General features: G+C 31.2%; 14 protein-coding genes across 21 annotated transcripts; 10 read left to right on the top strand and 4 right to left on the bottom strand.

The window, feature by feature from the left end:
• Positions 1 to 13,839: 13,839 nt before the first annotated feature.
• LOC109797126 (serine/threonine-protein phosphatase 7 long form homolog) lies at positions 13,840 to 18,620 on the bottom strand. Of its 3 annotated transcripts, none has more exons than XM_020357048.3 (6): positions 18,054 to 18,620; positions 17,867 to 17,925; positions 15,225 to 16,049; positions 15,036 to 15,126; positions 14,531 to 14,932; positions 13,840 to 14,439 (listed from the first exon to the last, which is right to left on the bottom strand). In XM_020357048.3, the coding sequence occupies exons 3-6, from the start codon at positions 16,046 to 16,048 to the stop codon at positions 14,038 to 14,040; spliced, it is 1,719 nt and encodes a 572-aa protein (XP_020212637.1). In that variant the 5' UTR covers position 16,049; positions 17,867 to 17,925; positions 18,054 to 18,620; the 3' UTR covers positions 13,840 to 14,037. The 3 variants fall into 3 exon arrangements, with proteins under 3 accessions (XP_020212637.1, XP_082932744.1, XP_082932743.1); XM_083076618.1 differs by having other exon boundaries at positions 18,079 to 18,620; XM_083076617.1 differs by having other exon boundaries at positions 17,867 to 18,620.
• Positions 18,621 to 19,767: 1,147 nt separating this feature from the next.
• FC2 (LAMMER-type protein kinase AFC2) lies at positions 19,768 to 23,326 on the bottom strand. Of its 3 annotated transcripts, XM_020356713.3 has the most exons (11): positions 23,089 to 23,326; positions 22,407 to 22,584; positions 21,924 to 22,104; positions 21,780 to 21,828; positions 21,574 to 21,688; positions 21,270 to 21,361; positions 20,808 to 20,958; positions 20,621 to 20,685; positions 20,436 to 20,533; positions 20,246 to 20,348; positions 19,768 to 20,141 (listed from the first exon to the last, which is right to left on the bottom strand). In XM_020356713.3, exons 1-11 carry the CDS (start codon positions 23,185 to 23,187, stop codon positions 19,995 to 19,997), a joined length of 1,278 nt encoding a protein of 425 aa, XP_020212302.1. In that variant the 5' UTR covers positions 23,188 to 23,326; the 3' UTR covers positions 19,768 to 19,994. The 3 variants fall into 3 exon arrangements, with proteins under 3 accessions (XP_020212302.1, XP_020212303.1, XP_082932745.1); XM_020356714.3 differs by lacking the exon at positions 22,407 to 22,584 and having other exon boundaries at positions 23,089 to 23,292; XM_083076619.1 differs by lacking the exons at positions 21,574 to 21,688; positions 21,780 to 21,828; positions 22,407 to 22,584; positions 23,089 to 23,326 and having other exon boundaries at positions 21,924 to 22,065.
• Positions 23,327 to 34,917: 11,591 nt separating this feature from the next.
• LOC109797208 (cytochrome P450 71AP13) lies at positions 34,918 to 37,535 on the top strand. The gene is made up of 2 exons (XM_020357163.3): positions 34,918 to 35,903; positions 36,587 to 37,535. The coding sequence occupies exons 1-2, from the start codon at positions 35,022 to 35,024 to the stop codon at positions 37,223 to 37,225; spliced, it is 1,521 nt and encodes a 506-aa protein (XP_020212752.1). The 5' UTR covers positions 34,918 to 35,021; the 3' UTR covers positions 37,226 to 37,535.
• Positions 37,536 to 38,218: 683 nt separating this feature from the next.
• Positions 38,219 to 42,855, bottom strand: LOC109797393 (Rhodanese/Cell cycle control phosphatase superfamily protein). The gene is made up of 10 exons (XM_020357420.2): positions 42,583 to 42,855; positions 42,391 to 42,486; positions 41,637 to 41,744; positions 41,218 to 41,314; positions 41,048 to 41,087; positions 40,890 to 40,964; positions 40,578 to 40,665; positions 40,387 to 40,454; positions 38,850 to 38,922; positions 38,219 to 38,768 (listed from the first exon to the last, which is right to left on the bottom strand). Exons 1-10 carry the CDS (start codon positions 42,718 to 42,720, stop codon positions 38,685 to 38,687), a joined length of 867 nt encoding a protein of 288 aa, XP_020213009.1. The 5' UTR covers positions 42,721 to 42,855; the 3' UTR covers positions 38,219 to 38,684.
• Positions 42,856 to 56,835: 13,980 nt separating this feature from the next.
• On the top strand, positions 56,836 to 60,884 carry LOC109797796 (E3 ubiquitin-protein ligase RGLG2). 2 transcript variants are annotated; one of them, XM_083076615.1, is made up of 12 exons: positions 56,836 to 57,074; positions 57,550 to 57,795; positions 58,323 to 58,407; positions 58,487 to 58,627; positions 58,718 to 58,831; positions 58,929 to 59,026; positions 59,355 to 59,434; positions 59,503 to 59,608; positions 59,721 to 59,848; positions 59,952 to 60,138; positions 60,404 to 60,460; positions 60,550 to 60,884. In XM_083076615.1, the coding sequence occupies exons 2-12, from the start codon at positions 57,562 to 57,564 to the stop codon at positions 60,628 to 60,630; spliced, it is 1,311 nt and encodes a 436-aa protein (XP_082932741.1). In that variant the 5' UTR covers positions 56,836 to 57,074; positions 57,550 to 57,561; the 3' UTR covers positions 60,631 to 60,884. The 2 variants fall into 2 exon arrangements, with proteins under 2 accessions (XP_082932741.1, XP_082932742.1); XM_083076616.1 differs by lacking the exon at positions 56,836 to 57,074 and adding an exon at positions 57,312 to 57,335.
• Positions 60,885 to 62,066: 1,182 nt separating this feature from the next.
• LOC109796235 (aldehyde oxidase GLOX) lies at positions 62,067 to 64,222 on the top strand. Its single transcript, XM_020355918.3, has one exon. It carries the CDS (start codon positions 62,269 to 62,271, stop codon positions 63,967 to 63,969), a length of 1,701 nt encoding a protein of 566 aa, XP_020211507.2. The 5' UTR covers positions 62,067 to 62,268; the 3' UTR covers positions 63,970 to 64,222.
• An 8,771-nt stretch (positions 64,223 to 72,993) lies between these two features.
• LOC145958518 (uncharacterized) lies at positions 72,994 to 73,308 on the top strand. The gene has a single exon (XM_083076014.1). The coding sequence runs from the start codon at positions 72,994 to 72,996 to the stop codon at positions 73,306 to 73,308; it is 315 nt and encodes a 104-aa protein (XP_082932140.1).
• A 5,336-nt stretch (positions 73,309 to 78,644) lies between these two features.
• On the top strand, positions 78,645 to 81,894 carry LOC109815457 (3'-5' exonuclease). Of its 2 annotated transcripts, none has more exons than XM_020380181.3 (2): positions 78,645 to 78,929; positions 80,763 to 81,892. In XM_020380181.3, exons 1-2 carry the CDS (start codon positions 78,850 to 78,852, stop codon positions 81,397 to 81,399), a joined length of 717 nt encoding a protein of 238 aa, XP_020235770.2. In that variant the 5' UTR covers positions 78,645 to 78,849; the 3' UTR covers positions 81,400 to 81,892. The 2 variants fall into 2 exon arrangements, with proteins under 2 accessions (XP_020235770.2, XP_082932499.1); XM_083076373.1 differs by having other exon boundaries at positions 78,858 to 78,929; positions 79,477 to 81,894.
• A 3,254-nt stretch (positions 81,895 to 85,148) lies between these two features.
• On the top strand, positions 85,149 to 89,652 carry LOC109815470 (putative galactinol--sucrose galactosyltransferase 2). Its single transcript, XM_020380201.3, has 13 exons — positions 85,149 to 85,591; positions 85,784 to 86,055; positions 86,202 to 86,292; positions 86,551 to 86,691; positions 86,797 to 86,904; positions 86,988 to 87,107; positions 87,202 to 87,612; positions 87,711 to 87,852; positions 88,217 to 88,284; positions 88,407 to 88,541; positions 88,642 to 88,853; positions 88,968 to 89,056; positions 89,154 to 89,652. The coding sequence occupies exons 1-13, from the start codon at positions 85,413 to 85,415 to the stop codon at positions 89,433 to 89,435; spliced, it is 2,250 nt and encodes a 749-aa protein (XP_020235790.2). The 5' UTR covers positions 85,149 to 85,412; the 3' UTR covers positions 89,436 to 89,652.
• Positions 89,653 to 90,459: 807 nt separating this feature from the next.
• LOC109815461 (28 kDa ribonucleoprotein, chloroplastic) lies at positions 90,460 to 92,661 on the top strand. Its single transcript, XM_083076614.1, has 4 exons — positions 90,460 to 90,969; positions 91,066 to 91,167; positions 91,870 to 92,151; positions 92,355 to 92,661. The coding sequence occupies exons 1-4, from the start codon at positions 90,550 to 90,552 to the stop codon at positions 92,418 to 92,420; spliced, it is 870 nt and encodes a 289-aa protein (XP_082932740.1). The 5' UTR covers positions 90,460 to 90,549; the 3' UTR covers positions 92,421 to 92,661.
• A 1,584-nt stretch (positions 92,662 to 94,245) lies between these two features.
• On the bottom strand, positions 94,246 to 97,338 carry LOC109815450 (protein-L-isoaspartate O-methyltransferase 1). Its single transcript, XM_020380174.3, has 4 exons — positions 97,144 to 97,338; positions 96,062 to 96,332; positions 95,265 to 95,429; positions 94,246 to 94,767 (listed from the first exon to the last, which is right to left on the bottom strand). Exons 1-4 carry the CDS (start codon positions 97,321 to 97,323, stop codon positions 94,517 to 94,519), a joined length of 867 nt encoding a protein of 288 aa, XP_020235763.1. The 5' UTR covers positions 97,324 to 97,338; the 3' UTR covers positions 94,246 to 94,516.
• Positions 97,339 to 105,231: 7,893 nt separating this feature from the next.
• On the top strand, positions 105,232 to 108,998 carry LOC109815449 (protein SIEVE ELEMENT OCCLUSION B). The gene is made up of 7 exons (XM_020380173.3): positions 105,232 to 105,516; positions 105,641 to 105,739; positions 106,514 to 106,962; positions 107,049 to 107,158; positions 107,310 to 107,452; positions 107,537 to 108,016; positions 108,117 to 108,998. The coding sequence occupies exons 1-7, from the start codon at positions 105,298 to 105,300 to the stop codon at positions 108,735 to 108,737; spliced, it is 2,121 nt and encodes a 706-aa protein (XP_020235762.1). The 5' UTR covers positions 105,232 to 105,297; the 3' UTR covers positions 108,738 to 108,998.
• A 16,332-nt stretch (positions 108,999 to 125,330) lies between these two features.
• On the top strand, positions 125,331 to 127,606 carry SOBIR1 (Leucine-rich repeat protein kinase family protein). The gene is made up of 2 exons (XM_083076613.1): positions 125,331 to 127,320; positions 127,453 to 127,606. Exon 1 carries the CDS (start codon positions 125,431 to 125,433, stop codon positions 127,309 to 127,311), a length of 1,881 nt encoding a protein of 626 aa, XP_082932739.1. The 5' UTR covers positions 125,331 to 125,430; the 3' UTR covers positions 127,312 to 127,320; positions 127,453 to 127,606.
• A 10,384-nt stretch (positions 127,607 to 137,990) lies between these two features.
• LOC109815464 (alpha/beta-Hydrolases superfamily protein) lies at positions 137,991 to 141,673 on the top strand. 2 transcript variants are annotated; one of them, XM_020380190.3, is made up of 5 exons: positions 137,991 to 138,495; positions 139,786 to 139,822; positions 139,922 to 140,158; positions 140,257 to 140,304; positions 140,826 to 141,673. In XM_020380190.3, exons 1-5 carry the CDS (start codon positions 138,161 to 138,163, stop codon positions 141,342 to 141,344), a joined length of 1,176 nt encoding a protein of 391 aa, XP_020235779.1. In that variant the 5' UTR covers positions 137,991 to 138,160; the 3' UTR covers positions 141,345 to 141,673. The 2 variants fall into 2 exon arrangements, with proteins under 2 accessions (XP_020235779.1, XP_020235780.1); XM_020380191.3 differs by having other exon boundaries at positions 137,995 to 138,462.
• The last annotated feature ends 2,506 nt before the right edge of the window (positions 141,674 to 144,179 follow it).

Raw genomic sequence — 144,179 nt, 5'->3', positions numbered from 1 at the left:
CAATTCAAAACACATAAGAACCTTAGTATAGAATAGCAATATAGTTTCAATAATCAATAACATGATCAAGAAAATCCCATCAAATAGGCAACTTAAGAGGCTTAGGGATCATTTTTTCACCTTATCCCTCATACATGCCTAAGGACTCAGTAATCCTACTCCCTCTACCTGGAGTGACCACTTGGAGTGACAATTCTCGTGGAACGATGCTTCTCTGATAGCTTCGCCGCTAGTTTATGTCTCCTTAATGATCTCCTTTAATTCTCTTCCCACGAGTGCTCTAGGTTTTCAAAATGAATGCATAATGACCTAACCCCTCTCTATTTTCCTCTAATAAATTAGTCTTCGGATGGACCTAGAGTCTAGCCCAATTATTTTTTATGAGCTCTCCCCATTTATTTTAATTAATAAAATATTTATCTTATAAATCCTAATTTTATTCTAACTCATTCATTATTTATTTAAAAAAAATAGGATGATATACATTCTACAATGAGTTAGCTTTTTAGGAGTGACTCAAATGATATATTTTTCGATTGACAACTAAGGGAGGGAATAGGTCAGACCTTAAATAAGGGCTTATAACCTAGCCTGTTTAAAGTTTAACATGTTATGACCTATTTAATAAAAAGGTTGAGCTTAGACTTTCAAAAAAAAAATATTTAAAAGATTGGGATTAGACTTATAAAAAAAAATTGTTGATAGGTTAATCTATTTATCTATATATAATATAATAAAAAATAATATATATATATATATATATATATATAACATTATGAATAATATAATTAAATAAATAAATTTGTAATATAAAAATTCAAATTGTCAATATTTTTTACATATCTACTACACTTAAACGTTTTACATTCCTTGTTCGTACGAAATCAAAATATCAAAAATAAAAACTCTAGTAGCTACATTTTCGCCTACTTTTTTCCTTTATCTTCATGATTATTGATTTTTTAAAATACTCCAAATATAATATAAGAAATATTTATAATATTTTTTTAATAAGATTATCCTCTTTATTACGGTGTACGTCAATATATATGTGTATGCATGAATTATTCCTCAACTAGTTTTTTTTTATTTTAAACTCTAAATTTTAATAATAATAGAGTAAATTATTTTTTGTCATACAAAGACTTGAACGTGTATTTAAGAATATAATTGTTAACTTATTTAAAATTTTAAATTTATTAACCTATTTAATGTTATTAATGTAAAATAGGTTTTTAAATAGACTAATTGCAAAGTAGGTTAATAGGTCATGCTTGTAACACCCCAATTTTCATAAATTAATTAAAGTATATTTTAATAATTATTTTGAAGCTTTTAAAATTAATTATAATATGTATTTAATTATTGTTTAATTATTTTTTTAATTATTATTATATTTGGTTTTAATATAAAGCATGATTTTATTGAAATGTAATGGTATGATTAAGATTTGATTTCATGAAATGTATTTGACTAAGAATATATGTTATGTTTAATTAAAAAGGGAGATAGATGTTTATTTGCTTTAATTATTTTATAAAAGGGTGAAAGGAGGGTTGTAATCATCTTTTTGCCGAATTACTAATATTTTAAGTAAAAGATATCATAAGTTTTACATATTCTTTTTTCTTTCTTATGCTCTACTCTATGCTTCTTGTGCTCTGAAGACTTGAGAGAACAAGGGGAAGAAGGAAACCAAGATTCTACTCACGTTGCTTCACCGGTTAATCCAGGGAAGGGGGGAGTGAGAAACCTCGCTTGAGGTGCGAGGATAAATGTTGGGTAGTCAAGATTGGCCTCAATCCTATATATGTGTATGCTAGGGATTTGTGTTTTGATTTCTGAATGTTCCTTTGTATTCCTTGTTTGATTCTGAGTGCGAAATATGTATTTCATTCTTGAAATTGATATGTTTTGATTTGACGTAGAGTGTTTTGTGGGTTCTTATGGGAAACCCTAACAAAAATAATTAGGAATGTGATTAATTCGTTTGATTTGTTGTGTTCATGACTAAATTGAGTTTTATTTCATGTTCTGAACGTATAATGGAATATTTGTACCGATTAAGTTATGAAACTTGATGAATTGGTGTAAAAGTGGTGGAGTTCGCATTCCATGATATGTAGGTTTTACATTTTGCATTGGGATGGAGAAAATCATGAGTGTGACTGGTGAGTCACGATCGTGATTGACTCTGTTAAGAACCCTCACTTTTGCGAATGAATCACAGGCGTGACTGGTGAGTCACGGCCGTGATTGACCCTGTTTGAGAATCCTCACTTTTTACGAGTGAATCACGAGCGTGACTCACCAGTCACAATCGTGATCTTCCTTGCTTGCAGTTTTCATGAATTCCTTCACTCTTTATGATGCTCCGACCTATGTCTCATGTATAAATATGTTGTGTGATGCGCTATCTTGTGTTAGTATGGAATGTGATGAAGGTTATGATTTTACAGTGAATGTGGCAAGCGTGTGTTAGAGCATAAGTGAAGAGTACATGATTTGTGAATGTGTGACATGCATCATGAGCATATGTGACTCTAGGTGTGTCGTTTAGGCCGCATGCAAGTGTATTGGATTATTCTGGGTGTGTCACTAAGGCCATATGTGTAACGCCATGGAAATACCGAGCTATTTGGTAGATATACTTTATATATATATATACTCTATATATATATATATATATATATATATATATGCATGTATGTATATGTTGTTTATATGGATTTGGATTGGATTATGGAGATGTGGATTTGAAATGTACTTACCTTTGTGCATGTTGTATGTTGATGTGGTTTTGATTAGTTGTTTAAGCATGGTAGTGATTTTATAGTATGAGATGAGAGGTTGATGTTTTGAGAGCTTTATATAGGCATGTGTGTGCATGAATTTGGTGATTGATGCATTGTACACCATTATACTGAATTGGTACTAAGAGGGAAGAAGACTGATCACCTTCCTTCTCATCTTGGTTAAGTGAAGTATTATGGCATGCAACTCATTATTCCAAGCATATGTATCTGAAAGTGATGTTTCTTTGTGTGCTAATACATGTTGCATTTCATATGGTGGTGAGTTGTGCGTATTGCATGGAAAGGAATAGGATGGGTAGGAGATTGAAGGATAGGAACATAAGATAAATCCGATCTTTCTGAGTGAATTTGAAGTTGTTTTAGAGCTTAGGGAGTTGAAATACTTCAAGAAATAGAATATTTGAGGTGAATATTTGCTAAGGGTGAAATTTGGAAATTTTGAAAAATGGCTATATATAGGGACTTAGGACCGGAGGGTCTCATTTGTCAATAGGGACAGTTCTAGAGAGAGAAAGTAGAGAGAGGAGCTCTGGTCCGAATGGAAGCTAAGGACACATTTGGGAATCTTATCAAACTAGGATCAATCTTCACAACTAGAGTATTAAGAGATTTAGCCTCTATAAGCTTGAAAAGTGAGATTGAAGTTTGAGTTGGGATTTGAGGGTTTTCTCCAAATCTTGCATTTCTGAGATTTCTAAGGTAAGGGTAGTACTTATAAGACTTAATCTAGTATGTATGGGTTTGAAATATCATATTAATTCCATGATTTATGACTGATTAAGGATGGATTGAGGGGAAAGGATTTTGGTTGGGTTTCTTCATGATTTCCATGGATTAATGGTTAATACTTGATTTTATTGCTTAAAATGTTGTTTTTGGATATTATTTATACTTTATAATGGTTCGAACTCATGTAATTTGGATTGGATTCATGATTGGAAGGAATTTTCAAGGTTTTCGAGGGTTTCTGGTTGTAAATACGTCGGGCGTAGTTCTTGGCACCGGGCGTGAATTCATTAGAGACCATCATTGCCAAATCACGTCGAGAGCGAGGTTAGTTGCGCCAGGCGCAATTTGAAATGATAATCCCTGGGTGAATCATGCCGGGCATGGGGAGAACCATGTCGGCCGCACTATCAGACGTGGTCGTTGTGTTTTGGTTACTGATATTGCGTCGGGTGCAATGACCTCTGTAGGTCTCTATTTGAGTTTTGCGCCGGACGTGAGTATGTTGGTCTTGAATTCTTCATGAAAGTTTTAGCCTTGGATGTTAGCTTTCCAATGGCGTTGGAATCACCCAAAAAGGAGGTCTAGAACTCCAGATATGATTGTTTTAGTGAACAGGGGTCAAGCTGTCAGCATTGGTTATAGCTGTTGCAGTTTTTAGAAATTTTAACAATGTAGATGATGGTATTAGGACTTGATGTCTTCATAAGAGTTTTAGGAAATCTTCTTATCTTTCATATAAGATAAAGATGAGCATGATAGGAGTAGTATAACTCTTGATATGTTGTTTTATGTGAAGATTGTCATTTCACAAAGAGTGATTTGGTTAAGTTGATAGTTGTTTTGGGTGTTTAATTATTTATGTTGTTATATTGAGTAATTTGGCATAGTTATGGAAAATTTTGTATGTAATTATGGAATATGCTATGTGTGTTTGGTTTGGAAAGCTAATAGGACTTAGAGGAGTAATGTTATGGTATGGATTGGGAGATCTCTTGGTGAGATCAAGATATAATCTTTGGGGAAATATGGAATTTGGGAGTCCCATGATGAGGATTCCAATATGGAACTTTTCCAAAGATTATATAATAAACCACTTCAGATGTTAGGTGGATTTTGAAGTACTCTCTTGGTATGGATACATACTATTGATGAATATCTAGATTAATGATATTTCATTATGTTGTACTATGGTTGGTTTTATACGTGCTAACCCTTATATTTCCATTATGTGGACTGTGATGATCTCACTATGTGGGGGAGCAGATCAGGTGTGAGGCTTTGGGATGGCAAAGAGTCTTTTGGTAGCTGCTTTGAGAAGTGGCTAGATTTAGAGCTTGACCAGCACCTAGGGTGTCCTTTTTGATGTTTTCATGATGTTGTACATTCATTATCTTTTTGGATGAATGTATAACCCTACTGATGATGACCATTTTATAAAATTATGTTTTATATGATGAAAACAATTTACATGTCATTTTATATTTACACTCTAATGTAGCTGGCCTTTGCTCTATTTTCTTTATTATATATTATTTTTATTTTAGTTATCATATTGGTTGTTGATGTGATGGCCTAAGGCGAGTCGTTACAATATGCCAGTGTACTCATGTGAATTCCAGGTGTGTCTTTGGGTCACAGTGATATATTTATGATTACATGTGCCCCAGGTGTGTTGCTATATCAGCATACCAGTGACAAGAAATATGTGAATCCCGTATGGCGCCACATGCATGTAATGAGTAGTATGCATGACATCAAGACATGAGGGTGATTATAACTACTTTGGATATGTTATGTATGTTGCATGTATTGTTTGTGTGGGATATTTAGCATTTGTTTCTGCACATTGAGCCTGAGTGAGACGCTTCTCACTTTCTTTGTTGTTTGCATTTCTTGTTTTATTGTGATGTGCAGGTGAGCCTTAGCAGGATGCCGAAGGTTTTGATGGGGAAGTCTAGTTGGGAAGCTCTGATTAGACTATGTGACATCGGGGTTTAGCATTAGGGAATTTTTGTTTATTGTGTTTTGATGGAATTCATTATGTTATTTATTTTTACTTAAGGATTTATGTTTAAGCAATTTTATGTTCTATGAAAAGACTTCTGTAATGTGAACTCTCTACTCATGATTTGGAAGAGAACATCTTATTTCAATTGAAGTATTTTTTAATTTATTTTATCTTAAAGAGAGTTGTGTCCTTTTTATGTTAAATATATGATACGAGGTAGAGGATGTCACAATGCTATACTTTAAAAAGGTCAAATCATACCTATAAAAAAGTCTATGATAGATAATAGATCTTTAATTTTATAGAACAGGTCTGACCTTTATATTCAAAGTCTGGTTTGACTAGCCTATTCCAACTCCTATTGACAACCACTTAGTTTTTGTCTTTGTTGAGCGTTGAAGACTTGAAACTAATACCTTTCATATGACCTTTAGTGAGCGTACAATTATTTTGGAGAAAATTGCTATTTTATTTGGATTGAAGGTTTATGGGGAGCCCATCACTAATTTTCATAAATGTCAACAGGTTCCTCTTGTGGAACAACTACTAGGAATTTCACCTCATTAGATGTGCTGAGTGATGGTAGATTGAGAATGAATTGGATTTGATCTTATGGAAAAAATTAAATTTTAACATAAATTATGTTACATATTTACATTAGTAAAAAAAATATCTCATAGAGAATTAACACAACCAACAATTTTATCTTTTTCATAATGTGGATGTTGTGCAACTTCACCATGCACACTAACACCCATGGTGCCTATGGGATCTTGAAATTATGGGTTCAAACTATTAAAAATTAACAATTAACATCCCTCTCTCAGACAAAGGCATATTCATCATTATTAATAGGAGTATTTATTTTAAGCAACAATACCTTCAACGTAATAGTCAAATCTCCAAAGTCATTTGGAGTAACATTATCGACAAGTGTAAGAACAGTAGATACTCGCTCAAAATTATAGTTAATGTTATTTAGAGGTGTGGCTTCTAGCAATCCTATATTCACCATAAACTAAGTAGAATTAACTAAAATATTAACGATTACAAACTAAGAAATATTATCAACTCAAAGTTACAACAATCCGATATTCAAGTTGAAACTAATCTCAAGATTTAATATAGTGAATAACATAACACCACATATTTGTGTTGAATATCATATTTGTTGCTCTTTCAATATTTGTCAAAAATTGTTGGATTGGCACAAGTTTAGTGTTGATCTCTCATAGCAACTTGAACGGCACCAACTAGTCCAAGAATCAAAGGAGCAAAGCTCTAATTGGAGCTACATCCTCGAAAGAATAAATGTTTTTGGTTAAAGTATTGTGGTTGATTAAATATTGATGATTTTTGTCATTGTCATCACCTAGCACTAGAGTAGGGGTGGCAGCACAGATTGCACAAATTATTCTTCCTCTTTGTTTTCAGCTTTAGTTATTGCATGTCAACATATGGTTCGGAGTTTTTTTCGTCATCACTGTCTGATGTCCACTCAACTCCAATGTGCCTAATTAACATTTTTACAAAATACATGGTAAATATTAATACATAAAGAAAAATTATAACAACATATTTATTCTAGAAGAAAAAATACATAGAAAAAATAATTACATAATGATGTTTACTTAGAGGGGTGTATTGGATTAGAAATTTCAAGGACTTTTTTAGTTGAAAAAAGTCATGTGGATTTTAAAAGAATTTGTAGGATTTTCATGACTTTTAAGATTTTGTAAAATTTCGCAAGACTTTCAATCAGGATTTTAATGGATTCTGCAAAACTTTTAAGTTAGGATTTTAATGGATTTTGCAGGACTTTGTGAATTTTACAAAATTTCGTAGATTTTTTGACATAGGATAAGAGTTCAAGATTTTTTTTCATACATTCAAATTTAAAAAGAGTTAAAGACAAAAATAATTAAAAAAATAACAATATATGGATAAATAATAATAATAATAATAATAATTCTTCGTAATATCATGTCCGTCTAAATAACATTCACCCACATATTCATATCTATATTAGTCCTCCAAGAATTAGCATCTTTTCGTTCTAGCTCCTCAGTGTTAATAATAGGCTCAAAATTATGATTTTCATTAACCGATATAATATTGAAGATGAAGGTTCCCACCACTCCAATTGGAAATTCATCAAAATGATATTCTTTACGAAGAAAATTATGTAGTACTGCACATGCTAAAAATTATTCTAAACAACATTTCAAATTTTTTATAATTTGTGGTTTAAAATATTTTGTTTATAAATTAATAAATGATTAGAAAAATAGTGGGACAGTTACCCTATTCTCTTATAACTAAATATGTCCCTTCATTTTATATTGGTATTTGAGTGAAAGTTTGTCTTTCATACACTTTTATTCATTTAAAATATCTTAGAAATATACAAACATCAACTAGGAGAAAAAAAAAATCTAAAATTTGTTACAGGTATAATTTTTAAAAAATTTTAAATGTTTTCAATTATTCACTAGTGAAAAAATATTTTTAGTATTGAATTCTAAGATACTACAATGTCTTATGTTATTTTTCTTTTTTTAAATATAAAAAATCCTAATTTCACAATATAAAAATTAAAAAAAAATAAAATTCATAGTAAAGACAAGAAATAAAATAATTGTTGAGTCATAAAAAGGAAAGGATAGCAGTAACAAATTCAAGAGAGGGAGAGAGATCGCAGTTTTTGTGCTGAAAGGTTCTTCCCCCAACTAAGATCCATTCTTATCTCATACTACTCACAGAAACCCTAACTCAAATTCATCTTTTATATATATATATATATATATATATATATATATATATATATATATATATATATATATATATATTTTTTTTTTTTTTTTTTTTTTTTCTAATAAATTTAAATTGATTACAAGGTCTTGAAGATCTACAGTTAATTATAGAGATCATGATATCAATTTTAGCTTTTACCTTTCACTTTTCTTGACGCATGTTATAAAAAAACAAATACTACTTAAAAGTTGAAATTTCAAGCGTTTTCTATATTATATAACTGAGAAACAATCTCAACTAAATATGGTAAAATAGAACAAGTCAATTTAAGAAAATGGAGAGAAAAATAGAGTAAGTCAACGACACTATCATTTACGTATAGAAGTTTCACCAAATAGTGGAATGGAATGAGAACAATAGTACAGTATTATATATGAGCAATAATGCAATATTATTAGCAAGAGAAAAAAAATGAAGACATGAGCATAGAAAAAAAAAAAAGATGAAAAGTCACTTCAAACAATCTTCCAAAATCTGATGGGTTTGGATGTGATTGTTTTATGAATTTGGTATTTATAATTACCACTAAAAAGTCCTTCAAAATCTCTCTAATATTACAATCCTTTAAAATCCTAATATTTTTGAATATCAATGAATTATTTTTAAGTTATAAAAAGTCTCAAATGAATACCAATGGACTTTAATAGACTCTTAAAAAAATCTTGAAAATCCAGATTAAATATTACTAAATTGTTTTTAAGTAACATAAAATCCTAATCGAATATTAATAAACTTTTCTACTAAAAAAAAAAATCTTTAAAATTCTATGAAATTATAAATCAATATACCCTTAAAGTCTTAAAACAAATTTAAGATTTAGGGTTAGGCATGCATAGGCGTTTTATTTGGCTTTTCCATATACAAAATTGCCCGAACCCCCTCCTCCCAGCATTTTTCTTCAATCATGTGTGCCCAACATAAAATGCCTAGGGCTCCTGACATTTTATGTGAATTAAAATATTGCAAATAAAACGCTTCGGACTCCCTACGTTTTCTTTTTCTTTTTCATTTTTTCGATATGCGCCTCAGACCAGTAGTGTTTTATTTGTATCATTTCGTATATGGCAAAAATAATTCATGCTGATAAATATTTTTTAATAATTTAATTTTTTTTATTTAACTTGACCAAAAAGCCAATGTATTCCCTAACATTCGGACAGAAGGATTGACATATACTTTTTTAAAATTATAAAAACTAAAATAATTAATTTTAAAGTTGAAAGACAATTTTTTTCATATTTAAACTTCAAATAAATAATATTAAAATATTTTTTTAATGAGAAAGATTGTCTCGGGGCTAGATGGCTCCTTATTTTTGGACTGACTTTGGAGTTTGGATGCTGTTTGGCAACGTAACAACGAAATGTTTTTTAATCAAAACGGACATCAGAGTATGGAGTTCATGTAAAGGTCTTTCAAGTCAATCAAGATGCCTTCAAGAATCAACCAGACCAAGTATATGGAAACCAGAGGATGATTCAATAAGAATAAAACATATATAATGAGTGATAATTATAATGTTACCATAATCAATTTTCTATAACAAATTTTAATTTGATGGAAATAATTTTTCAAAAACCGATTTATAATCGGTTATATATCCAAATAAAAAATCACTTAAGATGGATCTAATAGTAGTAAAGATTCAGATAATATATATAGAATTCTATATTTAAATTAACTATGTTACCAATATTGTGAATTTTACATGTAAAAAAATATATATCCAAAATCAGTTATTACCAAAAACTAATTTTAACTGATTTAAAAAAAATAAACTGAAAAGATTAGTATCCAGAGTAAAATAAAATCCACAACAGTATTTTTTTAAGAGTTTATTTTTAACTTTATTTTTACTTTTTTTAATGAAAGTTCTTAAAAAAAATAACTTCTTATTTATTCAATTTATTTATAAAATAAAATTTTAAAATAAATTCTCAATAATTAAATATTTAAATATGTTTTTAGTTCTTATGTTTTAATTTTAATCTACAGAAGAAAAAAAATTCACCCTTCTAAAATTTATATGATTAAATTACACTTTTGACCTATAAATTTATGTTGGTTTCTAATTTTGGTGCCTCTATTATAAAATAGAAATATTTAGTCCATCTAATTTTTATAATATAAAATTTAGGTCATTCTTTCAAATTGACATATATTAATTATTAAATTTTAACACTTACTCATATTTAAATGATGTGATATTTAGTAATATGATATTTGAAGATAAAAAAAATAATTATAAGATTTATTAAAATAAATATTAATTACTCTTTAAAATAGATACACAAATGAAGATATTTTGTGTTATTTTTTAAATTTTTTTCTCTACATGTTGCATCACTAAATATCATATCATTTAAGTGGTAATAGGTAATTAATAACATTAAAATTTAATGATTAACAAACATCAAACTGATAGATGAACTAAAATTCATATTTTTAAAAATATGGGAACTAAATATCTCTATTTTAAAATAGGGAGACAAAAAGGTTAAAACCTTGTTTTGGTCCCTTATAATCTTTTTTTGTTTCAATTTAGTCCCTCATTAATTTTTAGTCTCAATTTGGTCCCAAATTAATTAATTGGTTTCAATTTAGTCCCAAATTAATTAATTAGTTTCAATGTGGAACTTCCGTCCAAATTATTTAAACGGAGTTAACTTTTGGTCACGTGGATGCCACGTAGATGCATACGTGGCATCCACGTGGATGAGAAAACTATTTTTAATACACCTGGACCCGGAACGGCCCGTTCTGAAACCGGAACGGGCCGTTCTGGTTGCAAAACTAAAACACCACCAGTGAATCAGAACGGGTCGTTCTTCTTTCAAAACGGGTCATTCTTCTTTCAAAAAGGGTCGTTCTTCTTTCAAAACGGGCCGTTCTGGTTTCAGAACGGCCCGTTCCAGAACTATGAATAAAATATTCTTTACTTAATTGTGTTTTTATATTATAATTATGCAATTTTGATCTCTAAGGTTTTAATTGAGTAATTTCAGTCCTTAAAAGATTATAATTGTGTAATTTTAGTCTCACAATTTTTAATTGAACAATTTTAATCTCTAAAATATCATAATTGAAAATTTTAGTCTTTCTTATTAAAAATTTAATAATTTTAAAATTTTAATATATATATATAATGTTTTAAAACTATATAATTGTTTGTTTATTTAAATTAATGTATATTATTTTTTTTAATGTATCAAATGATATATATTTACTATTACTAAATAAATAAAATTTATATATTATTAGTATTTTAATATTACTGATAAATTAATATCAATAATATTTTTACCCTTTTTATAAATAAACTAATAATTTGATAAATATAACTTAATATATATTAATATACTTTTACAAAAATATAAATATATAAGATTAGATATATATTTCTAATTAATATACTTATATTTTTGTAAAAGTATATTAATATATAACAAGTTATATTTATCAAATTATTAGTTTATCTATAAATATATTAATAATATTATTGATATAATATCGAAAATTATAATATACGTTAATTTGAATAGATAAATAATTATTTAATTTTAAAATATTATATATATATATATATATATATATATTAAAATTATTAATTTTTAATGGGAGAAACAAAAATCATACTATTATGATATTTGAGGGACTAAAATTGTTCAATTAAAAATTGAAGGACCAAAATCGTGCAATTGCAATTCTTTAAGGACTAAAATTATGCAATTAAAATCTTGGAGATCACAAAACTGCACAATTGTAATACTTGAGGAATAAAAAATGCAATTAAACCAATATTCTTAATTAATCTTATTAAAAAATATAATAATTAATCAGATAAAAGGAATATCACTTTATAATTTTTTGCAACTTATTTAAGATTAAAGGAATAAAATGATAAAAATTAATAAGATAAACATAATAAAATAAAATATATAAAAAATATTAATATATTTATTTTATTGGATATAATAACATAATTAAAATATAATTAATAATATATATTTTATAAAATTATTAATATTTTACATATAAAAAATAAAATAAAACCGAAACGACCCATTCTGAAACTGGAACGGGCCGTTCTGGTGCATTTTGAGTGTGTTAATTTTGCACTTGGAACGGGCCGTTCCGGATGCAAAATTAACACACCAAAAGTGCACCCAGAACGGCCCGTTCCGGTTGCAGAACGGGCCGTTCTGGGTCCAGGTGTTTTCAAAAAAAATCTCATCCACGTGGATGCCACGTATGCATCTACGTGGCGTCCACGTGGCCAAAAGTTAACACCGTTAAAGCAATTTGAACGGAAAGTCCCACATTGAAACCAATTAATTAATTTAGGACTAAATTGAAACCAATTAATTAATTTGGGACCAAATTGAGACCAAAAATTAATGAGGGACTAAATTGAAACAAAAAAAGATTATCAGGGACCAAAATAAGGTTTTAACCGAGACAAAAATTATAGATTGACAAAAATAGAGGAATCAAAAGTACAATTTTGTCAATTTATAAATATTTTTTTGTCCTTATACAAGGAATAAATTTTGGTTTCAATCCTAATAAAATATTTTTATTTGATTTTCATTCTTCTAAAGTTCCAATTCATTATTTTTTGTTCTTAATGATCATTTTAAGATAGATAAATAAAATTTATTTTAAAAATTTATAAAATAATTTAGAGGTGTAACACAGTTACATAGTAATAAGATATTCTAAAAAAAATACATTAAATTGGTTTAAAAGACAATTATAGTACCATTTGAAATTGTCATTTAACCTTGTAATAAACAAATACTTAATTAAAAATAATCACATAATGATAAAGATTAAATATAATTTGAAATTTTAGAAAGATGATAACAACAAAACAAAATTACAAAAGATTAAAATTGAAACCTCTTATTTTACATAGCTTAAAAAAGTATTTAAGATCTAATTAAAAATAATATTATGTCACAACATAAATTATTTATCGTAATATAATATATAATTTTTTATGATTAAAAAATTTGGTTATATATACTTCAAATATAATTTGAATATTATAATATAATCCTTTTATATATTTTTATTATAAATTAGGTATATATAATAAACATTTAAAGTATACTGTATACATATTAAAATACCAATTTTATTTTATGTAACTAAATTTTGTAAATTTTTAAGACAACTAAAATTTTTAATAAATAGTTTCCGATTAAATGGCCATAATTAGGTTATTTATATTTCCTAACCATGTGCACATTTTAAGTTGCCTATTTGGGATCATAAACATCAATTGGTTCTCTCAACGAATTTCTTCATCATGGCCAGATAATTTACAAGCTCTGATGTTGCCCAGATATATGTTAGAGTTGCATACACAGCATTTACCGAGTTTTACTGTCGTACGATAATGTTAAAACGAATCTTAACACGGCTTTTTGACGGGAATAAATAATAAATTAATAAAAATACACAAAATAAAAAATAATAATAATAACTATTTACCATTCTAGGTGAAAATGGCAACGTGGCAAGGTGTATAAATTACGCAGGGGATAGGAGTATTATAAAGTGACAAAATAGTGAATATAAAGCACATGGGGGAGGGATATGTTTTGTGCCCACAGTAGGCGCATGGAGGGGAGGGGATTTGTGGTATGTGTAAGTTACACCCCCCTAGGCGCTTTTTGAACCACTCGTCTCACAAGCAGAGATGTCTTGTGCACTACCATACACATACTGTGTGATATCTCCATACGGAGTTAATGTCGTCAGATAATATGTTCCTGCTGGTGGCTCAGTCGGAGGAACTGGCATTTGTAAATCTTGGTGTTCAACTCGCCTTCGTCGACGACTTAGCCCCCTTCCTTCTCGTCGACCTGCCCCAATGTACTCCACTTCAACTGGGTCTGCTTTTACTAATGTTGCAGGTGGAGCTGGTGTAGAAGGGAAACTCACCCTACTCACCTCGTCCTGCAGCTGCAAACAATGACCGATGCTCTCATGCATCGCCGTAAAATCAAAGGAATGTCGATGTTTTTCACTAGTGCCATGATACATGTGCTCCAAAACATCGGTCTACAAATAATAAAACAAATATAATTAGAACACTAAATTTGTAAATATCTCAAATGTAATTAATTAAATAGATCCCTAAACTCATACTTACCACATATCCTTTCTTTGCACTAGAAGGAGAAATCCATCGTTTAGTATGTTTCCTATACCACACCATGTATTCTGAGTTATTACTCAAGTGTGGTGTATCACACGCAGCTTGTGTCCATACACGATGAAATCGTGATTGCCACTCCTGCACAAATTGAACGTGCATGCGTGACCAGTCCATGTTATCCTTGCCTCGCAACGAAAGATCATGCAATTTCTCCGAATGAATAGGAGGTGCAGGAATGTGCTGGACCATCCCAAATTGTCGCATTACACGATCTGCATAATGATACTCAACGATGTGGAAATTAATCAAGGGGACAGTGGACCTCCATACTTGTGAGTCCTCAAAACAGTAAGGAGGTAATGTAGGTAGTAACTCCAAATATGGCTGCCATACAAACTGCAAAATAACATAAAAAATAAGTAGTGAGCAATTATCATTTATAATTACAATTAATTTTTTTCTATAAATTTTGTGTAAAACCTTGTAAATTAAAACTTACATCCCCTCTCTTCAAACGGTCAAAATATTTTCTATACTTCACAATTTTATCTTTCTTTTCCTCTTTAGGTTTATGCAAGGCTCTATTCCACCTGTTATTAAAAACAAATAAACCATTAGTACTTCAATATAAAAATTTATTTTAAATATTTTTATTCTTAATTCGATCACAAATAACATACTTACTAACCTTGCCCCTAGAGGAACATGGAATGTAGATAAAGGTGGATGAGGTGGTGCAAGAACAGGTAATCGATACCATGCCCATAACTGCACCAGAATAGCTGAACCACCAATTTCCTTGTGATCATAATTGGTGCACACGCATAATTCCCTATACATATTTGCCAACACACATGAGCCCCAACTCATATGACCACAAGCATCTAAGTCTTCTAGCAAAGCCAGGTATCTAAGGGATACAAATGAGCTAGAGTGATCAGTTAATAGATATCCCCCGATCATCCGTAAAATAAACGCTCTAGTATAGCGTTCCAACTGCTCCTGACTATGTACATGCTCAGATACATCAGAGAAGTGTCGGTCAATCCAACTCATCCTCAATCGACCACCAACAAGCACTGACTCAGGCGGTGTCATGCCAAGAAGGCGTTGCACAAGAGCTGCCCAATCCATAGTTGCGTATCCAGTAATGGGCGCCCCAGAGATCTTCAACCCGAGTAACATTGCAACATCCTCCAACGTTATAGTACACTCGCCGAAGGGCATGTGAAACGTGTGGGTCTCTGGTCTCCATCGCTCAACTAAGGCAGAAATTAAATGATTGTCCACAGGAAAGTAACTGATTTGGGCCACCCCCATAAACCCAGCCCTCTCTAGAAGATCCCGAATAGCATCTGGAATCTCAACCTCACGCAACTCTGATTGTGTTGCTCTCCTAACCTTCACAACCCTGTTTTTAGCTCCATTCCATATGTGCTCAGATATATGGAATGGTTGAAGCCTTAATAGGGAATCGTCAATAGGTCCTGGATGAACAATCTCTCTAGACATCCTAATACAAATAAACAAAGAAAATAATATACAATCATAGTATTAACTTTTAATAACACAAGATCTAAATACTATTTATACAACATCTAATTAGTAATATTTAAATTATAATTACATTTTCTTATATAACATTTAATAATTACAATTTATACAACATTTAAATACTATTTATACATCAAATTAATAATATTTAAATAATAGTTAAAAAATTACTTTCTATTTAATACTTAAAATTGTTACTTTAAATATGTAATACAAATATATAAACCAAAATTACTTTCTATTTAATTATTTGTATATTTAGTTTTTTTATAATTAAATACATTGCCTAATTATTATTATTACCTACGTAATATTATATAATCACAATTAATATTTGATTAAAATATCTTTTATAAAACTACTTATATGTTTTCTCAATTAAACTTACTTTGTTTTCACATATTATTTTATATATATTATTTAATAATTAATACAATATTCTTCACTTATATTATTAATCAATTATTATACATCTATTATTTAATATTTAATAATTAATACAAAATACAACAAACTAGTCAACTTTTTTATTAACAATTACTAATTCATAATTAACTCAAATTTTGAATTCAATATATCTAATATAAATAATTTTAAATATTTCTTATTTTTAAAATTTTATTCCAATTAATTTTATATATAACTAAATTTCATATATAACTTTATAAATTATTACTAAATAATTATTATCTAATAAAAAAAAATTATCTATCGATCATAAACAACATAAAACAAATAATGTTCCTAAAATATTATTATTTGTATTTTTTTAATTTCATTAAATACTATATACATCTATCTTTTTATTACTATTTAACATTATCATTTTGTTCATTTATATATTTTATTAAATCCAAAATTACTCAAATTTAATTAATTATTATCAATTTCAGTATTTTCAATTCCTATTTAGTCAATGATTTTTTTAAAATTAAGCTTAAACACTACTTAAACTAATTTTTTCATAATTATTTATTAAGAAATTCATTTGCTAAATATGTATTTTAAATTACTTTATTAATAATACTAGTTACTAGTCAACACTACATTTTTATTACACGCGATTATTTTAGTATAATATTATCTTTAATATTTATAAATATACATTATCTCTAATAATTATACGCTAGCTCTAATATTTTTCAATTTTTTTATTTTCATATTTTACTATAACAACAAATTACATTTATTATTTCATATTTTATAATTACTACAATATTCTTCTTTAACTTTCCACTATATAATAAATATAATACCATAAATATTGTAAACTTATTTTTAATTGTATTTAGTTTTCCAATTTATAATAACTAATTATCCTTTCTTATATTATTTTTAAAATATCACTTACGGGTATTTTTATTCTCTTTTCTTTAAAAATATATATTATTTAATTTATTAATTTATATAAATAGTAGTTACATTATTTTATTAATATAAATTTATCTATAAACTATTTACCTATATAACATTCTTATATTATATATTAAACAATAAATATTTTTTATTAAATATATTTTTAAAACGTAATTATTATTTTTATATTTTACATAAAATACAATTACTATTTTCACTAATCATATTAAGCAAAAAAAATTTAAAATCTCAATTTATAAACACTAAATAATTACTATGTTATTTTTATATCACTTCAAATTCCAAGTATTACATACAACAATTTTCAACCACAACAATATTTTCTTTATTATATAATATATATAATAATTACATTTAAAACATTATATTTATTTAAAATAATTAAATGATCACACTTACGTGATATCCGCCGGAGACGAAGAACGGTTGCTGCCGGAGTCGGAGAACAAACGGAGAAGCTGCAGAGCACAGAAGGCGAAGAACGCAAAGGTTTAAGTGGGGAGGAAGAAGAAAACGGAAACTGGAGGAACAAGATGAACAAATCAAACGCATATAAAGAGGAGTAAGTAAGGGGGTCAGAATTCACAGGGGGCAGCTGCGCCTGCGCCAACCTCAGCCTCCCGGTCAACACATTCAAAATCTCAATCTGCAAAATCTGAAATTTTGCAGTGTTCGCAAAAACTCAGTCTGCAAAAGCTGAAGTTTTGCCGTGTACGCAGATGAAAGCAGGGGCAACCCGCAGATGAAAAAATTGAGGATCTAACAAGGCGCATAGGGCACCTGCGCGATGCGTCAGAAGCACAAAATCTCCCAACCCCCTGCGCCTATTCTACTCAGTGCCATGTGACAGTTTTGGCCTACGGTAAAATGTTTTTTTTTTTTTTAATTTCCTGTATTTTTTTTTCTTTAATTGGGCCAAAAAGCCAATCTTAACACGTTGGTCAATATCAAGTATTTCTTAGTGCAAAGAAATCAAAGCACATTTGACAACCACATTTAATGCAAGTGTAATCGGTAGTGTTTTTCCTTATTGAAATTAAAACAATTTAAAATAATCAATCTAGTTGTTGTAGTGTGAGAATTTGATTTCACTGTAGATAATATTAATTTTAATATATATATATATATAAAGAATTTAAAATATAATTTTTATTAACTATTATACTATTTAAAAAAATTTAATTAATATAAATTTTCAAAAGTTGTCATTAAATTAAAAGTTTTTTAATTTTAGATTACATATATAATATTTTATATTAATCAAAAATAATTCTAGAATAAAATTGATAATATATATATATATTTAAAATATATTAAAATATTAATAGTTTGATTATCTTCAAATTATGATTAAATTTTAACAAAATTTAATATAAATATACATAATATTATAAAATTATAATTCAACAATTAAATAAATAAAATTTATATTTAATTAAATATATTTAACAATATAATAATTAATAAAAAATTACGATGTCATTTGCATTCTCCATATATATATATATATATAGAAAGAGAAATTTTAAGATTAAATTTTATAAAAATAAATATTTTACTAACTTTTAAATATTTAATAGTTTTAATAATTAATATTAAATAATATTTAATAATTTAAAATTATTTTGAATATTCAATAATTTTAAAAAAATTTATTAATATTTTATGTATCTTATAAAAGATGTGAGGAGAGTATGGAAGAATAAAAAGGAAAACAAGGGAGAAAAAATAAAGTAAAAAGTGGAAAAGATGAAAAGAGAGAGAGAAAAATAGGAGAGGAGAAAGAAGAGTTAAAAATTAAAGAGAAGAAAGAAAAGAAATAGAGAAAAAATAAAAAAAAGGAGTTAAGAGATGGGTAAAGAAAAAAGAGTAAGAAATGAAAACATAAATAAATAAAAATAAGCAAAACAAGACAAAAAAAATAGAAATAAAAATTATATATACACGAGATAAAAAAGAAAAAATATATAAAAATTTCCAAATTCTTTGTTTAAAGAATTTAAAATTTTACTATTTTAAAAAATGTTACAATTACTTAAATTTTTAATTTTTAATAAACTTTTGATCCAAGCAAAATTGCACCTCAACTTTTAAGATTCTTAAAATTAAATAAATAAATTCATTTAAACCCCCCTCCCAAATCCACTATAAGCATGTTTGTGTAATTCCAACAACTTCCAAATCAACTATAGGCATATTTGTGTATAGTTCCAGCAACTTACAATTCTAACTGCGTTTTGACCGAAATTCCAGTTATCGGGTTAAATACATGTTTTTTAATTTCTGTCAAGATATAGGGATAGCAAGAACATCTTCGATTATTATTTTTTTAATAATTGAAGATGAAGACATACAGGCTTTTCGGTGTAACTGCTGCTTGGTGCTGAATAACCCATCCTCACTAGTCACAAAAGCCTAAGGTATAAATATTTTTATTTACATAGGACAAAGGCTTCATTGCAGCCATATTTGCCCTCAGTGATCTATGACTTAAAAACAGACCCATCGTTTACTAGACATCTGAAAATCATCTCCTAAGATGATCTCTCGTAAAGAAGGAATGTCGCAGAGCATCCCTAGCTGTAAGTCTCTCAAAAGGGTCATATCTAAGTAGTCCTTGCAAAAGATGTATAAGATCTCCAGCTGAATGATCAACATGCTGCATTATAAGATTCTGCAATTATTTGAGAAAAATTCCAAATAAGAACTAAGTCAGAGGGCATTCAAAATCAAAACTAAATAAAAAATTTCCATGACAGGTTTGAGAACAGAACAAACCTGTAGTCGGGGAAGCTTCATTACTGCTTTAATACTCTCTCGGGAGGTTGCACCCTCTGGCCAATCCAATCTACCCCTCCGGACATACTTCTCTGCATGTCGGCTAAATGTGCCAAGTAAAAGAAACACTAGTTATGTTCAAGTTCAATAAATTGATAATGATAGAAAGTTCAAATGGTAAATCACTTACTCGACTCTCTTTAGCATCTGCTGCGGTATAGGACCAAGCACCCTCTCCATCATAGCCAGATGCTCTAAATTTTCGTGAGTCTGAAACAAAGCTTCACCCTGAAATAGAAACTCGTAAGCTTGATTTCAACAAACAAACCATAACTGTATAGTATAAATCGGAAGTATCCAGATAATCAAACTTACTGTGCACAACTCAACTAATATACAACCCACACTCCATATATCACATGGATAGCTCCACCCAAGTCCTAAAAAACCATTGCCAATATCAAATATTTAGTTGGCATCATTAGCAGTGTTTTGGAAGAACAACGACATATGAACATAATAAACTACAAAACAATAGCATTTTTACAGAGAATATATGTACCAAGGATAACTTCAGGTGCCCTATAATGACGAGTTGATACAATGTAAGTCTGATCTTCTCGTTCATATGTAGTGCTGCCAAAATCAATAACCTTTATAGCACTAGACTTGGGCACTCTCTTGAAAAAGGAACTTGGTGATTTGGAAGTACTCTGTTAAACATAAGCAATGGATGTCAGTGATGACATTGTATCTGACCTAATAGCAAAGCAATTTCAGCCACTTGGTGTTCTTACTTTCCCTGAAAGCCCTTTTTCCATTTTAAATTTAACCAAAGCAAAAGCCAAAATGGCCATAACTGATAGCAATTTAAAATTCATTTTACATTCGTCTTATATTTATAAAGAGAAAACCTCTGCTAAATTAAATAAGAAATTTCACCTCCACACCAGCATTGCAGATGGCTCATCTATTAAGATTAACTCCAAAGTAGCTAAAGGCAAATTATAAATAACAAGAGTACCTTGTAATCAGGAATTTTCAGATACTCTGGTGAAACTAGAAGTATGTTTTCAGGCTTGAGGTCAGTATGGATCATGCGCAGGTCATGCATAACTGCAATTTTATAAAACAAAAAAAAACATTAGAAGGCCAACTTCAATGACAAAATAATAGAATGAAAATGACAATATTTAACATGTACAATTATACAAATAACACAGTACTACAATGAGATGTTAAAGACAGTATTGGCCATAATATGCACAAAACAGGATGGAAATATATTAAAAAACAGAAAGAAACTAGTTCAAGTAAATACTACACACATGCTACACATTCCAATAGTTGCCAGCCAATCTCACGGACAAGATCAATGGGAAATGATCGATAACTGTTTTTCCGAAGAAAATCGTATAAGCTTGGTCCAAGTTTCTCAAACACCTGTTGCAACCATTTGAATTTACCCAGGTCTTAACCCCCAAATTAAGTATATTGGGGAAATCAATCTATCACAAATCAATCAAATACTTACAATACAGATATGATTACGATAGTCAAACCAGTTCCGTATTTGCACACAACTGCAAGGAATAAACCCATTTAACCAATGCAATGGAATTAAACATGGTATGTCATACAGGTGTATACAACAAAAGTTTCAGAACATAATACTTACCGATTGCTACCTTTATCGTGTTTCCCCAGTTGTTGCAGTACCTCAATTTCTATCATGGCTGCCTCTCGATACTTCTTTATCCCACGGACAATTTTTATGGCAACCATTTCCTTCCTTTCTCTGTCCCAGCACTCCAAGACCTGCCCAAAAGTTCCTTCCCCCATTTTGCTATGGATCTTATCTGTAATCATGTAAACAGAGAGTAAACAATGCGAGCCTAGTCAATGAAACCAACCACAAGATCAATTTTAGAACATCCAATGCCCAAAATGGTTCTACATCAAGGAACATGAAACAGGACTATTTAAGGTGTTACTAATACTTCAAATTAAACCCAGTTTGAAAGTAGAGTGAGGATGTATATTGTGCAGGAATTCAAATGGTGAATTTTTAAATTAAATTACAGTTTCAACTAAAACGAAAATTAAACAGCCTCGTCCACGACAAATGAATATAAATTTCTTGATGGTAAAGTGTATTTACAGCGAGAAGTTAAATTATCTCCAAGCTCAAACATGTAATGTCCATCCTTGTCATCGTCTCGCCATGGGGGAGAACCATTTCGAGCAACTCCCTTAAACAGAGAACTAGTGGGATGTTCTGAAGGAGCAAAGCTTGAAATATTCTCAACCTCTTGTCCACAAAACAATCCTACCTGAGCCTACACACAGCCACCCATACATGCACCACTTAAAGTTAAAAGAAACAAATATCCATCCCATCATCATGAATTTTCACCTATGCACTTGCCCCAATCACAAATCGTCACAGAAAAATAACAACCGTAAGATAAACAACCATACGTTAAGCATAAAATAAACATAGAAACAAACAATCACAACCACATCTTCATCAAAATAGACATATTATTAATTAAAAAGCATTTTTTTTAGCATCATGAAAAGAAAGAAAAAAAAGCTGCTGGAAAATCGTTAGAGAAAAGCTGATAACATATCAATTAGAAAAAACTAACAGATCAATTAAACAAAACAAGGAACGATTAGATAAAACCTGAAACCTGTATCTGCACAAGAGACAAAAGAAGCAACGTTACCTGAACCAAACACACCTAATATACACAAAATCCACCAGATCTACAACAAGAGACACAAAAGAACCTGAATGAAACATGAGATCTAAGACTTTAGGATGGAAAAAAGGTTACCTTAGGAGCCTCAGCAATGTCCCAACCCAAACGCGCCCTCTTTCTCGGGGGCCGATCCATGTAGGTGTGAGGGAATTCAACGATGCGTTCCATCTCCATGATATTGCAGAATCGGAACGAAAACCAAATGGAAATTGAGAAAAAAGGGTACGAGTACAAGGGAGCGAGTTTCAGGTGAAAAGATAAGGTTTGCTTTGCACAGAGAGAACCCTAATTCTATCACCCCTTCAATTTTTTTTAGAGGAAAGGTGACCGTACACGTGTCCCCTTAACGTCGCTCCTTGCTTGCTATGATTGTTGTGTTAACCATGGGATATGGTTAGGGATGGTCCAACCTTTAACCACGGTTTGAATATGTTAGGTTATGTGATTGGTGGGGTTAGAATAATTCCATATGCTGTTGTATATGTGCGGTATATGCCTTCACGCGACGCAATCATAAAGGAAAAATTTTAAATATAAAATATTCAAATATTTTCAAAAATCTCCTTTTTATTTTACAAAAATATTTGTTTTATATATTTTTTATCTTTATCTATTACATTATATTATATTATATATAACAATATTGAAATATTTTTTAAAAATCACATTTTTATTTTACAAATTATTTATGTTTAAAGTATATCATTATTGAATCTATTATTTATTATTTATTATATTATAAAGAAAGATTTGTCGCATAGATAGATATCGCATGAAGTTTTCAATTTTTATTTTATAAATAATATATTATTATATTTAATTATAATAATTTTAATATTTAAGATAATTATAACAAATATCTATTTTAATAGTATTATAAGAAAATATTTTAATTTTAATTAACTAAGGTGATTACAACTAATATACTGAGATTTTTCCTATTTTTATTTTATTTGTGATTCTTTCTATGCATAAAAACACTTTATATTTAATTATACTAATCAAGATGATCATAATAAGTGTATATTCTAATAATATTAACCGGTATATTAGTATATATTTTAACTTGAAGTAATTAAGGTGAAAATATGACTAATATACTGAGATTTTTCCTATTTTTACTCTTTCTCTTTCTATTCATGAAAACACTTTAAATTTAATTATAGTAATCGAAATGATCCTAATAAGTGTATATTCTAGTAATATTAATCGGTATATTAGTATATATTTTAGCTGGTGAAAATATGATATATATATATATATATATATATGAGAGATTTTTTTTATTTTTTTAGACAAAATTAATGTTTTTAAAATTAAATTGGTCATTAAAATGGACGAAATACTAGTTTAAGGTTTAATAACTCAACTTAATTGAATTTTTGTAGAATCAATATTAATAAAATAATAATAATTAAATAATACATAAAATGAAATAAACATGGTATCATAAGTTTATAATACTAAAAATTAACCCTTCAAAAAAAAAAAGCGAACACTAAAAATTTATAATATTAAAAAAAACATAAAATTTACACATTTTTATCCTCTATTTGGCGTAGATGAATTGGGAGGAATAGGTAGAAAGTGAAAGAGAAAGGAATTTTGGTTTTTGGGGTTAGTGATTACATGAGATGAGGGAGTATAAAATTGGTGGGTTTTATGATTTTTTTTTTTTTACACTTAAAATGAGTGGATTAGAATGTAGAAGGAAAATGCAAGATTTTCCTATTGTATTCTTATTCGATTGATAATTAGTGACTATGTTGTATAATTATTAGCAAACATAAACAATTAGACAATTACATAATTGATTATGATAGTTAAATTTAGAGTTATAAAAGATATTAATTGTTCATATAATCAATTATATAATGAATATAATCAATTATGTAGAGGGGCTAAAAGTAACTTTTACTCTTATTTCTTTTTTAATGATCTTTCTTTTCATGTTAAGGACATATTTTGTCCACGTTGAAAAATTACACAATTAGCCTATTTTATTGTTTTAATTGTTTTTTATTACATTTTTGTGTTATACTTTTAACATTTTTCATAATCTTTCACCTTTTTATTGCATTTTCCAACCATTAATTATATCATAATCATTTAATAATATTTATATTAGATACAAATTTATATTTTTGAGTATTTTTAAGGACTTTTTCTCTGAAAAAAATAAAAAAAATTTAACTTTTTATCAAATTTGATTTTTATTTGTCATTATTTATGAATAAAACTTTAATATTTTAAAATAAATTATCAATAAATAAAAATAATATTAGGCTATAATATAAATTACTTATCATAAATCTAAAATATAATTTATATGTTTAAAAAATTTATTTATACAAATATTAAATATGATTTATATATTCAAATATAATATTTATTTGTATATATAATTTATTATAAATTTTAGTTATATATAAAAAATAATTTATTTATGTATTATATATATTAAAATACTAGTTATTATTTATTTATATTCGAGACACGCAAATATGTCAAGGTAAGCAACAAATACAGTGTGTCTTTATATGTGTGAATGTGTGAATGTGTGAACGTAAGCAATAAATCAATTTTATTATTCTTCATTTTTGTTTTGCATGTTCTTTTTTACCTTTTTGTGATCATCTCACTCATATAATGTATTTTTTTTTTTGGAGTTATCGCTTACTATATATTTTGTTAAGTTTAAATAAATTTTTAGTCCCTCAAATTTAAGGTATATTTGTTTTAAAAGTGATCTTTTTGTCCTATAATTTCAAAAAATTATTGTTTTAGTTATTATACTTACACTTTATTAAGGAATCTGTCAAATACTATCACATGAAATCTACTTGCCAGTATCTCTATTAGTGAAAACATCATATTAAACATAGATAATAGTGTATAATTATCTCAATCTATCACTTTCATATATATTATTGGTGATCTGAGAGATAAATAAAATTTTTAAAAGTTAAAGAAATTTTAAATAATAATTTTAAATTTTATGGACTAAAATCATATTTAAGTCTTTTTTATTTAAGTATTTTTTATGATATTATATCACTTTACGTTTCATGTAAGCCTTGATGGCTAAAAGCATAAAACATTGTTTGACTTTGTTTTTCAAATAAAGATTGCAATAAAATTATAATTTTTATTTATTACTTTATAATGAATAAATTCAATTGTGTTCTTTTAAAAAAAAATTGTATTACTTTATAAATTCAATTGTCATTTGTGGCCACTACTTTAATGTCTTGTAAGTCTTCTTCAAAGCAGTTTCATTCATGATAGAGGAACCATTTATAATATCATTATTCTGCAAGAGATCATTAATAGTATGTCTCACTCCAAACATAAAAAAGTAAATGTGGTATTTAAGTAGGACTTGGAAAAAGCATATGATTGGGTGGACTGGGCTTTCCTCCAATCAACCCTTTTGCAGTTTGGTTTTCCTTAGAGGAGTGTGCCTCTCATTATGTAAGGTATCTATTCCTCTCATATCTCTTTGTTGTTTAGTGGTAGTCGTATTGCAAGTTTTATACCAAAGAGAGAATTGAGACGAGGTGATCCATTTTCTTTGTATTTATTTGTTTTATGTATGAAGCGTTTGGGGCATATGATACAAGTTGTGGTTGGTGAAGGATTGCAGGAGCCATTCAAAGTTGTGGAGGTGGTCCAAAAATCTCTCATTTATCTTTTGTGGATGAGTGTTATTGTTCACAAAGGCAGAGTTGTCCAAATTAGGATAATAACATGTATTATTAAGGATTTTTTTGATGCATGTGGGCTGAAAATCAATATTCACAAGTCCAAGGCATTTGCATATAAGGGGGTGACCAACAGTAGGAAATAAAAGATCATTGTTATTTCGAAAGTCATATTTACTAATAGCTCAGAGTAGTACTTTAGCTTTCACATGACTCATGGTAGGGTTACTAAGAGCTTATTTATCTCTGTGGTGGATAAAATCCAATTTTGGTTGGCTTCACGTAAAAAAAAGGTTTTAAACATAGTTGGGGGTTATACTAGTCTATATGTGTTGGCATCAATCTTGGTTTATACGATGTAGTTTCAGTGGCTGCCTCAAGGCGTGTGTGATAGTTTAGACCAACTATCATGCCATTTTATTTGGAGCGATACTTTAGCAAGCAAGTTGCATTTAGTAAAAGGGAGTCTCTAACTAAAAGTATACAAGATGGAGGGTTAGGTGTAAAGGTGACTTAGGACAAAAATATTGCTCTATTAAACAAGTTAGTGTGGGACTTGCTTTATCATTCTAACAAGCTTTGGGTGTAATTGATTTTGGCCAAGTATATGGGGCATGATTTGTGGTTTCTACGAAGTGAATATTAGTATTCATAAGCTTTTTCAAAATCAGTTCTTTATGAAAATTTATTACTTAGAAGGTATATTTTCTAAGTGCTAAAGTTAAGTATATTTTCTGAAAATAGTTTCAAAAGGTAGATTTTTTAAGTGTTGAAACTTAAGTATTTTTTTTGAAAATAGTTTACAAGCTTATTTGTTAGCAAAACAGATTATGCACCAGTATAACAATGAATGTAGTAACATTAAATAAACAAGTTCTTTTATAAAAATCGATTTATTTTATGCAAATCTATTACTCAAAAGGTAAAGTTTATGAGTGTTGAAACTAAGTGTATTTTCTAAAAATAATTTATGAGTTTACTTGTTTATAAAACAAATTATGCAACAAGTTAAATAAACAAGTAAAAAATATAAGGGGAGAAAGAGAGATTGAACACATATTTATATTGGTTACTTTAATTAGGCTACTTCTAGTCCGCAAATAAACTTATAAGATTTTTCAATAAAAACAAAACAAATTATTGTTCAAACTTAGTCATCTGCGGATACAAACCACTACTATCCAACCACTTACTGAGAATTTTTTACTCAACCACCTGCTATGACACCCAACCTCATAGCCATGTACTATGAGATCACACAACACCTATTGTGGTTCTGTTTTTACGTTTCTACGCCTCTGCATACTTAGATCTAGGTAGGAAAAGTGTTTACAAAAGTGGGTTTTTGTGTTCTTGCATATTGCAAAAGCCACATGTAACTCTTCTACAATAGAACTTCCACTAAGAAAGATTTGAACTTCATTTTTCGATTACAAGACTAATACAAATATTAAAGTGGAGTTCTCTAAATAAATTAGCGTATGAAATAAGGATCAAAGTTTGTTAAACTTGACTAATCTCTCATTTTCTTTGCTCTTACTTACTTGAAAATGAGACCTTTGTCTTCCTTTTATTAAAAATAGATATGATATGGCTTGCTTATTTTTTAAGCAGATATTGACGTCATTGTACTTTTTTTTACTTTTTCTAGTGTTGTCAATTTTTCTTTAGAAGCAGTTACTTTTTGAGTTACTTTTTTAACAATCTTCTCTTCAAACCTTTTGAGCAAAGATTTCAATACTAGTCTTCTAAGAAACTAAGTTTTAACCGAAACTTTATGATGGATGGTTCAAACAACTAGTCTTTTTAAGGCATTTCCTCTTAGAGGAAATGTCCATCTTAAACCTCTTTGATCAGAGATCTATGATGAAGAAGTTGTGGGCTAATAAGGTCTCTATCATGGCAAATTATGTTTGCAATATGGAAACACTGACTTGTTTAGAACAACATGATGTTGCTACAATTTTTTTTTTGTTTTGAATATTTTATACTATAGAGGTCCAAATAGTATGAAACCAATTCTTAATGATCAGGACAGGTTTACCTATAAGTCTTATGAAGACATATTTATGACAACTTAAAAGAAGATTTAATATCAATCAAGGAAATGTCATCAATGACGTTATTGAATGAAGTTAGTTTATATATATACTTTACTACTTACATTTTCTTCTCTCTTTTTTTAATTGTTCATAAGTAAAAATAACAAGATTTAAATTTAGGACTTTGTATATATTATCTCAATTTTACCATTAGGCCAGTTATTGTGGTTCACCCTATATGAATAGTATATATTAAAATAGAAAAAAATAAAAATAATATATATAGAAAGAATTATACCAATATAAGACTTCACATTATATATCTCATCATCAAATTAAAAAAAAATTCTACTCTTGCTTTTCTCTCTGATAATAGTTGCAAAAATATAAATTAATTATAAGTTGGATAAAAATAAAAGTATAATCGATAAACTTATAATATTTTTATCCTGTACTTTAAAAACAAAATAAAAATATTTTAAATAGAGATAATTAAAAAGAAACGGAAAAATAATAAAAATGCATCGATGTAAAAGACATTAAATTTAGGAGATAAAACAACAATAAAATAAAATAGATTAAATACCAAAATTACATTTTAGCTGACTTTTAAGTAGGAAACTGTTATTTCGTAAATCAAAAACGATTTATTTACATCTTATGTTATTTGACACCTAAAAGAACAAAAAAAAAAAAGTGATATATGTTATACATTCTATTTCTACCATAAGTCCACGGTCTTCGTTAGGGTCACCGCATCCGAGGTATTATCCGCTTTGATCTCGTAGGACCGTCACGGTTTTGTCCTTTAAAAGGTGCTTCAGTGGGTTAAAGAGGAAGAATATTTATAAATTACTCTTAGCCTCGATTCCTAAGCGATGTGAAACTTTTAGGCATGTCAGAACAAGCCCCCCAGTCGATGTTAAGGGACAAGAGTGGCCTAGGCCCTCCTTCTAGCGCCAAATGTTCCTACCATAAATCCACGATCATCATTAGGGTCACTGCATCCGAGGTATTATCCGCTTTGACCTCGTTGGACCGTCACGATTTTGTCTTTTAAAAGGCGCCTCAGTGGGTTAAGGAGGGAGAGTGTTTATAAACTACCATTCTCGACTCCTAAGCGATGTGAGACTTTTAGGCATGTCGGAACACATTCAACTAATTTTTTCTTTATGTCTTTATAAATTCATGAATTTTTTATTTTAGTATCAAAATATAATATTTTAATTTACACATATAATATATATATATATATAATTTATTTTTATTTTGTAATTATATAAATTCTACATTTTTGTTCTTATAGATACGTATATCTTTTAGTTCATATATAAAAAATGACAGATTAAAAAAAAACTGACATTACATAAATTAAATAAAATGTTTTTAACTATAATAACGAAAAGTAAAATTTATGAAAATATAAAGAATAAAAAGATGATTAAATCTGTATAAAAAGATAGAACAAATGATAGGTGTAAAAGTATCTAATGTCCAGATATATGACAATGATCTTTTAATTTATAAAAATGATGATAAGATTGGAATTTAAGATATCGTTTATATTATCTTAATTTTCATCGATATATTGATCTAATAATTATAAATAAGGGTTTTATTTATAAAATAATTTTTAATTAATTTATATATTAAATACAAATCATTATTTTATATATAAATGCTTTTGAGATTATTTTCTATTAGGAGCATTGTTAAAAATTTCTTTAACTTTATATCAATTTTAATTTTTTATTTATCATATTTTATAATTAAAATTTAATATTTTTTAAAAATATTATAAATAATTAAAATATAAATTATTTATCTTAAAAAATATAATTTATATTAAAATATAATATTTATATATAATTTATTATAAAACTTAATTATATATAATAAATATTTAGTATAAACTAAAATGTCTCTGTATTATAAGTAAAAAAAATTAAATATAAATAAAATTTAATTATTTTTATTTTATTTAATAATATTTTTTAAAAAATATTTTTTTATTACATGACTTTTTTTTTAGTTAAACTACTTGTTTTTTACATTTATTGGAACAATAGCTTAGAAAATATTTTTAGTATGTGAAATATTTTAGTTGCAAGAACTCATTGTTTTCAAGCACCACCTCACTATTAACATGAAGAGTGAAAACATGCTTGTGTTGACTTCAGGTCCATATATCTAGTTTACTTGCGGTGACAAGATCCACAATAAAATTGTTGTAGAAAATATGGTAGACACACATATGAGTAACCTGAAACACTGAACAAACACGTTAGCAAAATCTCCCTGAGGCGTGTGACCTTAAAGACTTATCCGCGGGATACGCGCAAGCCCCCCAGGATACAACAGGGTCATCTCAAGGATTTGAGGAACAGAACTAGCAATCGAAAAAATTGAGCTCAGAAAAGGAAGAGAGAAAGGTTTTTTTCAAGATGATTAAACAATGTGCCGGAGGCCTCTATTTATAAAGTCTCAAAAACCCTAAAACCATCTGATAGTTAAGGAATGAAATTAATTCGAATATGACCGTTTAGAGAATAAAATAAAAGATTTTGTAATGGTAAGATGCAATTTTAAAGACCGAATCAAATATGAATTTGAAACATGAAAAATGGTCATTTTTGGATAAGGTTTCCTTAATTAATTAAGGTTAAATCCCTAATTTGGTCCCTTATAATATTTTTTTGTTTCAATTTAGTCCCACTTTAATTTTTTGTTTCAATTTGGTCCCTAATAATTTAAATTAGTGCAATGTTGGGCTTTCGTCCAAATTATTTAAACGAAGTTAATTATTGGTCACGTAGATGCCACATAGATGCATAGGTGGATGCCAAATTTTTTTAATGCACCTGGAACTAGAACAACCTGTTTTGAAATCAGAACGGCCAGTTCTGAAACCATAACAGCTCGTTTTGATTGCACATGTTATGTGTTAATTTTGCATCTAGAACCGTTCCAGATGCAAAATTAACACACCACGAGTGCAGTAGAACGGACCTTAAATAACATGTATTCACCACCCTTATTAGATTTAATCCTTTTAATCCTTTTATTCAACTGACTTTCAACTTTCGCTTTATAGGATAAAAACATGTCAAATGTCTCATCTTTATGTCTAATCAAGTAAACTTTTGTGTATCTAGAAAAATCATCAATAAAAGTCAAAAAATAGTTCTTACCACCTCTAGACATGATTTGTTTTAAATCAGCAAGATCATAATGAATTAAACTAAGCGGTTCAAATTCACGAAACACAGAATGACATGTTTTGTTAATAAGCTTTGATTCAACACATATTTCACACTTACCAATTTGTTCATCATGCATGTTAATCATACCTAGTCGTTTCAATTTGAAAACATATGCGAAATTTGCATGTCCTAATCTAGCATGCCACATACCATAAGAGTCAATCATATAAGCAAAAGGAGATGCAATTTCACTTTCCTTACCCACAAAAACATTATTCTTGGTCATAATTATTTTATCAGATTCAAATGATACTTTAACCCCCACTTTGCCTAACAGTAGGGATGACAAATATACCTGTACCCGCGGGTAATACCCGAACCCGTCCCGACTTTGACGGGGAATATCTGGTTTGACCGGGTACGAGTAAAACCCGTTACTTTAAATCGGGTACGGGTACGGGTATGTACTTACCCACCCCGTACCCGTACCCGTATCCGTCCCTATTTCCATTTTTAATTTAATACCCACTTTCAATTTAATTATATTAAAAAAATTTAATATTTTTTTTATGTGTGATTATTTATTATAATATGAGATAGAGAAATAACTTAATTATAATTATAATATAATAAAAAAATAATTTAAAAATATCATATTTTTTATAAAAAAATTAAAAAAAAAATTAAAAAAAAATTGACGGGTACGGGTACGGGTATACCCGATACCTGACGGGAACGGGGATGGGGATAAAATTCACATACCCGACGAGTACGGGGACGGGGATGGGTTTAACTCGCGAGGACGGGGACGGGTATTATGAAACCCGTACCCGACCTGTCCCATTGCCATCCCTACCTAACAGTGCTAAAGAAACCAAGTTGACTCTGATGGAAGGAACATGTAGCACATGAGTTAAAGCCAGCGTTTTACCAGATGTAAGTTTTAAAAGAACTTTGCCCTTTCTTAGAACTAGAGTGGTCCTAGAATCACCAAGGTACATTTGCTCTTCTCCATCCCCACAGTAGTGTAGGGGGAAAAAGCATCTCTGCTTGCACATATGTGGCAAGTAGCCCTAGAGTCTACCACCCATTTGCTTACATTGGTCACAATATTTACCTGAGAAATGATCGCAGAATTAATATCATCCCTTCAGCCAGGTTAACCTTAGCCTTAAGAAGGTTGTCGTTTCTCGTTGCTCAAAAACAGCACTGAGGTGCATGGTGCCCTGGCTTTCCACAAACAAAGCAATTGCCTTTTTTTCTTAAAGGCGGGGTTAGTAGCATGAGGGTAAGAGTTCTTAGAATTCTACTTATTTTTCTTTTGATCATACCTCTTTTTATTGGGTTGGTCCTGCACTTGTACCACATTTGCCTTTGCTGCCAATGATTTTGTCTTTGCCGCAGCACACTTGCATCCTCTATTATGATGTGGGTGATTAGATCTGTGAGTAACGTTTGTTTATGCCTATGCTTTAAGTGTTGCTTGTAGTCAATCCAACTTTCTGGTAATTTTTCAATGAGCAGCTCCGAAACAAATTCATCAGGTAGAGAAAGGCTTTCTAATTTGAGGTCCCCTAGTAGTTTATGGTATTCATTTATTTGCACTTTAATGTCCTTTTCTTCATTCATTTCCCAACGATAGTAGTTACCTATGATGAAGTGTTGTCTAACAGAGTCCTCCATAGTGTACTTCATTATCATAGAGTCCCATATATCTTTGGCTTCCTTGTATGAGCAGTACACATCAAAGAGATCGTTGGATAAAGCACTAAGAATAGTATGACGGCAAACCTTGTTGGCCTGAGACCAATCATCTAATTTAGAAGCGGGTGCTGAGGTAGAGGAATCTGGCTTTGAAACAGTAAAAGCATAAGCAACACCATGCATGTCTAGTATGGAATGGGTACGTTCCTGTCACCAGCGGAAATTTTGGCCAGAAAAGACTTCGACTTTGGAGACATCAGGTAAAGTCTTTGCATACGTGGTGGCCGTCGTGGGTGGAGGGACGACAGCAGGGGTAGCAGTGTTCGAAGCGTCAGCCATAAGAAGTCCTTAAGATTGTTGTAGAAAATATGGCGGACGCACCTATGAGTAACCTGAAACACTGAACAAACATATTAGCAAAATCTTCCTGAGGCATGTGATGACACTGACCTTAAGGACTTATCCGCGGGATACACGCAAGCCCCCTTGAATACAACAGAGTCATCTTAAGGATTTGAGGAGCTGAACTAGCAATCGAAAAAATTGAGAACTTAGAGAAGGAAGAAAGAAAGATTTTTTTCGGGATGATTAAACAGTGTGTCAGAGGCCTCTATTTATAGAGTCTCAAAATCCCTAAAACCATCCGATAATTAAGGAATGAAATTAATCTGAATATAACCGTTTAGAGAATAAAATAAAAGATTTTGTAACGGTAAGATGCAATTTTAAAAACCAAATCAAATCTGAATTTGAAACATGAAAACGATCATTTTCGGATAAGGTTTCCTTAATTAATTAAAATAAAAATATTTTCATATCCCATTTTTGCACGCAGGAGAGAAAATTGCATATTTGAACTATAACAAGTTTACAAGGCTCATTCTTAAATGGGCGAGCCCACCACTCTTTGCTTGCGCCTTTGAGAATGTTAGGAGCACTTTGATATATAAAGGCTCTACACTTGAGTGGTTCAATATATATATATATATATATATAACAAAAATCACGTAAATAATTTGGTACTATTGATTGTTAAACTCCGAGGTAGATTCCAAAGGAGTACCAGCCAAGTTCTGACTTAAGATACGGGATGATGGTGATGTGCAATCGGTGCTTGTCACCGCCACAAGCTAGTCTTTGAGTGGAAACTAAACAGAGAAAGAAAACCACAAAAAATGTATATCTTTATCAAAACAGAATGTGATTGCCTGATAAAAAAAAAAAATCTAACACTAAAATTTGGATTTAAGCTTTGCCTAAATAATAATTTGGTAGATAAAAAAGATTGCCTAGAAGGGTATGATACAGACTTGACAACAGTGGTTGCATCTCTTGAACTCTCCTCGATTTATCAAATGGCTATGCTCTTCGTCTTTGTATCCATTTTCATAGTCCTATTGATGAAGTTCCTCTTTATAGACAAGTCAAGAAAGAGAAGGTCCAATCTCCCTCCAAGTCCTCCTATCATACCCATTATTGGCAACCTCCACCAGGTTGGCTCCTCCTCACCCCACCTAGCTCTTCAAACACTAGCACAAAAGTATGGTCCCATAATTTTCCTACAACTTGGTCAAATCCCAACGGTGGTTGTGTCCTCAGCAAGACTAGCAAAGGAAGTGTTGAAAACCCATGATCTTGCACTTTCTAGCCGTCCACAACTCTTCTCAGCCAAATACCTCTTCTACAACTGCACAGACATTGCTTTCTCTCCTTACGGTGATTACTGGAGGCACATCAGGAAAATTTGCATACTTGAGCTTCTAAGTGCTAGAAGGGTACAATCTTACAAATGTGTTAGAGAAGAAGAAGTTGCTCGTCTAGTTCACAGGGTCAAAGGGTCTTATCCTGGAACCACCGATTTGTCTAAGATGCTGGGGCTGTATGCAAATGATATCCTTTGCCGAGTGGCATTTGGAAGGGAGTTTTCAGAAGGAGGAGACTATCAACGACATGGGTTCCAAAAGATGCTTGATGAGTATCAGGAACTCCTTGGAGGATTCAGTGTTGGTGACTTCTTTCCTTCCTTGGAGTTCTTGCACAGCTTGACGAGTATGAAGTCAAGACTCCAAGACACTTCTCGAAGATTTGATCAACTCTTTGATCAGATACTGAATGAGCACATGAGTGCAAATAATGTGGAGGAGCATAAGGACCTTGTTGATGTTTTACTCGAGGTGCAGAAGAATGGCTCCCACGAGATGCCTCTCACCACTGATAATATCAAGGCAATCATCTTGGTTAGTGAAAACTTGTGTTGGTTTGGGAAAAACTCTTGTTTTAGTTCGTTTACAGTTTATCCCTTTAAGTTTTAACTCCATAATTACCACGTTTTATTACTTTACGTGTAAGTTAATCTATGAAAGCTCCATCATATTATCTTATGGATTAGTTAATTGGTAATAGTTTTGTTGAGATACAAGCAAAGTCATATATCATTCAAATAAGAAGATGAACAAGAACTTATATAAATACGATTCTCTTCATTGATAGAAAGACTTTTTGAATGATATTCAAAAACAAAATTGTGAAAGCTTAAATATAAAGTGAACAATATCTTCCCAATGTGAAGATATGTGTGTGGTGATCCCCGGATCACAATAGTTTTTTATATTAGATTTTTCAAAAACTTATTTTTAACTTATACCTCACACACGATCACAATTATGGTTTGCAGAGTAATTCTTGACATTGCAGCAAACAGGACTGATGCAGCCGCAATGCACTTGTGTTGAGTCAAAAAAAATCTTTACGTTGCGGTGGCAATTGTAGTTGTCTATTGCAATTTAAAACCTTAACTTAAAGTTAATTTTAATATATGGAAATTTTTTTTTTTTTTCTATTTTCTTATCTGAAAGAATCTATGAAGAGCAATCAAGTCCTAATGACAATTGACAACCCTTTGTGTTAAATGTTAATGCAGGACATGTTTGCTGCAGGAACTGATACAACCTTCATAACTCTTGATTGGGCAATGACGGAGCTGCTAATGAATCCACAGGTGATGGAAAAGGCACAAAAGGAAGTTCGGAGCATCTTGGGAGAGAGAAGAGTTGTTGGAGAGAGTGATCTGCATCAGCTGGAGTACATGAGAGCTATTATCAAAGAGATATTTCGGTTTCATCCTGCAGTTCCAGTGCTACTCCCCAGGGAATCCATGGAAGATGCTGTGATAGAGGGGTATAGAATTCCAGCTAAAACGAGATTTTTTGTGAATGCTTGGGCAATAGGTAGGGACCCAGAAAGTTGGGCAGATCCTAATGCATTTAAACCAGAGAGGTTTTTAGGGAGCGATATTGACTACAGAGGGCAGGATTTTGAGCTAATACCGTTTGGGGCAGGTAGAAGAGGTTGTCCAGGTATTACTTTTGCCATTACAACTGTTGAGCTTGCTCTGGCTCAACTCCTCTACAGTTTTGATTGGGAGTTTCCTCCTGGTATAACCCCCAAAGACTTGGACCTCACTGAAGTCTTCGGTATCTCAATGCACAGGAGAGAACATCTTCATGTGGTTGCTAAACCATATTTCCATGAAGACTTGGGATACAACAAGCAAGCATAAAAGGGGTCCTATGTTTTAGACTTTAATCATGTCAAGGTGTGTGTTAGTGTCTGCCGTGTAACAGTGTGTCCAGGTGTGCACGATAGTATTTAGTCATGTGTCAGATGCCAGAGTTGGTGCTTGATAAATTATTAATTAAGTTGATGTTAAGAAGTAGTTAAGTTAACTAGTGGGTAAATAAAAGTAAGAAAACCGAATGAATCATTGGTGAATTGTGTGATTGGATGAACTTGGTTCATTTGGAAGTTTTCATTACGAACTCCAGCTATTCTGAGTTGCTTGAATAAATGGAAACATCTTCATAGGGTCACATTCATATGCCCTGGTCCTCCATAAAAGAAGAAACTGTATGTCCAACATTTTTTAACAGACTCTTGCAAGGCAATTTAACCATTAAGGTAAATGTTAACTAGTGCCTTCAAGACAATTGTATAAAATTTAATAAATAAAAAAATTCCAGATATATTGAACACTATTTTCTTGTAAATATTTTCCATTTATTGTTTTTAAATAAGGGTGCTGTTTAAAGCATTTATTAGTAAAACCCATAACAAATTTATTTTCATAAAAATGTTGTGCCGGCAATCTATGCTGTCTAAGAGTTTCCAAAAAATGTTTATGATGCACCAATAAGCTGGATTAAGATACAAACAAGAAGGAATTGACAAGCATAAGCAATTCATCATTTATAACTTTTGGAATACTGGTAAACTAAACCACGTCTAATTTTCAAAGATCCACCTTATATCAAATATTGATCGATCAGTTTGCTTTAGACGACTTCATTTTATAATTTTGAGAAGGCAATCGAAATCACTAAACGGAAAATCACGAAGACATCCTGTGATGCTCAGAGAATTGCACAATATCTTCTTCCCAGAATTGATCATCAAACTTGACATAAATTTCAAAAGGATGGAAGGACGGGATGCAAAATGGATCCAAACGCATACAAACACAAACACGCAATACGTTAAACAGACGCAAGAGGGCTTCTGCAACAATTTAACCAGGATTCAGAATTAATCTAGTATATCATACATGGCCAGTTGCAATACAGATACATAACTACAACAGTTACCATTAATGGAACAGTAATATGACACAATTGATTTCTTTTTCTTTTCTTTTTCTTTTGGTTATGGAAATTTCTAAGAAAAATAAAAGCATTTGGCCAAAAAGGTTGATACATAGCCACATGGAAGAAACCTACATTAAAATGGCTGCCCAACTATCTGCATTTACAATTCAGTAGTGAAAATAAGATGGGGGGGGGGGGGGGGGGGGGGGTAATTATGACAATCTCGGAAAGCGTCTGCTGGCAAATCATATTAACTAAAGGATGGGCAGTGAGACTATGCTAAGGGTCAGCATCCAAAATTGAGTTCCTTAGCCTGCTGTCTGTATATGCTCATCCACAAGCATTATTGTCTCCGTGAGGATCAATCAAATACTTACCTCAATGGGTCTTGATATCCTGAAGATAGCGCCCAATTTGCTGAGCACCAATATATAGTGCATCAGCAACAAGAAAGACTCCAATCTATGCCACAAATATCAAACTTGTGAATGTCATGATTAAGAAATTAGATTTACAATTGAAGGTCTACAACAGATAAATTACCAGGCGTGCAGAAAACACTAATCTATATCCCCAACCTTCCTTGGCTGCAGCTGCTCTTTGTTGCTCAGTAAAACTGGAAATAATTATGAAGTCAGAAATTTGCAATCATATCCTAAATTTTTAGAACAATAAAATCACATAAGAAGGCTGCAAATTGTACTCAATAATGATATAAAATGATCAAGAAATTATGTCCATGTCATTAATTATGTCCAACAAGCAATAAACATTCCACTATATAGAAGTTGGCATCAACTAGAGAATGGATCATAAATCTGTATAGTATTCTCTGGATGTTAAAATTCTTATTTTGTGATGCAACCAGGAAATTAGGTTATATATATATATATATATATATATATATATATATATAGAGAGAGAGAGAGAGAGAGAGAGAGAGATAGAAAGGGATCCATTTACTCTAGAAGTAAGAATAAATCTATCAAGACTTACTTTGTTCAATAATTCATATTTTACATAAAATTTTAACGATCCAACCGTTGAATTTAAAGTTCTTAATGCATAAATCATATTCTACAATATCACCCCAACACACTTAGTTGTAACCCAACAGGCAGGCAGCTCAAGCCCAAAGCATTTGCCCACCCATAGAATATGAACCATGCACAACCTTAGGCTATACAATTTTCTGTTACTATTGCCAGCAAACATTGTCAAACACTCTCTAACACATTTTTTCTAACACTATTATTAGTTCAAGTTTATTAAAAACTACAAAACCAAGAGAAAGGTTCATTAAATAAAACTTGGGACCCACAATTTTATAAACTCTAATAAATTTTATTGACTTTTCAGTATTTAGATTAAAGCTTTTTATAAGATCTGATTATCATTTGTCAGACAATATGCTAGTTTCATCTTACAGTGATATTCAGCCTTTGCAAAGTTTATACATTGCCTGTTTTCATTGTGTTCGAAAAAGATTTTTGGAAACAAAATTCAACTCCATTGTGTTATCTTTGACATTACACATATAATGACACCCAATTTGTAAACTGATTAGTAAATTAGTAGGTGATTTTATCTTTTGGCATGATGAGATATAAACCGATACCTATACACTTAATATATCCAAAAGAAAATAAATCAATTCCAAAAATCATAGTAATTAAGTGAGATTACTACTAAAAGGAATCACCAGAAAATTTATCAATATGTAAATAACATAAAATTTCTTTTCTTTGAAATTAAAAAAAAAAAAATACCATGGATCTTCGATATGTATCACCTATTATGTAACTTTGTCCAAGTCATACCGAAAACTGTGATAAGGTGATTTTGAACAAAGATTTTGTACTAGCGTTTCCAACCAATCATAAATGTGTAAGAAGTATTACAAAGTAAAACATTCTAAGGTGGCATGAATTCATTGTAAAAACATTGTAAACAGTATAGATTATAAAATAACTTATTTTATCCAATAGAGATAACTTCAATTTGACAAGGCCAGATAGACTTCATCGACAATATTATATAGCATGCATTAGGACAGAAAAAGTTTAGATAAAATAATCACCCAAGGAATTCTGAAACGCCACCAATTCCAGCAAACTTGAGAGGCACTGGGCCCTCCACAATGAGATCCTGCATCACAGTAAATAATGGCCAAAAAGGAATGAGCTCACCAGATAAGCCAATTTTCTTTACACACATTTGATCAAGTAAATCAGAATAGAAATTCCAGAAAATTGAAATTGGAAAACCTGCCTCTTCTTCAGCAGCTTCAAATCCTCCTTGAACCCAAAACAGATTTTTATAGCCAGCATTATACAGTAGTTCACAAGCAGCAAGTGATCTAGCCAGAAAGTGAGGTTCAAAAAACTACACAAAACTATGTTGTTCATTTGACATTAACAAAATTATCAGATAATTTCTTTCATCCACCATGGAAAAACTGAAATAGGATTTAACATGGCAGAGGAAGTACCAAATATATTTTAAGTAAGCAGAAAATCAGATAAAGAAACAACTCAATTGAGTGTGCATGTGCAATCAATCAATTGAATGTATAAATCTCACCTCAACCCCTTCTGGCATGCAACAATTAATTCAGAATCTTTGGGGAACTTCTCCTCAACTTTGGCTAAGAACTGGCTGTTGAAGAGAGGAAAGATATGAATTATAAAATTCATGTACACAGAAAATAAATCAGAAGAGGAAACGATAGTTTATGATACCTGTCATAAGACAGTGTAGGCATGCCACTCCACCAACCTCCTATTCAACACAACATCAAGTCATATGTAGTAGATTTCTAATAAAACCTACCAATTTATTTTATAAATTTAGAAAGCCTGTCTAACAAATGAAATTAGTAATGAAGGAATCAGCATGGATTTTTTAATACCCATGACAAAATTTGTGACTTTTGTGGGAATGGTTCCAAAATCTAGTTTATTATCAACATCAAATATTGGAATCCAGGTTGAAGCTCTCACCCATGCCTACAAAACACAAAAAGAGCAAGCAACTGTCACAACAATGAAGTGAAAGTAAAGGCAAAAGTGTCAGATTACTTATTTGCAATAAGAAAGGAATTAGTATTACAAAACAAAATTAAATTCATAGGGACATGCTTCTGATGCTGTCTTTACAACTACCAAGATCAATTACCATCATGTAATTAGCTTCAATAATGTCTTACCACAACAATAACATGTTTAAAATGTCAAATTGCTATACTCATCCTCCTACTACAGGGTAAAACAACTAAATTATGTGTGCATTGTAGGTAAACAAAAGCAACAGCTGCATTCAAAAGGTAACCTTTTTGTGTTCATTCGAGGGCCGAACATCAAGAAGGGGCTTGCTTGAAAGCTGAACTGCATAGCCAGCTTCCCTTGGGGTAAGAACTTTAACTTTTCCATCTCTGATCTACAAGAATAATCAAGCAAACCGCGTGAAAAAAAATTCTGAGGGACATCCACATGTGAATCAACATCATGGTCAAAAAAAGGGGTTAATCATACAAAAAGAGGACACCTTCCAACAACACGGACTTTATCATTCATTGAGAAACCCCAAACAATAAATACCTCAATGCACTAGAGGAAGGAAACAAAATTATGAAAATTCAATTTGACTCTAAACTCCACACTGGTTACTAGGCTGTCTAGACATTCAGCTTATATCATACATGAGCATCAAAGGTCCTCCTTGAATAAACTTCTCCATAAACACCAACAAAAAAATAAGTAGATAAAGAGTCTATTTGGATATAATCTTAGAAGCGATTTTGAAAGCTTCTCTACTAAAAAATAATTTTTATTTTCAGTAAAGAAGCTCTAAAAAACGTTTCTAATTTATATCCAAACACACTCTAAATGAATTGAACTTCTAACATAAGCTAAAATAAATATACACTTCATAGTTTGGATTAGCTAGATCAGAGAACTTGTATAAAAGTTAAGTGCATGTGCTAATTTTAGTTTTTATTTGACTTTCTTATTTCTTCTTTTTCACGGAGTGAAGAATGTTCCTTAGAAAACAAGAGAAAACAAAATGGGGGAAATTGAAATACCAGAGCTTCCCATCTCTTTCTGGCAGCAGCCATGTCCCTCATTTGCTTCAATTCATAATCCTCACTCTGGGCCTGGACTCGAAGAAGGCTCTTCCTCTGCAAAAAGAAAACGCTGTTATCATCAGAAAGAAGGCACAAAAGAAAGTCAAAGGCATTAATTATTAAGAAGGGAAAGAGTGAATGAATGAATACCAAGGTGTGGGGTGTGGTTGTGAAAGAAGGATTGAATTGTAAGGAAGATAGTGAGGCATAATTAGAATTAGCGGCGAGAGGAATGTGTTTAGCAGAGGATTTCGTGAGAGTGTTTATGGGAAGGGATAGCGCTTCCATTAGAGCTCAGAACGAGGAAACAAACCGCGATTGTTCTGATTCCCTATCCTCTGCACTCTGCACTCTGCACTCTGCACTCTACACCCTACCCTACCATCTTCTCGTTACTCATTCCAAATCCATAACAGTCAAAATCAAAATCCTAAGCATTTCAACCATCTTAGTTCTTCTTACTTCTTACCTTCCTTCAACCGTAATTTCTTTTCTTTTTAATAAAAAGTAATTTTAGATAATTTTGCACTTAAAAATAAAATAATAATAATAAAAACAAAATAACTTTTCATAAATTAAAATTAATTTGTATGTAAATTAAAAAAAAAATTAATGGCAAATTTTATAAAAATTTTAGTTTATAAAAAAAAAATTATTCTCACAAATAGTTATAAAAAAAATTATTCAAACATCACTTTCATCTTTGACAATTAAGAACATGTTTAGTACATGCGTTTCAATGATAATAAAATAAATTTATTTATAAAATGAAAAAAAATGTGAATTACGTTCAACTCACTGTTTTTTTTCTAAACACACACACAAAGACTTCCACGAAATTTAATGTAAGACTTTCTTCTTCTTCTTCTTTTTCTTTATGACCAGTGACTTTGGTTGTCGTTTAAATTAAAATAATCATATTTATGTGACCGTTCAGAAAAATTAATAGTTATTTTTTTATTATAAGAAAGTGTAATTTTGTTTAAGGAGGACAAATGTTTTTTTTAAGGAGGACAATGAGAGTTGAGAGATGTCACGTTGTATTCGAAAGTAAACGTGATATCTCCTATTGTGCTACATGTTCAAAAGTCCGAAATCCAATTTCAATTTTAAGTTAAGAGGACAAATGTCTTGTGCTAACTTGGTGGGATATGGTTAATTTATACTGGTAACTAGTTTTTATAAATTTTACAATTTATTTTTCTGTTAAATTATTATTTTACAATCAGTTTTCTGTTTTTTTATTACGGCAGTTTTTTTTTTATAAATAATAGTTAATTAATTAATTTAACAATTCTCAATTTTTTGTTGACAGAAAGTTCTTTTTAGATTTTTTAATCTTAAAACAATAACGATGAAATAAAACAAGAATTTAATAAAAATATAATTTTAATAAAAATATATATATTATATGTAACAATATAACAAATCGTATATTATAACATACATTACAATAGAAAAAAGTAAGATAATTAACTTAAGATTCAAGTGTATATTGGAAGTTCATAGTTAAACCTTAAATATAATAGCTCAATAAATTACTATACTTACTACAAAACAATATTATGCAATGAAAAAACATAAACATTAAATAGTATTTAAATATTTATATAACAATATATATATAGGAGCAGAAAACTTAAAATAGTCTTTGCTTATAATAGCTTGAAAACATAAAATCTCTCGGAAGGATTATAACAAAGTCTTGTACATTCATACAAATTCTAAAGTTAGAAAATAACAAAAATCTTAAGTTGTCAATCAAACAATTAACTAGCTATATCAGAACAATTTTCACCAAAATATTGTCATTTTTTACATGGTCAAAAACATCGCGACCGTTCTCTAGTCTAATCCTAACCATTTCCATGACAAATATGATCATCGTAGTCCAATACATGATAAAGTAAGAGTAAAGTAGTATAAAGAGAAACAACATATAATATATAAATCAATAAGCTATTTATATAAGCAACTTCATTACCATAGTTCAACAATAAACTTCATAACAATTATAAAATCAACAATTTTACAACTTAACTTAGCAACTCAATAATAACAACACAACAACTTAACAAGTCGATGCGTTGTCACACATTCTCACCTAAATGATCTCTTATAATACAAATTAGTAGTTTAAGTGTTTTGACCTTACTGAATCAACAACCATCCCATAATATTTAGGTCATACAACACAATTTTGAATATCAATTCAATAATGATTTCTCATATTTCGTCACTTAAAATAATAGTTAATCGATTAATTTAACAATTCTCATTTTTTTGTTGAAAGAAAGTTCTTTTAGGTTTTTTAATCTTAACTTTAGTCGTTTCGAACAATGACAAAGAAATAAAACCAGAATTTAATAAAAATATAATTTTAATAAAAAAATATATTATATGTAACAATATAACAAATCGTATATTATAACATACATTACAATAGAAAAAAGTAAGATAATTAACTTAAGATTCACGTGTATATTGAAAGTTCATAGTTAAACCTTAAATATAACAGTTCAACAAATTACTATACTTACTACAACACAATAATATGCAATGAAAAAATATAAACATCAAATAATATTTAAATATTCATACAATAATATATATATATATATATATATATATATATATGAGCAGAAAACCTAAAATAGTCTTTGCTTATAATAGCTTGAAAACATAAAATCTCTCAATAAGATTACAACGAAGTCTTGTACACTCATACAAATTCCAAAATTAGAAAATAACAAAAATCTTAAGTTGTCAGTCAAACAATTAACTAGCTATATCAGAACAATTTTCACCAAAATATTGTCATCTTTTACATGGTCAAAACATCGTGACCGTCCTCTAGTCTAATCCTAACCATTTCCATAACAAATATGACCATCGTAGTCCAATATATGATAAAGTAAGAGTAAAGTAATATAAAGAGAAACAACATATAATATATAAATCAATAAGCTATCTATATAAGCAACTTCATTACCATAGTTCAACAATAAACTTCATAACAGTTATAAAATCAACAATTTTACAACTTAACTTAGCAACTCAGTAATAACAACACAACAACTTAGCAAGTCGATGTGTTGTCACACATTCTCAACTAAAAGATCTCTTATAATACAAATTAGTAGTTTAAGTGTTTTGACCTTACTGAATCAACAACCATCCCATAATATTTAGTTCATACAACACAATTTTGGATATCAATCCAATAATAAACCAATAATGATTTCTCATATTTCGTCACTTAAACTAGAAAAGCTCAATACTATGGTTTGGTTTAGTAATAGCTTGATTATGGGTCTGTCATGGTATTGATATACGTTAACCAAGTCACATGTGGAATTAAGTCTGATAACTATCTTTTTGGTACCACATACCTTTCCAACAATCAATTAAAGATTTTACCATTTGACTTTATACCTTACTTAGATTGGTCAATTCAATAGCAGTATGACTTAATCTTGTCCCTATACTATATCAACTAAAAACCTACCTAAATGAGACACAACATTCCACTTCAAGAGATAACTGACTCAATAAGGATTTTCAACTTTAGGGCTCCTATCCACACAATGGAACATTTCATCTTTTTTTTAAAACAAAGCACTCTTTTCTAGTCCTAATCTAACACACAGTTCAACAACATACATCATGCATCACCTCAACACAGTTAAGCTCAACATTGTATCTTTACTTATTTAACTCAACATATACAACACTTGGAAAATTATCTAAATCAATAAAATTCAACTTAACATACTTCATAATATGCTACACCATGGTCTTTCATCATAAACGACATAAATACATCACAGATTCACAATTAAATGATGTACCACATCTCATATAAGATAAAAGCTCAAAATGTGAGTAAGATTCAAAATAGAGTCCTCGTCGGGTAAGGGTATTCTCGTTGGGTAACTTGAGCTCTCTATAGCTCCTCATTGGGTGACGCTACTCTTAATCAACGAAAAAAACACTGTGACTTTCCTTGTTGGGAAAACTTTTGCTCGTTGGGAAAGTAGACCCCCTTATAGGTTTTCTCGTTGGGTGCATTGTGCCTTGTCGAGCAAACCAATGAAAAACCTAACCTACCTTATAGTCATATTCTCATTGTGACAAAAATCATGTTGCTAAATGTGAATGCAATTCTAGGTAGATGTTCTTCACTTATAAAGGAGTGTTGCGTGCCATAACATCTTGTTGGGCGAGAACATGGTTTTTATCCATGGAAAACTAACTTCTCACATCAAAATCCAACCATCTACTCTACAATCTCAACATAAAACTTGAAATCATCATGTACATATATCATACAACTTAAACACAAAGAAAGTACCTCATGCAACCAATTTGAGACTCAAGAGTACCAATTCTTCTTGAAAACCATCATAAACCACATAAAACCTGAAACACCAAGGTTATCAAACCTTAATTCAACACCACAACCACCAATGGGTAAATCAATGTAGTAACCAACAAATACAACACAAATAAGATTAATCTACTAGCTTCCCTTACCTCAAATTCTCCATAATTCAAAGAAAGAGATAAGGAATCTAAGAAACTTTGAACTCTCGTTTGATGACTTCTCTCTTTGATTCTCAACTCTTTGGCTTTGAATTTTTACTTGGGCAACACGGGTCTAGGGAAGGACCAGGATGTTCCTATGAATCTATAAGAGAAGGTATCATTTAGTTCTAAAGTCCATTTGTCTAAAACCTCTATCTAAAACTTTAAGAAATAAACTTATGAATTTCAAGTTTTCTGAAAATCTTATATACCTTTTGACGTTTTTTTTGTTAACTTTGGCATACACAAAATGACAGTAAACAACTAAACTTTTAGGGTGTGTTTGGATGAGAAATTTTACAAATTCAAAGAATTTTAAATTTTTAATATTTGAATTATTTTGATTTCAACTTCTATCATTTTTAAAATATTTTGTTTGGATAAGTTAATTCAAATTTCTCAAATTTTAAATTATTGGGTTGGATATGATAATTTGATTCTACCATAGTAAAATTGATTTTAAAAATATATTTCTATGTTGAAATTTTTAAATTAAATGTTATAAAAATACATATTAGCTAATTTTTAAATATTTAATAATTTAAAAAATTAATATTAGATAATATTTAATAATTTTAAAAATATTTTTGAATATTCAATAATTAAAAACATGAAGAGATAAGAGATAAGATAAAAATATATAAGTGAAATAAGAAAAAAATATGAAGAATTTCAAATTTTTACTTTTTAGAGAGAATTTGAAATTCTACTATTTCAAAGAATTTCACAAATACTTGAATTTCAAATTTCTTATAAATTCTCCATCAAAACTATTTTTTTCAACAATAATATTTTTGGGAATTTTCATTTAAGCTCTTATAATTTTAATTTATCATTTTATTTTGATTTTTAAATTAAATTTTAATATTTTTAAAATAAATTATTAATAATTAAAAATAAGTCTCTTTCATAATATAAAAATATTTATTTATCATTTATTATTATTTTCAATTAAAATGTGATTTATATATTGAAAAGTATTTATTTATTATAAATTTTAATAACATAAAATAAAAATTAAACACATGCATTGATTTGAAAGATTATTTTTTAATTTTAAAATTGGTTTTATTTATAACTAGTTTTCTCTCACAAAGGTTATTAAGTGAGTCTCAGTTATACATATTACCCATTTTTACCTCTTTTCTTCTTCAATTTAAGCATATAATCTCTTTTACTTATAAAATCTTCAAAAAAAAAATTTTTATCCAAGTTCATGTTTAAATAATATATAAAATTTGGAAATCAATGACAATTACTTATCTATATTTAAAAGATTCGTTAATAAAAAAAAATATGCATATATTTTTAATGGTTCTAATCAATAACTACACATCCTTTTATTTTTTTAACATTAATTACTACCACCTATATTTTTTTTTTAATTTAACAAGAACCACATTTTGTGTCAAAATAAAAAAAGTTTAACAACATATGCTCGAATTGTGTTATATATTAATCAACATATGTTTTAATTAGAAAATGAGAGTCAAATTCTGAATAAGATTTTTTATAATAATTTGAAAAAAAATAAATAAAAAATGTTTTTTATCTGTTAAAATTAACTTATATGAATTAAAAAATATTTTTAAAATATAATAGAAGAAAATTATTATAAATAAATTTAGGCTTAAATATGTTTTTAGTTCATCAAATTTAGGATAATTTTATTTTTGGTCCCTCAAATTTAAAATTGTTATTTTTTAGTCCCTATAATTTCAAAAAAAATTATTTTAGTCCTTATATTCAAATTTCGTTAAGAAATTTATCAAATATTATTGTATAAAATCTACCTATTATTGCATAACTGTCTTAATTAATCACTTTCAGATATGTTATTGGTGACTTAAAAGATTAAAATAATATTTTTAAAAATTACATGGACTAAAAATAACAGTTTTACATTTGAGGGACCAAAAATAAATTTATCTTATAAGGGACTAAAAATATATTTAAACCATAAATTTATATATAAACTAATTTTAACATTAAAATGAATATTAAAAAAAAACTATTCAATAACACATAGAACCAGTGATTTAAAAACCGGACCGAACCGGCCGGTCGGACCGGTTGGACCGGGAACCGGTGGTCCAGCCGGTCCGAATCTTAAGTTGGATCGGTTGTGCAGTCGACCCGTTTCAAACCGGATTGAACCGGTCAATTTTCCGGTTCAACCGGTGAACCGGTGGGTCAAACCGGTTCAACCATTTTTTTTTTCTTTTTTTTTTCTTTTAATTTTTTTAAGGGACCATAAACCATAGTTTTAAAAATCAGACCGGTCATCGAACCGGTTAAGGTACTGGGTCAGTGGGTCAAAGGTTGAACCGGTGGGTCACTAATTGAACCGCATGACTCGATTTTTATTTATTTTTATTAAAAAATATTCATATTAAATATATTTTATACTTATAAATTTTAATAAATTCATATCTTATTTTAAATTTCAATTTTTTTATCTTATTTAAAATTATTTTTATTTTTATTTTGTAAAAAAATACATAAAAAAATTACATGTTAAACGGTATATTAATACAAATTAAAAATATAAACAATATGTACATGCTTGCAATTAATATCACAAAATAATATATGTAATATTTATATAGATATTGCATTATTAAATATATAATTTAAAATTAATAATATACTATAAAAGTTATTTAAGTTGTATATATTGCAAACAAATATATTAGAACAAGTAGTCATTGTTATATTTAATAAGACTCCTTGCTTTTTCATTAAGAGATTCAATTTTCATTATTATTTTTGTGATTTATGGTCCCTTAAAAAAAATTTTAAAAAAATATAAAAAAAAGTGGTTGAACCGGTTTGACCCACCGGTTCACCGGTTGAACCGGAAAATTGACCGGTTCAATCCGGTTTGAAACGGGTCGACTGCATAACCGATCCAACTTCAGATTCGGACCGGCTGGACCACCGGTTCCCGGTCCGACCGGCCGGTTCGGTCCGGGTTTTAAAACACTGCCATAAACCACAAAAAATAATAATGAAAATTAAATCTCTTAATAGAAAAGTAAGGAATCTTATTAAATATAACAATGACTACTTCTAATATATTTGTTTGCAATATATATAACTTAAATAACTTTTATAGTATATTATTAATTTTAAATTATATATTTAATAATATAATATTTATGTAAATATTACATATATTATCTTGTGATATTAATTGCAAGCATATTATATATGTACATATTATTTATATTTTTAATTTGTATTAATATACTGTTTAACATGTAATTTTTTATGTATTTTTTTACAAAATAAAAATAAAAATAATTTTAAATAAGATAGAAAAATTGAAATTTAAAATAAGATATGAATTTATTAAAATTTATAAGTATAAAATATAGTTAATATGAATATTTTTTTAATATAAATAAATAAAAACCGAGTCATGCGGTTCAACTAATGACCCACCAGTTCAACCTTTGACCCACTGACTTAGTACCTTAACCGGTTTGATGACCGGTCCGGTTTTTAAAACTATGCAGAACGCCAATAATATGCTAATGGATGAGCTGTTGGTGAACAGAAGAACTGTGCACTCTGTCACCTCAGTGGCTCAATCATATTTCCTATGATAGACGACAAATAAAAATCAAGCAACTTCGCTCGTGGTATGCAGCCACCCATAAATAAATGAATAAAGTTTCATGATGTTACAGCTTTCTCACTCTCACATGCTCAACTCAATTTCCATTGCAAAATTGTAACAAGTATAAGTCACGTAATCTTTAAGGTTGTTTTGCACGAAGAAAATAAATAAATGAGAAATAAGGTGACTAGAATTAGAAAAAATAAATAAGAAATAAAATATTTGATTTAAGAGATAAAAAACTTTAATAATTACATATTAATCATATAAAACAGTTAATTAATCAAATATTATTGTTGGTAAGTATGATTTATTTATTTATTATTAGATAAAATTTGTTTTTAGTTTTTTTATCTTATATTTTAGACTTATTTTAATTTTTTTAAAATATTTATTTTGGCCATTTATCTTCTAAATTTAAATATTTAGTCCTTTTGAAACATGAATTATTTTTTATTTTGAAAGAAGATTTTGAATCTTTTGTTGACCAATTCAAAATTTAAATTTTGTTTCATTAAATTCATCTATATGAAAAATATTAAATACAATTAATGTTTGAATCCAAAAAATTTATAAATATGATCAAAATTACCTGAAAAGTTATTTCATGAACAATTAAAAAAATAATATGAAATTAAGTTTTTATAATTATTTTTATTATATTTTGGACTTATTTATATTTAATTTTCATCATATTTATAGTACTTTTTGGTTTGAACTTCAGTTATATTTAATAGTTTTTATATAAATGAATTTAATTAGACAAAATTCAAGTTTTAAAATGGTCAATAAAAAATTCAAAATCTTTTCTCAAAATTTAAAATAATCTTTGTTTCAAAATGATCAAATAGATCCAAATTTAGAAGATAAAAAATTAAAACAAACATTTAGAAAGATAAAAAATAAAAATGAACCTAAAAATTAAGATAAAAGACTAAAAATATAATTTAACCTTTATTATAAAAATTAATAACCTACCATAAATGATAAATTATAATTAGATGATAATGTAAGATTATTTTGTTAGAAATTTTATTTCTAATAATTAATGTGGACTACATATATTATTTGTAGTATTTATATTAATTATTTTCATTTAATCGAGCTTAATAAAAGTAGTCTAATTTTAGTGAGTTTTTAGCTTGGTAATAGGAAAAATTAATATGAGCCCAAATAAGTAGAAACTAGCTAGACTTTGCCCATTAGGAGTTAATGAAAACCCTAACAGGTTTAAAATTGTAAAAATGGTCATGATCCCCAATATGTCAAATTAAAAACACGCATCTCTTTGTCTCCCCATAAAAAAAGGAACATCAGGTTCCGTTGAGGAATCCATTGTAATGACCTGCCTGGCCGTCACACAACAAACAACACATCACCATACAGAATAGAACATACATATATAGAAATAAAATATATACAATATGTCTAGCCTGGGGCTCAATGTACAAAATACATCCAAAATAGCCAAACTAGTGGCCAAAAACAATAAAAAGTAACTTCATCTACCAGCTACAGACCTGCCTCAAGCACACCAACTTATCCCTGTTCTACTCTCATACAAAGTATGATCATTGCAGTCCAAACCACATGGAAACAACAAAAGGGTAAGCTAGTAAAAAGAATCAGCATACGTATATATAAATACATAAATTATAACAACTACAGCTTATCAGCACATCATCTAGTTCAGCAACATCAACATACAACTCATCACATATACAACTCACATCATTCAGCAAAAATAGAAGTAAACAAACAATGCGTCGTCACGCATATCAGCTCGGAGATCTCCTACAACAGTTCAGCCTTACAGCTTACAACAGCTCAGCCTTACGGCCTACAACAATCAGCCTTACAGCCTACAACAGCTCAGCCTTACGGCCTACAACAATCAGCCTTACAGCCTACAACATCTCAGCCTTACGGCCTACAACAGTTTATATCAGCATGCAGCACAACACAACATAGTAGCAATAATAGCAAACAGCACAGCTCAACATTTCACAGCACAGCTTAAACATCATAATTCAGCATAAACATCTCACAGCATAGCAATATCATCATTCAGCTCAACAATATTCATCAATTTCAGCTCAGCTTAGCAAACATCAACATATATCAGCATTTCTCAACGTATATCAGTATATAACAAAGATCACATCCGCGCCCAACGCACTCATGGTCGCGTCCGGCGTGGCCCAACCAGAGAGCTCTAAGGCTTAAACGCGCCCGGTGCAATTCTAATTGCGCCCGGCGTGCTAGGAGGCAGAGACTCTAAGGAGCCTCAAACGCCCGACATGTCAAACCCACGCTCAGCGCAGGGAAGGTAGAGACCTCCCCAAGGTCTCACGCCCGGCGCAATACCAATTACGCCCAGCGCCACCCCTGGCAGAGACTCCCAAGGAGTCTCCACGCCCGGCGAGACAAAGTCACGCCCGGCGCAACACCAGAAACGCAAAAGCTATGTTACTTACTGATATCGCGCCCAGCGCGGTCCAACCACGCCCAGCGTGGGCCATCCAGAGGCTCCCATTCTCAAGCTCGTCCGACGCACACAACCTTGCGCTCGGCGAGCTTGCCCAATAGAGTCCTCTGATGGTCACGCGTCCGGTGCCAAGAACTGCGCCCAACGTGATACCAAGCAGCAACTCTCCAAGTTCGAAAATTTTGCCCAAACCTGCAAAAATCCAACAGCCCAAGCACATGCAAACCCTCCAAGGAACCACATTTTCATCCAACAACACGAAAACGAATTCATTTTCAGCATGCAACCATCAAACAAGAAAAACCCCAAAATTTCACCCAAAACCCCGAAAAAACGTATTTTCATCAAATCAGCTCATACTCTTCGGAAATCACACAATCCGTGAGTAACTAACTCACTTAACAAATAATCGGTACAAATCCTAGCTTCCCTTACCTCGGTGAAGAGATTCTGAGCTCCGGGAGGAAGAAAGGAGAAGAAATAGACGAACGGAGAAGAGAGATTGTGAAGGAAGAATCCACGCCCTCGGCTAGCTTCTAGCACAACTACACAACACCTACAACCCCAAGGATTCCAGAGAATTGAATAAGGTAAGTGAGAATTGAGAGGGAAGGGAGAAGTGAGTGAGAATAGAGTTGAGAGGGAGAAAAGAGAGAGACAGGTTTTACATCTGTACTAGTAAGACCATTCGGCCACCAGGTAGCCGATATCCAATCGGCACCCGAACGGTCGAACCAGGTAGCCGACGACTGATCGACCACTGAATGCTCCATAAACTCAGATTACCCCTAATCAAGAGTTAAGGATTACCACTAATCAAGAGTTAAGAGCTAATCACACCAATAAGCCGATTAGAGGCGTATTACCTAATATGATAATCCTGTTGTAGGGCCCATGGGAGTCAAGGCCCATTAATGTCAGTATAAATAGCTCATGTCACGAGGTAACGTCACTGTTCATTAATTACTATCGATATCTGTGCTTGTCCTGACTTGAGCGACGGAGTGCCTTTTGCAGGTATCCTCCCTCTCACCGAAATATTCGTTTAGAGCTCTCGTTTGGCCCTCAAAGAGAAGAAAATTACTAGTGTGCCCTTCAGACAGGTACAACATCCATTAATTTAGTTAAGGAAGATCACTGCACTAAAAGGTTATTCCATTGCAACCTTCGGTCAACGTCAATGAATACAAGTATGTGTTACTAACCTTAATTCTGTAATATATGACACAACGGTTGTTAATATTGATTAATAAAAAATTTCTATTTGTCTTAAGAAGTTTATCCCAACATATTTTATACTTGAGTGCAATACCTCTTTTATTTCTCCATATCTTCCCATTTCTCTATAATCTAACACATTCACCCTTTTATTTTCTATTTATTTGTTTATATTTTCTTCACTTTATTCCTTTCGTATTAACTAAAAGGTTAGAGTGTGTCCAACAAAGTGTTGGAAGGAACCCACGTTTTTTCTTATATTTCTATACATATTCTGATCTACCAAGGTGGAGATTAATAATAACATCTACCTATTTCTTACCTCTTCCTCCTATTTGATGGTCACCGAAAACATTACTCTTCTCTTCGGTTTACTTTTGATATATATAACAATAACATCTACGTATTTTTTACCTCTTCCTCCTATTTGATGGTCACCAAAAGCATTACTCTTTTCTTCAGATTACTTTTAATATATATATATATATATTTAATGTTTAGTGAATAATTTATATCATAATAAAAGATTATTTTTAATTATTAATATTTATTATCATTTTATATAATAGTATAAATAATTAAGGGAAATGTTGCATTTAGAATCTCTTTATTTTTTTAACAAAATAAAAAATAATAAAGTACGTAATTAATTAAAAATGTGAAAAGTTTGAACGTTTGATGAGTGAAATTTATGAGAAAGTTGAAAAGGAAAAAAGAAAAGCTGAAAAAAAGTTAATGGCAGAAAAAGAGCGTATTGAAGATAAGTAAAATTACTTTAAAAAATATTATTCAACATAAATTAGAATAATTTTTTAAGAATTATTATTCAACAAATGATATTTTGACATGGAAACTAACACAATAATTAAGGTCTAGCGTAGTTTAAGGAAAGGTTGGTTCGGCGCTGTTACTAGTTACGACAGAAAGCAAATAATATCATTAATACGATATAACGTAAAGCAAATGACTTTCTGAGTTCTTTTATTTATGATAATATTTGGTGAATAGTAAAATGGGATAACAATTTCTTTCTTTAATTTTTTGGTACATTTTAAAACACTATAAAAATAAATAAAAATAATTTATACGATGCAGTATACAGTGTTATTTCTTATTGTTTAACTGATAAAATTAGTAGCCGTAAAAAAAACTAATAAAATTAGTAATACGAGAAATAGTGTTTGGGCACACCTTTTTAACGTAAAAGAAAAATGCAATACAAATGTCCAAACTTAAATACGTTAATAGGGTGTTTGGATAAAGAATTTTATAAATTCAAGGAATTTTAAATTCTTGGTATTTGAATTACTTTGATTTCAATTTCTATTATTCTTAAAATATTTTATTTGAATGAGTCAATTCAAATTTCTTAAATTTTAAATTGTTAGATTGAATATGATAATTTTATTCCACCATAGTAAAATTGATTTTAAAAATATATTTATATGTTAAGATTTTTAAATTTAAATTTTATAAAAATAAATATCAATCCATTTTTAAATATTTAATAATTTTAAAAATTAATATTAGATAATATTTAATAATTTTAAAAATTAATATAAGATAATATTTAATAATTTTAAAAATATTTTTGAATATCTAATAATTAAAAGAATGAAGAGATAAGATAAAATATATAGGTGAAATAAGAAAAATAAATATGAGGAATTTCAAATTCTTCCATTTTTGGGAGAATTTGAAATTTTACTATTTTAAGGAATTTCACAAATGCTTAGATTTCAAATTCTTTGTAAATTCCTTATCCAAACAAAGTATTTCACCTAAAGGAATTTGAAATTCCTCAAATAAATGAATTACCCTATATAAATTCCTCATCCAAACACACCATAAAGCTAGACGGGACAGCTACAAAAGTGATGCGGAAAATCAAAATCACGTAAAATACGTGAACGAAAAGTCACAAACGCAATGAATTTTTTTTTATAAATTTATTTACATTTTTTTTTTTTTACTTTGTTTTCTATTATTGAACTTTACACATAAAATGTAAAACCGAATAAACAAAAAAATAAATTTTTTTCCCATTATTTTTGTGTCACCAAATTATTAAAAATAGAAGACAAAATTTTTAAAAAAAAGCATTTTCTCTTTCCAAATATTCTCAAAATCTAACAGTGATATACCATCTAGCACTGAGGGCTTGTGATCTTATTATTAAATCTACACGGGATATAGTCTCCAAGCAAATGATTCGCGATTCATTGTGAAATCTTATTATTTAAATATAATGCCTGATAAAGCAATTGTTCTTTTAGAAGAACAAGGATGACAAAGTTATTTTCTTTCAAAAAGTTCATAGTATGTTATACATTTCAAAATTTTAAGCAACTTATTCTTATAGCTAAACTTTTCATTTTCAACAATATGATGATTATTATGATTCTTGTATGATAAATTAATTAAAATTAAACTGATAAACATATGGCCAACCACCCCATTAAGCAACGTTGTGTGTCTATTTGGCAGCACCGAACAGTTTTTGTTTTGCCTAAAGTGTGTGAAGAGACACGAGAGAGAGAGAGAGAGAGTGAGAAAGTTCGTGGAAACAACCTTCACCGTTCATCAACATCAATCAAGCATATCCATTCTTATCATTTCTCAATCACTGCCATTGATACTGACACGCCTCCACTTTCCAGCTTAATGCTCTTTAACTCCCACTACCTCACTCTCTCATCTCTCAGCCCCTCTTGCCCCTTCAAGGTATCATTTTTTCTTTTCACATTTTCCTTTCTATTTCTCATGTGGGATGTTGTTAGCTTTGCAAAGTAGGGTTTTTTCTTCGAGATTAGCATCAGTTAAAGAAAACTAAAGCAAAGAGAGAATAATGGGTAAGGTAGGGGAGTTGAAACCAATGTGAGTGGATTACAATTGCGAGACCAACTTGGCGAACCATGGTTCGAATCAAATCTCTCTTGGGAGAGGTTTCTACGTAACCATGATTTGAATCCTTGTTGGAAAAAGGTGTTTACATTTAGTATTTTTATATGATATGGTAGTGTCTCAAACATGATAAGATATCCGAAAAAAATAAAGTGCAGTTTAGAAAAGTAATTTAACTATTTTTGTCACCAAGATTTTTTCCACAGCAAGAATGTGATTTGTGCTTGAAAATGTACAATTCTGAGAGATTTGATTTGAATGTTATAATGGAGCTGTTGGTGTTGGGTTTCTTTAGGATAAATAATTTATGGGTGGATCAATTTCAAAACGGAGGAGGAGTTTTAGGCAACGTTCGTCCTCAAGTTTCTTTCCTCAGTATCAATCTCCTTATTTGCCACAAACACAAATCCAAGATCATGGGTCTGCGGGGCATTACGGGTACTCATCTCCAAGCCATAGTGGTGGTCGTGCTCCAGAGCAAGGAAAGCGCTCAGATACGAAGTTTTCAAGGATAGGTGATAATTATAAGAGCTTGGACCAGGTAACTGTTTTTATGCCCCCTCATTCTTAATGTATGAAATGGCTATAATTCGGATCTTGTGTGTGCATGTCATCTGTAGAGACTGTTCCAGGGTTTATACTGAATGCGTGCAACTTTCCTTGTATTTTTCAATTTTTGAATTTAAGCTCTTAGGTTTTAGAAGCAAAAGCCTATTTCAGATCAGGTCTTGGAGGGTCGTTTTTAACAAGTTGCAACTAATTTCTCGTTTAATTGTTATCTTGACATTGTCATTGTAAGGATGGTAATGCATGTGCTTGCTAAAATAAATGATTTGATTTCCTTTTGTTGTCTATTTGCTTCTAGTTTTATGTGTGCCTTTTGATTCATGGATGGATCATCATTTTTAGCTAATGTTCATGTCTAGCTATTAATCTCATGATTCTCATTATGTCATTGCTATGTTTGTAAATGTTAGATTATTACTAGGCTAAAATCTGGTGCTACACCAGTACTCGGTTTAATTTCATGTTTATGTGACATTCTGAAGTAGTTTTTCATATTGGAAGGTAACTGAAGCTCTGGCAAGTGCTGGTCTAGAGTCTTCCAATCTCATTGTTGGTATTGATTTTACGAAGAGCAATGAGTGGACAGGTTTTGCTTTTTTTAATAACCACCTTCATTTTCTCTCCTTTGTAATTGTGTTAACTTGCATAACTTACCTCGGCATTAGGTGGAAGGTCATTTCAAAGGAGATGCCTGCACCACATTGGTCATGAACAAAATCCATATGAACAAGCTATATCTATCATTGGGAAAACATTATCTTCCTTTGATGAGGATAACTTAATTCCCTGTTTTGGTTTTGGAGATGGTAATATGAGAAACATTGTTATGAATTACTTTCATCAATCTAGTCTAATGTGCTGATGAGTTATATTGTGTGTGGGTTTCATATTGGCAGCATCAACACATGACCAAGAAGTTTTTAGTTTCTGTCCTGATGATAGATTTTGTCATGGTTTTGAAGAAGTGTTGGAACGGTACAGGGAATTGGTCCCTCAATTAAAGCTTGCAGGTATTGAAACATTAGCCAAACTTCATTTCCATTTTATTTTCCCTGTAATTCTTATCAGCTCTCTGCTTATGCTTTTTTCGCCCCTAACTCGTGGCAGGACCAACATCATTTGCCCCAGTCATTGAGATGGCAATCACCATTGTTGAGCAAAGTGGAGGCCAGTACCATGTCTTATTAATTATAGCGGATGGCCAGGTAAAACGTTATGTGAATTGAAATAGACAACTATTTTTACTATTACATAACGAGTGTATCTTGAGATCAAATAATCCAATTTTACTCCAAATAGCAGACACACTTGTTCATATTCAAGTATTAAGAATTGCTAGCTAATTGCTAAATAAAATTGAAATCAAAATAAGAATCAGCTGTAGTTTTCATATGGAACTATTAAGAATCTTTGAGATGATATTAGCTTAGGAACATACTGGCATGGTGTGATCATGCATGCCATTGGCAATCAATTAGCAGTTGGAGACTAATTATAAATGAGTTGATATTGAATTTTGTCAACTTGTCACAGGTGACAAGAAGTGTTGACACCGGGCATGGACAGTTGAGTGCACAAGAAAAGAAAACTGTAGAAGCTATTGTGAAAGCTAGGTAATTATCTGTGTGTTGCTTTATTCCTTAGCTTGGTTATCGAGTTTCTAAATTGTGTTTATTGGCAGTGAATATCCCTTGTCAATCATATTAGTTGGAGTTGGAGATGGGCCGTGGGATATGATGAAACAATTTGATGATAACATCCCTGCCCGAGCATTTGATAATTTCCAGGCATGTATCTTCTGTGCAAAAGTTGTCAGTTCTGCTGTTACTATAGAGCATGGCTTGTTTATGCTCTCAATAATGTCAAACTTGATTTTTCTATAATTTTTGTCTTCTGTAGTTTGTGAATTTCACCGAAATAATGTCAAAGAACATGGATCGGTCCAGAAAGGAAGCAGAGTTTGCACTCGCTGCTTTGATGGAAATACCCTCCCAATACAAGGCAACACTAGAGCTTAATATATTGGGGTAATGAATGCTGATTTTTTTTTTCTTCATTGACTTTGCTGCAATGGATATATTTTCTTTTTATGAAAGCCATTTAAGTTAAGGTGTACTACTTTTCAAACAGTGCTCGTAGAGGGAAATCTATTGACAGGTTTCCTCTACCACCACCTCAATATGGCGCACCTCAATATGGCGCAGCATCTTTCAATTCTCCAAAAACTTCTCGTCAGAATAGTTTTCGTCCCAGTGCACCGGCTAGCAAACATGATGTTAGCACAGACCCTCCTGCAAGTTCCATTTCTGATAATCAGGTACTTCCACTCTTTCCTTTCTCTTACTATTGAAATTTCCTTCTTTAATTTGCGGATACTGCTGTAGCATGTTTACATCTCCTTGTCCTTCAAGTCCTTGTCCTTCAAGTCCTTGTCATTGCCCTCGATCTTCATGTTGGAGGACAAGACTATTTTGTGGTTTACAGTAGCACTCAAAAGTAGATTTTCATTTACATGATATAGTGCAAATTCAAAGTTTCAAATCCTCTCAAGTATAAACTATTCTGTTATGTAATCCTTGCAGTATTGTGTCATTTGCCTCTCCAATCCTAAGGATATGGCCTTTGGTTGCGGGCATCAGGTAAGGAATCCTAGAAGTCCTCTTAATTTCTCGCATGCATTATAGATTATTGAATGCCTATTATATGAGCCATTTTTATTGATTTGCAGACATGCTGTGAGTGTGGACAAAATCTTGAGTTATGCCCCATTTGCAGGAGTACCATTGTTACTAGATTAAAACTGTATTAGATGATATCTCTTAAAACTTGTCCATGACTTTTCATGTTGAGGTATGAAGGGTTTTCTGCAAATTTCTCGGTGATGAAGGAGGAGGATGGGGTCGGATACATTGAAAAAAATTGCTAAGTAGCTTTTCGCGTTGTACATATTTTTGGTATTTATTTATTCAAGACTATGCTTTGAGCGCATTTTATACAAGAGTTGGATTTGCATTATTATATTAATTTTGTGGCAATTCATCAATATAATTTTTCGTGCTTCTAGATTTTGTTGCTTGTGTATGTGGCTATGTATCTTTTTTTGTCCATATGGTTCAAAATTTAGCACTTCTATAAACTTCCTTGTCGATAGGTAGGACTTGTGAGTTAACTTCTCATACCCTTGTGAAATAACATGGTAGTAGTGTGAATGATGTCTTTCGCAGCATGATGTGGTGAATTCCTAGCATTCCTTAACATTCACTTGTGGGTGACGTGTCGAGTGAAATTTCCGTTGTATAATTGTCGGTGTTGGGAACGTGATGTGATAGACAACCTTTGTCCCTCTGCACTTTCTGCACATTTAGGAAATAAAAAAGTGCCCTTGCTTTTGGGCCGATTATGTAAATAGTAACGAGGTTCCCTTTCTTGGTGGCTGATTAATTAAGTAAGTGCTTAATGGGCTGATTAGGTTTCAACTTTCAACAAATTCAGTTCCTTTTCAACTATCCAACTACTCACGTCTTTCTTCTAGTATACTCTCGTGGTCATGTGTCACTGGGGGTATTATACAACTCTATATTTAGCTTTATTAACACTGTGCACTGCTTATTTTGAAAGTGAAAAAATGTCACTCTTATCATGGCGATGTTATGTAAAAACGAATATTGATCGTAACATCTACTATATAAAATATCACTATTTTTTTATAATAATCATTTTATTAGTATGAGTATCTACCAACTTTGCTTATGATAAATATCTGAGAAAATTTATCAGATCACCTTTCATAGCATCTTTCTTAATCATATTTTTTTTTTCATCTATAAGACTTCAATTTGAAATTTTGCTTAAAAGGATTGAATTCAGTTTTATTTGGACTTTAGTAAATCCTTTTTAAATATTTAATAGAACTATTATCCTTAATGCGAGAGAAAATATGGTATTAGTTCGATTAAATATTTAAGAAAGGTTTATCAATAGATTAGTTGGTTTGAGTGAAATTAGAATTAGATTCCCTAAACAGAATTGAGTTTTAGGATTTAGAATTTATAAAAAAAAAATATGTTTCGGAAATAAAACTTTATTAAAGGTGGTCAGATATGTTTTATGATATAGTTTAATCTTTTGATACTTCCCATCAATAACAAAATTATAAAAAAAATATTCTCATAAAATAATCACACTCAAAGATTGTGATGTGGAACAAAAGAAACAACGAACTAGTATTGTTACAAGTTGAATACAATCTTGCATGAGTCCGAGAGAATTGGATCTAAAACATCACTGAAATGTTATATGATATGAACTTTAGCCAAAATGATTGCGCGCCGTTTCAAGTGCATGAGCGCTAGTAAGTCGTCTCCAAGCAAAACTTAGTGCTACAAAAGGACTCTCCCTTTGAACCTAACAGCCACCACCACCCTCTTGCTATCACAATACGAAACACATGTTCTTCCTCTCTTGCAGAAAAATCATGATCACTATCCTACTTTTCTTGCTTTCTTTTGGATTCAGCAATGGTGCCAATGTGAGATCCTCAGAAGGGAGGATAGGGCAGTGGCAACTGCTCCTTAACAATACTGGCGTGGTTGGCATGCATATGGCTTTAACCTACAAAAACACAGTCATAATGTTTGACCAAACTGGAGCAGGCAAATCCAGTTACCAACTTCGCAGACGGTTCAATGGAAGCAGGTGCACCACAAGCAACCACGATTTGATGGATTCCACATGCTATGCTCATTCTGTGGAGTATGATATCAGTACCAACAAAGTGAGACCTCTGAGGCTTGACACTGATCCTTGGTGCTCCTCAGGTTCATTCCTAAGTAATGGTACACTCTTACAAACCGGTGGATATGAAAGAGGTGCCAAAAGGATCAGACTCTATAGGCCATGTGGGAATCACCAATGTGACTGGATACAATCAAAGAAATCACTATCTGATGAGAGGTGGTATGCTTCGAGTCAGATACTACCAGAACATGATAGAGTGGTGGTTGTTGGAGGAAGAAGAGTTTTCACATATGAATTTGTACCAAAAACTAGTCCCGGAGAAAAATCCTTTGAGCTTCCATTCTTGCACCATACCAATGACAGAAATGCAGGAGGGAACAACCTCTATCCCTTCCTTCACCTCTCATCAGATGGAAACTTGTTCGTCTTCGCCAACCGTGATTCCATCCTACTCAACTTGAGAAGGAACAAAGTGATCAAGACCTTCCCTAGAATTCCAGGACAAGGGTCAAGAAACTACCCTAGCTCAGGCTCATCCGTGTTACTCCCATTGGACCATAGAGACAACTTCACAAAGGCTGAAGTCATGGTGTGTGGAGGTTCATCCACAGGAGCACTTAAAGCTGCTGGTGGGGGAAGATTCTTGCAAGGCTTAAGATCATGTGGTAGGATGGTGATCTCAGGGAACAAACACAAGTGGGATATGGACTACATGCCCCAACCACGTCTCCTACATGACATGCTGATTCTCCCTAATGGTAAAATCTTGATCATAAATGGGGCTAAACAAGGGTGTGCAGGATATGACAATGCTAGAAACGCTTCTCTTGAGCCTTATCTTTATAGCCCTAAAAAAAAACTAGGAAAAAGGTTCACAGTCCTCAAGTCAACCAAGATAGCTAGAATGTATCACTCATCAGCAACTCTTCTTCCTGATGGGAGGGTCTTGGTTGCAGGTGGTAACCCTCATGGGAGGTACACTTTTAACAATGTGGCATACCCAACTGAACTTAGACTTCAAGCATTTGTTCCATACTATATGGAAAGGAGGTACCATAACTTGAGGCCTAGTAACTTGACCATAGAATATGGACATGGTGGTGAGAGCCATGCAATTGGGTATGGGAATGAGTTTAGAGTTAGGTTCTGGCTGGGGAAGGGGCCAAGCAATGAGGTGGGGTTCAGTGCCTATGCACCACCGTTTACCACACATTCCTTTGCGATGAATCAGAGGATGCTGAAGCTGAGGTGCAAGAGCTTGGGGAGAAGTGGTGATGGGTGGGTTGTTGCAGTCTTAGAAGCCCCACCATCACCCCATGTTGCACCTTCTGGTTATTACTTGCTCACGGTTGTGAATGGTGCAATTCCAAGCGTGTCTCTTTGGGTTCAGTTTGCACACGCCTTGGCTTAATGTCTTTGTTCAATACTTCAGTTCCAGTGTACTGATTAAGGAAGAAATTTTCTTATAACGAATTAAAAGCTTTTAGATCACAATTGTATGCCTACAAAATAATTTGACGAGGAGTATATACACAGAGTGGGGTATGTTGCAGACTCGTAGTTTCTTTTTTAACACATCACCATTATTTGATAAGGCTATACAAGAGATCTCTACTTGAATGAGACTAATGTAGAATGAAAGTTTATTTTTTATTTTTCGTCTATATCTCAATTTCTTAATAAATGCCATCACAAATTCACAGACCATGCATATTATTAAAACGGCCAATAAAAGCTGCGAAATACCTTAGACTAGTGGAGCCCTTTAATTGGGAAATGATATTTATTTTATTCATAAATTTTACTTCATTTTTTTTAGTTTTTTTTTACTCTAAATGTCATATCAATATTATATCACTTTAGTATAAATAAATATTAAAATTTAATAATTCAATTTTATAGAAAGACTAAAAATTCATATTTTTAAAAATAGAGAATAAATATCTGAGACTAAAATTATAAATTGAAGAAATTAAAATTAAAAAAATATAATTTAACCTAAAATTAAACACAAGTATTAATAAAGAATAAAATTAAAAAAACATAATTGAAAAATAATCTTTAAAAATACTTTTGTGTAAGATAATCATTCATATTTAATATGTAGGAGTTATTATTGAAGATGTTATTTCACTAATTTAATATCATAGTGTCTATGTATCCTCGTAGAAGAATAACTCTTAAATATGTTGTTTGTTTGTGGATGTTGTGAATACGAAGTAATATAAATTCCTAGAGATATGAATTCCTGATACGTATAATAATATCTTCCTGGTACTATAAAAGAGAACAAAGAAAAGAACATTCTCAATATTTATATGCCTATAATTAATCATGAAAATTAAAAATAATTAATTTTAAAATATTTGATAATTAAAATTAAATAATATTACAACTGTTAGATTATTATATCTCATTAAAATCAATATTAATTAGGTTTTGAAACCTATAATTAATAAAATAATTATTTTAAATTTAAATTCAAAATATTTTTGTGATTAAATTAATATTTTAAAATATCTCAAAATATGCAACTATATATATATATATATATGAGGGATTTTTTTATTCTAAGAGTAAGTTTACTTAGACTTACTACATTCAATAACTCATGTTCTACATTAAATTTCAATTATCCAACCACTGAATTTAAAGTTCTTAATGTATAGATCAAATTTGTAAATTTTTTAAAAATTTGAAAATCATTTGATACTTCGTTTCATTACTTCAAATCAATGTATAAAATAATTTTATGATTATCTGTCAATTTGAATTAATGAAATGAAGTATCAAATGATTTTCAAATTTTTTAAAAATTTGCAGATTTGTTCTATGCATTATGAACTTTAAATTCAACGATTGGATCGTTGAAATTTGATGTAAAATATAAGTTATTGAATAGAATAAGTCTAGATAGACTTGCTCTTGGAGTAAAAGAATTCCTCCTCATATATATATATATATATATATATATATATATATATATATATATATATATATTGTAAGCTTACTTTACTCAATAAATCATATTTTACATTAAATTTTAATGATTCAACCGTTGAATTAAAAGTTCTTAATATATAAATTAACTTCACAAATTTTTAAAAAATTTAAAAATTATTTTATACTTTATTTCATTAATTCAAGTCAACAAATAATCATAAAATTATTTTATATATTAATTTAAATTAATAAATAATCATAAATAGTTAAGATAATTATAATCACTAGAGAAAACGATGTACACTATGCCTCATTGTTATTTTAAAAAATAGAAAAAAAATGATAAAATGAGAGTCTATAGATAACTTAACTATAATGGCCTAATGGAGTAGTTATAGATATTAGGAAGGGTAAAAGTGTCCAAAAATATGGACACCAAAATAATATATTTTATTTATTAATAGTTATAAATATTTCTGTATTCTATCATATTATATTCTTATCATGCTTTCATATTCTCATATTCTAACTACCAATTTAATACGATTAGTTTACCTAAACAGACTCTAATAGACTTTTGTAACTTTTAATAATCTTCATTTAACAATTATTTTATTTAAAATATTAAAATTTTAAAAAATAATATGCATGTGAAATTAGAGAATTCCTTTATATATAGGTATATAGTAAAATATACCATATGTTACATATTTTTGTAGGAGATCCCACATTGATTAGGAAAAAGACTATAATAGTATATATAAATGAAGAACAATTCTTATCTAATAAATCAATTTTATAAAGTTGAATTAGATTCTTAATCTAATATTTTAAGATGGTATCAAAGTATATCAAAACCTATCTTAACAAGTATTGTTAGGCTTATCAAGCCAACAAACTTCATGCTTGAAATGTTCAATCCTCAACATGAGGAGATGTGTTAAAAATTCTACGTCGACTAGGAATAAAATCATAATAATATTCATAAGTGGAAAACAATCCTTATCTTATAAACTGATTTTGTAAGATTGAGTTAAACTCTTATTAACCCATTATTTTAAGAATTTTATCATATTCTAACTATCAAAGTTTGTTTGATCATGTTTTCTTATTCTATTCTTATCATGTTTTTATATTTTATCATGTTTGAACAAGTAGAATTCATTTAGAGATTAAGATATGATAATATATATGATGTGAGAGTGATAAAAACAAAATAAGCTTTAATCTTATGAAACTCTGCAAAGTCCTATGGCTAAGGGAGAAATGTACATTATGCTTCTCAATAGGTTGAGAACTCTAAAATTTCAGAGGTGGGACTTAAACTCATGCTATGGGAAGGTTGGAAGCTTAATAATCATTGGGCTAAGATGTTTAATTGTTATTTAGACGAATTTTATAATTTTTATAGTATATAATTTATTTTTATTATAAAATTAATTATATACTTATTTACACAATTTAATCAGTGACCCACACTTAATATTTTGACTAGGTTGATTAATGATTTTAGATTTAAAACATTGTCTAGGGGTGAGTAAAATCCATCCGATTCTATTAACTTGGTCTCGTCTGAAGAGGACTGGATGGGTTTGGGTTATTTTTCAAGTCATTTACAACCTAATTTAATGTCCAACATTTTATCAAAAATTTAATTTTCTCAATAATTGTATATTGATAGTAAAACTATTTTATTTAATAGATAATATTTTATATAGTAGGACATTATTATACTTTAAAATATAAAACATGATTTTAACTATATTTTGTACAAAATCATTTTTTATTTGTGTAATTATTTTTATTAAAATTATAAAAAACTATATAATATTTTTAAAATTATAATTATTATTCAAAATATATTTTCTTTAAAAATAATTTCTATAACAATTATTTATTTGTTTATCGAATATTTTAATTAATAATATATTTTAAATTTATGTGTCAAAATTATTAAATTATATACAAGTTAAAATGTTGAAAGTAAATTTCATAATATATATAATATTATATATATTACTATATAAATTAATACTACCCGTTCTTTTATATATATATATATATATATATATATATATATATATATATATATATATATATATATATATATATATGTGAATAATCAATTTTATCCGGACTCACAAAAGTGATGAAATAGACATCTACTATGAAGGGAAGGAGCTCCCGAAACATGCCGACAAGAAGACAAGACTTTAGAGGGCCCAAAAGCACAAATTAAGTATTTTTTTTTGGGCGTTCCAGAATCGGAACGGGCCGTTCCAAAATCGGAACGGGCTGTTCCAAGGTCCAGAACGGGCCGTTTCAAGGCTGTTCCGGTCTAAAAAATTGGGTGTTATTCTCAATACTGGAACGGGCCGTTCTGATTTCAGAACGGGCCGTTCCAGTATTGAATTTCTCACACAACGGCCATGTCCAGAACGGCCGTTCCGAATTTGGAACGGGCCGTTCTGGACCCCTTCCCGAAGTCTATAAATAGACAACTGGGGCTCATTTCTCCAGCCCTGAAAAATTTCGTCCAGTACTCTTCAGAGCTCGAAATTTTTTTTTCTCTCTCTTCCCCCTCTCTTTTGTATTTCTTAAGATCTGTGAGACACCTCTGTAGTGTGAAAGGTAGCCAAAAAGCACCTTCTTGATCATCATATTCAAAGATTCAACTCATTTGGTATCGTTTCTTCTCTTAATTTTTCTTTTATTTATTTATTATTATTATTATTTTATTTTTGTTTGTTTATTTATTTTTGTTTATGGTTTGTACATAGTGAATACGATTTGTTCCCTTTAAGATTATTATTTTTAAAAAATATATATTTAATATACGACCAATAATTATGTTAATTGAATAACATTTTTATCTTTAACATTATTAGGTCCTGGGGTTTAATGACTAGTCATTTGCTAGCTTAAACTCTCTTATATGAAATTTCTTTCTAAAGGGTAAAGATCTGTTGCAACCAATAACGTTAATTAAATAGCATTTCTATTTTTAACGTTATTGGAGGGATTTATTGATTAGCCATTTGCTAACTTGGATCATTGTGCAAAATCTATTTCTTGCAATAAAAATATAAACATAAATTTTCTTATGTACACTTATTTTTATGGTTAATGATATTAATTGAGTAGCACTTCTACCCTTTAATATCATGTAAGCCGTAAAAGTTAATATAATACTTATTCATTGTCCTATGCTTTAAGCATAATTTAGTATCAACAAATAAAAGTCAATAACATGGATTGAATAGCAATTCTATCTTTCATGTTATTGGAAGGGTTTATTAATTAGCCATTTGCTAACCCAAATCCCTATAATTTTCTAATAAAAATAAAAAAGAGGCATCTCAGATTAAAGAAATATATCTCACATACGTTTTTTTTAGGAATAAATTAAATATTTATAAATTTATATAATGTTGCGCAATTAATTAAAGGTACTGTTTTACAGGCGTTGTAGGGTGCTAATACCTTCCTTACACGTAATCGACTCCCGAACCCAACTTTAATTTTAAAGATTATCCTTTAAAGGGTTTTCCAATGTTTTTTCCTTGAAATAAAATATTGGTGGCGGCTCCATTGAATATAAAAATGTTAGCGTCATCCCGTCGTGATCCCGGTTACGACAGATGGCGACTCCACTGGGGACTTTTGAGAGTCAGACCTTATTAAATTAATTGCGCAAGATTATGACTTTATAAATATTAATTTTTCCCTTTTATTTTATTTTAATTTTGTTTTATTTATTTATTTTGTTTTTTTTTTCTACGCTTGTTTTGTTTAGATTTAAATTTAAATTAGAGTTTTATTTATTTTATTTGCATGTCTGTTTATTACCCCACACACCCACTAACACTTGTACCTCACACACTTTGGGCTCTATACCCGAGCTTGTGCGAACCTAAGAAGAGAAAGTGGCTTGATGACTGTTATTGAGGGGCTTGATGCTCACTTGACCGTTGTTGAGTCACTGCTCAGGTTGTTACTAGTAGCCTGGTTTAATCATATTGAGAGGGTATGTTCCCTACTTGTGATTGATTCATGCGCTAGGTCCTTATTTATATGATAAGGGCAACATGGGGACCAATAAATCTTGAGGAGTTTTTAGATCCACCCACAAAACCATGCACTAATAGGTGGACTTAATGACTTTCCAAAGTAGGGTGTTAACCTTAAAAATTTATTACCCTAGGTTTACCGTAATAGGTCACATTGTACTACTCTCTATCCTTCTTCTTATATATATTCATACCAACAAAAAAATGTTAATACATTCATGCATCATACATTTATATCCAATATCATTTTTTAGGTTACTTTTCTTGCCTAAAATAATTTTTTTTAATAAATAAAAGATAAATGATAAAAAGTGATGCATACATGCATATTAGGGGCATAGTAAGTCACATTTCAATTAAGTCTTCATCTCATTTATTTTTCTTTTAAACCTTAAAATAATTGATAGTATTCAATATGGAGGAGATTCAAAATCATACTAGCAATGCATCAGGGTTAAACAAGAGTATCATGATAAATGTGCTAAAAAATGACCTCCAAAGGGTAGGTAAGATCTGCCAAAATAATAGCACATTTGACTTGATATATAACTTGTTTTAGACATTATTTATTGAGGAGAGAATTCTCCCTTAAGTAATTGTTAATCACATTTTGATCTTGAGATGATTGATCTTTGTTTGAAAATGTGACTCGTACTGTTGCATTGCTAGTAAGATGACCTTATCCATTGAGGAGTGAATGCTCCATTGAAATAAGTGTCAACCCTTGTATAACTAAGGGGTTTTTGCCTCTGGCGTTAAGATGTGGGGAATAGCTCTTCAATTTGAATACAAAATCAATCTTTTCCAAAATTTATTTCTTTTTCCTTTCCTTTTCACTGTGTATTTAGAAAGTAATAAAGCAAAAAAAAAATAAAGTGTTTCCTCGACATCGTTATAGGACGCGCTCCCAAACTAAGATCATGGATGAGATAGAGGAACGCAACGAAGAATTGAGGAATGATATCAATCAACTGAAGGAACAAATGAGCCAAATTCTAAAGATGTTACAGTTTATACAGTGGTAAATGCAGAAGGGACCCCTCAATTAATCAGAGGAGAATCGACAACTTCTCCTACATATCTACCTGGTTTTACCCCAATCTCATCACAACCACAAGCTCTACATCTTAATAGACCCGACCAACAAGTTGATCCTCTAGAGGTCCAATGGCCACCATATGGCCTTCCGCCCAACTACACACCTCCAACAATCATGGACCCTTCGGATAAACACCAACCATTGGTGAATCAGCTGCCTACACGGTCGCAACCAACCCAACATGAGGTTCCACCCATGAATGCCACCTCTTACAAACATCAAGTTCCCTACCAAGCCCAAAATTCTAATTTCACCAACCAAGGGAATCCTCATCAAACTTCTGGGGGATATCAACCAACCTCAGGAATTGAGCATGTTCAGTCTAGCGAAAAGTTACAAATGCTAGAAGAGAGGCTAAAGGTTGTGGAAGGAGGTAGCTATGATATTGGTGAAGCTGTCGATCTTTGTTTAGTTCCAGACATAGAGTTCCCCCCAAAGTTCAAAGTTCCTGAATTTGATAAATATAAAGGAACAAGTTGTCCAAAGAATCACATGACCATGTACTGCAGAAAGATGGCAGCGTATGCTCGCAATGATAAGTTGCTTATTCATTGTTTTCAGGATTCTTTAACTGGGGCAGCTTTAAATTGGTATATGCATCTTGAACGGGCCTGTATTCGCTCCTGGAAGGATTTAGCTGATGCTTTCCTTAAACAATATAAGTATAATCTTGACATGGTTCCAGATAGGTTTGAACTACGTAACATGTCTAAAAAAGATGGTGAAACATTTAAGGAATATGCTTAGAGATGGAGATAAGTGGCAGCACAAGTGGAACCTCCTTTGTCTGATAGAGAAGCAGTAGCCCTGTTCATTGATACTTTACAAGCACCGTTCTATGATAAAATGATTGGGAATATTTTATCAAATTTCTCTGATATAGTCATCATCGGGGAAAGGATTGAGAATGGCATGAGGAGTGGGAAGATTGCGGTTAACTCTATTGAAATAGCTGGTTCAAGAAAATTTTCAAATGGTGCAGGAAAGAAAAAAGAAGGAGATACAAATGCAGTGACATTCAACTCCCCTAGGTCACCTAACAACCAACCTCCTTATCTCTATACCCCTCACATGGTCTACCCAAATATCACTACCGTCTCACCACATCCTCAACAACCTATCCATCAAGCTCTGCAAGCTTCACCCACAATACCTACCGCACGACCACCTCAATCTACCCAGCCATGGAACCAAAATTCTAACCATGTGAGGTCACAAAATACCCAAGATCGGAAACCAATTGAGTTTGACCCTATCCCTATCTCCTATACTGACTTGTTCCCTCTCCTACTACAAAATTCACTAGTAGTACGTTGCCCGATGAAGCCCATAGAACCACCATATCCTAGGGGATACGACGTTAATGCCAAATGTGATTATCATGCGAGAGCTATTGGTCACTCCATTGAAAATTGCAGGGCACTAAAAACCAAGGTACAAAGTTTGACTAAGGCTGGGTGGTTAAACTTTAAAGAGGACAATCCTAACATTGGGAATAACCCTCTACCAGGTCATGGAGGGCCGACAGTTAATTCTATTGAGGAGAGTAGATGGGGTCCCTCTCAGTGATCTGTGAGAAAGCTTTTGGTGTGATGGGTTTGAGTTTCCAAACTCAATAGCTATTGTTGAGCAAGACTCTTGCGAGAATGAACATGCTAGTCTGGTTCACGCTTGTCCACTGAACGTGGAACTTAACAATTGGGAGATTGTCAAGCTGCCTGTTGGTTTTTAATTCAAATTTTAAGTAATTTTCTTGTAATGTCAGTCTTATTGCTCTGCCCAAGGCTTTAAGATTTATTTCTTTAAATAAGGGCTCATGTTTTTCCTTTTAAATATTAAATAAAATGCATTCATTCTTTTTTCATCTCTTACCCTTTCCTTTCTCCTTAATCTCAAAAAAACATTCACTCATCTTTCACCTTTTACCTCTTCCTTTCTCCTTAATCTTTTTACTCAATCTTATTCTAACTTTAAAGAATGCAAAGAAATGCGGTTGAAAGTGATAATGCTAGTGTTGCATCAAATAATTTTGATTGTGCAGTTAATCAGACTTGTGAGGAAATGGAAAATGATTGCTTTAAATACTAGATGTATGCTGATAACATCAATGCTTTGCCAACTTTTCCCACCACCTTGTCCATTTTCAATGTGGGGAATGGATGTATTGGCCCATTGAGCCGAAAGCGTCAAATGGACATCTCTTCATTTTGGTTGCTATTGATTATTTCACCAAATGGGTTGGTTGAAGCCGCTTCATATGCCCATGTGACTCGAAATATGGATTGCAAAGTTCATCAAAAGGGAATTTATTTGTCATTACGGTATGCCAAGCAGAATCATCACTGATAATAGAACCAACTTAAACAACAAGATGATGACAGAATTAGGTGTTGACTTCAAAATTCAGCACCATAACTCTTCCCCATACCGCCCAAAGATGAACGGGGCAGTTAAAGTAGCAAACAACAACATCAAGAAGATCATTCAGAAAATGGTGGTGACATACAAAGATTGGGATGAGATGCTTCCATTTGCTTTACATGAGCAACAAACAAGAATATCAAAAGGATCATCAACTGGGGCAACCCCATTTCCCTTAGCTTATGGGATGGAAGCAGTCCTTCCAATTGATGTATAAGTTCCATCTTTGAAAGTATTAACGGAAGCCAAATTAGGAGAAGCAGAACGTGTCCAAACCAGTTTGGATCAAATTAAATCTCATTGAGGAGAAAAGGTTAAATGCAAATTTTCATTTATACAAAAAAAAAAGGCTCGCTAGATTGAAAACTCGAAAGGACAATTTAGGCAAAAATTAGAGCGACCCGCTAGATTGAAAACTTGAAAGAGCAATCTAGGCAAAAATTAGGGTCAACAACAAAAAAAAGGAGGCTCTCTAGATTGAAAACCCAAAAGGGCGATCTAGGAAAAAGTTAGAGCAACTCACTAGATTGAAAACTCAGAAGAGCAATCTAGGCAAAAATTAGGCTAAAAAAAAACACAAGAAAAACGCTCGCTAGATTGAAAACCCGAAAAGGCGATCTAGGCAAAAGTTAGAGCGACCCACTAGGTTGAAAACTCGAAAGAGCAATCTAGGCAAAAATTAGGGTCAACAAAAAAAAAAAAAAAGTTGGTTAGATTGAAAACCTGAAAAAGTAATCTAACAGATAAACATCTTGTCAAATTTCAAGGTATCAATTGGGGCCAGACACGGCAAAGAAAAACAAACTGGGGCAATTACATTGAATTATCCTCTCAAGTTTATTGGCGAGCAATCAAGGTTATTAAAGTGTAGTACTAGCATTGTTCATCTGGAAAGTATCACTCACGTAACAGTCACCTCCTATTGCTACCATTATACATATTGACCATTCTTGTCATACAATGACTTTCTTTGTAAACACATTTTTACTCTATTAAATAAGATCATCCTACCTCTTTGTTGCCAATTCTTTTTGCATTTTATGATAATATACTGAAAGGAAATGCATGTTACATCTAAAAAAGGAAAATTCAAGGCATTACAAATTATTTTTATGGGTTTTAAAAACCACAGTATGCTTGATAATTTCTTGATAAATGTTACCAAGCGCAACCAACAGGATAACGTTGTTTCAACTCATAAGTGCTTACAACAGCTTGAGGGTAACCCACAGGAAATAGCCAACTATCATTCAAGACAAAAGTATCCAAAGGACTCACTCATCCATGATCCTTGGCTATGTGTCACGATGAGGAATTTCTGGAAAAAAAAGAAGCAAAAAGCAAAAGCAAAAAGGGAAAGGAAAAGAAACAAAAGTTTAAGTCTTGAAAGTTGTGTCTCATAACATTTTGCATCATATCACCGTTGCATCACATTTCATTTGCATATCTTGCTTCCTAGAACTTATGACGTAGAGTTTTTACGCTAAGCACTTACTTCATATATGACTTCCTTTTTAAAGCCCAGTATCTGCCTGACACCAGTTATATCTTTCTTTTTAAAGCCCAGTATCTGCCTGGCACCAGTTATATTTTTCTTTTTTTTAAGCCCAGTATCTGTCCGGCACCAGTTACATTTTTCTTTTTAAAGCCCAGTATCTGCCTGGCACCAATTACATTTTTCTTTTTAAAGCCCAGTATCTGCCTAGAACCAGTTATATTTTTCTTATTAAGCCCAGTATCTACCTGGCACAAGTTACAATTTCTTTTGTATAAGTCCAGTACTTACCTGGCACAAGTTACAATTTTCTTTGTATAAGCCCAGTATTTACCTGGCGCGACCCATCGACTAATCCAGCACAAGCATTTGGTCGATCCAATATCAACATTCAATCAACCCAGCACTAGCATTTGATTGAATTGGCACCAACAATCGGTCGATACAGCACAAGCACTCGACCACTCCAGCATTAGCATCCAGTCCATCAACATTCAATCAATCCAGCACCAGCATTTGATTGAATTGGCACCAACATTCGGTCGATGCAGCACAAGCAGTTGACCACTTCATTAAGCACAAGCATTCAACTACTTCAGCATAAGCATTCAGTCGATCCAGCACAAGCATTCGACCACTCCATCAAACATTGACATTCGATTGATCAAGCACAAGCATTCAACATTAACATTCGGATGATCCAGCACTAGCACTTGATGATTCCAACACAACATTCTAGCATTTGACTAGCTTCAAGCAAAAGCATTGAATCTTTCAAGAACTTACTTCATCAACAATAGCTGGATAAAATTAATTCACATCTTTATTTCTTTCTTATCATAAATGATCTAAATTACCTTATTTAGATTATTTAATAAGAAATAAATAAAGAGGGGCAACTGTGAATAATCAATTTTATCCGGACTCACAAAAGTGATGAAATAGACATCTACTATGAAGGGAAGGAGCTCCCGAAACATGCCGACAAGAAGACAAGACTTTAGAGGGCCCAAAAGCACAAATTAAGTATTTTTTTTTTTGGGCGTTCCAGAATCGGAACGGGCCGTTCCAAAATCGGAACGGGCCGTTCCAAGGTCCAGAACGGGCCGTTCCAAGGCTCCAAAAAGGCCAAAAACCCTAATTTGGAACGGGCTGTTCCGAAATTGGAACGGCCGTTCCTAAAACGGAACAGGCCGTTCCTACCTCTGGAACGGGCCGTTTCAAGGCTGTTCCGGTCTAAAAAATTGGGTGTTATTCTCAATACTGGAACGGGCCGTTCTGATTTCAGAACGGGCCGTTCCAGTATTGAATTTCTCACACAACGGCCATGTCCAGAACGGCCGTTCCGAATTTGGAACGGGCCGTTCTGGACCCCTTCCCGAAGTCTATAAATAGACAACTGGGGCTCATTTCTCCAGCCCCGAAAAATTTCGTCCAGTACTCTTCAGAGCTCGAAATTTTTTTCTATCTCTCTTCCCCCTCTCTTTTGTATTTCTTAAGATCTGTGAGACACCTCTGTAGTGTGAAAGGTAGCCAAAAAGCACCTTCTTGATCATCATATTCAAAGATTCAACTCATTTGGTATCGTTTCTTCTCTTAATTTTTCTTTTATTTATTTATTATTATTATTATTTTATTTTTGTTTGTTTATTTATTTTTGTTTATGGTTTGTACATAGTGAATACGATTTGTTCCCTTTAAGATTATTATTTTTAAAAAATATATATTTAATATACGACCAATAATTATGTTAATTGAATAACATTTTTATCTTTAACATTATTAGGTCCTGGGGTTTAATGACTAGTCATTTGCTAGCTTAAACTCTCTTATATGAAATTTCTTTCTAAAGGGTAAAGATCTGTTGCAACCAATAACGTTAATTAAATAGCATTTCTATTTTTAACGTTATTGGAGGGATTTATTGATTAGCCATTTGCTAACTTGGATCATTGTGCAAAATCTATTTCTTGCAATAAAAATATAAACATAAATTTTCTTATGTACACTTATTTTTATGGTTAATGATATTAATTGAGTAGCACTTCTACCCTTTAATATCATGTAAGCCGTAAAAGTTAATATAATACTTATTCATTGTCCTATGCTTTAAGCATAATTTAGTATCAACAAATAAAAGTCAATAACATGGATTGAATAGTAATTCTATCTTTCATGTTATTGGAAGGGTTTATTAATTAGTCATTTGCTAACCCAAATCCCTATAATTTTCTAATAAAAATAAAAAAGAGGCATCTCAGATTAAAGAAATATATCTCACATACGTTTTTTTTAGGAATAAATTAAATATTTATAAATTTATATAATGTTGCGCAATTAATTAAAGGTACTGTTTTACAGGCGTTGTAGGGTGCTAATACCTTCCTTACACGTAATCGACTCCCGAACCCAACTTTAATTTTAAAGATTATCCTTTAAAGGGTTTTCCAATGTTTTTCCCTTGAAATAAAATATTGGTGGCGGCTCCATTGAATATACAAATGTTAGCGTCATCCCGTCGTGATCCCGGTTACGATAATATATATATATATAACAAATATTTAATTCAACAAGATCAATGAAATTAGTTAATTATAATTAATAAATCATAATTTGAAATTTTATTCAGTATTAAATAATTTGCAGTAGGACACATGGATGTCATAATCAATATGCAATAGGTCACTTGGGAGACAAGCTTTATACCACATCGCAACAGTAATTTGTATCACTCATGATAGGGACATAAAGCTTTGAAGTAGTTCAAGACTATTTGTAACTTCTTTCTTATTTATCAACATTTATGTATTTGGGTTTGACACTCCTAGTGTCTCCTTAATGCATTTCTTTTGGCTGATCAAACAGAAGAAAAAAATAGTGTTGGTAGTACTCCTCTAAATTTATATATAAGCAAAAAATGCTTAAATTTTTTTAACTGAAATATAAACAAATTTCAACTGAGTCAACTTTACTTAATGTTATCAATTAAAAAATACCTCTAAAATAATAAATAAGAACACTATCTATAATAAATTTGATTAATGATATTTTAGTAAATGTAGTGTATATCTTATATGAAATCATGAAAATTAAATGCATTTAACTATCTTTTCTAATATGTGTGAAATCAACTTTTTTTTTTACTTATATATAAGTCTAGAGAGAGGAATATAGTTATATTTAATGATACTACTCAAAAGTTAATGAATAATTTTTCCAATAATGAGAATGATTTATAATGTTAGATACGCAATAAATACATTCATTATTATGAAAAATGAGTAAAACGCTTATTAATAAATTCATAATAAATGAAGGATATGAAAGAAAATTATTAATCTATATATTTAAAATTAAATTCATGTTTCTTATAAATCTTAAATATGTTTTTAATCTTTCAAATTTAAAGTAAACTTATTTTTGATTCCTCAAACTTATAATTACTTTTTTTTAAAAATTTTTGTAATATTTAAAAATCTTGTTTTAGTCTCTCAAGTTACCAATAATATATATAAAAGTGATAGATTGAGACAATTATATTATATTAACATGGTTTAATATGATGTTTTTACTAATAAATATAGTAATATGTAGATTTTATACAATTATATTTGACAAACTTATAACAAATATAAGTATAATGACTAAAACAATTTTTAAAAAATTATAAATTAAAAAGACTAATTTTAAATTTGAAGAACTAAAAAATATATTTAAGCTTTAACAAAATAAGAATCTTATTACTTATATATAAAAACAAAGACAATATTATATAATATATATAATATATTTAAGCTTATATATATATATATATATATATATATATATATATAATTTTTTGATATAGTGTAATATAAAGAACATATACTTGAGAATGTGATTTTATAGAAAAAATATAATATTCAATTACAATCCTTGAATTAAAATAAATAATTTATATTAAAATATTACAAATAAAACAATCAAGTTACGGTGAGATAAAAGTAAACAATTTTAAGATTAATATAATGAACCTAACGTGGGTTCGTTGAGTTCACTCTTTAACAAAAATAAACTTAAGATTACACCTTAAGCCACTTGTGTAAAATAAAAAAATAAAAAAAAAACTCAAACTCAAAAACCATACTAATATAAAATGTGAAGATTAAAACCATGGTTAAAACATCACGGGGTTACTCAGTTAATCTTCCAATATTTTACTGATGGGGGGTCCCACCTACGATAAATATTAGTACTACACTCAACTTGTTGAGAAAAGAGAAAATGTTCCAATTTCCTTATTGTGGTGTCCAACAAGAGAGCATTTCACCGCCTGCAAGAACGTCCATATTTGTCCGCACCAGGTTAGCCTCAAAGACTACTGTCTCAATGCCAACTGCTTCTTTCCTATCCCTTCAAAATTCTATCCCATTTAATTTTGATCATCCAATTCATCGTGTTCTTCAAAATAATTAACGAAAAGGAACAAATGCAAATGTAGTTTTTTCAGCTGATGTTTAATTATTAAAAATAAGCCATGAAAATTTGTAATATATATCAATAATGAACAATCTGATGAAGGTCTTTATACAATATAATTTCCCCTTTTAATTAAGGGAATTCTATGGTATCAAAAATTACAATCATCAAATAATTAATTAGTTGAATGCCTTATGTTTACTCCCTCTTTATTGAAAATGACATGTTTGTTTGAAGCGCTTAGAGACGTTATCTCAATTAAGGAAAAAAATTATAATTTGAAAACACAATATTGCTTTAGGTACAATCTGAATTGTATATGTCATTTTACATCATGATTTTTGGTTTTGACAGGAAATAAATGGCTTTCATTGTGTTCTCAATCTTTGACTTGTACTAAAACATGGATATTTATTTCTCTTGTTCAATTAGGAATGTTTTTATAGAGATAAGTGACAGTGAGGTTGACATAGCGGACACATTAGAGGAATGGATTCGTGACTATGATGAAGAATTCAAACCTAATCGGCAGTGTGTATTTGATACTTTACAAATATAGGTGAAGACTTTTATAGAAAGTATGCACATGAGGTTTGTTTTCGTGTACCAAATTCAACTGAAACAAAAGATAAAAATGGGGACACAAGGTGGAAATATTTTCTTTTTGTTCAAAAGAAGACTTCAAAATAAAGAACAAGATGCGGTCATAAATGAGTTGCTTGTTGGTGAAAAGAATTGACTAAAGCTAGACGAGGAAAACTAATAACAAGAGAAGGATGTAATGCAAGAAACGTTTTTCAAGAGGATATAATAGAAGGAAAATGTGAAGATTTTCGATTTCATGAAATGCATACACATCACTAGCCGCACCAAGAAAAAAAAAAAAAATTCTAAAATATGCTAGGAGTATAAACAATGTTCATAAGAATTTCTTTTGTTACGACAAAGCTAATGTAGGGCCTTCCAAAGTTTATCGATTACTATCATATAAGAAGATAAGAAAACTTACACTATCATGTTATTTCTTAACTCAGTTTTTATTGAGATAAAAAAATTATATCGGATCAACAAGATATAATAAGAGGTTAAACAAAACTATCTATATGTGTTGTCATTATTGTAAATGTAAAATGCATGAAGTCCCGTAATTAGCACAACAAACACCCCTAAAAAAAAACACAACAAACACTTTAATATAACATTGTATGTATAATAATTATCCTATTATATTCTGTTATATCTTATTATTAAAAGACCTTAATATTTATTGTACCTTTGCTTTTAGTTTGGGATAGGAGGGATTGTGGATCCTTCCAACTTTTAGTTCAAATTATGTTCAATGATTGAATACTAAGTTCATATGCAACAATCATGTTGAATGCTAAGTAGTTGACCTGTTGGCCTAATGCAAAGAGTGGGAGAGAAAAGTGTAATATAGTTATAAAATAGTGTAAATATTTCTAAAAGATATAATAAATTTGTTTATGTTTGTTGTAATCATAATGAGTGTATCTGTATTTTTAATTTTTTTATTATCTTTTAATGTGATTATCTTTCTGAATTAAAAAGAAAAGATTTTGGCATGAGATCTATCACATTTATATTCTTCCCTCTTTTATTTTCTTTTATATCAAAGGAGATAAAGATTTTTGATAATTGTGAATTAATTCCTTATTTTCTTTTTTTCTTCTCTTGTTTGTCATGCATTCTAAACAAAGTGTTGATACGAAACTTGATATGATGCCCGACAAATCGAGTTCCATGTTTATGGTGTCTTGTGATGGAATAATGATTGAAACCACAATCACTCACGAAGCCAGCATAGTAGAGGAATGGATTAAATTTGTTTCATCAACATATACTGGAAACCCAAAGGTAGTTGGGTTGGACACTGAGTGGACGCGTGCCCAAAACAAGATGAAAGTCGCAATTTTGCAATTGTGTGTTGAGAATAAGTGCCTAATCGTTCAACTATTCCTGATGAACAATAATATTCCTCAATCCCTAAAGAGCTTCTTTGTGGATTCTGACTTTAAATTTGTTGGGGTAGGAGTGATAAACGATCTTAACATGCTCAAGAGTGATTATGGGTTGGAGAGCAACAAAGGCATTGATATATCTCACTTGGCAAAACAAATATGGCCCGATCGGATTTCTTCCATGGGACTAAAATATTTGGCAAAGGAGTTGGTGGGTCTTGATATGAAGAAATCAAAGGAAGTGTGCACTAGTGAATGGAAAACGAAGGATCTTACCCGTGATCAAATTGAATATGCGAGCATTGATGCCTATGCTTCTTTTAAGATTGGTAAAATGATCCTTAGTGAAGATATCATGAAATATCATGATTCTTGATTAATTATTAGTTGTTACTCCAATCATGTTTGGTTGAATTTTTCTTTATTCACTTGGTAAATGGTATTAAGATCCTAAACATACATGCTGTTTCTAGGTGGATGTTGAAATTAATTTTGTGAATTTGTTTAGTCGTATATATGTGTATGTTGTATATTCACATATAGTATTGATTTTGTGAATTTGTTTAACCACATGGGTATGTTGTATCTTCTTTTTAGCCAAGTTGTTGGCTGTTCCTCCTGCATTTGACTAGGGGGTTTCAAGTTTATTGTTTTATTCCATTCAATTTTCGTCGCTCGATCAAAACACAAAATGCTAGCTAACACTTGATTTCAACAAATGCTGCATGACAAAATACTAACATTTGATTTTAAGATCTGTCACGAGTCTGATCTTATGATATCCTGATAAACTTTTAACACAAACTAAAAAGAAACCTTCCCCGTTCAGTGGAATCGTTGAAGATACATATTTAAATAGTTATCAGAAGCTGGGAATAGAGGGATGCGTTCTCATGTTTCTCTTGTTCTGTGTTTGGAAAATCGGATTTTTATTTTCTTTCTGATGCAAAAACAGTTAAAGTAAATGCGGTGTTCATTTTAAATTACGTCAAAAGTAACGGCAATACAAACACATCCATAACTTCAACACAAACACATCCTTAGTTTGTTTTGTTTGGTCGATAGGCCTCCCTAGCAACTAAAAAATATATAATTTTTTATTAAGTTTAAATATATTTTTATTCCTTAAAAATTATAATTATATAATTTTAAATTTTTAAATTTTAATTAAAAAATTTTAGTCTCAAGTTTACTACTACTACTACTTGAGACTTAAATTGTAATAGTAGTAGTAACACTTGAGACTAAAATTTTTCATAGAATTGTAATTTTTTTTTTTATGTATGTGAAAAAGGATGATGGTTTTATAAGGAAATATAACTCATTCTTTTCGAATTAATAGATCCTTATAGAAGTCAAGTATTACTTTGAGTAATGATCACGTTTAATGTGAAAATTGAACTTTCATTAATTAATAAACACAAATATAAAATTACTTGAACTAACAACTTTTGACAAAGAAGAGTAGTAGTTACTAAAAAGTTCTATTTTTTTTTTTCCTCGGTTACTTAGAAAGAAATTTAGAAAATCAAGAATTTTTTTTCCAATGAAATATTCCTTTTATATTAACAGATTTATATACTCTATGAGTTATTTATCATAAATCTAAGTTAAATGAAAGGAAAATATATAATGTTCATCACATAGGTTAAAATACTAGTAAATAAATACTTTAAAAGCATAAGGTATATTATATTTATAATTTAATAACAAATAAATATTTTATTTATTGTAATATAAAAATATTTTAATATTTGCATATTCATATTTAAAATATTAAAAATTAATTTTAAAATAAAATGATTAATGGAAAATTAACTAGAGTAATTTGATATGAATGAAAAAATAATTATGTTATTAATAAAGGCAATATACCCTTTTGGTATAAATATTCTGTTAATCATTTTCTCACTTAACTTCTAAAATACTCTTTTTCTTTTGTATTTTTTATTTAGCTTTTATTCTTTATATATATATATATATATATATATATATATATATATATATATATTTCTTTTCATAAATTTTCTTTTCAAATATTTCACACTCTTTCTAGATGGTTAAACTCAAAATTCTAGGTAAACTCATGAAACTTTTGTGGACTTGACTTGTAGGCTCAACTCATAAAGTCATAAGAATTTATTAATCATAAAAATAACATTAAAAAACCTATTAATCACATATATGTATAATATAATATATTGAATACAACAATAATTCAATAATTCAACTCTATAAAAAGACAAAAATATTAAATTATAATAATAAAATATTATAGTACATTAGTATTGAATAGGATTAAACTACGTAAATGATCGAATTATATATAATTTTATAAAAAAACATAGTTCCTAAAGTGAAATTATTTCAAAAAGAAGTTAATTTCAAAGTATTTCATAGTAAAACACCAACACTATGAATTCAATAGAAATAAAAATTACATTTGATTTTAAATTTCCTAACTCGCTTATTGACTCAAAAGCTTATAAGAGTTTACACAAGTTTAAAAAATTTTCTCAAAAAAGTTTTCTTGAAAGAGTTTACTAATAAAATCAACAAGATGTTATATAGTTTTAAGTTCAAAATTTATTATCGTCATTATAATTCTTATAAATTAAAAAGATATTAAATTATTGTAGGCGTTCATAATATAAAAATGAAAGTTTAAATATATATAAGTTTTCTCTTTTGGTCTTTTTTTTTTTAAGTACTTTATTTTAGTTTTGGTGCATGTCATTTTTTTAGTCTTTGTCATCCATTTATTTTAGATGGAGATGGTAAGTTGGGTCGCAACTTGTTAGTCGACTTGCAAAAAATAAATAGATTAGGTTAGACATCATTACTCGCTAATCCTTTTAGTTCGCTTTGCCTAACCTGTCAATCCTACGGGCCAAATAGTGGTTGACATGGATTGGTCAACCAACCTGCCAAACTTTTATTTATTATTTTTAATGTAAAGTTTAACTAAGTAACATGTGTTATTGTGATTTGTTGTACATTTGATTTATTTTATCATATACAAACTGAGATTTGTTATGCAACAAATTAGTTGAAAAAAATATTATAATTACATATCCATTTTAATACACAAGAAAATTAAGATTTATAGTGCAACAAATTAAACTAAATTTGTTATAATATAAAATTAATTTTATTATTTAGATATATTAATTTATGTGAATTCTTTAAATATTGATAGAAGAATATGTTAGAAGTACCTAAAATATACACACAAACTTTTTCTTCTTCTCATTTTCTCTCTTTTTTTTTGGTTGTTTAGCCTGTTGGTGTAACTCATTCCTAAGTAAGATAAGCCCATTTTTGTTTGGTGAGCTAGCTGGTTTTGATGGACTAATGGTAGGTTGGGTTTAAATGGGTTGAGATGATCCCTTTTATCATTCCTAATTTTAGAAACCAAAAATAAAAATTTATGAAAATATAAGAATTAAAATCAAGCAAAGAATAAAATATAAAAATTAAAAAAATATTTTCAATTAAAAGAAAAAAAATTATCAAAACAAATGGACATTTAGATCAAAAGCTAAAATTAAATCCAATCTACATTTTTTTATCATTGAAAAAAATACATGTCAAATTAAAGTCTAATAAAAATTAGACTCATGATATCAATAAAGCAATAAAAGTTAACGAGGACAAGCCTACCTACCATGTTAGACGAATATCTAAATAAGAAGTATCTTGTTTAACCAGCTAATATGTCTATTAATTTCTTTTCTTTTAAGGTATGATGAGAAGAAACTTATGAAATTTGTATATGATGAATGATGAATGATAGATTTCATTCTGTTGATGAAAATTACGTATGTATGCCAGGAAGATAATTTTGTTGAATTAAATTATAAGATTCTCCTAAAATTCAACATTCCAAGGTAGCAGTTTCTAATCGTATTTATAAAGGCTAAAAATATTTAATATTTTAGAAATTAAGCTGACTCGTCCTTGACGAGGCACCGCGTCGGCGTTGGTAAAGGCTGAGTTGTGAAGGAAGTGGCGGTTGCATCTTGTGGTAATTTCAAACCAATCAAAATTACCAAATCATTAACATCTCTGTTTCCATGAAAGAAAACTGAGGTGCTGCTCCACCACTTGCCAAATCCAACAAAACTTTGAGTCAAAATTCCAACGTAGTACAGTAAAATTTGTGTTCCTATCCGCGTAAACAGAACATGTCTGGAATGGATAAAATTCCGTGTCCTCGCTATTAATTAAACACCACAGTGCAACTATAAATACTTGTTAGTTGTTACCAAACCTCGCTAACTCCAACCTCATTCAATTCAACTTTCATCCTTATCCTGTTTCATTACTGTTCCATTTCACATAACTTCTGTCATTTCTTCAACTCCACTTTAACCTTCTGCTGCCAATATGACGATCACGGCGGCGCCGGCGCTCAAGGACGGGTGCCTTACGGCCAGGGGCAAGGTGGTTCTGACCCACGTCCCCGGAAACATTGTGCTTTCTCCTCTTGGAACAGCTTCCGCTTTTCTGGGTGCAACTTCGACCATTTCAAGTTCCCGTCACGTTTTCAATCTGGGCATTCTCCAGTGAGTAAAACGTTTAGAATCGTGTGAATATTTATTTTTGTTAATGCAGAATATTGATTCTGATTGTATATTAATTAAGAGTCTCTTTGCACACAATTTTATAAATTTTTTACTCAAAAGTACACTTTATATTCAAAAGAGAACTTCAATGAGAATTGTTAACAGAAGGTTATTTTGGAAAACAAAATGCAGGGGATATAAGTTGCTATGTTTGTTCAGAGAGAAAATCTGGTGGATGATACCACGTGTAGGGAGATCTGCAAGTGATGTTCTGATGGAAACTCAATTGCTGCTCCTGGAAGCAAGAGAAGAGTCTGCGCTTGAGGATGAGTTTTCTTCTGACTCCGAAGAGCCAACTACGGAGAACACTTGCTACATTCTCTTCTTGCCTGTTTTGGATGGACAGTTCCGCGCAACTTTGCAAGGAACTCAATCAAATGAGCTTCAGTTCTGCATTGAAAGTGGTTAGTTAGTTCACTTTTTGTTTAGCTTCATGCGTAGAAGAAAGAAATGAAAAAAAAAAAAAAAAGAAGATTACTCATTATTATCATCCTCAGCTCAATTATTTGATAGTTATGTGAGTATGACTATAGATTTTTGAATGATTCAGGAGATGCCCACGTTCAAACTTCCCAATCACTTGAAGCAGTATTTGTAAATTCAGGGAACAATCCATTTGAGTTAATCAGGGATTCTATCAAGTATGTTTCTTGTTCTGGATCTTAAGGTTTCTCCGGATGAACTTCTCCATAAACACTTTTAACTTATGACAGAAATAATGAAATAGGTTTTGCTACATTAACTTATTTTCCTTTATAAAGTAGTTTATTTTACTTTTACTTTTTTTTTTTTTTTTTTTAAATGTTTATGGAAAAGTTTATCTAAACAAATACTTAATCTCTAACTGCTTGCTTGTTAGAACTCGGGACACATTACATTTTTAATTTACAATGACATAGGATATTGGAGAAACACAAAGGAACTTTCTGTCATCTTGAAAACAAGAGTATTCCTGCACATCTTGATTGGTTTGGATGGTGCACTTGGGATGCTTTTTACACCGAAGTAACTCCACAAGGAATAAGAGAGGGCCTTCAAAGGTACTAGATACATACTACATTGTAAACTAACTTCACCTACGTGTTAAATAGCTCCCAAATTTTATAGATGTCAATGACAATGACAATTTTGCTTTTATTAATCAGTCTCTCAAACGGGGGTTGTTCGCCAAAGTTTATCATCATTGATGATGGATGGCAAGAGACGATCAATACTTTTCAGAAAGAGGGTGAACCAATGATTGAAGGAACCCAGTAAGTCTCTGTTTTCAATTGAGGCCAAATATTTTTTCCTCCATTTCTTAGTCATCAGGCTCACATCTTTCTTGAACTGTTAGGTTTGCAACCAGACTGGTAGACATTAAAGAAAACAAAAAGTTCAACAACGCAGGCTCCGACAATTCTTGTAACAATCTCCACGATTTTGTTGACTCTATCAAACAGAATATGAATGTAAAGTAAGCTATCTGATCCCATAAAGATACCATACCATGATTGATGATTCCATTGAAACTTAAGAACTGACAATGAGAATAATTCTGCACTATGCAGATACGTTTACATGTGGCATGCTTTAGCTGGTTATTGGGGAGGTGTACTCCCATCATCAGATGCAATGAAGAAATATAATCCAAAGCTTGCATATCCAATTCAGTCATCTGGTATCACAGGGAACCTTAGAGATATAGCCATGGACAGCTTGGAAAAATATGGAGTGGGAATCATCGAACCACAAAATCTGTATGACTTTTACAATGACTATCACAGTTACCTTGCCAGCTGTGGCGTGGATGGAGTCAAAGTAGATGTCCAAAATTTGATAGAAACGTTGGGTTCTGGGTATGGTGGACGTGTTTCATTAACCAAACGTTATCATGAAGCACTAGAGCAATCTGTAACAAGGAACTTTAAGGACAACAACCTCATTTGCTGCATGTCTCACAACTCTGATTCAATTTACAGGTTTGCGTTCTGTCTAATAATTGGATGTAAGTACAATCTAAAATGTAGTATGGATCCCTTTTCTAACTAGTTGTTTCTTTTACATTCTTAATTTTCAGTTCTAAGAAGAGTGCAGTGGCTAGAGCATCTGAGGATTTCATGCCAAGAGAACCAACATTTCAAACCTTGCACATTGCCTCTGTTGCCTTTAACAGTCTTCTTCTGGGAGAGATATTTGTGCCGGACTGGGACATGTTCCATGTAATATTCCTGTCTCATTACTAGGGGTGTTCAAGAAAAACCAAACTAAACTAAAATGATTATGAACCATAAAAACTGAATTATTTTTATAAAAGATTGAACGGGACTATTTTTATAAAAAACTGAACTAAACTATTTGATAACTAAACTGAATTATTTTTATAAAGGGTATTATTGCAAAAATATAATTCTGTGTAGTTCAAGTAGTTCAATTCAGTTCACAATAAAGTTCACATCAAATTTAAGAAAACAGTTCATTGAATTAATAAAATAGTTCAGTTCAGTTCGGGCAAACAATTTTTCTAGTCTTGTATGTTTCACATATGAACATGTTAGTGAGTTGCTTGGTATGATTCTATTTCAGAGCAAACACGAGACAGCTGAGTTCCATGCTGCAGCAAGAGCAATAAGTGGCTGTGCTGTATATGTTAGGTAAGGCACCAGAGCAGATAGAACTAGAATTCTTGGTCTCTTTGGTTTCTCTTTGAAAAACACTTTCTTAATCATATAAAAGTTGGAACAAAAATGTACTTATCAAATTTGAAACACTACAGTGACAAGCCTGGAAATCATGATTTCAAAATCCTCAAGAAGCTAGTACTACCTGATGGATCCGTCTTGAGAGCAAGATATGCCGGCCGTCCTACTCGAGATTGTTTATTTGAAGACCCTGTAATGGATGGTAAAAGGTGAGTTAAAATGCTACTATCTGTCTCTAAGAATGGACAGAATTTTCTGAATACTTTTCATTCTTTACTGAACAGCCATATTATGTTGACTATTTTGCAGTCTGCTGAAAATTTGGAATTTGAATGTCCTGACTGGGGTTATAGGCATCTTCAATTGCCAAGGAGCAGGAAGCTGGCCACTGAAATCATTAGAAGCCACACCCTTGCGCATAACCATTTCAGGGAAAGTGAGACCCCTTGATGTTGAATTTCTTGAAGAGGTTGCTGGTGATAATTGGAATGGAGATTGCATAGTATATGCCTTCAATGCAGGTGAAAATTCTACTACATTACTATTAGTGCATCACATTTTACATGCTTTGCTTTTAGAATCTAAAACACCATTTCTCTAGAAGCACCGAAACTAACCACTGTACAATACTGCAGGCTTGCTTTCCAAGGTGTCGACCAGAGGAAAACTAGAAGTGTCCCTAGAGACTCTCCAATGTGAAATATATACAGTATCTCCAATCAGGGTCAGTAACTCAGTATATGCTAACATTGCAATACGTTTTGTTAAAAGCCTCCCATACCAAGTCTTTAACATGCAAAAATGTTAATGTGTCTAAACAGGTGTTTGGTCATGAAGTGCAATTTGCACCAATAGGGTTGCTTGACATGTACAATTCGGGAGGAGCAGTAGAAGCCCTTGACTGCACCATGGATGTTGCACAGTGCATAATAAAGATCAAAGGTAGAGGGTGTGGCAGTTTTGGAGCCTACTCCAACGTTAGACCGAAACGTTGTCTAGTGAACATGAAGGAGGAGGAGTTCTCCTACAACCCTGAAGATGGATTATTGACCATTAAACTTGGTGGTGAAGGCAATTCAAGGGACATAGAGTTTGTATACTGAGGTGGCTCTGTTAAGTCAGAATAAATGTATTCTGATTCTTCTTCATCTGTATTTTCCCCTCTTTGCTTAACCGGCTAAGACTGAAGTAAGCTTATACAGATTTTTTTTTTGGTGTTGTAACAAAAAAAAAATGACTTCTTTAATTTTGATGTATTGTAGTGTATATATATTTTTGTAGGGATTGTATAATCTATGTATTCATCAGCGTGCGACATTATTATGGTGTTATACTTATATACGTGCATATAATCATGGTTGTTAAGCATTAAATGGATCTCGGAATTTCTAGAGATTAATCTGTGTCTTTTTGTGAGAAAGAAGTGAATGTCATGGTTGGACCTATATAAAAAAGAATTAAAGAAGTTTTAGTAAGTTTCAGTGTTGAAGACGCTTTAATGTATAAGTTTATCTGTGAGAAAGTAGCGAATGTCATGGTTGGACCTATATAACAAAGAATTAAGAAGTTTTAGTAAATTTTCCTGTTGAAGATGCTTTAACATACAAGTTTTAACTATTAAGGTCATGAAATTGTCAACATAAAGAAGGATCATTAAATTTTAATTATGTTGGTAAAATAGGTTGCTCATTATTGTATTGGGACATATGTAAAGCTGTATCACAAAGAAAGCTATTAAACTTTGTTATTGATAATATGATATTTATTTACAATAATTTAACAGATTTTTTATAATAATGAATTATAATGAAAAATTGTATTTTAAATTGAAAAATGATACTTGCACTATAAATTATATAATTAAGAGAGAGAAAGAATGGAGTGAAATGTAATAAATGATAGAGTAATGAGAAATAGACAGAAAATATGATATATAAATTATTGTAAAATTGAGGTAGAACCTTTTAAGTAAAGTTTTGTGTTTAAATTTGTTGAATGAAAAAATCGTGATTACAAGGAGAACATTATAATTTTAGAGGAGAGGTCCTTGTTGAGCCCATATGAAAAGGTCCAATTAGCAAATAAAAGCCCACGTATGTAATATTAACATCTGGTGTTACGATATTTTTGGCAGAAAAACCCCTTCTCCATTTCTTATCCATACATAGAGACTAGAGAGACAGACGCTCTTCATCTTCATTCTTGAACCCTTCACTCATGTCTATCACTGCCATGGCCGAATCCTGTCTCCTCTCTTCTCCCTCCGCACTCTTCCACCCCAAAACCAAACCCTCTCTCTTCTCCCCTCTCTCCAAACCCCTCACTCTCCAATTCTCATGCCTCCACTCCACACCCTCCCTCTCCCTCTCCCTCGCTTCCCGGACCCACCGTTCCCCCCTCCTCACGCTCGTCGCCCAAACCTCCGATTGGGCCCAACAAGAGGACCAGCAACAGGGCCTCAGCGAATCCGAAGCGGGCCTCGACGATTGGGAGCCCAACGGCCAAGTCGCCCAAGAAGAGAGCTTCGTCGAACCCCCGGAGGAGGCTAAAATCTTCGTCGGGAACTTGCCTTACGACGTCGATAGCGAGAAATTGGCCATGCTTTTCGAACAAGCCGGCACCGTTGAAATCGCCGAGGTGAGAGAGCCTCTTTAATTTCGATTGCTGTTGATGTTTTTGCGTTAGGTTAGGGTTTGAAATCAACGTCTGGTGGTTCTTTCGTTGTGGTTTTAGGTTATTTATAACAGGGAGACTGACCAGAGTCGTGGATTTGGGTTTGTCACCATGAGTACTGTGGAAGAGGCTGAGAACGCTGTGGAGAAGTTCAATCGCTATGTAAGTTTTTCTATATCACTTGTTTTGTGTTCTCATGTTAAGAGTTAGCTTCGGATTGAAAATGGAGCTGAAAAGTTCAGGTTTTGAACCTATGCACACCGATTATTCTAGCATTCCATGTGTATTTTCTAATGAAGTAAAATAGTAATAAATAAATAAAATTAACACAATGTAAGATATAAGCTAGGGGGATGAATGTCCAAGGAGTAATTAACATCGATACTTATCTAATGTCTGTATGATACGGTCATTTTGAAATGTTTTTCCTTTCTCTCTTCTGCATCTCTGGACCTGCAGGACTTCTTTTGTGTGTCTTGGTTCAATATATCTCATTAAGAAGGATGAATATTGTGATGAGCTCTGGATGCGTAACTCGTACTATAAAGATGTGGTGGTTTGTGTCTATGACATTTTTAAATACCTTATAAAGTATATAGTTACATCTCATAATTGGGAGTTTCTTCCCCTACAACTCTATCTGTAATATTTTTTCTTGTAAGGCTGAGTTGAAATTTCACTGAATGGAATCCAACAGAACCTTTATAAGTTTGCTCTTGTTAAATTTCTTGGTACTATGGAAGGAGTTTTGAGCTTGAACCATTTTCTTCCTTTAATATGAAGTCAAATGTTGTGTCTTGCATGTCATTCACAAGAGCGTGTGTATATTGTTCTTTTGGATCTTATTCATATTTTGTATGACAGGATTATGATGGAAGACTGTTGACTGTTAATAAGGCTTCTCCCAGAGGAGCTCGCCCTGAACGCCCTCCTCGTAGCTTTGAGCCAGCCTTAAAAGTCTATGTTGGTAATTTGCCATGGGATGTTGATAATACCAGGTTGGAGCAAATTTTCAGTGAACATGGTAAGATCGTGAATGCTCGGGTAGTCTATGACAGGGAAAGTGGTCGATCACGTGGCTTTGGCTTTGTCACGATGTCTGATGAGACAGAAATGAATGATGCCATTGCTGCTCTTGATGGTCAGGTATTACTTAAGTTCTCTGTTAAATCGCCAACTATTACATGCATTGATAATTAAATATGCTGGAAGGGAGCAGGATTGTTAATGTTATGGGCTCATGTTCATACGGAAAATGGTTTGAGCTTGAAAAGTATAGCTTTTGAAATTGAGTAGCTTTAAAGTTTATTTTGGGGTGATTTTCTGATACGGTGGTTTTGCTATTTCAGAGTTTGGACGGAAGGGCAATTAGGGTGAGTGTTGCTGAGGACAGGCCCAGGCGTAGCTCATTTTGAGCGATACCTCAAGTAGTCCCCCATGTCAGCTGCTGGAGTTCTCTTGCATTTTTTTAATAGCTGAGGATATAGTGTCAATTTTTTATTAAAGGAAATTCCTTTCTTGGGGCGCCAATTTCAGATTAGATTTACGTATTTTGCTGTTATTAATTTAATGTCCACATGAAAAGTAATGTAATTCCGACTCCTGAGATTTTAAGTGAAATTTTCTTCGTTGCCCTTTTCTTTTGGGCTATTGTTATTTATGAAATGAAAAAACGGGGAGGGGGGTTCTGTTGCGACTATTGTAGAACTGCTTTGTTCGACTGCACTTAAAATTCAAATAAATACTGTATTATTTCCTTAATCACCTGGTTCAGCAATTGATATTTTATTTTTGGGTGAAAATGGCTGATGATCTATTGATCATAAATGAATATTTTTGAAAAAAAATTATCTGGTAAATGGTGATTCTCAACATAATATGTTAAATATCTATCATTAATTTTATTACTTTACATGAAATAATTAAAATATTATAAGACAATTTTAAAATCTATAGTATAGATATGTAAAACTTTATTATGCCTCATAAAATATTGAAATTAATGAAATATTTAAAATTAGTTGTTAATAACACTAAAAGTAGTAACAAAACAAAAATATCATTGAAAGACATGTTTGTGACTACCATTTCTGTAACTTGAACTTCCGTGGCGCCTTTCCGCTCAGTCTCCTTTCCTGATGCCAGCTAGAGAAAGAAAAGAAGCAATGTAAAGAAATTTATTGATTCATTCATCTAACATATTTTATAATAAGAGGAAAAGTGAATGTAATATAAATATTTGGGGGAAAAAAAACTGACATGTGAATTGACTGTTAAGAAATTGTCTCAACTTTAACGAGTGATTTCAAGTTTAAATTTTATATATTTAAAAAAGAAAACATTATTATAACCTCTCCTTTGATATTTGTCAAATTGAAATTGATCTCTCTTTTATTTTATTAATTGACAATCACCTCTCTTACTGTATAATTTAATTTTTACATACCACTCTTTTTAATAATGTTAGTTCATTTGTATGTTAGAACTCATTTTCATTTATTATTTGAATTTTTTCTCTGTTTGAAAAAGTGCACAGATCATTAGTGCCTATTTCTGCTCTTTGCTACATTTTTATTATGATAGTACAAATATAAAAGAAATGATATTGATTGATAGACTACACAAAGATACAATCAATTATTATCATCTAAAAATTCTATCATTGATATTGATCGCTCATAATTATGTTAAAAAATTTAATAACTTTAGATGTGACTTAGTAATCTCAACAATATGTATATGTCAAATATCAAAATCACAAAAAGAACAATTATGTAACATTTGCAAAATATATTTTTCATTGCATAAATAATTAAAAACAACAAAGACAAAAAAAAAAATATTTAAATAGAGACGCTAAAAAGAATAAATAATAACGAGAAGTGAGAATTTGTTGATGAATAAAAGAGAAAAATTGTGCACATTAAAAATTTATTATTTTTTTATCAGAATAATTTTTTAATTTTATTTATAATTTATGAAGTTAAATAAAATTAACCTTAAGATAGATATTTGTTTTTCAAAAACTAAACGGGTGATTTGTACCACTTAGACAGACTTCACGAGAAATCATTGCAATTTCCCCTTATAAAAACTGTTACTTGTGATCCTTGAACAAAATACCTCTACTTCGACAAAATTACCTTTAGCAGAAAATATGTGATTTAGACTAAAAAATATTTTGGATTTTAAAACCCTGGTAATTTCTTTCAAAAAATTATAACGTAAACGCAAAAGGCATCCTCAAATATTTGATATCAAATTTATTATTAACGGACATGAATTCCTCCACTGAGCAGAATGTAAACCTCATACTATACAAATTCTACCAGCATATGGGTACATTCATGTTCCAAAGACTGATTTGATATCTCTAACTATAAAGCTTTAACCTTGCAAAATTCAGGAAACTTTAACTATACAAATTATAACGGCACATGTACATCGAAGATCCAAACATCACTAAAATCTAAAGCATTAGCTTCCAAAATTCGGGATTTTGGCTTTCATTTTAGTAACCTCGAAGTTGAGATTCTCGACTAGTGAGGGGCACATAACGAACGGACGTCTCAGTGCGGACACTGACGGAACCATCAGAATTCTTATCCACCACCTTTAAATCTTGAAATACGTTTCCAACAGGAATCACCATTCTACCTCCAGGCTTCAACTGGTCAATAAGTGGTTGAGGAATTTCCGGTGCGGCTGCTCCAACGTGAATGGCATCATAAGGTGCAAACTCTGGCCAACCTTGCCTTCCATCTGTCAACACAACAATTATCCATCCGCTAATCCCAAATTCCAACTAGGCCCTTATTTAAGGGGTCAAGAAAAATTAATATAATCATGCAGCTACAGAAGATCCATTCGAGTCAATTGTTATGCATACAATATCACACATATTTCAGATAACCATAGCAAGAACAATACTTTTGAATCAACTCCATCCATTTTGATAAAATTCAAATCCTTGACAATTAGGTTATGTTTTCACCATTCTGACAAAATTAGAGTTTGTTTGGATACAAACTTAGAAAAGTTTTTGAGAGTATATTTATTAGAAATCAATAACTTTTTCTAAGTAGAAAAGCTTTTAAAAATTCTTCTAAACTTATATTCTAACATGCTCCTAAAAATATTCAACGTTTTTCATTGTCTTTATCCCCCTTCGTGAAACAAGGACTACATTCAATTATTGTGCAAAAATGAAAAGCTTCAATCTTTCAAATTCAATTCCACAGAAATTTAAAAAGCCATACCACCAGCATGAACAGAAAGGGAACCATCCTTCAATAGTGTAGCTGCAGCACTTTTCTGAATATTCTCTATTGAAACAGAAACCAATTCAGGAATATGCTCTACACCAACAGCCCGGCCTTGGGGTCCAACCATCAAGGCAAAGCACGCAGTCAGGTACCCTGTTCCTGCACATAGGCCCAAATGTGGAAATTGTGAACACTGAATAGATAATAATGTGAAAAGGCCAAAAAACTGTGGTGAAACAGAACGCCAGTTGGTCCATTTAGCAGTACATCTTACTGATCTTAGAACCTTTAAAATATCCACCATGAATCGGGATTATACAAATCAATTGGAGGAATCTAATCCTAATTGTTATTCAACGAACACCATCACAGTTCTACATCACAATCTTGCTACGCTTATATAACTCCTCCAAGGAAGGAGGGTGTCCTAGAACTAAGAAACTACTCTTCATCCACATTTTATGCAATCCATCCATTGCTCAAGCAACAATATCCAGTCATTTCAATTCACCCTTATCGTTACGTCTTGCCAACAACTTGTATAACATATTCTAATCTATCTTAATAATCAGTCTCATTAACACAGGACAGTATCAATACCCATTTTACCTGGGAAGTTTACGTACACCTCATCAACAACAAATCAAATACACACAAATAGTAATGGAATGCCAAGAAAAACTCCATTAACTAACGTGCAAGAAACCCCCACTTCACTTGAATGTGTTGGCCTAAAAATTAGAAAACAATAATAATATAATTTAATTATAATAGCTTCATGGATGAAATACCAGAGCCAACATCCAGAGCATGCATCCCAGGCTTTAAATTCTCCTCCAGCAACTGAAGACACATGGCATGCATATGCGGTGCAGATATAGTGGCATTGTATCCTATGGCCATGGGACTGTCATCATAAGGTGCAGCCCCATCAGGTACAAACAAGGCTCTATCAACCGTCTCCATTACTTCAGCCACCTTACTTGATGTGATTACTCCAAAGCGTTGCAACCTCTCCACCATTGCTTTGTTCTTACTCACGCCACTCGCAGAGCAAAATCGCTGCAATTTTTTTTTTTTTTATTTTAGAAAACTTATTATGGATGCAAATAATTACATAGGACATGGTTAAGAAACACTAAGAGAAGATAAAGGCTAGGAAAAGAAAATAAGAAAAAAAAAATGAAACAAACTTCCAGATAAGCTAATTTGCCCAAGAGTCTGTTTGGAAAAACTTTTTCACAAGTACTTTAAGCAAAAGAAAATAAGAAAGAAAAATAAAATAAAATTTTCAAAAAATTAAATTTAACTTATGCATAAGCTAATTTGGAGAAGAAGGTCTTTGATATTAGCTTCTTCAAAATATATTTTTTAACTTGTGTAAAAACGAAATTTACCTTTTGCAAAATTAGTTTCCTTTTTTCTTCTCATTTTATCCCTAATGCAGAAGTTTATCTAAGCACGTTCTAAGCTAATTAGTAAACTCTCTCATGTTGGGCTGTTCAAAAGTTATTTTTAATGGAGAAGTTTATCTAAAGACGCTCTAAGCTAATAAGCTAATTAGTAAACTATCTCATGTTAGGCTATTCAAAAACTTATTTTTAAGCTACTAAGCTAATTAGTAAACTCTCTCGTGTTAGACTACTCAAAAACTTGTTTTCAAGTTACAGAGAAGCTTATTTCCTTTTGACATCCTATTTTCTTCTCACAAGCGGTTTTTTCAAACATATCCTAAATTAATAACAAAAACCCTAAAAAATAAGACGAATTTAACGCAATCGTCGATGAATTGAATGAATATCGGGTGAGTTGGGGGGGAAAAAAGAGAGAAAGTTGAAATTGCGAAAAGAAAGAGGTTGCATGGTTGGATTACCTGCATCCTAATGAAGAGAGTGTTCCCCGTGAGGAAATTAGGGTTTTGGAAGAAGAAGAGATTGGGGATGATGGAAGAGCGAGGAGGCGAGTGGTTGGAGAGGGTGAGAGGGAGCGAGTGAGTGGGTTTTGATGCATAGGGCAATGCAGGTAAAGGGTAGTAGTGGAACTGCACGCTCATTTTTCCTTTTCTCGCTCTTTCTTTTCACACGCTCTCCTCATATATTACCCACACGTGTCAACCCAATCTTCAGGCCCGCCCTATGCGTGGGCTTCGGATATTCACCTCACCAGTCAATCGGTGCATTAATACTATACTATCACCTCTTTTATATTCTCTTTATATTTTATTTAAAAAATTAATAATAAAATTGAATTTAAAATTAAATAATAAAAACAATTAAGTAATAAAAATAGTATAGTAAATAGTTGTTAAAAAAATATAGTTACTAAAAAAAATTATTAATTTTTTAATAATAAAAAGATATAATAATCTATCAAATGTGAAAATTGAAGGTGATTATTGAAAGGAATATTTTATTTATATATATTAATGAAGATGATACACTATATTTTGCTTTAAAAAATTAAGATTATCAAGTAATAAAGATAGTTAAATAATAAAAATATTAAAATAAGTAATTATTTATATTTTTATATTATTAATATATAAAAGAGATATCTTTTTAATAATTATTTTACTCTTCATATTTGATAGATCATTATATTCTTTTATTATTAAATAAAAAATAAAAAATAATATTTTTATCAAATCTAAGACTTGAATTCAAGAATTTGAGGTTTGAGGACAAATCACAACACTTGTTAAACTCACATACTTTTTTAATAAATCACCTTTGATCTCCATATTTTATAATTCATTATACTTTTTTATTATTAAAAAATGTGCAATTATTTTAACTAATAAAGTTGAGACACTTCATGTCTTTGTTAAAAATAAAAAAAAAATTACAATAAGTGTTGTGATTTGTCCTCAAATCTTGAGTTCTTAAATTGAAGTCTTAAATTTGATAAAAAAAAAATATTATTTTTTTAATAATAAAAAATGTATAATAATCTATCATATGAAGATAAAGTGATTATTAAAATAAATGTTTCTTTATATATTATTATAGATAATAGTGGGATTAAGGTAAAAAAAAAATCAAAATTAAATAATAAAATAATTATTTTGATAGCTCTCATCCTATAATCGCTTCTATCTAAATAATATGATAATTTAGTTGCATTAAATTTATTTAATTTAACTCTTTCAAGCTGTCTAATAATTAATTAGAATACTTTGACATTGACTAAATGAGAGCGTCCAACTTTAAGACATGCGGGTGAAATTTTCAACTCATTGTTTTAGCGGATATTTTATAAGAATTCAAAGTTAAATGATTGAATTAGCTCACTCATCTGTAATTCTTATTTGCTGAAAGAAAAATTAGACTCAACGCATAATATATAACTTTCATTTTGCGTTTGAAATGTGTTTTTAATTTCTTAAATTTAAAAGTAAATTTATTTTTAATTTTTTAATTTAAAATTAATTTTTTTAATTTATATAATTTTAAAAAAATATTATTTTAATTTTTATACTTAAATTTTGTTAAAAAATTTATCAAGTACTATCATATAAGATATATTAACTAATATTCTTATTATCGAAAACATCATATTAAATTTAATTGATATTGTACAACTATCTCAATATATTATTTTTAGATATATTATTTTTTATATAAGGCAATAAAATAATATTTTTAAAAATTATAATAATTAAAAATAAATCCTAAATTCGAGAAACTAAAAACAAGTGTAGCCTAAATTTAAAAAAATAAAAATATATTTAAACTTTGAAAGAAAATATAAGTTAGAGTTCTCTACAAAGGATGTAAAATATCGTGAGGAAAATCAAGATCCAAAACTGAAAAGGAAAGGATTTTGAAAAGTGATCGAATTTGAAGTCTCAAAATACAAAAGAAAAAAAAATAACTCAATTACCTCAATAATATTATCACAATGATAGAAATAGTCTAGATTACACTTTATAAATTATTAAAAATGATAGATAAAGAATGACCTAGAAAAATCATGCGAGAATGTTGAACATGACAACATAATTTTTAACAACATTTTAACATAAAGTAATTAAATAAATTACTTTTAATTAATATTTTATATTTTATTAAAAATCTTACGTGGATCAATAATTTAATTAAATTAATGTATATAGCTAATCCCAAGCCAATTTTATGGAATTAAATTAGTCCTAAAATTAAATTTAAAAATAGTTTAATTAGGTATAAAATAAGGGAAGAAAATAGGATTAGTAAGCAATTCAATACATAACTGGTTTTTGTTTTTGGTAACGCTATACATGACTGATTCAAGTGAATAATTTTTTGAGTCAAACATTACATGCATGATGTATCATGACCATGAGCCATGACGGCAAATTGCCTTGACTCCAATGGGTCGATTCAGTGTTTGAATAGTGAATGCGCTCTCTCGCACCTTCGTCTACGACAACTTTTATGGTGTGATGGGATAAAATTTTTTACAAATTTAAGAAATTTTATAAATTTAAGGAATTTTAATTTTTTTGATATTTGAATTGCTTTAATTTTAATTTTTATCATTTTAAAATATTTTGTTTGGATAAGTCAATTTAAATTTATCAAATTTTAAGTTGTTAGGTTGGATATGATAATTTGATTGCACTATGATAAAATTGATTTTAAAAATATATTTATATATTAAAATTTTTAAATTAAATTTTATAAAATTAAATATTAACTAATTTTTAAATATTTAATAATTTTAAAAATAATATTAGATAATATTTAATAATTTTAAATATATTTTTTGAATATTCAATAATTAACTGAATTCGGTTGCCTTCTTGACCAATGTAAGCCTATCATGGTTAACCCCCCAAACTTTCATGTGAGTTTCTCCCCTAGATTTGCCAATATTGTTGCTCATAAGCTAGCTAAAGCAGCAATAGAAAATGCAAATCACTGTGATTTTTTTCATATCCTAAATTGCATCATTTATGATATTCTTAATGATATGAGCTAAAATTTTGAATTTCAAAAAAAAAAAACATGAAAAGATAAAAGATAAGATAAAATATATAAGTGAAATAAGAAGAAAAGAAATATGAAAAATTTCAAATTCTTACTCTTTTGGAAGAATTTGAAATTTTATTATTTCAAAAAATTTCACAAATGCTTAAATTTCAAATTCATTATAAATTCTTCATCCAAACAAGGTATTTTACCTTAAAAAATTTTAAATTCTTCAAATAAATGAATTACTCCATTTAAATTCTTCATCTAAATACACTATTAGTTCTTTACAAATACATTTTAGTTCACAAACGAAATTATAGTATCAACATTTCAAATAAACCTCATTCATTGTATCCATTTTCTTCATATTTCTCGAATAATTTCTTTATAATCATATTTACCGTAAAAAAATAATGATTAATTTATATTAGAAACTATATATATATATATAATTATTATATCATTTTTCTTTTAATATAGTCTATTTTATCTATAAAACTGATAACTTGGATATTTTTCAAATAAAGTTAATGTTTAAAAATGGACAAATACACGAATATGTAATTATAGAGAGGTTTTAATTGTTTTTTTAAAGATGCATGTATATTTAAAAAAAAAATAGGTGATACACTAATAATGTATAATAATTATATATATATATATATATATATATATATAATATAAAAACCATTATTTATGAGAAGTTTATAATTTTAACAATAAAAGGTTAAATAGTTATATCAACGAAGATATTTAATTGGTTGACAATATATAATTATTAAATTCATTTGTAAATATATAATAATGTGAAAATGTAACATATAAATTAAAGAGAAAAAAGTTAATTGTTATCCAACCACATACCATAAATTTTCTAACTCATCAAAGTTATAATAATCACACTAAATTTATATTTAGGACGATATATATATGTACCGTCTCAGTCGGATCCCGATCTAATACCCTTTATAGGTTTTGATCCGATGATTCTTGAATATGGGTCTTCTCGGTCTGCGATCTCACCCACCCCCTGGACGAGCTCGGCCAGGGTGTACTCGGCCATGGTGAGATCGGCCAGGCTATGCTCGGCCATGGAGAGTTCGGCTAAGGTGTACTCGGCCATGGTGAGATCGACCAGGGTGTGCTCGGCCATGGTAAACTCAGCCAGGATATGATCAGCCAAAGTCCGAGTGGGTCTCACCCCTTGGACTGGTCCGAGAATCAAGGATGAAAAGTCTATCTTTGATAATCAAATATTCCCAAGGAAAATCGTTATGGAAATCCTCGCGCTCACAAGGCCCAGGAGGCCCACAAACAGAAAAGTATAAAACCTAAAACCCTAAAACTAAGACGACAGATTACACTTTTGAATGCTCTGGCTTTGAGGTTTGACCTAGACAGAAATCCTAGTCCACCCTTTGGCCGGAACATATATATATATATATATATATATATATATATATATATATATGTATATATATATATATTTACTTTATCAACTCCTCACGTACCATAATTTATTATACATCGAAATTTCTTATATATCTTAATTACCAAATAATTTAGTGCCTCGTGGTATTATAATTTTTATATGCAAATTACTATTAAAAAAATTTCTTACGCTTTAAAATTTCAATTATGTTGAATAACATTTTTTTTAATTCGCATCATGATAGGTTAATTATCTTTGGTCCACCGGTTTTTTTATTGATTTTTATCTTATGTGTTTGATAAAGAGAAAGAAAAATTAAAAAGTGTAAAAAATTATTAAATAATATAAATATTAATATAACTTTTATATATATATTAGCAGAAAAAGAAAGTACTACATATTTATGTTAAAAAGTAATAGAACAATTATTTATGTTTTAAAATAAAAGAAAATGAAAAATGTCTATATAAAAAAATGAACAAGAAAGACTGTTATAAAAGAAATACAGTATCACATTTATTAATAGTATTGATATATTTGGCTTTGCATAACTTGGTCAATTTTCCATACATCATTCGATTAAGATAAAGTGGTCCATTTTGGCTTTAATCACATGATTGTTTTGTGTATTACATAAGTGCAGAAATTTTTAGTCGTATTTAGCTCTGTATTGTTGAGAATTTGAGATTCAGCTTGCATGTGATATTAACAACGACGTACATATCATCTTTATTTGGTGTAAGAATTTAATAAGTTAGTGTGACGAGCAATGCATGTTGCTAAAAAAATATTTGACAATGCTTCCATCATTTTATATATTCATTCTCACAAAGCCTTCAAACCAAAGTTTTCTTAGATTCTCTGCTAAAATATCTTAATTCGAAAATGGCTGTTTCTTCATTGCTGAGACTGGTCGTTTATATCTCGAAATGATAATATTTTATGCGTAACTTTATAAATATTATTTTTCAATTTTATAAATTAAGTTAAGTAATTCTGAATACGATTTTATACTTTAATTCTATGGGTATTTATTTTGATAACTCTGGATATCTTAAATTGTACATCGGCAATCTAATCAAGTTTGACCTTAATTATATCATGTGTTTGGTTTGAGTTTGACGGTAGAAAACATCATAAATGATTTTGCCCCTTCTGTCAGATACTACTTCCAGTTATATATACAAAACAATAATAAATTAATTTATCGAGATTAATAAAATTATTTTAATTAATAATATTATTATTTAAACTTTTGTTTTAAATATATCATAGAATTAAATAGTGTAAATAATAAACATATTTAATAACACTACTCATAATTAAATAATACTCTTTTAATTAATAAATATGAATTATTTCGTTAATAACTAAAAAAATGCTTTCACTTTTAAAGAAAAAAAGTCAATGAGTCATTAATAAAATCATCATTACATGCATGGCTTGGTACTTACAACTTATGTACAAGTCTGTAATGGACACACCCTTGACCAACACATAAGGAACCCGTCCTTAACGAATCCAGTTTCGATTTTTGTACTTGTTATTTTACCTTGAGCTCCTCTAGTGTAATGTCTTTCCTCTTTATTAACACTCTGTTTTTGGTAGTGTCTTTATGAACACTGAATCTATTAAAATGTTTAAATTCAAAGCTATAATCTTTATCGCTGAAAAAAAAATGAAAAAGAAGAAGCATAAATTGTACTTTAAAATAGAGAATACAACTAGTGTACATGTTACTCCTGTCACTGATAAATACACAAAGATTCTTCATAGCTGTATGTGCTTTAAAGCATATTATTTTACAAAACCATACGGGGAGATCGCGATTTTTTAGTCATGTTTTGTTTAGTGTTTTATTTTTGAAATATTTTATTTTTTTCTCTTTTTTTATAAATCATTATATTTTTGTATAATCTTTTAAATTTTATAAGATTTTTTTTTATGTCAACATAGTCTTTTAAAACATCAATTGAATAAACATTTCATATTATAATTTAAATGAACTTTGAAAAAAAGTAGTAGATAAATCACTAATTATTCATAAAATTAAATAGATGAATTGAATCCAATTCATTTCTTATTTTTATTGTAATAGATGAATTGAATGAATTTATTTGTAGATAACTTGAATGGATGGATGATAGATAAATGAATTAATTTGTTATTTCTAATAGTGACATATAAAAAATATCACTATATATACATGTAAATTTACTTAACATATAATTACATATAATCATTTGTTACTCCATTAAAATAATTACACATGTACTTTAGTATAATCTCTACAAATTAATTTTTTACCAAATAGCAGTTCTCAAAAGAAAGATGAGATGATATAACAAATTAAAAGTAATGGATTGAATAAAGTATTTTTACATTATCATATAATAATTACTTTTATAGTCATATTTAAAACTATTATTATTATTATTATCATTTTCGTACAACAATTATAACACTTAAATTTAAACTTAATCATGCAAATAATCCAAACTCTCGTTGAGTCGATTTTAATCGGTTTAATTTCTGCGTGGACGATTTTTAATTATTTAAAAGCATACAAAACTTTACACTCTTAAAAATAAAATTACCAACAACAATAATAATAACCGACAAGCTAGCAAACAATTAATGGTAATAAGAATGATAGTTGCAGTAATAAGTTTGGTTGTAGAAATTCCAACCTTCTTTCTTTCACTAGTTGCTTTCTTTTAATAATCTAATTTTGTAGTTATACTCACAGGAAAAAAAACTAAGATACCTGATTGATTATCTGCACGCAATAACACTGACTTGCTGGGATCAAAATCCCTTATAAAATATAAGTTAAGTAGTACTGAACTCAGGGCCTATTTGACCCCCCCCTATCCCCTGGCCCACACAAATTCTTTCTCCTTTCATTTTAACTCTACTTTAATTTCACGAATAGAACATATCCTTATTAGGTAGGTATAGGGATGAGATCTATTCTCACCACGTGTTACATCAAATCTTGTAATTTTAATAACTTTTTTAAATAAATATATTATCTAAAAAAAATTAAATCATGTAAGATTTGATATATATAATTTTAAAAATAATATCATATGCTTTAAATCACTAAATTTACATAATATAAAAAAATTATTAAAAATATAAGATTTAATTTAAGTGTTTAGAGTTTGATATGTACCATACATAAGCTTTAAGTCATTAATTATATATTCCATAATGCTTACTTAGCTACACAAAATGAATCAAATTACTGAGGTAAGACAGGTGACTCGGCATCTATGATGTCACAAAAGCGGCAGAGATCACTTTTTTGCTTTGGTAGGCTAAACTAATGATTATGCTAACGTGGCCTGAGGATTAGAAAATTAATAAATGAAATGTTCACTTTGTTTTGTGTACTATGCTGTGTATGCACGTAACGGAAGGCAGGCAGGGTCCACCGCAAATGATGTGTATTCTTATCCTAAACAGGAGGATCGCTTTAGCTTTTGTTTTATACCCTCTTGCAAGCAAGGTACTTGTTCAATAAGGCTTTATTCCACTTCATGCTGCTATATATATGTTTCAAGAACAACCACGTATACTCAAGCCAATTAATTCATTTCCTTCTCACGCAGTCTTCTTGAGCCATTTCACCAACATGACCAGCTACCCTCCTCGCCAGCTACCATCATCTACTCCTAAGATGTCTCAAAGGAAGGAGCGACGCATGTTCTCAACTTCTGATGACAGTGCCATGACCAAGCAAGTTCAGGCCACGCATGCACCTGATGGTCGTGATATTGATGTCAAACCAATCCTCCAAATCGTCGACGAAATCTTGGTTCGATTCATTGCTCGCACTGTTGAGGGTCATGATGTAAGACTCATTACATTTTAACTATGCCACATTGCATGCATGTGCCCAATTAATGTTTAAACACTTTTTTTTTTTTATATTTTTTTTATAATATGAATAGGCTTATGTGTGTTTCATTTGGTAGGTAAGACGAGACCAAGATGCATTGGAGATGACTGCTGCTCTGGCTGAATTTGACATGCTTGATTCGCTGGCTTATATCATAAACAAAATTTCCTGCGAGGTTCTTTTCATATCATAATATCTTTACTTTTATAAAAGTTACTGTTATCTAGGATAAAATTTACTAAATGTGTCGCAGTGGAAAAGTGTGATTCCATTCCTTTTTTAGTTCTGCGTAGAATATACTTGCTTTGGATTCATGTGCCATGGGGTTGATATACATGTATCAATCTTACGCATTTTTTTGCAACTCTTTACGTCCACCTCACTCTTTTTGATGCGGATCTTTTTATCTCTTTCTTACATTACCATTGACATTTATTATTTTCATATTATTATTGTTGGAGTTAATCATCCTTATACTAGTATAAGTGTAAAGTTTTTTATACCGACAATCAATCATATATTTTTTAAAGTTATTTATTTTATTATTATTTTATTAAATAAGTAACTGACATATCACTATTAAAAGATATGATTAATTATCGATAAAAAAGACTTTATACTAATAATGATAGTATATAGGTAATTATCTATTATTCTTATTCACGTTCTTTTCCTTCCTCGTCACTTTCATAAAAAATAAATTCTTCTTGGTTTTCTATTCATTTTCTTTCCTATCACACTATTTTGTCGCATTGATCACTTTCTCTCTCTTCCTTAATTTTTTCTTTTCTATCTCTGCTCTCTTTTAATCTCTACACTTTGGAGACTTATTCTTGAATATGTGAAATTATTCCTAGATCATTTTAATCAGAATTTTATTTCTACAAAGTCTAAAAAGTAAAAGGATCTAGATAAGTTATTAAGGAGCAGTACCTGACTATATTGGCAGCTGTCATGCAAGTGCTCAGGAGGTGGCGATGCACATTCATCAACAATGGTTTTACTGAATTACATGTCTAGCTATGCATGGCATGCGAAAGTTGTGCTAACCTTAGCAGCTTTTTCTGTTATTTTCGGAGAGTTTTGGCTTGTTGCTCAGTTAAGTACTGAAAATACACTTGCCAAGTCCGTGGCCCTCCTTAAGCAACTGCCAGACATTGCAGAGAATTTTATGTCCTTGAAACCCCATTTTGAAGCACTCATTAGGCTCGTGAAAGCAGCAATGGATGTAACCATGTGCATTGTTGAATTCAAGGAGCTACCATCTGAATACATTTCAGAGGACACACCTCCTATGTCTGTTGCCAGCACTCACATTCCTATTGCTTCCTATTGGGTCATCCGAAGTATTGTGGCTTGTGCCTCACAAATTGCTAGTCTCATAGGCACAAGAAATGAGTAAGCATAGCTAGCCCCTTTTCATCACTTACACCAAACTCAATTATTTTTTGAAATAGTAGTGACCCCCATTTTGTTGATTTCAGGTCCATTTCATCAGCCACAGAGGCATGGGAATTATCCAGTCTGGCTCACAAAGTTACTAGTATATACGAGCACCTCAAGAAGCAATTGCATCTTTGCTACCAATATATAGGTGGGTTTGCTATAGAAAATTATAATTAATTAGTAACTTAATTAATTTGGATATAACCCGAACTCAAGATTCTTCATACAACATTGGACTAATTTAAAGGGTTTTGAATTTATCTAGAATGAAGCATACTTGACAATTGCAATCTTTGCAGATGACAAGAGGCATGTTGAGGCCTACCATAATCTGATACGCCTTTTCGAGACAGTGCATGTAGACAACATGAAAATTCTGAGAGCACTGATATATGCAAAGGATGATATTCTTCCACTTGTGGATGGAACTACAAAATCAAGGGTATGATTTTAGTAACACGTAGTCCTAGTGTAACTAAATCATATTTCGTGCCTTGTTTTAAAACATTGACTTATTGACATACAGGTTAGCCTGGAGGTACTAAGGAGAAAACATGTGTTGCTGCTCATATCAGATCTTGATCTTTCACAAGAAGAGATCTTGGTGCTTGATAATTTATACAAAGATGCACGAACAAGGGCTGATACTCAATATGAGATGGTATGGGTCCCAATTGTGGACAAAGCGGTCTGGAATGAAGTGAACAAACAGAAGTTTGAGTATTTGCAATCATTGATGGCATGGTTTAGTGTGTGCGATCCTTTCATCATTGAACCATCGGCAGTTAAGTATATCAAAGAAGTGTGGAACTTCTCAAAGACGGCTATTTTAGTGGCCCTTGATCCACAAGGCAGATTGTCCTCCCCTAATGCTGTTCACATGATATGGATTTGGGGTAATTTGGCCTTCCCCTTCACAAGTGAGAAAGAAGAATCCTTGTGGAAGCAAGAGATTTGGAGCCTTGAGCTACTTGTTGATGGCATTGATCCTACAGTTTTGGAATGGGTACGTAACAAATTAAAATACTAGCTAGATATCTGCGTTTAATTTAATTTAATTTGTTACTTTTTGGAATATTAATTGTTCCCTCTCAAACATTGAACAGATGACAGAGGGAAAACTGATATGCCTGTACGGAGGAGAAGACCTGGAGTGGATAGAAAAATTCACAGCAACAGCCTTAAACGTGGCAAAAGTGGGGAATTTGGAGCTAGAGATGGCTTACGTGGGAAAGAGCAACGCGAAGGAGCGCATGCAGAAGATGATAAAAACCTTCATGTCACGAAAGTTCAGCTACTTCTGGCCCAACGTGACGTCCATCTGGTTCTTCTGGACGCGTTTGGAGAGCATGCTGTACTCCAAGTTGCTGCACGGGAAGACGGTGGAGAACGACGAGATCATGAGCGAGGTCATGACGGTGCTGAGCTTCGACGGCAGCGACCGAGGCTGGACCATATTCTGCAGAGGCGCCACCGAAATGGCTCGAGCCAAGGGTGACACTGCTATCGAGTGTTTGTCCAAGTTTGATGAGTGGGGGCCTAGGATGGACGAGGAAGGTGGCTTTGTGCCGGCGATGAATAATTACCTTAACACGAATAAGCCACCGCATCACTGCAACAGGCTCATTCTTCCGGGGAGCACTGGGGGCATACCGCAGAAGGTTGTGTGCGCTGAGTGTGGACGCCAGATGGAGAAGTACTTCATGTATCGTTGTTGTGTTGAGTAAGAGGAATGTTGCATGATTGCATGCATGCATGCATTTTATTAGCTGTTATACTGCTTGATTCTGTTATATATGGTTGGTTTCAGAGGTTTTCTTTTTTAGTGTTGTAAGTTATGCATTTGTGGTGACATGTTAAGATAATGTTTATGTGTATGCACTAGCTCTTGGGGACGAAGAAGCACCATCTGTTTCTGCTCACCAGTCCCTTTCTAATAAAGTGTGTTCTACGACTTTTATATATCTTACACTAGTAATTTATGTCCATATGCAAGTTGTAAACGCTTGTCCTTTTTTTTATTTTTTATTTATAAAAAATTAATACGTAATCATTTAATTAGGAACTGAAATTACTATATATATATATATATTATGTATAATGTCTTTTTTTAATAAAAATATATATTACTTAGTTCTTTTTCATGAAAAATATAACACCTCTAATCAATTTTATAAATAATAATAATAATAAAATATATGTTGAAGTGATAATGTATATTAAAATATTTTAATTAATTGAGATTTTTTTTTAAAAAAAAATTGGATAGATCAAAGATGTTTAATTCATTATTTTAAACCCATTAACTCACTAAAATGGATTAATCTACCGATCCCTTAACTCATTGTTAAGTGGGATGAGTTGTATTTTTCAATTTTTTTTATGGATTAACCCGTTTCATTTCACTTTTTTGGTAGGTCAGTCCTATCCCATTTTAGGTGAGTGGAGTTGTTATCGCAAAACTAATTAATCCAACTCATTTTTGACACTTATATTCTATTGAAAAGAATATGCTTAAATATGTTTTTAGTCCTTTAAATTTAGCATAAATTTATTTTTGATCTCTCAAATTGAAAATTATTTTTTTTAGTCCCTATAATTTTTAAAAATCTTGTTTTAATCTTTCAATTCATTAATAATATATATGAAATTGACAAATTGAAATAGTTATGCAATATTAGTTGGTTTAATGTGATGCTTTCACTAATAATAATATTAATAGGTAGATTTTATGCGTCAATATTTTACAGATTTCATGATAAAATTTGAGTATAAATGGCTAAAATAAGTTTTTTTTTTTAAAATTACAAAGACTAAAAATAATAGTTTTAAATTTGTGAGACTAAAATCAAAGTCACCTTAAATTTGAGGGACTAAAAACATATTTAAGTCAAACGAATATGATGACATGAATTATAATTTGTTGAGTGAGTCAAACATTTAAGTGAACTCTTCTTTTCTCATACAACTTCTATGAATACTAGTACAAAAATTACTTTTAAAATCGGTTCTTAAGGAGCCGATGTTAAAAGTAGCTTTTAAAATCGGTTCTTAAGTAGCCGATTTTAAAAGTGATATTTTTAAAATCGACCACTTAAGAATCAATTTTAAAAGTGCTACTTTTAAGATCGGCTACTTAAGAGCCGATTTTAAAAGCTACTTTTAACATCGGCTCCTTAAGAGCCGATTTTAAAAGTGTTACTTTTAACATCGGCTACTTAAGAGCCAATTTTAAAAGCTACTTTTAACATCGACTCCTTAGTAGCCGATTTTAAAAGTGCTACTTTTAAAATCGGTTACTTAAGAGCCAATTTGAAAAGTTACTTTTAAAATCGGCTCCTTAAGAACCGATTTTAAAAGTTACTTTTAAAATTGGCTCCTTAAGAACTGATTTTAAAAGTGCTACTCTTTGTATACTGGATAACTGATTTTAAAAATGTCAACGTCTATATTTACTCTCTCTTCCTATATTCTTTTTTATTTTTCCGTCCATTCTCTTTAATCCTTCCCTCTATTCTTTTCTTTACACTCTCTCGCACTCTCATCAAGGTAATATTCTATTTTTTTTTTAATCTGGCGACCTTGCTGTAATCAGAACGACCCATTTTGGTTGCAGAACGACCCGTTCTGATTGCTGAATGGCCAGAATGACCCGTACTGCAACCGGAACGGACTGTACTGCTACCGGAACAGGCCGTTTTGGTTGGAGAACAGGCCGTTCTACAAGATGAACGACCCGTTCTGCAACTAGAACAACCCGTTCCGGTTGCAGTACGGCTCATTCTGGTTGCAGTACGGGCCGTTCCAGACTACATTTTTAGGCCTTTTGAAGAATTTGTAACAACCTGTTCCAGTTCAAAAGTCTTACTTTTAAAATCGGTTTATGCATGATCGATGTTAAAAGTATAACTTTTAACATCGACCAATGATCGATGTTAAAAGTGACACTTTTTAAAATCGACTCTTTTAAAATCAATTAGAGAGTCGATTTTAAAAGTAAAAAATGACCGATTTTAAAAGTGTTTTTCACTAGTTAAAATAGTAAATTTGAAAAAAAAAATTACTTCAAATATTAATATATCTTTCTATTTAAATCAATTTTAAAAAAACAAGTACAATGAAGTATATTCTCTATAAAGATAAATTATTTACGTTGTGCTTCAACCTTTATTCCTATAGTTAGTTTTAATTTTTATTAACCTACTTTTTTTAACTCATCAACTCACTAAAGTGGACTAATCTATCAACCCATCAACTTACTGTTAAGTGGATTGAGTTACATTTTTTAATTCATTTTCTTTGAAAGATTAAACCTATCTTGTTTTACTTCTTCGTGAGTCAATCCTATCTCATTTTAGGTGGGTTGATTCACTTTGTTATCCCTAAACTAATCCAACCAAATTTTGACATCTATATTCTATTGAAAAGAATGTGATGACATGAATTAGAATTTGTTGAGTGAATCAAACATTCAAGTGAATCCTCCTTTTCTAATACAACTTTGTATATACAAATTAGTGAAACAGAAAGGAAAAACAAAACAATTTTTTACTTCAAATATTAATATATCTTTCTATTTAAATCAATTTTAAAAAAACAAGTATAATGAGGTATTTTATTTTTACAGTAAATTTTAATTTACTCTTTCAGCTTGATTGATTATTATTTATTGTTCTGTTTTATTTTGAAGTATTCAATTGCCTTGTTGATATGAAGGTCCATGAATTAAATTTTTGAAAATTTTAAATTAAATTAAAATGATATATTTTATAAAAATAAATTGGTTAAATGGTCCATTTTTAATAATGTGAATGATTTGATTTTTTAGAAAAATTGATTCAATTTAGTACTGTGATGTAATTATCCACTTCATATTTATATTTAGATCAATTTTAAAAAAAAAAAATTGAATCATGTCAAATCGATTTTACTTTGTATAAATAGTTTGAGTAATCAAACATGTTTTATGAAATGAATTAATTCAATTTTCTTCTTCTAAACAAATTAGCTATTTTAATATAAATTAGATGGATTTGGAATTTTTATCACACCTCTACTTGTTGACGGGGATAAATAACAACTTAATTTTTTTCAAACATAATCTCGTAAATTTAACTTAAAATACACGTTTAATATATTATGAATTGTCCGATCGGATGGTCCAAATTGATTAATCCAATTATTTATATTTCGTGTTGAATAGGATTATTAATGTATCCACAAATAGTATTAACTGGCTCTCCTTTTTATAATTAGTATTATTATTTCTACAAAAAAATAATAATAATAATAACAGTCACGATCAGAAAGGAAAAAAGATGAAGAGAGAAGACAGTGGGGGGCTTATGAACGATGAATGGGGACAGAGTGAGTAATGGGGCTTTTTGACCAAAGTGGGATTGTTTTAAAAGTTTATTACGTAAATGAGGTTGTTTTGAAACTATTTACGCCTTTGGGGCTGTTTATAACGGTGTTGCTATGGGCCATAGCGACACCGGTGACACGTGGCATTTTTTTTACTTCAGGGAAGCCATGAAAGCCATATAGATAAAGTCGCTACAGCCCATAGCGTCACTAAACAGCTTAAATAAAGTCGCTATAGCCCATAGCGCCACCAAACGGCTTAAAAAAAATAAATTCAAATGTAAAAAAAAATTAAGTTAATAATTAAAAAAAAAAAAAAAAATAGTGGCGCTATGGCCTATAGCGACACAGTGTCGCTATAGGCCAAAGCGCCACTGTGATAAATAATAAAGTACATATTTAATTCGTGATAAAATAATCTAAAGGAAAAAAATATATATAAAGAAAAGAAATTACACAAAAAATAAGTTTATAAATAGAAATTAATATTTAATTTGTAATATAAAATAAATAAATTTTAAAAATAATTAAGTAAATAATTCAAATAAAAAAAATAGTGGCGCTATAAATATGTATAAAATAAACAAATTATAGAAATAATAAATTTATAAATATATATTTATATGAAATTGATAATATAATTTACTAGAATTTTGAGTATATAATAATTATTAACAGATATATTTTATTTAAAAAAACTGGACAAAAAATAAGTGAAGGAAAAAAATGTAGAAAAACAAAAATGAAAAAGAAAAACTGGTAAAATAAATCTAGAGAAAAAAAGAGACCCAATAACCTAAAAAAAAGAAAAAAAAAAAGAAAAAAAGCTAGTGTCGCTATGGGCCACAGCGACACTATGTCGCTGTGGCCCATAGCGACACCAGCCTTTATTTATTTATTTTTTTTAATTTTCGTTTTTTTTTCTACTTAAAGTCGCTATGGGCTATAGCGACAAAAAGTCGCTGTAGCCCATAGCGACTCCAGCTTTTTTTTTTTTTTATTTTTAGTTTTTCACTTTTTTTACCTCAGTTTTTTTTTTAAAATTTTTTTTTTGTGTTTTTTGGTTATTGGGTCATTTTTTTCTCCAGATTTATTCTACCAGGTTTTTTTTTTAAAAAAAATTTGTAATTCATTTTCTTTTGTTTTTCTACATTTTTTTCCTTCACTTATTTTTTGCCCAATTTTTTTTTTAAATTTACATATAAAAAAATTATTAATAAACTTAAATAATAAATTTTCTTTAAACTACACAATTAATTATTTTTAATTAAATTTATTAACAAATTAATGATAAAATATTAATTTTCTTTATTTACTTATTTTTGCCACAATTTTTTTAAAATTTAACATATTATAATATAATTTTATTTTAATTATTTAGTTTCTGTACTTTTAATTTTAAATATAAAAACGCAAAATTAAAAATAAAATCTCATTATTGCAAAGAAAAAAAATACAAAATGTGTGGCGCTATGGCCCATAGAAAAACAATATAAATTACAGAAAATAAACTTTATAATTACAAATTAATATTTAAGTGCTAAATATAAATTAAACAAATTTCCAAACAAAATAAGTTAATAACTAAAAAATAAATAAAAAATAATTAGTGGCGCTGTGGGCCACAGCGACACTAAGAGTCGCTGTAGGCCACAGCGCCTATTTAAAATTATTTAAAAGGAGAAAAATATATATACAAAAACAATATAAATTACAGAAAAATAAACTTTATAATTACAAATTAATATTTAAGTGCTAAATATAAATTAAACAAATTTCCAAACAAAATAAGTTAATAACTAAAAAAAAAAAAAATTAATTAGTGGCGCTGTGGGCCACAGCGACTCTGTGTCGCTATAGGCCACAGCGCCACTTACATAAATAATTAAATCTATTTTTTAAAATTACGTTTTTAAATAAATATTTTTTATTTTTATAAATATATAATAAGTATACTCAGTTGATTATTTTAAGATTACATTTAAATTATTTCAGTTTTTTTCATTTTTTTTCTTAAATGGTGTCGCTATGGGCTACACCAGCTTTGTTGGCTCACATACTGTGTTGGTCCAGCCCATAGCGACATTGTTGTGGCTCATTCCAGCCATCCTACGCCAAAAAAAAAAGCCACGTGGCATGGGTGTCGCTATGGCCCATAGCGACACCGTTGTAAACAGCCCCAAAGGCGTAAATAAATTCAAAACAGCCCCATTTAAGTAAATAACTTGGTCAACGACCCCACTTTGGTCAAAAAGCCGAGTAATGGAGAAGAATTTTTCAAACTAAATCAAAACCCTACACTGACACACACCAACCTGACCAAGTCAGTCACTTTTATTGTTTGAGAACCAACTTCAAATCTAATATAATACGTTTAAAGTCATGAAAGACTTGACTCCTTTATTAAGGTTGCCAAAATTAAGATCAATGGCCCACACGTTCCTGGAAATTACACAACTCCGACCATTGACTTTCAACACCCATCAGTATTAAGTTCATTAACGTCTTTGCATTATTAATCTCTTTTTCCTTTTTACAATACCCATTTACTAAACTTATCACAATAAAAAATAATAATTAATTTAATTAATAATTTAGTCTTAAAGTTATATATCTATATTGTGTAGTAAATACACATTTTATTCTTAAATTTAGGAAATAATTTCATATTAATCTCTGAAACTAAAAAATTATCAAATAAATTCTTATAATGTCAAATAGGCTCTTTGATTTAACTACTTACTATCATTTTAATTCTTAAATATATATTGACATTATCATTTTAGTCATACGTTTTTTTTTTGAATTTTCGATTAATGTAATAGTCAATTTGTATTTTCAGAAACATATTTTATATTTTTGTAATTTTAGAGACTAATATGACACGTCTATTTCAAATTCATAGACTAACATAGTTGTGCTGTTTACTCTACCTTATTTTTATTTTTTAGAAATACTACTAACATTAATGAGATTCTTACTCATTAACTATTATTAAATTAAAACAAATAATTTTAACTAAGAGTATTTTTTTACAAAAAAAATAATCAATTCAATAGACATTTTATGATGATTCTCGTCGAAAAGAATCAAACAAGACTTTTCATTTGAATTTTATAAAAAAAAATTGAAAAAAATAAATTAAAAAATATTCTTTAGAAAATAATGTATTTACCAACTCATCCTTAAACAATTACATATTACTCTAAATTTTTATTTTCTAAAATTTTAAGCATAAATTATTTTAAATTAATTATGTCCTTTTACAATTTAACTATGTTAGAATTGAAATGAAAGAAAAAATTATTGCCGCAACCGTGCAAGAGTTAAAGTGATATATTAAACATCAAGCTTCTTAATATAATATTGCAAGTTCTGTATTAGCATACACAAGATTAATTTAGTGCTACTAAGATTAATTCTTGTGAATGTTAAAATAATATTTACTTAAAAGAAATTATATATAAATCATGTTTATGAAAGAAAATGATATATCAAAAGTTCTTTTGGTTATTAAAAATTGGATTATGGCTAAGGTGAACCCTTCTTGGAAGTGATCTAATGCTGATCAAGGAAAATTTGTCCTATATAGATTTATTATTAATATATTCAACGGTTTAGATGATTGAGGTATAATATTTTATATTACGTACTTTTAAAATAAAAGTATTATTTTAAGTATAATTGTATTTTACTTATTTATTCATATGTTAGTTGAACTCAATTTACTTTAATTAGTTTGGTTTAATAATATTTGCCTCAATACTCTCAACTTGACTCAAATTCAACGTGAATCTTTTTTTTTATTTTTTATTATTATTATTAATTTGAAATCAACTTGATTCAAGTTTACTAGTACTTGATTTAGTTCGAATCATATGATTTAAGAGTCAATTTTTTTAATCTTATATTTTATAAAATTTTAATTTAATAATAGATTTATATAAGATTATTTTTAAAAAAAAATACAAAATATAACTTATTTTATAAGTTTTATAAGGTTATAAGGTATGACTCTAAAAAAAACATAATTACAATCAAAGTCTGTATAGATTAAAACTATTCCACCTTGTATAAAATAATAGAAAACTTAATCCATAATCATGAAATTCTAAGGTTTTCACTTTTTTTTTTTTTATTATTATTATTATTATTATTATTATTATTAAGTTATAACAAAATTTCAAAAGGTTCTTTCAAAATTTAATAAGATGAAATTAAACAAAAATTTAATTATATATTTATATATTGAGCCGATTGATGAACTAAGTGAGTCAAACTTTATGCAACTCAAGTTCAACTTGTTTATATATTGAGCTCAATTTTTTAACTCAAATTCAACTCATTTAGTTTATGAACCAAGTTCAATAAGTTGATTATCGAATTAAGTTTTGAACTATCTTTAAGTTGGTTCAAAACTTAATTCGATAATGAACTCTTCCACCTGTCTCCCTATTTTACTCTTATATCAAGTATGATTATCGTAGTATAACCACATGAAAACATGTAAGGGTAAGCTAAAATGCAAAATAATCAACATAAATAATATAAAAATAAATCCTACTATACTATCAATGTAATCAACTCAACACACTTCTATATAACATTAACCTACAACTTAACAACACAAAATATGAACAACACCACATAATCAGTACATCATGTTCACAACACAGTTTATCAACTCAACAACATATATACAATACCACAACTAAACATATGTATCACACAACTCCATAGTATCAGCTGCATATGCACAACAAATCAATGATATGTATCATTACACATTTCAACTAGGAGATCTCCTACAATATAAATGAATAGTTCAAGTGGCTTGACCCTATCAAATCAATAACTATATCTTTTCAACCCAACTAGATCAACAATCAATTTTCGATAATAATCTACAATACAACATGGTTTTTTAGATTTTGCTACTTAAACTGGGAAGTCTAGTATTCTTGTTAGGTAGAAAAACTTAGGTGTAAGCTTACCATGACATTAGCTAGCATAATTAAGTTATCTATGAGATTAGCCCGCAACTACCTTCCAAATACTACATCCTTACAATATTTAGCTAGAGATTTTGGCCCCTAACCTTGTACCTTACTCTTGTTTGGTCGCTTTATATACGTATGTCTCAACTTTACCCATATACGAGTCAACAATGGTCACTTGTAGTTAGTGTACCTCGACCTGGCCCTCATATCCACATCAAAGGTCAACTTTTTAAGAAGAGTTTTCAACAAACTGAGCTCTTACAGCACCACAACACAATATTTTCACCATGGTTCTCAACACAACTACTCAACATTTCAACATGCATCTCACTTTACAACTTCCAACCATTTAATCATCTATATACTAGATCAATGAATAAAAGTTCTTCATCAGACATCAACATATGGTATATAGCATAACTTCATCATCATATAACATGTAATAAATTCCACAAACCTATACATATTCAACTTGTAACAACACAAACAACACATACCCATAAAGTAGTTCATGCTTGGCACCACATTTCTCGTGCCTAGCATGAAATGAGGTAGAGAGTCCTGGGCTCATGCCCACACCCAATGCCAATCTACCTAAGTTTGACGTAGATGAGATAGAGAATCCTTGTTGCTCTCACGCCTAGCATGGCATAATCATACACTCGATTTCATTTCAGGTAGAGAGTCTTTCCTTAACTTATGTCCGATGTCACCATACTAGTGCCCATTGTTGCCAAGTTAGAGGCATTGCTCTCTCTTCATGTTCGGTTCAAACCACATATGGCATGACCAAGTCAAAGACTTCTCCCTAACTCATGTCTAACGTCACCAATCCTATACCCAACGTAAGTTAGGCAATCTTGATCAGTTACGCTCTAGGGAATCTGAGCACTCAAGAAGACAAAAGGGGAAGAAGAACTTTCATGCTCCAAAGCACTTTTCTCTAAACTCCTTCTAACTTCCTTAAGAAACTGAATTTATGAAGTCCACCTTTTAAGAAAGGCCTTATATACCTTTCCCCCTTCTGATCAAATTGAATCTATATTCAGAGACACCTCTAAACAACTAAAACTCATAAGAAAATTTAAAATTTCAGAGTTTCTCAACAATTAACAACAAATCAACACAACACAAGGTTTAATAAAATCAACAATAACTATTAAAAATGTACAATGTTACAATCATCAAGTAATAAATTATCGAATTCATAGGGACTATGTGTTTAACCTTGTAACTATTAATATTTAGTTAAATTAAACAAAATAAATTTAAAAATTCTTAAAGGTTGAGTTGAGAGTAATTCTAAGATCAATTATAGCTAAAATTTAGTAATAAAATATTTTAAATAATTTATTATAAAATAAATTTTCAGGATTAAGGATTTGTTCAATGAATTCCTTTATGTTCAAATGTTTTACTCAAATATTTATATGTTCCTTTTGAAGGTAAATTAACCTAAGGTATCATTTGTTTCCTCTCAAGATATGAAGGTGTATTCAATAGAATTAACTCCTACTCTTGTAATAGCTATGTTCAATTAAATCCTTTGAGATTTATGTTAATTTAGTTTAACCTTGAACGATTAAACTTACTCTTGTGATTTAAAGCTTACGTCTATTTTTTTAGGTTTCAATATTTAAGTTCACTTCTCAGTACCTCCCTAAATACCTAAATTTATGAAAAACGATAATTAATTGCATTGTATATATAAATTTTAAAGAAATAAGATAAAGAGGAGAGAACAAAAATAAAAAATTGAATAATTCATAAAAATTTTAAGGTTCTCAAGGGTTAAGCCCTAATCCCAAAAAAAGGAAAATATTCACACATGTCCATAATAGTTATCCAAGAAGAAAAGAAAGAAAACATAAAAGAAAACAAACCTAAGAATTGAGAAACCCTAACACAAATTTGTTGACTTCAATGTATCTATGAAAGCGTAAAATCAAAAGTATCTTTACCAAGGCCCTATGATCTAATTTATAATCAAGAAAAACCCTAAAATTTGGGCTCAAAATGAAATCCTAATGATAAAATAAGATAGGGAGTTCAAAATTTGAAATTTGTAATAGTTGGATTGTGTCACAGGTGTAACTGGTGAGTCATGATTGTGAGATGTTATGATCTTAATGTTCTTCAGAGGAATGTTGAGACGGTCATAAGTGTGATTGGTTCTCATCTTGATTCTCTTTAGAGGTCTCGAGTGGTCATGGACATGATTGGTGAGTCACGACTGTGATTGATTTTGATCTTAATTCCCTTTAGAGGAATGTCGAGTTGGTCACAGATGTAACTGGTGAGTCACGACTATAACTGGTGAGTTAAGGGCATGACTAGTTTTGATCTTGATTCTCTTTAGAGGTCTCATGTCATTCACAGACATGACTAGAGAGTCATAACCATGACATGTTCTATCGGTCCTTTTTCTTCTTTCTTTCTTTATTTTTCATCTTTATCTCATTCTTTCTCATCCTTCTTCATTGATTTTTCTGAGAGATCATATCTTTACCTAAAATGGATGCAAGTAACATACCAAAAGAGAAATGTAACAAGCCTAAAGTAAAAAATTGAATTTAAAGCAACTTCTATGGTAAAAATATCTTATTAATGCATGAAAGTACTTCTAATTAGTTAAATGCTTAAGATAAAAACATGATAAAAATGCAAGACATTATGTGTATATGGAATATTGTAGGAATTTATTGAGTGAGAGAAGAATAGTTTGGTACATGAGTTAGAGAGGGAGCTTGACTATGTAACACTAAAGGAAGAGTCATAGGATGAGTTGTTATGGAGGGGAGACAACTTCGAGTGCTATATTGTTAAATTGGCATACAAATTTTCTTTCATTGCTTTAAATTTTCTTTGGCATGTGATAATGGTAATACTTTGGTAGAAAGCATAAATCATATTTTCTTTCATTGCTTTAAATTTTCCTCCCTATGGTATGTTGTATTAAAGTGGTGGTGGAGTGTATCTAGCTATTACATTACAAGCAAATATTGTTGGTCTCTCTAACCAATTCAATAGCTTCATGTGTGGTGCTCAATAGAAGACAAATAAATGGGTTATTATATGGTATTATTTGAGTAATATGGAAGAGCAAGAATAGCTATATATTTGCCGAGGCCGATACAAATATATATCAAATGTTAGAAAAGATCCGGTTATTATCGTGATAATGACTAAAAAGTGGAGACTGTTAGAATATAAAGAACGAAAAAGTATGAAATGCTGAAAATACTTCTATGTTTATTCATTAACCAATATAATGCTTTTATAGAGTTACAAGTGAGGCCCAAACAACTAACCAACATTGAAAACAGATTACAGTAACTAACACAACAGAAAATATGCTAACATTTCCTCCCTTAAACTATTGCTTAGACAGAACACAAGCAATTAGTTTATCTTAGGAATTTCACAAACTCCCATCTGCTCTCGAAGCTTAAGAAAGCAATCCAACTTCAGAGGTTTGGTTAGTAAATCTGCAACTTGTTCCTTGGTTCCACACTGAACCAACTCTATACAACCATCTCTAGAGAGATTTCTCAGAAAATGGAAACGCACATCGATATGCTTGCTTCTTCCATGCATAATAGGATTCTTAGAAAGTTTAATAGTTGAGCTATTGTCACACATCAATGTGGTGCAACCTTCTTGATTATGTCCCAGCTCCTTCAAAATTCTCCTCATCCACACGGCTTGACAGACACAAGCTGCAGCTGCCACAAATTCAGCTTCTGTGGTGGACAATGTCACAATCGGCTGTTTTTTGGATGACCAAGCTACTGCTCCATTACTTAGTAAAAACACATAACCAGAGGTGCTTTTTCTGTCTTCCAAGTCACTAGCATAGTCACTGTCAGTGTAAGCTAACAATTCTTCATCTCCTCCCTTCTTATAGAAAATACCAAAATTCACAGTTCCTTGTAAGTATCTAAGAACTCTCTTTGCAGCCTGCATATGTATTTGAGTGGGTTGGCTCATAAAACGACTGATCAAACTAACAGAGAACATCAAGTCAGGTCTGGTTGCTGTAATATACATGAGGCTTCCTACCAGTTGCTTGTACAGAGTCTCATCTACTTTCATTCCTGTTTCATCTTTGGACAGTTTACAACCAGGTACGATAGGAACTTTGACAGAATTGCTATCAGACATCCCAAACCTCCTCAACACTTCTAAGGCATACTTTCTCTGATAAATGTAGATCCCATCATCCTCCTGTAGAACTTCTATTCCCAGAAAAAACCTCATTCTGCCAAGATCTGTCATATCAAACTCCTTCTTCATTGAATTCTTGAATGCACTCATCAATGAATCATCGTTACCAGTGTATATGAGGTCGTCGACATACAAGCTAACAATTAAAACCCTTTCGTCTGAAGTGTGCTTCAAGAATAAGGTTTGCTCATAATTGCTTTTCTTGAATCCTGCACTCATAAAGTATGATTCAATTCGATTGAACCATGCTCTAGGGGCTTGTTTTAGACCATATAAAGCCTTGTGAAGTTTGTAGACCTTATTCTCACACCCCTTTTGCACATAACCCTTTGGTTGTTCCACATATACATCCTCATTTAGAGTGCCATACAAAAAGGCTGATTTCACATCAAGCTGATACAATTTCCACCCTCTACTTGCTGCAATAGCTATTATCATTCTCACAGTGTCCATTCTGCTTACAGGAGCAAACACCTCTGTATAGTCCACCCCATGTTCTTGAGAGTAGCCTTTCGCCACTAACTTAGCCTTGTACTTGTCCACTTGACCAATCTCATTCAACTTAGTCTTGTAGATCCATTTAACTCCTATCTTCTTTGCTCCAGCTGGTAAATCAGTGAGTTCCCATGTCCCGTTCTTCACGATGGAGTTAATTTCAGCATCCATAGCCTGTCTCCACTTGGAGCTTTTTACAGCAACTTCAAAACTTTCAGGATCTGTACAATCTATTAAGGCCATATTTATTGCATCTTCAGATTCTGAGAATTCTTCTCCGTCTACATAGTCTCTCATCCAACCAGGTGGGTGTCTATTTCTGCCCCTTTCATTATTAATCACTTTATTCTCTTCATGTTGTGACTGATTCCCTTCTTCGTCATTAGATTCACCTTCTGTTGTATTCTCTTCTGCAGCTTCAGCAGTGTTTTTAGTATTTCCATATTCTAAATCTGCAAATTGTTCTTCTCTGTGACTGACATTCCAGTTCCATTAAGTGTCTTCCTCAAAGACCACGTCTCTACTTATCACGATCTTCCTTGTAATTGGATTATAAAGCCTGTATCCTTTAGATTCCTCACTCATTCCCAACAGCACACATTTACAACTCTTGTTTTCCAATTTGGTTCTTCTTGCATCTGGAACGTGTACATGAGTTACACAACCAAACACCCTAAAATGCTCAACTGAAGGCTTTACACCACTCCAAGCCTCCTCTGGCATTTGATTCTTGACAGCCAATGTTGGAGATCTATTCAGTACATACGCTACCCAGTTTACTGCTTCAGGCCAAAAGGATTTTGGAAGTTTCTGCTCTGATAATAAAGTTCTCACCAAGTTCATGATGGTTCTGTTCTTCCTCTCAGCTACCCCATTCTGTTGAGGGGTGTAAGCTGTTGTTAACTGTCTTTTAATTCCTGTTTTCTGACAGAATTCATTGAACTCCGATGATGTGAACTCTCCTCCCCTATCAGTTCTGAGGCACTTAATCATCAGACCAGATTCCTTTTCAACAAGATTCTTAAAACATTGAAAGTAGTGAAATGCCTCTGATTTTTCTGTTAAGAAATAAATCCATGCCTTTCTAGTGTAATCATCAATAAAAAACAAAAAATACCTCTTTTGGCTATTGGAAGATGGAATAATCGGGCCACAAATATCTGCATGAATCAATTCTAATTTTTGTTTTGCTCTCCATTGACTTTTCTTTGGGATGGGATCTCGATGTTGCTTTCCTTTCATACAATCTTCACACACCTTTTCTGTTGTAGATAATGAAGAGGGAAGGCCTCTAACCATTCCTTTACTTTGTAAAATTCTTAGTCCTTTTGTGACTGAGATGTGCATATCTACGATGCCATAAAGATGAGAGATCCTGAGTAGAGATGTGAAAGCACGAATCCTTCTTGGTTGCAGATTGAGCAAACAGAATGAACATTCTGTTTGTTGTCATATTAGTCTCTAGGATCAAACCCTTGTCAGGATGGTACAACTTGCAGGTTCCTGACTGAAACATTACCGTTAAGCCCTTTTCTTGCAGCTGCCCTATACTCAACAAATTGTTCTTGAGTTCTGGTACTAAAAACACATCAGTAATTATGTGAGTGACTCCTTTAATGTTCAGCCTAACACTTCCTTTTCCAGTCACCTCCATTCTTGTGTTATTACCAAGCTTTACGTGTTGCTTGAAGGTGTCATCTACTTCTTTAAACCAAGCTCTATTTCCACACATGTGGTTTGAACAACCAGAATCCAAGAACCATGCATTTGTTGTCTGCACACCATGTAAATCCTCATCAGCCATTAGTAAGAGCTCTTCTTCTTCATTGAATGCAGCATAATGGGCTTCCTTATCCCAATCTGGACATTCATTCTTATAATGCTCGAGTTTATGACATTTAAAACATTCAATTGTGGCTCGATTTTGCCTCCCTCTTCCTCTTCCTCTTCCTCTGTAGCTGCCTCTGCCCCTACCTCCATTGTCTTCAGAACTTACTTTGAGTGCCTGCTCCTCTTCATGTTTTTTGTGAAATTTCTGCTCATGAACTATCAAAGAACTTTGAAGTTCATCAATGGAAAGAGAGTCAATGTCAATTATTACATCCTGCATCTGCTCTCCATATGTTCTCATCTTGCTAGCCACACTCATGACCCGAGAAAAATAGTCAGTTATGCTCTCACCCGATTTCATTTCAAGAATCTCGAATTCTTTCCTTAAACCTTGAAGAATCGACCTTTTCACTCTTACATTGCCTTCATATTTTCTTTTCATCGAATCCCATATTTCCTTTGATGTATTCTTTTGCAAGATTGTTTCCAAGATTTTTCCTATCTATGGCTTGAAACAAGTAATTCTTGACCTGCAAATCTTTCAGTTTCATCTCATCACGTTTCCTTTTCTGATCTTCAGAAGTTGCGCTTCCCTTTTCTGAATCTTCAAATCCGGTTTCCACCAAGCTCCAATACTCCTTGGATCTTAAGAAGTTTTCCATCAGCATACTCCAATGGTCATAGTGACCATCGAAGCGCGGAATTGCTGGTTGTACAAAGCTGCTATCGTTTGCATTTGCCATTCTCTCTATCACGAATGCAACTCACTTTCTTCAGAGGCCCCAATAGGAGCTCTGATGCCAAAATGTTAGAATATAAAGAACGAAAAAGTATGAAATGCTGAAAATACTTCTATGTTTATTCATTAACCAATATAATGCTTTTATAGAGTTACAAGTGAGGCCCAAACAACTAACCAACATTGAAAACAGATTACCATAACTAACACAACAGAAAATATGCTAACATTGTATTCTTTCATGAATGACCGCGAAAAATATTGTGAAATTGATTGTGCGCACTCAGTTTTATAAATGTTAATCATATTTGTTTTAATGTTTTTTTGTTGATACACATAATTAGTACATGCTAATGTTAATTATAACATAATCGTGTCTTGCATGTAATGAGCCTTGGGTGGAGTTTTAAATTTCTGCCGTCTGTTAAAAAACAAGAAAATTTCCTCAGTGGTTTAACGAACCACTGTGATATGTCAGCCGTAAGAGTAACGAAATGATAATGTAGAAAGCAGAATGCTAATTTAAGCACCTAGACCTGAGGCATCATTATTCTACTATATATTTTCTCCGCTGCTGAAAAAGAGAAAACGAAACCAGAGTGGGAGTCAACAGAAGGAGAAAACAGCACTGTGAGAAAAACAAAATAAATAAAAAACAATGAAAATAGAAGTGAGAGGTGTGGAGAGGAAAATTCAAAGAAAAAGACTTGAAGTGCAAAGTTTTCCACACGGTTTGTAGCTATAAGAAGAGTAAACAAAACCTTAATGCAAGGCATAGCTGAGAGTGAAGAAGCAATGGCTTCCAATGTTCATCTCTTACTCTTCTCGCTCTTTTCCCTTTTCCTCACTCTCCACGCTAAACTCCATCTCTACCCTTCAGACTTCAAGGCTCTATTAGCACTCCAAAAGTCCCTCGGAGTCAACGGTCAACTCCGGGCCAACGAAGCATGTAAGGCACAAGGCGTGTTCTGCGAGAGAAGACTCTCCGACACAGAAACCTACGTGCTCCGAATCACGAGGTTGGTGTTCAAGTCCAGGCACCTAAACGGCGTCGTCTCACCCTCCATTGGACGCCTCACAGAGCTCAAGGAACTCACCCTCTCCCACAACCAACTCGTTGACCGACTCCCTCCACAAATCGTTGACTGCCGAAAACTCGAAATCCTCGACCTCTCCGACAACCTCTTCTCCGGCGAAGTCCCCTCCGAATTGTCCTCCCTCACGCGCCTGCGCCTGCTCGACATCTCCTCCAACAAACTCTCCGGCAACCTCAATTTCCTCAAACACTTCCCCAACCTCGAAACTCTCTCCGTCGCCGACAACCTCTTCACCGGAAGAGTCCCTCCCTCGCTCCGCTCCTTCCGCAACCTCCGACACTTCAACTTCTCCGGTAACAGCTTCCTCGAACCGGTTTCCACTCTCTCTAGACGCTACCTTTTATCCAGTGAAGCTCCCTCTCCGGGACCTTCTTCACACAAGACACACTCCAACCGTTCTAACGCCGCAGCAGCAGCAGCTCCTGCTCCTTCTTCTAACCACCACCATAGACACAAATCCAGTAAGAGAAAAATCGCAGGGTGGATTCTCGGCTTTGTCGCTGGAGCCATCGCGGGAACCTTATCGGGGTTTGTTTTCTCTCTTCTGTTCAAACTGGCTTTGGCTTTGATCAAAGGAAGAGGCAAAAGAGGTGGACCTGATATTTATAGTCCCTTGATTAAGAAAGCCGAAGATTTAGCCTTTTTAGAAAAAGAAGAAGGAATCGCTTCGTTAGAAATAATCGGAAGAGGTGGGTGTGGTGAGGTTTACAAAGCTGAATTACCAGGAAGCAATGGCAAACTAATCGCCATAAAGAAAATCGTTCAACCTCCAAAGGACGCTGCTGAGTTAGCAGAAGAAGACAGCAAGCTTCTGCATAAGAAAATGAGGCAAATTAGGTCAGAAATCAACACGGTTGGCCAAATCAGACACCGAAATCTGTTGCCTCTTCTTGCACACGTGTCAAGGCCTGATTGCCACTACCTTGTCTACGAGTTCATGAAGAATGGAAGCTTGCAAGATACTCTAAGCAAAGTTGAAAGAGGTGAAGCTGAGTTGGATTGGTTGCAGCGCCACAAGATTGCTCTTGGTGTGGCTTCTGGACTTGAATACCTTCACCTGAATCACAGTCCTCGCATAATTCACAGAGATCTTAAGCCTGCGAATATTCTCCTTGATGATGACATGGAGGCTCGCATAGCTGATTTTGGACTCGCCAAGGCAATGCCGGATTACAAGACTCACATAACAACCTCAAATGTGGCGGGGACAGTGGGGTATATTGCTCCTGAGTATCATCAGATTCTTAAGTTCACTGATAAGTGTGATATATACAGCTTTGGGGTTATTCTTGGGGTGTTGGTCATTGGGAAGCTTCCTTCCGACGAGTTCTTTCAGCACACTGATGAGATGAGTTTGGTCAAGTGGATGAAGAAGGTCTTGAGTTCTGAGAATCCCAAGGAGGCAATTGATGCTAAGCTTCTTGAGAACGGGTTTGAGGAGCAGATGCTTCTGGTTTTGAAGATTGCGTGCTTCTGCACTATGGATGATCCCAAAGAGAGGCCTAACAGTAAGGATGTTAGGTGCATGTTGTCTCAGATCACGCACTGAATCACTTGGGTAATTACTCATAAGTATAATTTGTACCATATTTGTGCTATAGTTTGTGTTTAAGAATTTACATGATCAATGTTGGTTCATATAAGGTAAATAATGAAACCATGTAATATTGTTTTGTTTTCTTCATCACAGATTGCTGAATTTCCGGAAAACAGAAAAGAGAAAGAGAAATTAAGCACTGAGATGATCTATGTGTAATAATATAGCTTGTCACAAGTCACAACTAGCTTGCATTATGTATTTTTAAGAGTTGACCCTTAAAATAAAATGAATGTTGTTAACATTATTTGAGTACTGTTATTGTTAAAGATAGATAGATAAGCACAACATAATTATCATTCCACAATTCTACCACTGATGTATCTTCGTCAATTGAGCACTACAAGTTTTATATTATATATTTGATCCTGCAATAGAAGGGCTTCCAGGGATCCAAATTAAATTAAAAAGAAAGAATAAGGAAATCAATGGATATCTTTACTAAGTTGAAAATTTGGACAAAAAATGGAACACTGAACAGACACTTGAGCAATACCAGTCATACAATCATAATGAGCCTTCCATCATAAATATATTAGAAGGAAAACAGAAATTTAAATACATATATCTCTTCAAATGTTTTAGCAACCTTAAAAAAATGTGAGGAAGAATATTCACCTTTAAGAAGCTTCCGTGTAACTATTTTTTTTTAAAGACATTTCTTGTAAATTACCCAAATCATTACTGTTAGGCCCACTTTAGTAGTTTTCTACGACTAATAAATTCTGCCCTGAAAGACTACAATAGTGCCACAACAATTTCTGCGTCAACGGTCAAGAAGGTATACAATGTATATGCAAGTTGCAAATCAACGCATTCATGATCTGTAAGCTAGAACAAATGTGTTTCTCGTTTGAGATAGGTGGGCCTAGGACAAAATTTTATCATGATAAGCGAGTCATTTCTGCAATAATTCTAACAATCTGATTGTGTCAGAATCCCTTATGCAGAGGATCCAAGTAAGAAATGAAGGGAAAAACTGAACGAGAAATTCTTGGAAAATTAAGACAAAAAAAAAATATTCATAGCCAAATTTTTTTGGGAAAGAAGTATTACATGTTATATAAATTATTGCATGCATATCATCACTTTTACGTACCATATAATAAAACACAGCAACGTTAATCATACACTTAACTTTTTTATATTTTTCCTTTAGACTTGCTTTTTTACGTGTAAAGGACTAATGGGGAAACAGAGGAAAAGGAAAGACGAGTTTTTGTTATGGCAAAAAGCAGGTGTGAAAGGAAAGATATGAAAATAAGAACAAATTTTTGTTTGGGAAGCATATTGCCATAAAACGATGGACCACTTCTTCAAGCAGTGCTATTACTTTTCGATTCACACGGATGCAAGCAATTCTTCCACCTTATTAAGTGCATGTATAGATTTAAATTTATAATTTTAAGTTTGAATAAACTTCATTTTGCGAATTAACTTTGCAAAAACAATTCTCTTTTTACTTAATTTCAAGGTAAAATTGAGATAGAAACTCGTTTTACTTTGTGAATATTGACTGGGGCTTCCAACTGAAAATCAAACATAGCCTAATATTGTGCTATGCAATTTGAAAGACCCTGCATTTATTTAGCTTTTGTCTTTTCAAGCATTCTGTCGTGCCATGTTTGATATAATAAATGTTCTTTTTTTCTTCTTCTGAAATTTATGAACATGGATGTGGGTTTGGTTTTCGATTTGGGATAATATTGTTGTATAGTTTCCATTTGAAGTAGTAATTTCAAAATATTTGTTGTATAAAATTGCGGATGCAGTTATGAACAACTTGAAACACCGAACAAATGTTAGTAAAATTCTTCTGAGACGTGTGATGACACTGACCTTAAGGATTTATTCGCGGGATACACGCAAGGTCGTCTCAAGAATTTGAGGAGCAGAACTGACAATTAAAAAATTTGAGAACTCAGAGAGAAGGAAGAGAGAAAGGTGTTTTTGGGGTAAGAAAATAAGTTTTGGAGTAAGAAAATAGTGTGCCGGAGGCCTCTATTTATAGAGTCAAAAAACCTAAAAAATCACATAATTAATCCGAAAATTAAAAAAAATAAATATGGTAATTAAAGGAAATTAATTCGGTAATTAAAAGAAAATTAATCTAAATTTGTAACGATAAGATATTAATGACAGAATCAAATTTGAATTTGAAATGTGAAAAACTGTCATTTTCAAATAAGGTTTCCTTAATAATTTAATGTACTCAAAATAAAAATATTTTCGGATCTCATTTTCTTTTGGAATATCATATATGTACAACAATCCCCCACATATTTCAAAAGAAAATACTTTATTTTTTATTGCATTAAAAATGAGAGATGAAGAAAAGAAACTAAGTTCTCATATTGGCTGTAATACATTGGACCTGGTGTAGCAAGTTATATGAACCAGTCCTAGATTGATAATACTTAACATACAGTGAGATTGGTGTAACAAACTATATGAACCAAAACACTTAATGTATATTAGCGGTTTTATCAATCATATTACACCCCCACAATTCTTGCCGTTATCACTATTTTGCGCTACTAGGCCATGTGCGTGCCCGGTATTCATGAGTGCTATAGAGATCTCGCCAAGATCTCATGCAAGTGGCCCCACTTAACACTCATATAGGTGATTTCATCAAGTGCATGCTGCAAATCATACATCACCTATAAGGGATATGAAAATCATTAAAAGTTTTATAATGTGTTAAGCTTTCTCATCATAAAGCTTAACAATAAAACTTATCCTCTCAGTAATGCAGCTCTAGCACTTTCACATATTTTAGGAAGAGACAAAAAAATATTAAAATTGATTAAAATCAATTTAGTGCTAGTAGAACTGACAAGTGACTTGTTTTTACCCATATGAACCTTATTCATGGGATCTCCAATCACAAAGGTTGGGTTACCATCACTTGTTTGTTTACAAGTGGCTTAATAAAGTCTCATTCCCCTCGATGTTTAATATAACAATATCTTCCTTAGGGATTTAAGTGATAAGATCAGCCGAATCCATTATTAACTTCACATAATGGATAAATTCAATCATTTTATATAAGCAATTGCTTTACCACATTATTTTCAATGTTATATTCCCAATGGAATATTTACTAAAAGGTTTTTCAACCACTCAACCTCATAATCAACCATATCAAGAGAAATAAACTCTAACTCAACAATTATTTAATTGGTTGATCTTAGAGTAATTGCACAACATCCAAGTGTAGTGACATAATCACGAATGGATTTTGTCTCAGTTTGATCAAAGATCAAATAATAATCATCATTGTATTTCTAATACAATAGAAAATACTTCATGTTGAATACCATCAATTTATGGTATCTTTTCAACATCTCATAGTATTAAAAATTATAATATGGATAATTTCACATTTCATTATTCAATTAAAATATTTAATCAATTAATATGCTAGATCAATACTAGCTATCTTCTCATAACGTGAAGTTTCTCACGTAATGTCATGTAGGTCAAACTCATATATAATCATGTATTACCTCGAAAGCAAATAACAAAAATATACTAGTAATCAAATCAAGTATATGATCACAAAAATATGAGGGAACTTTAAACCAATATCTCAAAACATATAGCAAATATGTTCAACATCATAAAGTAATGTACCCAAAGCTCATCATATATAATTATATTGGTGTTAAGGAGAGTTTCATCTCATTTATGAAAATTAATAACAATAATAAGGTGTATTAATAATTAAATATTCTCGTCATGAAGAAAATCTCAAATATTAATTGCCTACATCATTTCTCATATGATGTCTTGCAATTACTCTTCTCATCCTCTCATCACACCTCTTCTTTTCTCTTAAGTGATAGTATTTTTCACAATCATACTATACCACTAGTTATATCTGTCAAAGTTATATTGATCAACCTCCAATATTATATCAATACTTTATTTATTTTTATTTTATAAAAAAAATTACCTTTTGACTTTGCAACTAATTTTCGTAACAAATTTCATATTGTTTAATGTGGTTGTACTCACCGATCAATATACCCATTAAATCCAAAAATTACAAAATCCCAAAGAGATTTTCATGGACAACATAAGTCCTTAAGATTGTTGTATAAAATTGTGGACGCAGCTATGAGAAACCTGAAACACCGAACAAACGTTAGTAAAATTCTCCTGAGGCGTGTGATGGCACTAACCTTAAGGACTTATCCGCGGGATATGCGCAAGCCCCCCAGGATACAACAGGGTCTTCTCAAGAATTTGAGGAGCAGAACTGACAATTAGAAAATTTGAGAATTCAAAGAGAAGGAAGAGAGAAAGGTGTTTTTGGGTAAGAAAATAAGTTTTGGGATAAGAAAATAGTGTGTCAGAAGTCTCTATTTATAGAGTCAAAAAACCTAAAAAATCACGTAATTAATCCGGCAATTAAAGAAAATAAATCTGGTAATTAAAGTAAATTAATTCGGTAATTAAAAAAAATTAATCTAAATTTGTAACAGTAAGATATTAATGATAGAATCAAATTTGAATTTGAAATGTGAAAAACTGTCATTTTCAAATAAAATTTCCTTAATAATTTAATGGAATCAAAATAAAAATATTTTCGGATCTCATTTTTTTTTAGAATATCATATATGTCCAACAATATCAACTAGCCACGTTAAAATTGGCATAGTAAATAAGAACATGCATGCCTTTTGCTAATGGTCTCTTTTCCTATAGCTGAAATTAAAACAGTCTTGCTACTTTTTTCTGCAACTAAAGTGAGTCAGAAAGATCCAATAGTCACAAAGTGTGTTGAACTTAACCAATGGTTCTTGAACAGCAAAGCAATGATAGAAAAAAATCAACACATCACAAGACAAGAACATAAGAATTGCATCACTGCAATGTTAGGTTGTATTGCTAACAAGAGCATTGCAAAAGAAGAAATCGAATTGATCAAATGCATAACACAGGATCCTCCCTTTTCTGTTGTGCCTGTGCCATATTTTAACAATTAAGGGTAGCAGATCAAGAGGATAACATAACTATCGCCTTACCTTGCTTAGCAAAAAAAACTATCGCCTTACCTTGTGAGTTGTGACAGTCGTACTAATAAGGACATAGGACATTGATATGTAAAACAGACAACCGATAGTGTGGCATAAATAAATTATGATTGTTCCCGAGGATTTTAACCTTGATCGTATTAATTAATGTTTGTAAACTAAAATCTAGTAAGCAATAATCAAATGCATGCCTTCTCCAGTTGCTGACTTGCTGTATCACTATGACACACTGAAACATTTTTGTATGCTTAAACTTAAACTGCTGCTAAAAGGCACAAGATTTGAGGATTGCGGCTTCTGTCCTTGCCAGTTATCAAATTCAAAACCTCTTGCTTCTCTGATTTCCCATCAAACCCATCTGTACCAAGCCAGATTATTTCCCTCGAAGACCAACTCCTTTTGAGTTCCCTTTACTTATATGTTTACATAACTTTTAACATCTAATTATAAATTATTTTATTTAAACTTGAAATTACATTACATTTTAATTCTATCTCATACAAAAAAGTGAATTGATGTACCTAAACTAGATTAATGAGAAAAGTCAGTTTGTAAAGTGAGGATTGTTCCCCACTTATTTACTATATTTTGGCCAAGTCTTTGGTGTGATAGGAGAAAGAAAGTCCAACATAGTAACAACTCAATAAAAGAGCAATAATGTAGCAAAATATTAAATCTCCTACTTTCAAGAATCCGCGAAAAGCACCAACAAAGTAGAACAGAAATAGATAACTCAAACGTTCAAGAGACACAAAAACCTCTTAATGTAAGGATAAAAATCACAAGTCATCTAAACTAAAGAAAAACTTCACTATGATCAATAAAGTTTACAAGCGAGTCTCCAATGAATGCACCAAACAATGCTTACAATTAAGCAAAGCAAACCAAGCTCAATTTCTTACAAATGAAAAACAAGAAGATGAAAAATCCAAAGAACAAAGTTGTTATTGCAAAACACTTTTCTCCCATTCTAAACTTCCTTTTGACGATCCAACCGTTGAAAATGAAGAATTACATCTTATGAACCTTTTGTCCAAAAATTAGTCTAATCCAATGATTATCAAATTTCCCATTGTAATTCTAAAATCTATGCTTGGTGAATATTCGAACTGGACATGAATTTGCTTTCTTCTTTTCCCTATGTGTTTTGCTATTGTTCTCTCTTGATAATGAGTCACTCTATCATGCCCTAATCTGATCCCTCTCCACTTGATTAAGTGAAACATAATGAACTTATATATTTGGATTTATTCTCCACATAGGAAGGGCACTCAAAACCTAACAAATCTCTCCCTCACAACTGCTTGGAGACAGTTGTCAAACCGACGATTTCACAAAAAACTTCAAACTTCCCTCTTGATAATGTCTTAGTCATTATATCAGTACTATTATCATTGGTTTGAATTTTGACTGGCTCCAGCAACTTAGCATTCAAAGCATCACGTATCCAATGATACCTGATATCAATATGGTTAGACAATTGAATGAAAAGTTGAATTATTACCAAGATGAATAATACTCTGACTATCCACGAATAATATATATTTATCTTGAATAAAACCAAATTTATGTAATAATTTCTTCACCCATATCAACTTCTTACATGCTTCAATAATGATAATGAATTTTGTCTATGTAGTAAACAAAGTTACACACCTATGTAGTTTAAATTGCCAAGTCAACCTCCCTTAAATCTAATCAAATAGTCCAAAGTGAACTTCTTAAAATCAATGTCTTCATCCATATAAGATAATGAGTACTCCACCAAAGTAGGCTTATGAACCTTAATCCTAAACCCCACCAAATTCAACATATATAATTTATAATATTTTTCTACAAATTTTAAATATAATATAATTTATAAACTTAAATATGTTTTTAGTCTCTCAAATTTAAGATAAATTTGTATTTGGTTCCTTTAATTTAAAAATGTTATTTTTAGTCTCTTTTATTTTCAAATAAAAAAAATTTAGTCTCTCAAATCATTAATAATATATTTGAAAGTGATAAGATAAGATAATTATATATTATCAGTTAGATTCAATGTATTGTTTTAGCTAATAGATATACGAATGAGTAGATTTCAGGTGATAATATTTGACATATTTTTTAACAAAATTTGAGTATAAGTATTTAAATAATATTTTTTGAAATTACGAGAATTAAAAACATTAATTTTAAATTTGAAGAACTAAAAACATATTTATATATTTCAAATATATTTTATTATAAATTTTAGTTATATAAAATAAATATTTATTATATGCATAAACACAAGTTAAAATATTAGTATGTGTATGAGTGTAACTCTTCATAAATACTTTTTTTTTTATATATAAATTTCTTCATTAACACCTATTAAAAAAGAGGAAAAAAAATTCTTTTACAAAAGCTACAAATGAAAATATTTAATATTAATTTCTCCAAAATATTTAAACTTAAATATAAGTTTATTTTAATTTATAAAAAAAAATCATTTTACTTTTTATTTTATTTTATTTTCAAAATATTGATAAAATAATTTATGAAAACTGTTTATATCAATATTTCATATTAAAAAGATGAATGTTATGGTACCTCGTGACTTATAGAAGCAAAGATAATTAAATAAATGTGTTTGAATTGAACGCTTCCCTGGCTGACGCTGACCTCACAATGTACAGGATTGATAGTTAGCAGTTAAGAAAAGAGTGAAGAAAGAAAAGGAGTTAAGAGCGGTTAACCACACAACACAACACAACACACTCCTTCACGTAGGATGTAAAAACGTGACCTCTTTCTTGTTCACACACACACACCCCACAGACCCACAATGCGCTCTTCTTCCCGCACCCTCCTTCTTCCTATGACGCTGCTTCTCGTAACGACACGTGTCCTGGGCGCACCCACCACCTTGGAGCACTGCCTCACGCTGCAGCTGCACCTGCACCTGCACCCCCACCCCCCTTCTCCGGTTGGGGAAGTGCGTCACGCCCTCCATCTCTCCCGCATCGTCTGCAGGGACGTGTTCCGCGCCGTCACCCATTCCCTTCACGCTACCGGGAAACTGCCTCTCGGTTACCTGGATGCACTTTGTCACATCTTCGCCAACAATCAACACAAGGTTCAGACCCACGTCACGCGCGCCTTCACGCCCCACGACTTTCGCAAACTCATGGCGGGTCGCACGTGTCATACTCTCCTAAACACCACGCAACCTCCCTCCTTTTCTAGACTCTAGACTCTAGACTACACTAAATGTTACACCTACCACCAATTCATCCTTAACAATAAATGCCTCCATCCGAATTATTAATCAATTCTTCTTCTTTTTTTAATGTGGAATATTTTATTTTAACCATATGAGATGCACTTTTTCTTTTACTTGTCATTTTTCTAGGGTCAGCTAGTTCCTGTGATGTAAAGTGAATGTTGGGTGTTCGGGGCTACATATTGATGTAACGGAACATTTACGAGATAGCCTTCTAGTCTTCTACATCTACATGTGTATTATACATTTAGTCTTACAGCTGGTAACAAATAGAAGCCCATGGCCCAGGAGGCCCAACTTGAGGATATAAGACCAGATTCTTGGTTTCTTCGTTATGGGTTTCACGTGCGACATGACTAACCTACTTTTGGGTCCTAGTCTCGTTTCTTTCTCACACAGCGAAAATAGACTATTCCTCGGTTAGATATATTATTTCAAAGAAATGGACCCAGTTTGTGACTACACTTAGATAAAACTAATTAAGTGATAAATGGACACGTGTTACTGAAATTTTCTCTCTCTCCATCAGGCTTGTGTAAAGTAAAATCAATGCATACACATGTCACGCAGAGCCTCGTTTCTTGGCCAATGCAAAAAGTCTATCACATTCACATTCCTTACAGTATCTTACTGGGATTAATGCAAGTAGCTTTACATTCATACCATAGCCTTCATTATTAGTGTTATTTCCATTAAATAAATGCATGTGTTTGCAATGGAACGAGCCTTTTCGTACATGAATTAGGTCTGCATTTCCAAAGTTTAAAATGCGTAGCAGGTGAAGACCTAATTTCAACCGAATTTATTAATTGCATTGGTTTGTCTTAATACCCTGCTTGGTTGTATGTTTCATTGTTTCCAGAGTTTCCTCGAGGCTGAACATGGGATAATGACAGAAAACATGGTTCCCAGCAATGTGGGGCCCAGAGTCCGAACCTTGTGGCTTGGGATACTGAGACTGAGGACAATTGGTTACCCTAAACGAGGTTCTTTGTTGAAAAATTCCCCAACAAAGATTCTTGTTAATTTAATTAGTTAAATAGAAAGAGAGAAGGTTGGTTATATTCTACATGTTAGATGGCATTGGAGTGCGTGTGGGGGGGTTTAAATAGGGCATGTCAAAGGGAGGTCCCATGGGTCCAAAAAACAGGATGCCGAAAGGGGGGAGTCCTTACTTGGGAGGGAAATCATGGTGATGGTCGTGAAGAAACAGGCCTGAGTTTGACATCAACATGGGACAACCTGTTCTTGCTCCACCAAATCATTTAACTAATTCATACTCTCTCTACTTTTTTGTTTTTTTACTCCACCTTACTCCCCTACTCATTCTTCTGCTCCACTGGTCTCCACCCAAACAAATTATTAACCATCACCATTATAAAATTCAATTGCCCTTTTAGTTTTGGATCATTAACCCAACAGATCATGCCACTATTATTTATGCTCTGCTTTCTCTAATAAATCATTATGTTATTTATAATCATTATAAAATTAAAAATATAATATGAATTTTAAATATATTTTATGTTGAACCATCTGCTGATAAGAAACTCAGACTAAAACTTTCTTATCATTAGAAACATATATTTTGAATTAAAAATATAATATGAAATGTTGCTCTGCTGAAATAGGTTGACTTTGACTTTGTTCGATTAAATTGCATTTGCATATGTGATATCCATTTCCCATATACACTTGATGATTAATTTGTTGTCCCTTAATTATTGAGTAACTTCAATATTATTTTCATTTCCAACTCCTCGCTCTAAATTCTCTCCTTGTCATTCAAGTAACGAAGGAGACGCGTTGCTCACCAAAGATTTGACTGAGTCATCCAATAGGACTTGCCTTAATTAACATAACTTAGTGCAACCTACTTTGAATGCTACAAGTTTATATAGGGTTTTGAAAAACTCTCGACAAAATCCAACTAAACTAATCAAAGAAAAAAAAGTTTTTACTTGGTATAATGTACCCAAAACCAGACTTTAATATTAGTTTTTCCATTCGTAACTATAGTTTATGGATTTTCCACACATATTAAGAATAATGATAAATATGTCACTTTTTTTTCAAACAAATATCTTACTTCTAATTGTGGTAATTGAATAATTTATAATTTTTTTAAAAATAAATAATACTATATTAAAATATGTAAACATCAAGTGTTTTTAAATACATTTTAAATCTTATAACTCCAAACAATTTAGAATAAAATTAGAATAATTTTGTATTAGTATGAGAGACGTGATTTTCCACATCTAACAAAATGAAAAGGAGGAAAGCGGAAAAAGAAGAGGGCAAAAGGAGAACACGTGGAAGTGTGGAAGAGACAAGTAATTAATAGAGAGATAGGAATGAAGGGGAAGGGGAATGGGAATGGGAATGGAGAAGAATAAGAAAGAAGCGACTGTCACTGTTATTTTCCCCCCAAACAAACCCAAAACTGATTATTAATAATAAAATAAAAAGGCAGTGAGGGAAGGTCCAGTTGGAAATTGAGAAGATGGGTGGCGTAACCTCTTCCATGGCGGCCAAGCTCGCCTTCTTCCCTCCGAGTCCGCCGTCCTACAGGCTGCTAAAGGAGGAGGCCACGGGGCTCCTGCTCATGGACCCCTTCCCCCACCGCGAGAACGTCGAGGTCCTCAAGTTCCCCACGCGCCGGGGCTCCGAGATCGTCGCCGTCTACGTCCGCCACCCCATGGCCAAGTTCACCGTCCTCTACTCCCACGGTAATGCCGCCGATGTCGGCCAGATGTACGAGCTCTTCGTCGAACTCAGCATCCACCTCCGCGCCAATCTCATGGGGTATCTATCTATCTATCCATCCATCCATGTAATGTGGGTTCATCACTCTTTTTCACTTCAATTTTGCCCTGCCTTCTCTTTGATTCGGCTGTTGATGGTCAAAGAGGGTCAAATCTTGTTACCTGCCTGGGTTTTCGCCTCTGGAATTTCTGCTTCCTTTGTGTGGTCCTGCTTCGCTGCTGGACTCTGTTTATGTTTTATGTGTATTTTGTGTGGTTCTTGTGGGATTCTATTTAGTGGATCAGCTGAATTTGGGAGTGGGATAGTACAAGGGTTTAGTTTTACTCTTTTGGTTTCTAACTACGTGACCAGCTAACTAAGATTCAAATCTTTGTCGCTTCCGATGGAGGATAAGGTTCGAAGCGATTTTGAGTTAGTATAGGAACGCTTCTAAACTTGTATCCAAATAGACTTGAGTGTCTGATGGCACCAATGATTGCTGCCTCGGAGGGATCCAAAGGATGATAAAGTTCAAACTTTTGTTGGGAGGAGTGCTTACATTGAGTGTCTGATTGTGCTTCAAACAGGAGTGTTGCCTCCGAAGGAGGATACGAGTAGATGGGATCGTTGTCAAGTTGGAATTTTTTATTTAGCTGCTGTTTTGTATTTTGGGAGAACGTGACTGTTAAAAGAGAGGAAAGTAGAGTGAATGAGTATGAAGTTGGTAATAAGAGGCTTAACATGTTGGAGCAATCGATCTTGAGATCGATTATGCTTGATAGAATCTTTTTCTTTTTTGGGTTCTGCAGGAAGTACATGTGGTTTTTGGTTTGCTTTGTGTGTAAGGCTAGTGATTTAGGGTTAGCAAATTTCCTGCTCTTATAGGTGATATTGAGATTGGTTGGTATGGTTGAATTCTTAGGTTCTAAAATTCCCAAATTGCTCCCATCAAGCATTTGAGTTCAATTCCACATGGCGGGATTGTTTACTTCCAATTCAGGGATTACAGCGACACCATAAGCTCAATAACCAATGAAATTGTAAACTCTGGTGGATTGATTTAGGAATGATAACAAAGGAAGTTCATGATTGAGTTGCCTTGACATACTAATGCTGTACGTTTGAAAATTAGAGATCAGATAATAATATATTATGTTCACCTTTGCCCCCCTATTTCTCTTTTGAATGCTGTATTTTATGTAGTAAAAGAAACTTTTTCACAAGAAATGTTTTATTGAGGCACAAATACGGTTACATGATCAGCAATCATGTTTGAGACTGTACTTTATAGACCCTTGTGTGATAGAATTAATCTAACGGACTATGCCTGCTTATCATTAGTAAGTTATATGTTACTAATGTCTTCAAGCATCAATTATGCAGATACGATTACTCTGGCTATGGACAGTCATCAGGGAAGGTAACTGCTCTATACACTTCTTTCTGGTTTATTTAATTATTTTGTTCTCAGCAGGCAGCAGAAGCATCATGGAAAATCTAATCTGGATATTTTTCGCAGCCAAGTGAGCACAATACTTATGCTGACATTGAAGCTGCATATAAGTATCTTGAAGAGAACTATGGTGCTAAGCAGGAAGACATCATCCTTTATGGTCAATCTGTTGGAAGTGGTCCTACTGTGGATCTTGCTTCCCGTTTGCCTAGACTAAGGGCTGTTGTTCTCCACAGTCCTATACTATCAGGGTTGAGAGTCATGTACCCTGTGAAACGGACATACTGGTTTGACATTTATAAGGTTAAATTTTTCATTATCTTGTTTGCTTGATAACATTTCATTTGAAAATTATGCATATGTGATGTATATGAACTTAGTTCCATGTTATTGTTTTGCAGAACATTGATAAAATTCCATTGGTGAAGTGTCCAGTGCTAGTAATTCATGTAAGTATTCCTTGTTTATTATGTTTGATTTCCCATGTACTATTTCTTTGTCATCGTGATTTCAATGGTTACTATAAGCCTTCAACCGGTTAGCAACTTCTATAATGGTTGTAGGCTTGTAGCCCTTAAGACAGTGCTTAGTGTGCTAGCTTGGTGGTCCGAGTGAAGTGACAAATAAAATCTTTTTTAATACAAACAACTCGTATGTTATTATATTTTGTCTGCCTTTTTTCTGCTGACATTTGTGGTGAAAAACATGAAATGGGTTGATAAATGGAGAATGTAATTTTTTATCACATGATAGTTAATATAAGTAGAAATCTGTTCATTGTGGCTGATTTTACTCCATCAAATTTGAGGAGAAATCAGCCTTTGTTGCTGATATAAACTTTTTTAAATTGTATTTTTGTGAATATGGTAACTTAGCGTAGCAAACATTTATTTTCTGTAGCCTTTGTTTATAGATACTAAGCATTTCATGTGGCTTTACTAATTTGACGGCATGTGCATACTTTCTTCAGGGAACTGCTGATGAGGTTGTTGATTGCTCTCATGGCAAGCAATTGTGGGAGCTATGTCAACAGAAATATGAACCTTTGTGGCTCAAAGGAGGAAATCACTGTAATTTGGAGCTGTATCCAGAATACCTTCGACATCTCAAAAAATTCATATCCTCGGTAGAAAAGCCACCATCACAAAGAGTGAGTTTCAGGAGAAGTGTTGACAGAGTTGAACAATCGAGAGGAAGTACCGATTGCTTTGAAACACCAAGGAAGAGTACTGATCAGAGGGACAAGCCAAGAAAAAGTACTGATAGGACAGATAAACTGAAATTTCATGAATTCAAATTCAACAATACTGAAAAGTTAGAGAAGATAAGAGTCCAATTTGATCAAATGGAGAGGTCACGAAGAAGTGTTGAGTACAGTGATAAATCAAGAAGCATCGAGTTCCAAGATAAATCCAGGAGAAGCGTTGATGTTCAGTTTGAGAGGCCACGGAAGAGCATTGATTGGCTGGATAGAGTTCGAGCTAGCTGAACATCTTGAAGCATAAGTAATATTGGTGCTGGGTTTGCTACATGGGAGGAAAAGGTACAAAGATACAGACAAAGTTACTTACACTGGGGTTTTAACTTATGGTTTGCAGAATGCATATGTTACTCTTGCAGTTTCATACTTTCATTGCAATGTTCATGTAGATTTGGATATGTTGGGATTTGATATCCTTAGTTTTTTCATTATTATTATTATTTTCAATTGAAGCGACTCTAACCTTGTTTTAGTCATGAGAGAGAAAATGAACATCATGTCAAAGGTGGCTGTTGCTATGATTTATAAAAATTCAATCCTTATCTATTTTGCCTTCACGTTTCTTATAGTTCTTTCCTCTGAAGATCGTCTTATTTGTTTAGGGTTTAAGAAGAAAAAGAAGAATTCATTGACTAAGTCTTAAAAGTTTATGTTGTCGCATTGTAATTATTTAGATTCATTAGAAGTAAGGGTGAAATGCAAGCCAACCCTCTTAACTTTTGACTGATTTTGAAATAGGCACCTTTTACTGTGAAATCTTCGTTAACTAATGGATCTTATTAACGGTCCCTTAACTTAGTTATTTGTTATATACTTGTAATAGATTCTTCCAACTAATGTCAGTTAATTTTTTAATGGCAACAGTTCAGTCCTTGTCTGACAAGAAGCACTTTAGTTTTAAAATCATTTTTTTATTTATTTAAATTAACCTTTCATTTTCAAACATGCGCACATAAATAAATATATAAATGAATATAACTTTTTTTTAAAAAAATCCAGATTCCATGATGGTCTTCACTTTTTTGACCCAGTTGATGCACTTTGAGATAAAAAAAAATACCTAAATAATATTGTTGAGAAACATTATCGTTTTTGACAGCATAACATGAAGCTGGCATTTTTATTTATTTTTTGAAGCCGCACATTTTTGCTGATACAATCACATGTGAGAATTGAGATTAATTTTCATTTTTTTTTTGTTTATTTCATTTGAGAACTGCGTAAGTTCATTTACAAAATTATTTAATTTTTGTTTCATGTGTTATCACCTCAATACCTTAGTAATTGTTCAAAATTGAATAGAGCAATCATTGTTTTGTTTTTTAATGAGACATGTCAATTGCACAACTTGTCTTCGTTCAGTAAATTATACAACAGTGACTTGAGAATTCTATTATATATATTTTAAAATTTTGAAGTGCACTCTTACTAATTAATCAAATCCTGTGTCACTTGTGCCTTTGGAGGATACGCTTTTATATATTTAACTTTCGATGATTTCGTTTTATGAAGTGAAATGCAATTAAAAGTAAGTTTAAAATCAAATTATTTATTCTAAAATGTTTATAACAAAACTTAATATAATTCTTAACCTAATGTAAAAACTAATGAATGAACTGTCAAAATGCATAATTCCTTTTTTATTTATTTATAAAATTACATTTTAATTTGCAAAAATTCAATTGAGTATTCTAAATGCTCCTCCGAACACACCTGCACTTGTCTTCAACAGAGATACCAGCTTGTATGCAACAATAATTTTGATTCTGGAAAATGAACGAATTAAAATAAAATAATTTGCAAAATTTTAGCTTAGAAGTTTGTAGGTTCATATTTAGTGTACTTAAAAATGTTTTTGTTAATCACAATTTATAAATAGAAAATTCATGTCTAGTTCGGCATCACACACAAGTGAACATATGTCAAAGTGGAAGCAATCAATGCTAATTTTTGCCTTTTATAAAGAATTTAGCCAGAATTTGAGGATCAGATCGAGACGTATACAATCACTGGTATATTATACTTGTGAAATGTACCATTGTTGGTGTTAATTCAGAAAATTTCAGATTATTGAAAAATACATTCAATTAGTTCATTTCAATCTATTGAATACTATTTTTCAATATTGTCAATTTAAAGGTGAGGGTATTGACAAAACAAAAAGCATTTTAATATCAGATTTTGAGATTGAAATCAAAGAAGTTATATTTGAAGATATCAAACTAGTTAAGAAACTCTTACATTCCTTTAGAATCATTTCTAAAAAAAATAAATAAGAAAGAAAGTCAAAATAAATTTTTCTTTAATTTAAAATTAACTTATAGATGAGTTAAATGTAGGTTAAAACCCTAATTTGGTCTCTTATAATATTTTTTGGTTTCAATTTAATCTTACTTTAATCTTTTGTTTCAATTTGGTCCCTAATAATTTAAATTAGTGCAATGTCGAACTTTCGTCCAAATTATTTAAACGAAGTTAATTGTTGGCCACGTGGATGCCACGTGGATGCTAGATGGATGTCATGTAGATGCATAGGTGGATGCCAAATTTCTTTAATGCACCTGGAACCAGAACGAGCCGTTAACAGATGCAAAATTAACACACCACGAGTCCATCAGAATGGGGCGTTCTGAAACCAGAACAGCCTGTTCTGGATTCAGAATGGGCCGTTCTAGATTCAGAACGGGCCGTTCCATAACGAAAACCACATATGTACGTTCAACAAAATGCCACAATGTGGTTTAAAAATTAAAAATAAAAATTCATAACATAACATAAATTCAAAGACAAAAATATGGTTCAAAGACTGAAAATAAAAATTCATAACATAATATATGCTAAGAAAGTTCAAAGAAATTACTGAGAAGAGAAATCATCTAGATAATGCTGAAGGTGCCAATAATATATCTTATCTACCATATAACACTGAATGGCTGATAGAATATCAGCATTATCTACCTGTACATGTGGTTGTGTGGTGAAATATTGGTCCTGTGTGTCCTCTTCCTCTACTTCAGGTTGTACCTCCTCAAGAACAGGTTGTTGTTGTTGGGGTACATCGGT

This window comes from Cajanus cajan, chromosome 6 (assembly GCF_000230855.2).
Source record: "Cajanus cajan strain Asha chromosome 6, NIPB_CcT2T_4, whole genome shotgun sequence".
NCBI classification, from domain to species: domain Eukaryota; kingdom Viridiplantae; phylum Streptophyta; class Magnoliopsida; order Fabales; family Fabaceae; genus Cajanus; species Cajanus cajan.
Note: the sequence above shows the minus strand (reverse complement) of the source record. Positions and strands in the feature narration are given on the sequence as shown.

Coding starts and splice junctions, on each gene's coding strand:
- LOC109797126 (XM_083076617.1), bottom strand. CDS start 16,048: ATGTCTAGAGAGATTGTTCATCCAGGACCTATTGACGATTCCCTATTA. Junction 15,127..15,224: donor CATGTTCCTCTAGGGGCAAG/GTTAGTAAGTAT, acceptor TTTTAATAACAG/GTGGAATAGAGCCTTGCATA. Junction 14,440..14,530: donor GTGCAAAGAAAGGATATGTG/GTAAGTATGAGT, acceptor TATTATTTGTAG/ACCGATGTTTTGGAGCACAT.
- FC2 (XM_020356713.3), bottom strand. CDS start 23,187: ATGGAGATGGAACGCATCGTTGAATTCCCTCACACCTACATGGATCGG. Junction 22,105..22,406: donor AGATAATTTAACTTCTCGCT/GTAAATACACTT, acceptor ACATGATTACAG/ATAAGATCCATAGCAAAATG. Junction 20,686..20,807: donor GGCACCTGAAGTTATCCTTG/GTACATATATTC, acceptor ATGGTTTTTTAG/GACTTGGGTGGAGCTATCCA.
- LOC109797208 (XM_020357163.3), top strand. CDS start 35,022: ATGGCTATGCTCTTCGTCTTTGTATCCATTTTCATAGTCCTATTGATG. Junction 35,904..36,586: donor ATATCAAGGCAATCATCTTG/GTTAGTGAAAAC, acceptor ATGTTAATGCAG/GACATGTTTGCTGCAGGAAC.
- LOC109797393 (XM_020357420.2), bottom strand. CDS start 42,720: ATGGAAGCGCTATCCCTTCCCATAAACACTCTCACGAAATCCTCTGCT. Junction 41,745..42,390: donor GAAAGAGATGGGAAGCTCTG/GTATTTCAATTT, acceptor TTATTCTTGTAG/ATCAGAGATGGAAAAGTTAA. Junction 40,455..40,577: donor TTGAAGCTGCTGAAGAAGAG/GCAGGTTTTCCA, acceptor ACTGTGATGCAG/GATCTCATTGTGGAGGGCCC.
- LOC109797796 (XM_083076615.1), top strand. CDS start 57,562: ATGGGTGGATCAATTTCAAAACGGAGGAGGAGTTTTAGGCAACGTTCG. Junction 59,435..59,502: donor GAAGCTATTGTGAAAGCTAG/GTAATTATCTGT, acceptor GTTTATTGGCAG/TGAATATCCCTTGTCAATCA. Junction 60,461..60,549: donor CCTTTGGTTGCGGGCATCAG/GTAAGGAATCCT, acceptor ATTGATTTGCAG/ACATGCTGTGAGTGTGGACA.
- LOC109796235 (XM_020355918.3), top strand. CDS start 62,269: ATGTTCTTCCTCTCTTGCAGAAAAATCATGATCACTATCCTACTTTTC.
- LOC145958518 (XM_083076014.1), top strand. CDS start 72,994: ATGCCAAGCAGAATCATCACTGATAATAGAACCAACTTAAACAACAAG.
- LOC109815457 (XM_020380181.3), top strand. CDS start 78,850: ATGTTCCAATTTCCTTATTGTGGTGTCCAACAAGAGAGCATTTCACCG. Junction 78,930..80,762: donor TCCATATTTGTCCGCACCAG/GTTAGCCTCAAA, acceptor TTCTAAACAAAG/TGTTGATACGAAACTTGATA.
- LOC109815470 (XM_020380201.3), top strand. CDS start 85,413: ATGACGATCACGGCGGCGCCGGCGCTCAAGGACGGGTGCCTTACGGCC. Junction 85,592..85,783: donor TTCAATCTGGGCATTCTCCA/GTGAGTAAAACG, acceptor AACAAAATGCAG/GGGATATAAGTTGCTATGTT. Junction 87,613..87,710: donor AACTCTGATTCAATTTACAG/GTTTGCGTTCTG, acceptor CTTAATTTTCAG/TTCTAAGAAGAGTGCAGTGG.
- LOC109815461 (XM_083076614.1), top strand. CDS start 90,550: ATGTCTATCACTGCCATGGCCGAATCCTGTCTCCTCTCTTCTCCCTCC. Junction 90,970..91,065: donor GCACCGTTGAAATCGCCGAG/GTGAGAGAGCCT, acceptor TTGTGGTTTTAG/GTTATTTATAACAGGGAGAC. Junction 92,152..92,354: donor TTGCTGCTCTTGATGGTCAG/GTATTACTTAAG, acceptor TTGCTATTTCAG/AGTTTGGACGGAAGGGCAAT.
- LOC109815450 (XM_020380174.3), bottom strand. CDS start 97,323: ATGAGCGTGCAGTTCCACTACTACCCTTTACCTGCATTGCCCTATGCA. Junction 96,333..97,143: donor CTCTCTTCATTAGGATGCAG/GTAATCCAACCA, acceptor AAAAAATTGCAG/CGATTTTGCTCTGCGAGTGG. Junction 95,430..96,061: donor TGCTCTGGATGTTGGCTCTG/GTATTTCATCCA, acceptor GCCTATGTGCAG/GAACAGGGTACCTGACTGCG.
- LOC109815449 (XM_020380173.3), top strand. CDS start 105,298: ATGACCAGCTACCCTCCTCGCCAGCTACCATCATCTACTCCTAAGATG. Junction 106,963..107,048: donor CTCATAGGCACAAGAAATGA/GTAAGCATAGCT, acceptor TGTTGATTTCAG/GTCCATTTCATCAGCCACAG. Junction 108,017..108,116: donor ATCCTACAGTTTTGGAATGG/GTACGTAACAAA, acceptor AACATTGAACAG/ATGACAGAGGGAAAACTGAT.
- SOBIR1 (XM_083076613.1), top strand. CDS start 125,431: ATGCAAGGCATAGCTGAGAGTGAAGAAGCAATGGCTTCCAATGTTCAT.
- LOC109815464 (XM_020380190.3), top strand. CDS start 138,161: ATGGGTGGCGTAACCTCTTCCATGGCGGCCAAGCTCGCCTTCTTCCCT. Junction 138,496..139,785: donor TATCCATCCATCCATGTAAT/GTGGGTTCATCA, acceptor TCAATTATGCAG/ATACGATTACTCTGGCTATG. Junction 140,159..140,256: donor ACTGGTTTGACATTTATAAG/GTTAAATTTTTC, acceptor ATTGTTTTGCAG/AACATTGATAAAATTCCATT.